Source organism: Telopea speciosissima, chromosome 4 (assembly GCF_018873765.1).
Source record: "Telopea speciosissima isolate NSW1024214 ecotype Mountain lineage chromosome 4, Tspe_v1, whole genome shotgun sequence".
Taxonomy (NCBI): Eukaryota; Viridiplantae; Streptophyta; class Magnoliopsida; order Proteales; family Proteaceae; genus Telopea; species Telopea speciosissima.
The window spans coordinates 19730365-19834291 of NC_057919.1; the positions used below are offsets into that span (position 1 = coordinate 19730365).

The following is a 103927-nucleotide window of genomic DNA, read 5'->3' on the forward strand; positions in this document are numbered from 1 at the left end:
TCCAATAAGGGGTGGGATTTTTCATTTCATGGTGGGAGGGTGGTCATTTCGCCCTTCATGTGTCTAGATGCAGGTTCCACGTATCTTGGCAACCTTCTTTTTTGCACTCTAAATGATAATGGTTATTGATGTATTCCAAATGGTTTTGATTGTGAGTAAAAACCTATGAAATTTTAAAAGGCAAAGTTATTTAGGACAGCCAGTCCTAATAAGTTTCATATGTTGGTATAAATATCATTAAACTTGAATCATGTATATTTGGATGCATATGTAAGATCAATTTTGGCTTAAGATTGATTAATCTTATGAGGAGTGTTTCTTTCTTTATAAGACCAAGTTCTGGTTTAGATTGGTTCATCTTATGAAGGATGTTCCTTTTTGAGACCAAATTTTGGCTTTAGAGTGATTCATCTTATAGGGGATATGTCTCTCTATAAGTTCACCTGCAGTCTTAAATGGTTATATCCTTAATTACTATGTAAGTCCATCCTTGATATGAACTCTCTTGTATTTGAGTTCAAACTTCCAGTCTTAGACAGTTTCATTTGAGATTGGAATTCATGTGATGTCTATATAAGTACATGTTTGGGAATAAAAATATATTTATTTGAAATACAAGATGGTATCATATGCCTATTTGACATTCCTACGTAAGTCCAGTTGTGGCTTTAGTAAAATTGTTCATGACATTGGAATATTTTTTTTACTTGTTATGTAAGACTAGTTATGGCTTTTGAGTTGCCTATTCTTAATTGGTATATCATGTGCACTCATTATAAGACTATGTTTATGAGCATATTTTGTTCTTCAATGGAGAAAAAATATTGCTGATTTTTTTTTTTGTTGGAGGTAAAATATTGCTGACTTGAAAAAACAGCCATAATGTGTGAGAGAATGTATGTGCATAAAAGGTTTATATTGTCATAAATCTATATATGTTTATTGGGAGCCAAAGTTTGTGTGCTTAAATGAGATGACAAATCATTTTATACATATTCATAGGAGGGGTATTTTATTTTGAATATGTATCATATGCGTGTATGCTATGTGCTTTAATGGGATCATATGCATTTGTTAGTATACATGTTCATCTTCCATGTTTGGATACTTATGCATTGTTTGAGGGGGAGCAACATAATTAAATGATATATTTCTTGTGCCTTTTACTAATAGCTTGTCGTCACTAAAAAGAAGTTGATTGTTGACGCAAACGATGCCATGAGTACAATCTTTGGATATTATTGGATTTCACATTTTGATGATTATATTATATTTGTGTATTAAAACAGTTGCAATGCTCCTCCTAGTGCTTTAAAGAATATATATTCCAAGCATTGAGAAGCGTGTTGATACATCCAATATTCACAGGGCCAATCAACGACCGCCACGTGTCATAGACGACCCGCCCCATAGCCAAGGGGAACGAACCGGAGTTCCAGCACCATTCGGGGGCGGCCACTACTCGGGCGCGGCCACACATCCGGGGCGCGGCCTCACCCAGGCGTGGCCTCCTCACCAGGGCGCGGCCTCACCCAGGAGCAGCATCATGGGCACCTGAGGTGGGGGCCACCCATCTACGACCCCGATCGTATCGCTAAGACTCATGTCACTACCAGGACTCTAGACCCTTAGAGGTCACGTCATCCAGACGGATTCAAGCACCAAGGACGTTATCACCACATGCGGATATCTATCCACCAAGGATCCTGATGCCACCAGGACACTCCCTCCCGCGGGGAGATGGCCAATCAGGATAGAGCCCCGTTACCCAGGGCCTCTATCCACTCAACGGCACAATCGTCAATCAAACGGGGACTCTCCACACCGCCATATGCTACTATAAAAGGCAAAGGTACACAACCCCATGGGGGACAGAAAAACTCATACTGAATACTCACTATTCATCTGTTTGCGCCAGGAGATCTAACTTTGGCATCGGAGAGCCCTAGGCCGGGACCACACCGGTTCTCTCTGATTGACCCCTTTGGTCCACTTGCAGGTGACGGCACTCGCAGGACCGCTCGACGATTTCTTGACGCAATAGATTGGCGCCGTCTGTGGGAACGACGCTAGCCATTACAGCTACTAGCTCGCTTCCATACTCATTCAATGGCACGAAGGAAGACTACCACCACCAACAACGGAGCAAGGAATGGATCACCACCCCCCCAGAGGGCTCTCGCCGCAGAGCCAACGACCAGGACCATGTCCCTCTGGAGGAGGAGATCCCCCTTAATGACCAGATTCGTGATCGCGAGCCCAACAATGACGAGGCCAACGATGTGGTGGTGGAGGTGACACCGACCCCAATGCTCCAGCCATCGTGGGTCGGATCAACGACCGCAACGACAGATCCTCGATGAACAACGACTCTTTCGAGAATACCCGACGCAGCGTGCGACATCTCACCGTCGGAGGACTTCACCCAGCAGCAAGGGTGGAGTCCATACCTCAACAAGAGCCAAACCCTAGGAGATCATCTCCGGGCGCGAGATCGAGAGACTTGCACGACAGCAACCCCACTCCGCATGGGGAGCCTTCCCAAGCATCCCAGGAGAACAAGAGACCTCTCACCACGGTCGAACGTGGGAGGACGCCAACACCCAGGGCGAGGGTGTCTAGCCCGCAGAGATCGGGTCCGAGGTCCGTGTTCGACGACGACCGGAAGAAAGTCACCTACCATGCGACGGCTGGACCTACAGAGAGGAAAGCCCCTCACCTTCACGGCAGGATTCATCACGGCGTGACCATTCCCCATCCCACCAACACTCAAGGCGGGAGGGGACATCCAGGAGAGAGCGTGAACGAGGTCACAGCGAACGTTCGGCCAGGCGTGGGGGGCAGACAAGGGACGAGGAGCTCGATCAAAGACTCCGTGACCTGGATGAGAAGCTGGAAGGGTTGAAGAAGCAAACCAAAGGCGAGACACATTCCATACCTGGACAACACCCCTTCTCGGCAGAGATCATGTCAGCCACTCTACCTTCCAGGTTTCGACTACCCACCTTTGAACTCTACAGTGGTACCACTGACCCTAATGACCACATCAACTACTTTAATGGCATGATGACGCTGTATGGGGGGTCGGACGTGGTATCCTGTCGGGCATTCCCTGCGTCCCTTAAGGGAGCAGCCACATCATGGTTCTCCAGGCTACGACCGAGATCTATATGCTCGTTTGCAGAGCTATGTGAACAGTTCGTCACCCGTTTCCAAAGCAGCATCAAGCAGAAGAAGACCACCGTCAATCTACTAAACGTGGTACAGAACCCTGGGGGAATCTCTCAGGGAATACGTTACCAGGTTCACCAAGGAGTCCCTGGAGGTTCGAGACTTGGATGACCAGACACAGCATGCAGCCCTAGCAGGAGGTATTAGGGACCTGGACTTGATCAAGGACCTGGCACGTCATGAGACCAGGACTATGAAAGAGCTCCTGGAGCGGTGCAACGAGTTTGCAAATATGGCCGAGGTACTACAAGCTAGAACAAAAATAATCGAGGCCAAGCCACAGGACAACAAGAGGCCAGCACCTGATGACCGCAAAGAGGGTAAGAGGTCGAGGACAGAGCGCCGACAAGAGCAGAGCGACCGCCCATCCAGGAGGACAGACCGCCGCCCAGAGAGAAGTGAGAGGGCAAGCACCCCTGAGTTCACACCACTGAACACCACCAGGTCCCAGATACTCATGCAGATCCAGGACCGTGACCTACTCCATTGGCCACGACCCATGTTAGCAGCGCCAGAGAAGCGAAACCCTAACAAATATTGTCTCTTCCACAGAGAGAATGGGCACGACACAGAGGAGTGCTATCAATTGAAGAGAGAGATAGAACAACTGGTAAAAGCAGGAAGCTTGAACAAATATGTGAAGGGGAGACGTGACAACCGCTCAGGCCAAGGAGATAGAGGTCACGACGGAGACAGAGTGGAGCCGAGACGAGAAGAAAGAAGAACAGATCGAGAGAGAGACCGCCCAGAAGAGCGGAGAGATGCCACAGAACCTAGTGGCACCAAGGGACCTCCCATCCTCACCATACTTGGAGGACCAGGGCAAGAGTCCACGAAAAGCTAAAGCTCATGCCAGGTTCGTGGGAGTGGCGAGAGAAGCCCAAAGAAGATAGCCAAGATCGAGGCGGTGATCTCCTTCTCAGATGAAGACTTAGAAGGACTAAACTTCCCGCATGAAGATGCCCTGGTAGTACAGGTGGAGGTAGCCAATCGACCTGTACACAGGGTATTGATAGACACAGGGGCGTCCGTTGACGTACTCTCCTTGGACGCCTATCGACAGTTCGGGTTCGGGGACGACCAGCTCAAACCAGAGCCCACTTATCTCCATGGATTCTCAGGTGCCACCGCCTCCATCAGAGGTACCATAGAGCTACCCGTCACCTTCGGGATACACCCTCAACAAGTAACCATCATGGTAAATTTCATGGTAGTCAAGTCCGTGGTGTCCTTCAACGGCCTCTTAGGGCGACCATCACTGACAGCCCTTAGAGGAGTCATATCACCACTTCACCTGAAGATGAAGTTCCCCACCGAGAACGGGGTAGGCGAAGTCCGAGGAGATTAGAAGAAAGCAAGGGAGTGCTACGCCACCTTCATGAAAAAGAATAATGGCAACACCCGTGGAATGGCACTCTGCCTAGAGAGCATGATCAGTGACCAGAGAGATGAACTGACAGAGAGAAGGGGAAAGCCAGTGGAAGACCTCATCCCATGGCCCCTCAGCCAGGATGACCCCTCCAAGGTCGCTCAGGTCGGCTCGCTGCTAAGCGAGGAGCAGAAAGAAGGGCTTGGACACCTCCTCCAAGCGAACATGGATGTCTTCGCATGGTCGACCTCCGACATGCCAGGAATACCACATTCCATAGCGGAACACCGACTACATGTCGACCCTACCAGGAAGCCCGTTCAACAGAAGCGGCGTAACTTCGCCCTCGACCGACAAGCAGCAATCAAGGAGGAGGTCGAGAAGTTAAACCGATCAGGGTTCATCAGAAAGGAGAAGTTCCCAACCTGGCTCGCCAACGTGGTCATGGTACCAAAGCCAAGTGGGAAGTGGAGGATGTGTGTCGACTACACCGACCTGAACAAGGCATACCCAAAAGATGAGTACCCACTGCCCCGGATCGACCTACTGATCGACGCCACCGCCGGCCATGAGATGCTGAGTTTTATGGACGCCTACCCTGGATACAACCAGATCCTCATGTATGAGGATGATGAGTCTTACACCGCATTCCGGACGGACAAAGAGAACTACTGCTACAACGTCATGCCGTTCGGGTTAAAGAATGCAGGGGCCACCTACCAGAGAATGGTCAACAAGATGTTCGAGGAGCAGATCGGGCACAACATGGAGATATATGTGGATGACATGCTCGTGAAAAGCGTCCACACCAACCAACACCGACCGACCTAGAGGAAGCATTCACAAGATCGAGGAGGAACCAGATGAAGCTAAACCCCGCAAAGTGCGCCTTCGGTGTAACGTCAGGAAAATTCCTGGGTTCATGGTCTCAATCCGTGGAATAGAAGCCAACCCATCCAAGATCAAGGCCATCCAAGAGATGGCACCTCCTCGAACGGTCAGGGAAGTGCAGAGGTTGAATGGAAGGGTTACCGCCCTTTCCAGGTTCGTGTCACGATCAGGTGATAAGTGCTTACCATTCTTTAAAACATTGAAGAACCTCCGAAGCCCTAAGGACTTCACATGGACGGAAGAGTGCCAAAAGGCGTTCGGAGAATTGAAGGAGTACCTAGAGAGCCCACCCCTGCTTGGGCGACCGGAACCTAACGAAGAGTTGCAGCTCTACCTGGCCGCCACCCCTGTCGCGGTCAGCGCAGTACTGCTGAAGGAAGAGGATAAAGTCCAGAGGCCCATCTACTACGTCAGCCATGTCCTGATCGATGCAGAGACCAGGTACACTAGGATCGAGAAGGTAGCCTATGCATTGGTAATGGCAGCCAGTGAAGCTACGACCATACTTCCAAGCCCATACCATCATAGTCCTCACAGCACCTACCCCTGAAGAAGATATCGCATGCGGACGTCTCCGGGAGATTGATAGCATGGGCGGTGGAGTTAAGTGAGCATGACATCAGGTTCCAACCCAGGGCTGCCATCAAAGGCCAAGCCTTGGCAGACTTCGTCATTGAATGCACCTTACCAGAGACAGAGCCAGAGAAAAATAAATAAATAAATAAAAATAAAAATAAAAATTTTTGGGTGCCATCCGTCAAAGGCCGCTGCCCAAAAGCAAAGAAGAAAAGACAGAAGAAAGAAAAATAAAAAGGGGGTCTTCGGCCATGGCCAAGGACCACAATCGACAAACCATGGTAGAAGTTCAAGGTACGAGGTTCGAGGTTCGAGGTCCGAGGTCAGGAAGTTCGAGATGGTTCGAGTTCTAAGGATCGAGAATGCAACTGTTGATGCACTGTCCAGGCTAGCCAATGATGAACTCAGAAACCTGGCCAATGCAGTGTACGTGGAAATATTACATGAGCTAACATGCCGGGAGAAGCAAGTTAATGAGATTGAGGAGGGACCTAGCTAGATGGACCCTATACTCAACTACCTACAGGACGACGTCTTACCAGAAGACAAGGCCGAGGCAAGGAAGATCAGGATGAGAGCTGCAAAGTACACCGTCCTAGACGGGGTACTGTACAAGCGGGGGGCAACAGCACCACTACTCCGGTGCCTAGGACCCAAGGGGGCAGAGTACGCCCTAGTCGAAGTCCATGAGGGGATATGTGGAAGCTACATGGGGGGACGAGCCCTAGCCTACAAAATCCTCCGCCAGGGACTATACTGGCCACGAATGCAAGAGGAGGCCATCCAATATGCCAAGAAGTGCGAGCAATGTCAGTTGTTCGCCCCAGTACCCCATCTACCCGCCACCAAGCTGACATCAATCCTCAACCCCATACCTTTTTCCATGTGGGGACTAGACATCTTAGGCAACTTCATCGCAGCACCAGGAAACAGAAAGTACCTGGTCGTCGCGATCGACTACTTCACCAAGTGGGTTGAAGCTAAACCCTTGGCCAAGATAACAAAGACAGAGATGGAGAAGTTCGTCCGCGACGACGTCATCTACAGGTTTGGGGTGCCACGGATCCTCGTCTCAGACAATGGAAAACAATTCAACAACCCTAAATTCCAAGCATTCTGTCACAGCTACAACATCGACTATCGGCCTGTGTCGGTAGCATACCCACAGGCCAATGGTCGTGGAGGTCACCAATGTAACGCCATCTGGAAGGAGTCAAGAAAAGGCTAGAAGGAGCCAAAGGCAAGTGGGTAGAAGAGCTACAAGCATCCTGTGGGCATACCGAACTACAAGACGGATGCCCACGGGAGAGAGCCCATTCCGCCTAGCATATGGCATCAAGCATTGGCGCCGGTAGAGGTCTGCGCTATGTCCCATAGGGTTCGCACTTCAATGAACGCACCTATGTCGACGGATCTGGGCGAACCTAGACTTTATAGATGAGGTCCGCGAAAGAGCACTACTAAGGAACGTCGCCTACCAGCAACGTACTGCCAGGTACTATAATGCCAGGGTCAAGGAAAGGCTATTCCACCAGGGAGATTTAGTACTACGGAGGGCAAGTGCATCACGACCACTAAAGGCGGGAAGCTGTCACCCAAGCGGGAAGGACCCTACATAGTCTCCAAGCGAGATACGCCCAGGGACCTACCGCTTGAAGACTCCAGGGGCCAAGAAGGTAGACCGTACCTAGAACTCACTATACTTGAGGAAGTACTATCAGCAGAAGTAACAACAGCGGAGTTTGGCACCACCAACCGTAGGAGTAGATGGCATTACAGTTTCAAAGATGAATTGAAAAAAATTCGGGAATACTCGGCTTCTTCTACTACTCAACTGAGGCTTTATGCCTAAGGCGATATGCCAACACTGAGGCTTCGTGCCTAAGGCGATATGCCAACATCGAGGCTTCGTGCCTAAGGCGATATGCCAACATTGAGGCTTCGTGCCTAAGGCGATATGCCAACACTGAGGCTTCGTGCCTAAGGCGATATGCCAACATTGAGGCTTTATGCCTAAGGCGATATGCCAACACTGAGGCTTCGTGCCTAAGGCGATATGCCAACACTGAGGCTTCGTGCCTAAGGCAACATGCCAACATTGAGGCTTTATGCCTAAGGCGATATGCCAACACTGAGGCTTCGTGCCTAAGGCGATATGCCAACACTGAGGCTTCGTGCCTAAGGCAACATGCCAACATTGAGGCTTCATGCCTAAGGCGACATGCCAACACCGAGGCTTCAAGCCTAAGGCAACATGCCAACACTGAGGCTTCATGCCTAAGGCGCCATGCCAACATTGAGGCTTCATGCCTAAGGCGACATGCCAACACCGAGGCTTCAAGCCTAAGACAACATGCCAACACTGAGGCTTCATGCCTAAGGCGCCATGCCACCATTGAGGCTCTACGCCTAAGGAGTTAACTATCAAGGGTCAGAGAGCATCAACGCGCAAATAATCACCAAGAGACAAGGCAATCAAAGAAAAGCAAAAGCGATCACATAGAAAAGTCATAGTAGTTACAACTCAAGTTCAAAAAAAAAAAAAAAAAGGAAAAAGGTTGAGACGTCTACAGGATCGGGATGACCGTAAGGTCAAGGGATCACAGAGTGGTGGGTCACCTCCGACCCAGCTAAAGACATCATGTCCGCCTCAGGAGGACGCGCAGCAGTACCCCCCTCAGGCAGGGCAGCCTCCACCTCTAACACCGGAGCGCTCTCCACCACAGCTACACCCGGAAGCCCCACACCCACAGGCGCCTCCTGAAGTCCTGACGCTTATCCACTGCATAGATCGACCGACCAATCAGATGACACATACATTCAAATACCAACATGCCAATATTGAGGCTTTATGCCTAAGGCGATATGCCAACACTGAGGCTTCATGCCTAAGGCGATATGCCAACACTGAGGCTTCGTGCCTAAGGCGATATGCCAACACTGAGGCTTCGTGCCTAAGGCGACATGCCAATATTGAGGCTTTATGCCTAAGGCGATATGCCAACACTGAGGCTTCGTGCCTAAGGCGATATGCCAACATTGAGGCTTCGTGCCTAAGGCGATATGCCAACACTGAGGCTTTATGCCTAAGGCAACATGCCAACACTGAGGCTTTATGCCTAAGGCGACATGCCAATATTGAGGCTTCGTGCCTAAGGCCATATGCCAACATCGAGGCTTCGTGCCTAAGGCGATATGCCAACACTGAGGCTTCGTGCCTAAGGCGATATGCCAACACTGAGGCTTCGTGCCTAAGGCGATATGCCAACATTGAGGCTTCGTGCCTAAGGCGATATGCCAACACTGAGGCTTTATGCCTAAGGCAACATGCCAACACTGAGGCTTTATGCCTAAGGCAACATGCCAACACTGAGGCTTTATGCCTAAGGCGACATGCCAACACTGAGGCTTCATGCCTAAGGCGATATGCCAACACTGAGGCTTCATGCCTAAGGCGACATGCCAACATTGATGCTTTATGCCTAAGGCCACATGCCAACACTGAGGCTTCATGCCTAAGGCGACATGCCAACACCAAGGCTTCATGCCTAAGGCGATGTGCCACAACTGAGGCTTTATGCCCAAGGCGTCATACCAACACTGAGGCTCTACGCCTAAGGCGTTAACCCACCAAGGTCCAAGGATCACCAAGGCACGACGCCACTACCAAAATCCTATGACTATCAAGGGTCAGAAAGCATCAACGCGCAAACGATCACCAGGAGACAATGCAATCAATATCAAAGCGACAAGGATCAAATCATATCAACATCTAAAGAAAGAGTCAAGTACATACAAAAGCAAGCATCACAATCCAAAAATTATCATCAAAAAAGTCAACATCCAGAAAGAACATTTATAAAATCAGGGGGCATCTAGTGGAGGAGCAGCCTCTGATCCAGAAGGAGACATCATATCAGCCTCAGCCGGACAAGCAACACTCTCCTCTGGTAAGACCGCACCCTCCTCTGTCACCACAACATCATCCTCAGGAGAGACACGAGCCACTATAGCAGTCTCAGGTAGCAGCGTAGTGACCTCAGGGAACCTTGAGGAGTCATAATCACGGGTCTTCTCCAGGATGCGAACCGCCAAGTCCGAAGAAGTCAAGACGCTAGGAATGAAAGCCAACTTACTCCTAAGGTCACCAACAGAAATAGAAGCTCTGGAGGCCCTACGACCCCTACTAGGGGTGGAATCTCCAGAAACCTCCTCCTCCCCTTCACTACCAACAGGGGAAGGCAAAGAAGAAAAAGTATCCGCGGGGGAAGAAGACTCCTCAAGGGATCCAACCACGACCGCAGTCAGATCAGAGTCATTAGGTGATGACAGGGATAAAATAATGAAGCAGACTAGCTACTTGCTCAGAGCAACGATCTCCCAGACAAGAAGCCAGCAAGAAAAATGAAATGAAAACCACCCGCAAAGTATAAACAGCAGATCCATCACATACAAGAGGAGGAATAGGGAAGAAGAACGAGGGTCCATCACGTCCACGCCGCGGCCACCATAGGCGCGGCATCACCGGCAAGGCGTGGACCACACCCAGGCATGGCCACCCAGCGCCGCCAGGCGGCCTCAGCCGCGGGCGCGGCCTCACCACGGGCGCGGCCTCACCACGGGAGCGGCCTCACCACGGGCGCGGCCCCAGCCGCGGGTGCGGCCTCACCATGGGCGCGGCCCCAACCGCGGGCGCGGCCCCAGCCACGGGCGTGGCCTCACCACGGGCGGGGCCTCACCGCGGGCGCGACCCCAGCCGCGGGCACGGCCTCACCGCGGGCGCGGCCTCACCGCGGGCGCGGCCACACTCGTGGACGCAGCCTCACCGCGGCCACACTCGCGGACGCAGCCTCACCGCGGCCACACCCGCGGGCGCGGCCTCACCGCGGCCACACCCCGCAACCGCGGCCTCGAGGAGACACCCTACCAAAAAAAAAAAAAAAAGGGGGTGGAGATCGATTTACCTCAGAAAAAAAGTGACCGCACGGAAGGACAAGCACACGGCGATGACGTAGCCACACCACGAGGCACAATCAAGGGATAGAGGTCACAAGAGCCAAGGCACTCAAGCCAAGCACCACTCAAGCTTTCCAAGCAAACCAAGGCACCAAGGGCACCAAGAGAACACAACCCAAACACAAGGACCCAAAATCAAGCAAAGTGGATACTAGTGGAGGTGACCCAAAAACAAGCACATGGTGGGCACCAAAAAGAGAACAAAAGGGGAGACAAAAAGTAAGAAAGAGAAATGAGAAGTGAAAGAAGAAGGGAGAGGAAGGAACATATACCCACAAAAAACAAAAAGAAAAAGTGTAGGAGGTAAGGTTTGAACCCCCAACCTCTCCTACCTCATTAGTGGATTTAAGGGCAAACCCCACAGGAAAGTTTATTCGCAGCGGACCCCTCACTATGCAAAGACACCTACTCTCTTGGACATCCTATCCCAAGAGAGTGGGGGGCAAATGATACATCCAATATTCACGGGGCCAATCAACGACCGCCACGTGTCATAGACGACCCGCCCATAGCCAAGGGGAGCGAATCGAGTTCCAAGCACCATTCGGGGCGGCCACTACTCGGCGCGGCCACACATCCGGGCGCGGCCTCACCCAGCGTGGCCTCCTCACCAGGGCGCGGCCTCCTCACAGCCTCACCCAGGCGCCGCCTCCTCACGGCCTCACCTAGGCGCGGCCTCACCCAGGCGCGGCCTCCTCACCCGGGCGCGGCCTCACCCAGGCGCAGCATCATGGGCACCTGAGGTGGGGGCCACCCATCTACGACCCCGATCGTATCGCTAAGACTCATGTCACTACCAGGACTCTAGACCCTTAGAGGTCACGTCATTCAGACGGATTCAAGCACCAAGGGCGTTATCACCACACGCGGATATCTATCCACCAAGGATCCCGATGCCACCAGGACACTCCCTCCCGCTGGGAGATGGCCAATCGGATAGAGCCCCGTTACCCAGGGCCTCTATCCACTCAACGGCACAATCGTCAATCAAACGGGGACTCTCCACACCGCCATATGCTACTATAAAAGGCAAAGGTACACAACCCCATGGGGGACAGAAAAACTCATACTGAATACTCACTATTCATCTGTTTGCGCCAGGAGATCTAACTTTGGCATCGGAGAGCCCTAGGCCGGGACCACACCGGTTCTCTCTGATTGACCCCTTTGGTCCACTTGCAGGTGACGGCACTCGCAGGACCGCTCGACGATTTCTTGACGCAACACGTGTCATCCAGCCTAATTATCAAGCCTCAATGACACACTTTAACTCCCAAATGAAGGATTCGGGATTTTATTCTAATTATGTATTCATCTACCCATATCAAGGAGTTAAATTGATCCTCTTGTGCATGACGCTTGTAAAACAACCGACCATAATTCCCTTTTTGTAGGAGTCATGTTCAACAACATCATACCTTGACCACATGAACACATGGGTAGCTTGTATTGATTAGAATATGTTAAAGTTTACAAATTGATTTTGTTTTTTTGGTGTAAAGTTGACAAATTGGCTCAATGGTTGAAAAAGTTGTAATAGAAATGCTTTAATATACGTTCCACTTTTTTGTTGTGCGGAGGGGGGTTTTTTTGTTTGCATGGAACATCTAGGGAAGCTTGCCTTGACGGGGCAGCAGGGCAGGGCTGCGGTAAAGCCTAGAGAAGGTATTACCAGGAGAGAGAATCGTAAGGGTAGGTGACTACGCGTAGCGTGTAGGGTCGTATCCTCGTAGGGTTATGTTATATAAGATTTCAAAACAAAGGCATCTTCTATTCTTCCCCCCCAAATTTAATCAGATATTTTGACCGCATTCAACGTATGACTAACGACTCATTCTCACCTAGAATTTTGTAATCCTGGGACGGCGGAGCTCCCCTTGGCGCCTTTGCCTGTCCGCCTCCCTTCATTCTCAAATCTGCTCCACATTCCTCAAATTCCAATGGCAGGCTAGGGTTTCTTATTTTGTGAAGGCCGACCTGCCTAGTCCTTATCCTCTTTAAGCCTCGGCCTCGTTTCTTCCTTCCGCATTGCGTCTTCGCTGCGGATTCAATGGCGTCTAGGTCTACCACCACCAAATCTGATCCATCCGAGGATCCTCAGGTATCGAGCATTTGGCTTTCTTCTCTCTGTCTGTTTGTGTCTCTTCCAGGTAATCCAACCTGGATGCTACTTCTACATTCGTCTCTTTGAGCTGCATTGTTGATTACAAGCTGGATAGCACTGCAGGGGAATCGAATGACGTTTGTTGTTATTTTTTGGTGGATCCCTGGATACTTGGTTGAAGCAAAATTCCTACTTCCCGTCCTATAGTTACAATGTATAATTTAGTGTAGCTGATGGATGGGACAAATAATGTAATCTGAACTGAATTCATATGAACACGTTTAGTGAAATCTAAGAGGACTAAGTACACAGCAAAAGGAATTTCTTTCCCTTCTTATAACGTCAAAAAAGAAAAAAAGAAAAAAAAGAAGGAGATTACTGAAACAGTTGAGGTCGGACTTAATCTGATTTATTCCTTGCTATGTATTATTTCCTTTAGGAGTGAATTTTCAGCCTACTAATCACCTAGGTAGCTTTGGAATTTTGTTTCTTTTTTTTGGGGGGGTGGGGGGTGGGATGCTTTGTCTTTGTCTATTCCACTGGTAAGGCATCACTGTGTGATTATGATTGGAAGCGTTCTTGACAATCTTTGATAATTAAGGTTTTGTTCTGAGATGAAGGGACTAAAAACAATACCTTTGAAGGGCATAGAAAAATAAAAATATTTGGCAAGAAGTAGGTTAAAAAAATGTTGAAGAGATGGCAAAGAGAAGGAAGAATCATCTTGGATCATGTGGAATATTGAACTTACAGTGAAACCAGTTTCAGGATATGTTTGAACCTAGTCTGGCAATTACAATTTAAGTTATGCTGGCTAGGTAAAGCAGGTCCTCATATTACTTCGAGGTAATTTTGTAGTTTACACTTGCCAACCTTTGAGTCAACAGCTCTACAAACAACTGCATCGTTGTGATTTAGAGTTGGCATGCTGAAAGCAAGTGTGGAGCCTCGTGCACTGGGTACATGCTGAAAGGAAGTGTGGACTTCTTTTATATGGATCTTTCAGCTGTTGTGGAAGGACTTCTTTTAACTGATGTTGTTATGATTCTTATTGCCAAACCACAAAAAAACTTGCACTTTTTGGTTAATACATTTTTTGTCCTTATTCACTTACTTTTGAATATTGTATATGCTCTTTTTGTTGGGTTGCTCACTTGGTCTCTTTTTGATATGTTACAGATGGTTGAAGTACAAGAAGGAAGTCAAAGTTCAAGGGACATTATCTCTGTTATTGATTCCTTAAAGAGACGAGTTGCAGCTGATCGATGCATTTTTATAAAGGTGCGTTCTTATAGTAACTAGTTTTACTATTGTTTGAGCTTATATCTTGTGGATCCTGCCCCTAAATGTATGTCTATTCACTTTATTTTCCTCAGAAAAGAATGGAAGAAAACAGGCAAAAGCTGATGGGTATCACAAATCATGTTTATAATTTGTCAAAGGCCAGAAGAAACAATGAGATGACTGATACAAATGTAGATTTATTGACAAAGAGGCAAACAGATGCACTTGGTACGTCAAATGGTCTTGATGTAAATAATGGTGAAAAGGATAATAGTAGCTTCCAAGAAGAGGTCCATGCCTCATCTTCAGTTCATTTAGGCACTACTTTTGGATCAAAGAGTGCTGTTTGCCCTATCAAGTTGCCAGAAGTCAAGACATTGCCTCCATATACTTCATGGATTTTTTTGGATAGGTATGTCAAGACAATGTCTTTTTTTGTTTGGTGTTTATCCATTGTTTGTTGGTGGACTTTCTTATTATTGATGGATTATTTATAGTATAACTTCAAACTGTCATGAAAGTTAATCTGCTTTATGATTCCTTTTGTACGTATTGTTATTGTCAATTACAGTGAGTGCAGTAGGTTCAGGCTTCTTGGTGTTTCACTCTCAAAATTCATTATTATTTCATCCCAAAGAACTTTACATGGACGTGTCAGTTTGTCATATTAATGTAGAATCAGTCCCCAACTAGGAACTAATTCTTCAGGAGGATCACTAAGATATCAATAGCACTTCTCAGCAATCAAACAAGGATAGCAACCACCCAATTAGATCTTCGAATGGATCTTAGATTGCAGTAGATTCAGGACACAGATTTCTCACAAGCAAATCGATTAATAAAAAAGGTAGAAGATAGGTAGAAGGATAGATGTGGATTGAGCTTCTCACTCTCACCCCGGCTCTCACCTTAGGTATCTCATCCTCTCAATGCATTTCACCTCTTAACTGAATCACACAGCTTCATGAAGAAAACTTCAAATATTCATTGTCTCAATTGTCCACAGCTAATGGCTATTACAAATATGTTTAAAGAACACCAAATAAAAGTCCTGATTTATAGGAAATTAAATTTAACTAACCTTTTAATTTCAGATTACATATAAGTTTATTAATAAAACCAAAATGGAAACAAATCCCAGTAGAAACCTATCTAATAAAGCTAGTTATAACAGTTGTAGGAGTCCTCTAGGTATTGGCAATTGAGTCTTCAATTTGTATTCACTAGCTAGCTGGCTGTGGGGCCTACTTGGTCATGAAATCTCCTCCCAAGAGGTGAACGATATCTGTTCAATTTTGGAAAATAAACCCTTCATGACATGCTGGCGATAGCTAATGACAGTCTCCAAGTAAAACTAATAATAATGTGCTGGAAATAAACTGCTCGATATAATAGGAAATAGGATAGATAATATCTCCTTAAAAGAACTGATCGATCTCCTCTTTAATTTGGGAAGTAAATCCAATTTTATACTGCTGGACGATACCTCTCTTTGGGGCAGAAATGATTGGGTTTGAATAAACCCAGAATTTGGACATGTACCTGTTGATCGATCTGCATCAGCTCCCTCCCCCCACTTAAGGAAAACTCGACCCCAAGTTTTGAACATTTGGACGCCCACCTTGGTGTGATGAAGGTCAAGCTCCAGTCCACATGGTAGGCTCTGATACCAAATAATGTAGAACAGTCACAAGTGATAACCAGTCCACAAGAGGATTGCAAACTTCAGCTCCAGCAACAGGAAATACTTAGATCGGTTCTTAGATTTGCAGGAAATTTCAGAACAATAAGATAAAAAACAAGAAATCGAAGTAGTGAAGAAGAAGATAGGTTGGTCTCTCACTTCACCATGATCTTATTGATTGCTCAGCTGTCAATGCACATCCTCCATGTACCGTCCTTTGGGGTGAGTAGGGCCGGTACGGCGCAAGGGCTCATGCTCTCTTGTATCAAACCCTTTTTCAGCAACTCGTCCACTTGACGTTTCAACTCCTCGTGCTCTGTGGGGCTGAGACGGTAGGCGGGCAAGTGAGGTAACATTGACTCGGGTGTGAGATCTATAGCATGTTGAATATCTTGCATTGGGGGCAGCTCATCTGGATGCTCCCCTGGCACCAAATCTGCAAAATCAGATAGCATATTCTAGATGGGCTTTGCAAGAGTCACTTCCGGGGTGGGGGTAACTTCCTTTGACCAAAGCTAAGATAATGCCGGTCTCTTTGCTGGTTTGTAGGGGCTCTCGTTGTGGTAGTGCTAACAGCTTAGTCCTTGATGACTTTGGGAATTGTGACTTGGTCTATGAGACACAGTCCACCTTTATTTATGATAATAAGATATGAGTACAAAGACAATAAAGCCCCTACGGCAACACAAAATAAACCCTAAGGACAAATCTACCCTTGAACCCATATTACAACACTTCCCCTCAAGTTGGTGCATGCATGTCACACATGTCCAACTTGCACACAAGAGGACTAAACAATTTACTACTTAATCCCTTAGTAAAAACATCAGCAAGCTGGTCTCCAGACTTGACAAATGGAGTGCAAATCAGTCCTTGTTCCAGTTTCTCTTTGATGAAATAGCGGTCAATCTCCACATACTTGGTGCGATCATCCTGGACCAGATTGTGAGCAATACTGATAGGAGATTTGTTGTCACATTAAAGCATCATAGGTAAAGATGTAGGAATAGCCAAGTCTTTCAACAGTCCCTGGAGCCACATTAATTCTAAAATGCCATGAGACATGGTGCAGAACGATCATCAAGAGATTTGGCCTAGTCAGAGTAAGTAAAGGCTTCCACCTGCATGTGATCATGAGGGAAGAAAAGAATTCCCTTTCCTGGGGGCAGACTTTAAGTATTGTAATATACGTATCACAACTTCTCAATGTGAAGTGTAGGGTCATGCATGTATTGGCTAACCATGCTGACAGCAAAGGCGATATCTGACCGGGTATGGGAGAGATAGATCAGCTTTCCAACTAACTGCTGATATTGCCCTTTATCCACAGGGTCACTAGTCTTGCTAGAGAGCCGAACATTTGTTTCAAAAGGAGTGTCTGAAGGTTTACACACTAAAATGCCAGTTTCAGATAACAAACCCAAAATGTATTGCCGTTGAGAGAGAAACACCCCTTTGGTTGAACGGACAACCTCAATATCAAGAAAGTACTTCAATTGGCCAAGATCCTTGATCTCAAATTCCTTCCCAAGATATGATTTGAGACGAGAAATTTCATCAATGTCGCTGCCAGTGACAACAATGTCGTCCACATAAATTAAAAGAAGGGCAATCTTGGATCCAGATCTCTTGATGAAGAGGGTGTGATCAACATTGCTTTGGGTGTAGCCAAAAGAGATCATCTCACCGTGAAATCTTCCAAACCAAGCTTGTGGGGACTGTAAGGCATGTTTCAGCATGCATAGTTTCCCATGGGTCTTCGGAGTAGCAAAGCCCAGGAGGGATATCCAAATAGAACTCTTTTTCCACTTCCCCGTGGAGAAATGCATTTTTCACGTCCAATTGCTGCAACTCCTAGCCAAGGTTAACTGCACATAACAAGATCACACGGATAGTGTTCATCTTTGCAACAAGTCACGACCATAAGTCTGTGTGAATCCCCTAGCGACCAACCGGGCCTTGTTTCGATCCATAGTGCCATCCATATTTTGTTTGACCGCAAACACCCATTTGCAACTTACTGTCTTCTTCTGAGGAGGGAGGAAGACTAAGTCCTAAGTGCCATTTTTTTCTAGGGTCTACATATCTTCAATCATGGTTGCCTTCCACCGTGGATCTTGGAGAGTTTCCTACCAGTTTTTAGGGAGAGAAACAGAAGACAAAGAAGAAAAAAAAAGTACGGTATAAGGGGGAAAGAGAATCATACAAAACAACTTGAGAAATAGGGTGTCACGTACAAGCTTGAACCCCTTTACGGACAACAATGGGAAGCTCTAATGAAGGATCAGAAACAATGAGAGACTGTGGAGAGAGATTACCAGTCGATGGTGGATCCAATGTAGGAGGATCATAGTTCGAGAGCTCGCGAGATCTCGGCGAGTTTCTCGGTTTTTTGAGAAACCAAGATGAGATGGGATACGATACAAAATAATACAAGATCTCGGATCTCGAGTCAAGATCTCGGGTTGACTCATGGAAATGACCCATCTACTATGTATTTACTTACCTAACTCGACATATCTCGGCGAGATCTCGGATCTTGGGTCGAGATCTTGGGTTGAGTCATTGAAATGACCCATCTACTATGTATTTACTTACCTAACTCGACAGAACTCTTATATGCTTGCTGTGGAGCACTACATGCAACATTACAACAACACTATGTCATGGGAAGACTATGTGACACTAGCGGGGACTGAATACTTGATTCAAAGTCATTTTATGTGATGATAGTTGTAACACTGTTAAACAGTTTGATGCATTACTTTAACATTTTTAATTCTTATTTAAGTTGTTTAGCTATTAATTGAATGTTTTGCTTGCTTTCTATCACTAAATTATGTGTAGAGTAGGGTATTTTAGTACGTCATCGCCTACCAACCTGTGGTCCGAATTGACACTCATATTTGGACTTTGTTTTTGCAAAATCTGATAGTGCCATTATGTTTTAATGGCCTAAAATAGGCTGAATAGCAAGTTTCAGACCCAAACTAGCTCTAAAACCCACCGAGTTGAGGCTTCGAGTCGGAAAAAAAAATGCACCAACTTGGCGAGATCTTGAATCAACTCGGTTTTTCCAAGGGCCGAGTTGGTACCGAGACCCGAGTTTTAGTACCTTGAGGAGGATCTGGTTGACTTGGAGCAACTATGGTGGTGTCTATTTGCTTCCCACAAGCTCGACAAGTATGTGTACGGACAATGGGAGGAATAACAACAATGGGTTGAGTCTCCCCCTATATAGGAGACTCCACTGAACAGGATTATTATATTCACCAACAAGAGGAGACATATCAGGCATATCTTCATCAAACCATGGAGACACCCCCTTGATGTGATTCCGGAGAAAAATAGGGTGCAACTTCATTAAAAATAACGTCCATAGTCACATACATGTGGCAGGTTGATGGATGGTAACACCGGTAGCCCTTCTGTGTAGGAGAATAACCAACAAACACACACTTTAAACCACGCGGTTCCAACTTACTGGGATGTTGATGGTTCTGGGCGTAAAAAACACATCCAACTACCTTTGGTAGAATAATGAAGGTATTGGATCCCTGGAGAACCTAAATAGGTGAGCAAAAATCAAGAACCCGTGTAGGCATTCGGTTGATCAGATAGATAGCAATTAGAACAGCCTCATTCCAATATTGTGGTGGAACATGCATCTCAAACATAATTGCTCGCGCCACCTCCAGTAAATGACAGTTCTTGCGTTCAGCCACCCCATTCTGAGCCGGTGTGTCAACACAACTGGTCTGATGGAGAATACCCTGAGATGCAAGATATGTCTGGAATGCCCCATTCTTATACTCCGTCCCATTATCACTACGGAGAACTTTAATGGTGGCATTAAATTGGGTGCGAACAAGGTCGTGAAAAGATTGACAGCAGGCAAAAACCTCACTCTTGTGGTGCATCAAATAATGCCAATTGCAACTGGTATGCCAATCAATAAAAGAAATACACTATTTATACCTATAAATAGAAGTACTACGGGCAGGGCCTCACGCATCCGAATGGATTAACATGAAAGGAGAAACACGTCTAATATTTAAATTGGAATAAGAAGAACGACTTTGCTTGGCTAAAATGCAAGCATCACAAAAAACTTCCTTTGGGTTACAATTTGAAAATAAAATGGGACTACTTTTAAGTTTTAACCAAAGTACCGACTGGAGGGTGACCTAACGTCTATGCCAAAGAAGTAAATCAGGAGAAACTACAGGAGCAGAAGCAGATTCGGTGTACTGAGCACGACTAGGAGATGAAGTAGCTTCGTCGAGCAAATAGAGATCACCATGAGCCCTACTAGAACCGACCGTGTCCCTAGTTACCAGATCCTGAAGAAGACAATGAGACGGGAAAAAAGTCACTTTACAATTAAGGTTGGAAGTGTGACACCTAAGAGTTGTAGTAAAGTAAGGAACATGTAAAACTGAATTTTAAGTTAGAGAGGGACTACATGCGCTGGACCTCTTCGCAGAGACAGAGGAAAGAGAGCCATCAGCAATGAGAACCTTGTCTTTACCAGAACAAGGAGAATATTTAAAGAAAAGACTGGCAGTATTTATCATGTGGTCAGGGGCACCAGAGTTGATGATCCAGGGACGGGAAGCAGTTGATGCACAATGACCAGCAATATAAATACATGGGGAAGCAGAGTCCGAGGGTACCAACGTGGAAGAGGAAGCAGAAGTAGGGCTGGCAGAACCGGATGAGTCCAACTTGGTTAACAACTGACGAAGAAGCTTGGTAAGCTCATCCTGAGAGGAGGAAGGGGCAGCACCAGATAGAGAATCAACAGCAGTAGCCTCTGTATGATTTGCTGAAGGTTTCCATGATCACGGCCTTTGTTAGAAGAGGCAGTGGGACAGCCATGAAGCTTCCAACAAAACTCCTTGGTGTGTCTTTCTTTCCCATAATATTCACACTTGATAGGGTCACGGTCAGAATGATCACCAGGGCAAAAAGGCCCACTTTTGGGCTGTATGGGAGGACCCCAGAAAGGAGGGCCGATCAGTCCTGGGGAGAGGGAGGCAGCATTGCAGCTCGATGGCTGTCCTCTTGTTGAAACAATGAGTATGCCCATAGTTGTCAAGGCGCCGCCTTGGCGTCCAAGCAGAAATCTTGGGGGCAAGGCGCTTGACGCTTTATTGTCAAGGCTCTATTTTATTATTTTTTTATGTTTTATTCTATCTGTTATGTTTCTATTGGGTTGTGTACGTTATTACTGTACATTGTTATACACCAAATCACCTAAAGGCAAAGCTATATCGAATGAAACCCTAGACTCTAGATACTCCTGGTCTCACGCCTTCTCTCAAGGAAGAAATGTAACCCTCGATTCCTGCCCCAGCTCTCGCCTCCAGCAACTCCGGCGACCACGAACTAGGCTCCGATGATCCTGTAAGTTCTTCACTTCCTGCCCCAGCTCTCGCCTCCAGCGACCACGAACTAGGCTCCAATGATCCTGTAAGTTCTTCTTCCCCTCCTCCGACTTAGACTATTCTCTTCTTTTTTTTTTTTTTTTTTTTCTATTCTTTATGCTGATTGTTTTTCTGCTCAAGCTCCAACGGCTGCCGGTGACCACAAACCTGGTTCCGGTGACGACTGCAACCTCCGATTTTCTCCGGTAAGTTCTCTTCCTCTCTTTTGCGATTTTTTCTATGTTTCTTCTTCTTCTCTGTTAGTATTTTTTTTCTTTGTTCTTCTTCTTCCTCTCCTCCGACCTCGACTATTCTCTGTTTTTTTTCTTCTTTTCTTTATTCCGATTGCTTTTCTCCTCAAGCTCCAGCTCCAGCGACTCCAGCAACCACAAACCTGGCTCCGGTGATGACTGCAACTTCAGATTTTCTCCGGTAAGTTCTCTTCCTCGCTTTTGCGATTTTTTTCTCTTTTCTTCCTCTTCGTATTATTATCCATTTTTTTCATATTTCTTTTCCTCCTCCAACATCGATTCGTCTGTGGAGTTTTTTCCCCCCTTTTTCTCTATTCTGCGGTTTCTTCTTGACCAGCGGCACCTTGTTTGCATGGTAACTTCTATAGTTCTATGCTTCTTCTTCTCTGTAGAGTGTAGTCTGTAACGGTAACTTCTTCTCTGTTTTTTTTTTTTTTGCTTAGTAACTTCTATATATGCTTCTTCTCTGTAGTCACTTGTCTGTAACGGTAACTTCTATCTATGCTTCTTCTCTGTAGTCACTAGTCTGTAACGGTAACTTCTTCTCTGTTCTACTGCTGCTGCTTTTTTTTTTTTTTTAAGTCTTTAACTATCTATGCTTTTTTTTTAAAGTCTGTAACTTCTATGCTTTTTATGTGTCATGTATGATTTTTCATTTTGATGACTTGAGGTGGCTTAATTTAATTTTTAATGATATAAGGTATGATACTATGATGCATCATGCCATCATGTATTGAGTGTTTGGGGAGGGGAGGGGGAAAACTAACACTAGACCGCCTTTACTGCTTAAGCTCCGCTTTACCGCCTAAGCGCTTAGACAGGCCTCCACCGCCTTGGACCGCCATGCCGCCGTGACAACTATGTATGCCTGTTCCAGAGTGGGGAAAGGATCCTTGCTAAGAACTTGAGCACGGATCTGGTCATACTCTACATTAAGTCCAGCAAGAAAGTCATACACCCTGAACTTATCTTCACGTTTCTTGAACTTGGTAACATCAGCAGGGGTAGAGCCCTGGAACGTATCATAGAAATCCCATTCCTGCCACAAACTGTGTAACTCAGAGTAACATTGTGACAGGCTGAGTTCCTTCTACTTGGTCTCATGAAGTTTCTTGAGCAGTTCATAGACATGTACATCGTTCCTAACCTATGAATAAGTTTTTCTGAGCAGCCTTCTAAATTTTTGCAGCAGTACCAACAAGAGATAACCCCTAGCAAGTTAGGGTTGCATACTACTGTGAAGGTATGACATAACAAGGGAGTTAGCAGAACTCTACTTCTCTTGTTCAACACCTTTAGTGATGGGTTTCTCTTTCGTACCAGTGAGATAACCCAATTACTTGCGAGAGTCGATGGAGAGATAGCAGGATCGAGACCACATCAAGTAATTGCTCTTGCTCCCATCCAAACGAATGGAGCATATAGGGAATATGGAGAAGCCATCATGGGAAACACGAACTTGCCCTTTACTTCCAAATGTAGCAGAAGGAAGATCTGAATTGTTTGCAATTATCACCAAACAATATCCCATGGGAGAACAAAGCCACAAAGCTGAAGAAAGAGATGCTAGAACATCAACCAATCACCAACAAAAAATCCACAAAGGGAAAAAACAGCCTTTCAATTCATGAAAGAAGGCTGGAAAACCAAAAGGAGGGAACAAACAAGCCGTCGGTGGTGGAGAAAAGCACCACCGAGGGTGGCAGAAGGGTGGGAGGCGGTAACCTTGCCTCTCGGTGGCGCTAGAAAGGGGAGAGAGAGGCACCAAGAGAAACTAAGAGGGAGGGAGGCGGTAGAAAGTTGGCGGTGGTGGTTAGATGCATAGTTGTCAAGCCGGCAAAGCGACCCAAGGTGTTGGAGGGGCGTCTAAGCGCTTAGGCGACAAGGCGCCCGCCTAGGCGTCACCTATGCCACCAAGGCACCCCAAGTGTTATTTTTTATTCCTCCCTTTTCTAACATTATTTAGTATGCTACAATATTCTAGTATGCTACAATATATACCTTATATCATCAAAAATCAACATTAAGCCACATTAAGTCACATCAAGTCATCAAAAATCAACATAGAACTAGAAGACAATAGAACTGAAGAAGCAAGCTATTGGAAGTTTGAAACAATCAAACATACATTTGGTTTATACTAGTCTCACATTTTTTTTTGGATGAATAAAAATTTAATTACGAAGAAAAAAGAAGGAATATACAAGCTCAAGGGCAAACAAGACTGAAGCTAGGATCTAGTTAGGGCGCAAAATGGATAGAGGGAGACCCCAGGATACAACAATGAGCCTATTCCTTGGGGAATCCTTCACATCCGAAGGGGGGAGGGATCTAATCTTAGATGACACAAAAAAAGATGGCCTTCCAAATCGTGTCGAAAGAGCGGGAGTTGGATGTCCATCTTCTAAGCTTACGTTCCATCCAAATGTGGGAGATAGTGGCACAAAAGGCAATCTTGCCAACCGAATCACAAATCGACTTCCCTCCGAACGTCATGTCAATCCAAATCCATTCCTTGCTGAGAGAAAGGGGGTGCGGCGACCGGGCCAACAGTGGGGAAGAAAATGGGTCCAGATGGAGGAAGCAAAGGGACAAGTGAAAAACAGGTGATCTGCATCTTCAGCCCCATTCCAACAAAGATAGCAGCTGGGAGGGACCTGAATATGTCGATAAATGAGGAAGGCTTGAGTAGGGAGGTAGTTAGCAAGGGCGCGCCAAGCGGTGAGGCTATGGCGGGGGATGTGGCCTCTAAACCAAACGACTCTGTGCCAAGGACAAGGGGTCCCTCTATGTTTAACCATGTCCCAAGCAGAGTGGGAGCTGAATCTGCCGATGGGTGAGGGGAGCCACAAGGTGGTTTCACCTCTACCTTGATGCCTGGGGGGGAGGGAGCTCCACAGGTCGGCGAGTGGGGGACCAAGAGCCACTGGTGATGATGGAGGCAATAGGGGCTGATCTATCCAATCTGGAGGAGTAGATATCGCGGGCGCTCACAATGGAAGAGAGGACACCAGAAGGGTGCCATTTGTCTAGCCAAAGTAAGGTGGTCGAACCATCATCAATCCTGCAAGAAATGGTGTCCCTGGCTAAATGCCTCACCTAGAGAATTCTGTGCCAAACCTAGGAGGAGTCAGCCCCTGGGCTAACAGACCAAATGGAATCTCTACGGAGGGGCCCAACATACACCCAAGAAGTCCAGATGCTGGTTTTGTTGGTGAGGAGCTTCCGAATAAGCTTGATGGAACCAGCAATGTTGACATCTTTAATTCTCCTGAGCCCGAGGCCTCCTTCAGATTTGGGGACGCAAAGGGAAGCCCAACTTATGGGATGAAGGAACCTGGCTGAGTCCACACCTTTCCAGAGGAAAGCACACATAATAGATTCAGCCGCCTTGATGGTACCCTTTGGATGGCCAAAAACACCACTCCAATAGATGTAGCAAGACTGAAGCACCGATCTGATGAGCTCAAGGTGACCTGCATAGGATAAGAGCTTGGCTTTTCAAAGCTGAGTTGGAACTTAAGGATGGATCGAATCTAGTAAGAGAGATGAGATTTACAGCAAGAAGAAGGAGGGAAGAGAAGAGAAGAAGAAGAGAAGAGGATGAGAGAATCGATTATGTGTGTTGAGTTATTCTCAACACACATATAACTTCATTAATAATCTCTTCCAAATTACACAGGCCTCCCTAGGGAGGTAAAGGGAAATAAAAAAAGAACAAGAACAATACAACTTGGTCATGTCTTATAACATGACAATGACATGAACCCCTCCCCTCTCCCCCCCCTCGGTTACCCTCCTTACCCCCTCCGGCAACTCTCGTCAGCTCCACCACCACCGCTGCACCCTCCACCACCCCTCTCCTTCTCTTCCAACCATCACTACCCCTCCATCTCCTCCTTTCACCCCCCACCCAATCCTCCCCCTTCTGTCCCAATGAAACCACTCCAGTGGTCCTCCTTGTTCTCCCACCTCTCCCCCATCTCTGACTCCTCTCTACCTTTTGTCAAACCTTCCCTAGGCAATGGTGTCCCCTATGCCCTCTATCCGAACTCTATTCTGCTTCCCGAAATCCCCAAATGGGAATCCTGCCTGGTTGGACATTTCCTTGGCGCTAGGCCCTCTTACAACATCGTCAAAGCCTCCCTCTCTAAGCATTGGAAGGCTGCTGGTTCGTTAGACACTCCTCTTCTGGATAATGGCGTCTTCATCTTCAAATTTTTTTCAGATGAAACTAAGGCTCGAGCTCTCGATGGAGCGCCATGGATGGTTGGCTCTAAGCCCATCTTTCTACGTCAATGGAAACCCCATCTTCTTCTCCACAGGGTCGACCTTTGCTCTATTCCCCTGTGGATCACATTACCTGGTCTCCCCCTTCACTATTGGAGTCAAGACTGCCTTGGCCGTATTGCGTTTGTGCTTGGAATCCCTCTTCGTGCTGACTCCCGAACCATTAAGATGGATCGTCTATCCTATGCTAGAATCTGCATCGATATCTCGGCAGATGCTCCCCCTCCCTCTTCCATCACCATCAAGGAAGAAAATAGTTTTTACTTTGAGTAACCAGTCAGATACGAGTGGATTCCTCCACACTGCTCCCATTGTAAAATTTTTGGTCATAACTCCAAGGACTGTGTTGCCTCTCTGCCCCTGGCCAAAGCTGCTCTCGATCCATCTCAGTCCCCTGAAACGCTGAAGGAACTTGACTCTAGCCCTCCTGCAACTGACCCAGGGCTCATCCCTGCTGCTTCGACACCCACGCTTACTCCAACTGCTGCAGCTCAAATGCTTTCCCCTGCTGCTAATCTCGCCTCTCTGAACCTGGATGGCTCTCTAAGAGCTCTCAGTAGAGGAAGAGAGCCCGTTCGTCGTCATCGTCCCATTAACCGTTGCAGTCAGCGCATTCGATGCCAACCGAATTCAAATCGCACCGTTAGCTCTCCTCCCTGTATGGTGGAGCTCCATATCCCAGCAACCGAGGACACTGCTCCTGCATCTGTCGTCGATTGCGATGACCCTGCTCCTGCACCTGCGGTGGCCCAACCAATCAACATCCAGTCCAAGACTGCTGCAAGCCGTGACCTTGGAAGAGACACTCTGTCTCCCTCGTCCTTGCTTATGACCGATAGCAGTACCAGATCGCAGGCTCCTCCTGTCACTGCTACAGACGTTGCCCTGCTTCGCTCCTCCGACCATTGCCATTCTCGTGTTAATCCTTCCTCTTCTACGGAAAGGTTTGACCTCCCCCCTTGTCTTTACCTTTTAAAACACCCCACCCCCCTTTACTTTTGGATTTTCCTGTTTTGCCCCCCACCCCCCCTTCCTAATCTTCTCCCTCTTTTACCCCCTCTTCTTCCAAATCCTAGGCCCATCGGACTGCCTTATCCCAACCATAACCGGCCCACTCCCCCTGGTCCCCTTCTCGGCCCATCTCAGCCCACCCCTCTCCCTTTAAATTCCAAGGCCACCTCTCTTAACCCAAACCTTACCTAACCCCATACCCTGGCCCATTCTTTCTTTGCTTATAACCTCCCTATTATTCCCCCCCGGCCCATCTCTACCACAAACACTTTCCCAACCCTCCTTCTCCCTCCCTTACCCGGTCCATTTCTGCCTCCTCTTTTGAGGCACCCTCTATTGCTTCCACCAGTCCCCCCTCCCCTCCTCCTTGCCGCCTACCTTTGACCCCTCTCCCCTCTTTAATCCTCCCCCTTTGCCGCCCGTATGTTCGCAATCCGGCTATCTCCTATTTCCGCCGTCGGTATAGGAGCACCCCTCCCTCCAGGTCCCTGCCCCCCTCCCTCTAGGTGTCATGTCTTCCGGTTTCTTCTGGAACGTCAGGGGTCTAAATTCTCTGGCCAAACACCAGGACATCAGATCCCTCATAAAATCCACTCACTCCTCCTTCTGTGCTCTTCTTGAAACCCGTGTGCTCCAGGAGAATGCTTCCCGCATTGCTTCCTCCATTGCCCCTTCTTGGTCCTTGCTCTCCAACTACAACCACTCCCCTAATGGTCGTATTTGGTTTCTCTGGGACCCTTCCAAGCTCCATGTCTCTCTTTCCCACTCCTCCTCCCAACTCCTCCATCTCCGCTTCTCTTTTCCCAACTCTCCCTCCTCTTTCTTCCTCTTAGTAGTCTACGCTTGTAACCAGGCTATTGATCGCTTACCTCTGTGGGCCGACCTTTCTCTCATTAAGGCTGGTCTGGACACCACTCCTTGGGGTATTGGGGGCAATTTCAATGTGGTCCGCTCCCAAACTTAGAAATTGGGTGGGAGGCCAATTCACCCTCTCTCGGTTAATGCGTTCAATGACTGCATTGGAGATCTTGCTGTTGACGACCTTAGATGGTCTGGCTTCCCTTTTACCTGGCACAACCGTAGGGTAGGATCTGACCGTATTGCCTGCAAGCTAGACCGCTTCCTCTCTAATGAGGCCTGGCTTACCTCTTTTCCCCTCTCCTCTGCCAATTTTCTTCTCTCTGGTATCTCTGACCATAGCCCTTATCACATTCTTATCCAGGCCTATGTTTCCTTCGGTCCCAAACCTTTCAAATTCTTTGACATGTGGACCTCTCATTCTCTCTTCTCGTCTACCGTTCTGACTGCCTGGCGCATCCCTGTCTTCTCCCCCTCACTCCCCCTCATTACCCTGGCTTGGAAACTTCGCCACACCAAGTCTGCCCTCAAAAGTTGGAACATCTCTACCTTCGGCAACATCCCCTCCCAGCTCTCCTCCTGCCGTTCCAATCTCTCCCTTGTCCAATCTAGGTTACAGTCGGACCCCCTCAACCCCTTGCTCGCTCTCGATGAGAAGAACCTCGCTCAAGAGCTCGCTTCCCTCTCTTCTCTCGAGGAAAGCTTCTTACGCCAAAAATCCCGCATCAAGTGGCTGGACCTTGGGGACTCCAACTCAGCCTACTTCCATCGATCTCTAAAACCCAGGTTGAATTCCAATTCCATCACTCTTCTGCTCTCTCCCGATGGCACTCCTCTTTCCTCTATCTCGGACATCAAATCGGCTGCCAGCTCGTACTTCTCCAATCTATTCAATCCCCCCCCTTTAACCCCTCCCCCTGGCCTAATTGATAAGTTTGTCCCTCCCCATCTTTCTGACTCGCTCCTTGCCATCCCCTTTGATGACAAAATCTCCAGAGCAATCCTCTCCCATAAATCCAATAAAGCCCCTGGCCCTGATGGCTTCAGCATGGGCTTTTACCTCAGCTGCTGGGAAGCGATCAAAGGCGATCTCTTCAAAGCTATCCGCAACTTCTTCTTCAAGCCTAGCCAGCTACCTCAAGTCAATCAGACTTTCATCTACCTCATCCCTAAAAAAGATGGAGCCACCTCCCTATCTGATTTTCGCCCTATCTCCCTCTGTAATCTCACCTACAAGTTCGTTGCTAAGATCCTTGCCAACAGAATTAAGGCTGTCATCCCCTCCCTTGTCAGCCCTAATCAATCTGCCTTCATTTTAGGTAGAAGCATTGCTGACAACATCATTCTTTGCTCTGAGATTGTGAGAGGTTTTGACCGCAAAGCTCACAGCCCGGCGGCCCTCATGAAAATCGACCACCATAAGGCGTTTGACTCCCTTCGTTGGGATTTCATTTGCGATGTGCTCGCCCAAATGGGCTTCCCCCCTGCTTTCGTTCGCTGGATCTAAGCTTACATCTCCTCCCCCTCCTTCTCTGTCCTTGTCAACGGCTCCCCTGTTGGCTTCTTCCACTCCAAAGTGGGCCTTCGACAAGGATGCCCCTTATCCCCTTTCCTTTTCTCCTTGGCTTTGTAAGTCCTCTCTAGAAGCCTCCAATCCAAAATCGATCTCCATCTCATCTCCCCTATCCCCAAATGCAAGCATATCAACCTCACTCATCTGGCCTTTGCAGATGATCTGTTGAGCTTCTCTAAGGCCTCCACCTCCTCTATTTCTGCCATCATGGACTCTCTCCACCTCTTTGAATCCCTTTCTGGCCTCCGTATTAACCTCCTCAAATCCAAAATCTTCCTCACTGGCATCCCTGATTCTACTAAAGCCTTTCTCTTGGATCTGACGGGATTCTCCATTGGTTCCCTCCCCGTCAATTATCTTGGGCTTCCTCTCATTCCTGCAAGGCTATCCAGCCATCATTGTGCTCCTATGCTTGACAATATTCGCAAGAGACTCCAACTTTGGAAAGGCAAACTCCTCTCCTATGCTGGTAGGTTGGAATGCGTCAAGTCTGTCCTCCAAGCCTCCTACATCTATTGGACTGGCATCTTTGGTATCCCCAAAGCCACAATCAAGGCTATGGGGCGCCTCTTTTGCGCTTTTCTCTGGAAAGGTTCCGATCCCTCCAAATTCCTCCATCCCTCCAGTTGGAAATCCATTTGCCTTCCCAAATCAGAAGGCGGCTTAGGTATCCGTCGCATCTGCGATTCCAACACTGCGGGTATCCTCAAGCTGATTTGGAAGATCTCCTCCCATCAGGACTCCATTTGGGTCTCTTGGGTCTACTCTCATCTTCTCAAATCTGACTCCATTTGGACTGTTAGGATTCCCTCCGACTGCTCTTGGATTTGGCGTAAAGTCCTCCTCCTCAGGCCTCTTGCTCTCCGTGGCACCTCTGCCTCTGTTGCTGATGGTTCCACCATCTCTCTCTGGCTTGATCCTTGGCACCCGCTTGGTATTCTCTATAATCTTTTGGGCCCCAGGTCGATCTACTCTTCAGGTCTCCCAAAAGCCTCCCCCCTCTCTAACCTTATTGTCTCTGGGTCTTGGACTCCCCCTCCCTCCCTCGACCCCTCTACCTTGTCCTCCTCCTTTTGGCAGTCGCTCCCCCCCTCCCCCCCCTTTTGCCCACCGTTGCTGATAGAATAATTTGGCTTCCTTCATCCACTGGCATCTTCTCCTCTAGGTCTGCCTGGAACTTTGTGCTTGATCCCAGTCCCACCGTCCCCTGGCACACCCTAACCTGGTCCAAGGGCCACATCCCTCGCCATAGCTTTATTGCCTGGAGATCCCTTAGACTTTGCCTTCCTACACAAGCCTTCCTTCTGCACCGCAACATCCCTGTCTCCCCTTCTTGCATCTTTTGTTGGAGTGGTCAGTGAGGATATAGCCCACCTTTTCTTTGCCTGCCCCTTCTCCTCCGCCATCTGGAAAAAAGCCCTTTCCCTCATTTGGCCCAGAAATAGAAGATTGTTGGATTTTGATCAGGAATGGCGATGGTTGGTGAAAGCTTTCTCAGGGAAGTCTGTCTGTGACACTATTGGTAAGTTGGTTTTCTGTGCTGCTATCTATCATATCTGGATGGAGCGAAACCTAAGGGGATGGACTTCCAACTCCCGATCTTTTGATTTGATTTGAAAGGCGAGCTCCTTTGATGTCTCTTCTAAAGTCAACTGTGGTCGCATTCGTCGTATTTTGGACTCTCCTAGGAACAGGCATATTGTTGTTTCCTGGGGTCTTGATCTGTCTCTTTTGAGGTCCCCCTCCTCTGCGTAGGCTGGGCTGGTCGTCTTTCCCTCCCCCCTCTCTCCTTCCCTTGTATATCCCCCCTTTTTTTTCCCTCCCTGCCCCCTGCTGGGGTATGGTAATATATTCATTCATCCAAAAAAAAACTTGACAATGACAGAACTACCCCTATACAAGATATTGTAACAACTCTAACACTCCCCCTCAAGCTGGAGAATAAATGTCATACATTCCCAGCTTGCACAATAGGGTACTAAATAGACTAGGAGTGAGACCCTTAGTGAAGATATCTGCTAGTTGATCACCTGTCATCACAAAGGGAGTACAAATGCACCCAGAATCCAGCTTCTCTTTGATGAAGTGACGATCAACCTCAATATGCTTGGTTCGATCATGTTGAACCGGATTATGGGCAATGCTTATGGCAGCTTTGTTGTCACAATAAAGTCTCATTGGCCCTTCAGTTTCAAAGCTCAAGTCTTGAAGAAGCCTTTTTAGCCATATAAGCTCACATACTCTATGGGCCATGGCCCTAAACTCGGCCTCTGCACTGGATCTAGCTACAACTGGTTGTTTCTTGCTCCTCCAGGTAACTAGATTACCACCCACAAAGGTACAGTACCCCTCCTGTCAGAAACTGAACCAGCCCAATCAGCATCTGTGTAGCCTTCAATCTGCAAATGGTCATGCCTGGCAAATAGAAGACCTTTTCCTGTACAGGATTTCAAGTATCTAATGATGCGATACACGGCATCCAGATGTCCACCTCTGGGAGCATGCATGAACTGACTCACCACTCCAACTGCATAAGAGATGTCTGGTCGAGTCAAGGAGAGATAGATTAGTTTCCCAACTAACCTTTGGTACTTGCTTGCATCTATAAGAGAAGAACCACATTCATCACCAAGTTTATGGATTCGGATCAATGGGGCAAGTGGCTGGTTTGCACCCCATCATCCCTGTCTCTTTCAGAAGATCCAAGACAAATTTCCTTTGGAAATGTTGATCCCTTTCCTTGATCTTGATACTTCAATACCCAAGAAGTATTTCAAGAGTCCCAAGGTTTTTGATCTCAAACTGTCTAGCCAGATAAGACTTCAATCTGTTTATCTCAGCCACATCATTCCCAGTCACCACAATGTCATCAACATAGACAATGAGAGTTGTAACTGTACCATTACCTCTCCTGATAAACAAGGTGTGGTCAGCTTGACTCTGATAATACTTTTTCTTCAGGATGGCTTGTCTAAATCTCTCAAACCAGGCCTTAGGAGACTGCTTGAGGCCATAGAGAGCCTTCTTCAAGAGACACACTTTCCCTTCAGCTGAGGGACACTTAAAACCAGGTGGAGGCTGCATGTATACTTCCTCTGCTAAATCTCCATGAAGAAATGCATTCTTCACATCTAATTGGTACATTGGCCAATCTTTATTGGCTGCCACCGAAAGAAGAACCCTGATTGAGTTATGCTTGGCTACGGGGGCAAAAGTCTCCTGGTAGTCAATGCCATACATCTGACTATACCCTTTTGCAACCAGCCTAGCTTTGTACCTCTCCACTGTACCATCAGATCTATACTAGACTATAAACCCATATGCATCCAACTGGACTTCTCCCCCTGGGAAGATCAACTAGTGTCCAAGTATTGTTCTTCTCTAGAGCCACCATTTCCTCAGTCATTGCTTGCATCCATTTTGGATCAGATAAGGCCTCAGTGACATTTTTAGGAATAGAAGAAGACTCAAGGGTAGTGGAAAAAGCAATACCTGTAGGAGAAATGGAGTCATAGGAAACAAACTGGGCTATGGGGTTAGTACAAGCTCTCTTCCCCTTTCTCATAGCAATGGGAAGATCTAATTCAGAAGGAGAGGAATTACTTGACTGAGGAGGATGAGACTGAGGATGTGGATCCAAAGAAGGGTTTCGGCAGGGTTGCTTATACCATGGTTGCTTCCCTTTTCCCTTCAACAAGCATTTACCTCTTGTGAATACACCATCTTCTTTGAATCTTATTCCCTTGTATTCCTTTTTTCTGCTAGCATCACCACCACTACTAGCATCAATATCAACAACACCAACAATACCATCAGCATCAGCATCATCAACAACATCTACTTCTTTGTACTTTCCAATATCAAATAGGAATGGGGAAGTGGAAGTAGGCAAGGGAGATAGAAAGGGAATGACATCAGCATTTTGTTCACTGCTAGTACTCTCCCCCTGAACAGAATGTTGAGGGGAAGAAAAATAAAGAATAGACTCAAAGAAGGTGACATCTTTGGAGAGAAGTCGCCTTCGGGAAGGAGGATGGTGGCACTTATACCCTTTGGTTGAATCAGAGTAGCCCAAGAAGATGCACTTGAGAGCTTTGGGGTCAAGCTTGGTACGGGCTGATTTGTTGACATGAACATAACAAACACAACAAAAACTCTCAGAGGCAAGGAGAAAGCTGAGGATTGAGGAGAAAGAAGAGCCAGGGGAGATTTGGATCCAAGGAGTGGAGTTGGCATCCGGTTAATAAGAAATGCAGCGGTAAGAAGTGCATCAAACCAGAAGGTCTTAGGCACATGCATACCAAAGAGAAGACCCCTGGTAATTTCCAGCAAATGGCGATTTTTGCACTCAGCCACCCCATTTTGTTGGGGGCTGTCAACACAAGCCAGTTGATGGAAGATGCCATTATCAGTAAGAACTGTTGGAGCCCCCCATACATGTACTCACCCCCTTTATCAGACCTAACAATTTGAATGCGGGTACCAAACTGAGTACTAATAAGTTGATAAAAATCCTTAAAAGCATTACAAACATCACTCTTTTGTTTCAACAAAACAGTCCAAGTAGACCGAGAATAGTCATCCACAAATGAAACAAAGTAACGAAATCCAGATAAAGAAGTAGTAGGAGAAGGCCCCCAAACATCAGTATGAACAAGGAAAAAAGGTGCAGTAGATTTATTACCACGATAAGGATAAGATGTGCGACAATGTTTAGCAAAAATACAAGATTCACACTGAAAAACATAAGATGAAGGAAAAGAAGTAAACAAGTGGGGTAACTGTCTCCTCATAACAACAAAAGAGGGATGACCCAAACGCTGCTGCCAAAGCATTACAGACTCCAAAGTACTACGGTCACTCCGACCACAAACATAAGCTGCAGCAGTAGATTGGGCAGATAACCGTGGTTCAAGAAGATAGAGTCCGCCTTTCTCAATCCCACTGCCAATAACCCTCTTTGTCTCCAAATCCTGAAAGACACAATAGGAAGGGAAGAAAGTGACACAACAATGTAAGGATTTGGTTAGGTGACTCACTGATAATAGGTTAGTAGCAAAATCAGGAACATGAAGGACAGACTTAAGGGAAATAGAAGGAGTAACTCGCACATTACCCTTACCAGAGATAGAAGAAAGGGAACCATCAGCAACCCTTACCTTGTCCCGGCCAGAGCAAATGGAGTAGGAATCATAGTACTGTGACATACCAGTCATGTGATCAGAGGCTCCAGAGTCAATAATCCAGGTGGGTGCAGTAGGAGGGGCAGATGAGACCTGCAGAGCTGAGGCAGAAGTAGTAGATCCTCCAGAGGCAGAACCAGTAGCAGACGCTCCAAGGTGAGACATTAACAAACGGAGGGCTGCAATATCATCCTGTGAGAGGGAATCAGGAGCCAGCTGGGGTCCAGGTGGCTCAGACTCAGATGTCACAGAGTGAGCCCTAGCTCCCCCTCGCTTTCCTCCACAGGCACTAGATGAACTACCACGCATACCAGGGGGCTGTCCATGAAGGTCCCAACACCTGTCCTTGGTGTGTCCAAGCTTGCCACAATGATCACATTTGTATCTCTCACGGTGATCTCCACGAGGTGGCCCATGGCCTTTCCCCCCACTTTTCCAGTCTCTATGGGAACTGGAAACAAGAGCAGATCTCTTTGTTGATGGTGCAATATCCATAGTGGTTCTCCTGGTTTCCTCACTTTGCAAGTAGCTGCACACTTCATCCAGAGATGGAAAGGGATATCTTCCTAAGATTTGCAGGCGAAGAGGCTCATACTTTGGGTTAAGACCTCCAAGCAAAATAAGGATCCTTTCCATTTCTTGACTCCTGTAGACCTTTGCCTGATCATCAGAGTTGGACAACTGGAGGTTGTTATAGTGATCATATTCCTCCCACAAGCTAATAACAGAGTTGTAGTACTCAGATATACTCCTATCACCCTGTTTCATATGGATGATCTTTTGGAGAATTTGATACACCTTTATTGCATCTCCAACTCTATCAAAAACTTTGGAGACACTGTCCAAAATATCTTTTGCAGTCTTCTAACTCATAAACCGCCTACCTATCTTAGGTTTCATAGAGAATATTAGCCAAGTCATAACAGTGGAGTTCTCAGTCTCCCACTTGAGATAGCCTGGATCAGTTGTAGCAGGAGCTATGATAGACCCAGTAATGTAGCCCAACTTTCCCCTACTGCGTAGGGACAACTTCACGGACTGAGACCAATCCAAGTAGTTGGTATTGTCCAACTTCACAATAGAGATTTGGGTGTTGGGGTTATCAAAGGAAGCCATGGTTGGGAAACCACTACTGAGGCTGCCAGCTGTAGTTGGTCCACTGACCTCAGAATCTTGTCCAGACACAGTGGACATAATGGGCAGGCACTTCAACAAACAATAGTGGACTGCTCAAATGGGGAGTACCCTCAATCCAAACAAAGTAGGCAGACCAGCAAACAAGTCCCCAAACAGCCAAATCAACCAAATAGAGAACCAATACCAAAAAACAGCAAGTGTATAGGGAGTAAAGGCTTGTATAACATCAACCAAACTGCTCTAATACCCAATAACCTTCAGTCCATTGCAACAATAGGTGTAAAAAGAACAAACAACTCCATTCGTATACACCAACACACATCCAATATACTGAGCTTCAAAAAAAATAAACAAACCAGAGCCAAAAAACAGAGCTGGCGGTACCTTGAGAGTGTCACAGTTTGGAGCTATGCTCCTCAAACAGGTTCTTTCTTCAACCGAGTGGTAGGGGGTTTAAAAGAGTACCCCTAGGCGATCCACAAGCAGCAAACCTCTTCCCAAAAGATGAGAAGATGAGGGAGAAATAGGAGAACCACTCCTTCAGCTGGCAGAAAAAACTGGGTGGCTGTAAGAGCTTCAATCTTCAACAACAGCCACTAAACTCCATCCATGGTGTGTAGGTTTGAAGAATAAACTCCCAAAAAGTGTAGTATGTGTATACTTCACATAGTACAGCCTCTAATGGAACCCCTTTGTCCTCTTAGGGTTCCAAAGAGAGGTGAAGAATAAGACAGCAAAGCTTAGTCGACTCTCAAACCAGATTGCTTAGCTTTGATACCAAGTTGGAACTTAAAGATGGATCGAATCTAGTAAGAGAGATGAGATTTATAGCAAGAAGAAGAAGGAGGGAAGAGAAGAGGATGGGAGAATCGATTATGTGTGTTGAGTTATTCTCAACACACATATTACTTCATTAATAATCTCTTCCAAATTACACAGGCCTCCCTAGGGAGGTAAAGGGAAATAAAAAAAGAACAAGAAAAATACAACTTGGTCATGTCTTATAACATGACAATGACAGAACTACCCCTATACAAGATATTCTAACAACTCTAACAAGCTGCAGCCTCTTGCGAAGAAGATCCAAGATGGGGGAGCAGTGGTGGGCTGAAAGTCTCGCAGGGATGAGGGGAAGGCCAAGGTAGCGGACTAGTAAGGTGCCAATGGTAAAGCCGGTGAGGGAGGAGAGGGAGGCGTTGGTGGTATTAGGGACTCCAGCAGGGAAGATTTGGGACTTTAGCAGGTTGATGCGGAGCCCGGAAAGGCCCTAAAAAAGGTGAAGGGAGGACATGATGGACTCAATGGAGAGAGGGTCAGCCTTGGAGAAGATCAAGAGATCATCAGCGAAGGCAAGGTGAGTCAGGTTGGTAGGCTTACACTTAGGGATGGGGAAGATGAGATGAAGGTCGGTTTTGGACTGGATGCTGCGGGAGAGAACCTCAAGGGAAAGGTAAAAGAGAAAAGGAGAGAGGGGACAACTTTGGCGAATACCAACAGAGGAGGGGAAAAAACCAGCTGGGCTGCCATTTAGGAAAACAGAGAACCGGGGGATGGAGATGCAGGATTGGATCCAATTAACAAAGATGGGAGGGAAGGACATCTGGAGGACTTGGGAGATGAAATCCCAAAGGATGGAGTGAAGAGCCTTATGGATGTCAATTTTCAAAAGGGCAGACGGAGAGTGGGATTTGCGGTCGAACCCTTAGACGATTTCCTAGCAAAAGGATGATATTATCCGTGATGCTTTGCCCAACGATGAAGGCAGATTGGTTGGAACTGACAAGGGAGTCAATGACAAGGCTGAGTCGGTTGGCGAGAATTTTAGCAATGAACTTGTATAGGAGATTACAGAGGGAGATGGGTCTAAAGTCAGATATGGACGAAGCTCCAGAGGACTTGGGGATGAGGCAGAGAAAGGTATGGTTGATGCTTTGGATCTGGTGAGGGTTGAAGAAGAAGCTCTTAATGGCATTGAATAGCTCGACACTGATGATGTCCCAGCAAGCGGAGAAGAACCTCATGCTGAACACATCAGGGCCGGGAGCTTTGCTAGCTTTGTGGGAGCGAACAGCGGAGATGATTTCAGAGTTGGAGGGGATGGAGCTGAGGAGGTGGGGGGGGGATGAATTTGTTGATCAGGTCAATAGGAAGGGAGGGTTGGGTGGAGGGGGGGGGCAGAAAATACCAGTGAAGTAGTTCACAACTTCGGATTTGATGGCTTCAACAGTGGAGAGGACTGAGCCATCAGAGGAGGTAAGAGAGAGGATGGAATTGGAGTTGGAGCGGGCTTTAAGGGAGCGGTGGAAGAAGGCGGTGTTCGAATTGCCGAGCTCAAGCCATTTGATTTTGGATTTTTGCTTAAGGAAACTTTCTTCTTAGGAAAGCGAGGAGGACAGCTCAGAGGCAGCAAGGACTTCCTCCTCGGCGAGGGAAGAGTTGAGGGGATCAGACTGGAGGCGGAATTGGATGGAGGAGAGGGTGTCCCGACAAGAGGAGACACGAGAGGAGATGTTGCCAAAGGTGGAAGAGTTCCAAGATTTGAGGGCCAGCTTGACATTTTTGAGCTTTTTAGAGAAGGCGAGGAGAGGGGAGGAGAAGGAATGGACAGGGATGTTCTAAGCGGCTTGGACAATAGGAAGGAAGCCAAGGTGGGAGGACCACATGTCAAAGAACTTGAAGGGTTTAGGGCCAAAAGATAAGAATGGGAGGACAAAAAGAGATATGGGGGAGTGGTCTGAGAGACTAGGAAGGTCAAAGAAGGCATAAGAGGATGGAAGGGAGTAGAGCCAGGGATCATTGATGAGGACTCTGTCAAGCTTGCAGGCAACTTTGTCTATGCCAGAGAGCTTGTTGTGCCAAGAGAGATCAGTACCCGACCATCTGAGGTCGTTGAGCCCAGAGTCCTCGAGACAACAGTTAAATGCTGCAACGGCTTGGTGGTCGATAGGAGAACCACCTAACTTTTCATGGCTATAATGGACGACATTGAAGTCGCCTCCAATGCCCCAGGGAGAGGAACCAACAGACGAAGAAATGGATTGGATGTCATCCCAAAGAGGAATCCTATCAGGGTGGCGATTGAGGGCGTAAACCATGGTGAAGAAGAAGAGATGGTTGTGAAGGTAGTCAGAAATGCTGAGGTGGAGGAATTGGGAGGAGGAGGAGGAGACCGAGATATGAAATTTGGAGGGATCCCAAAGAATCCATATTCAGCCGCAAGGAGAGTGGTCATAGTTGGAAAGGAAGGACCAGGAGGGGGCAAGAGAGTAGGCAATACGAGACGAATTGTGCTCAAGCACCTTGGTTTCACATTTGGTTTATACTTTTCTTAGAAAATATGAATTATCTATAAGTAATTAAATTGTTCTCGATTTAGAGAAATGTTCTTGTTCTCTAAGAAGTTTAACTAGTCAGATGATTTTATTTTTACATGAGACTTTTAGTTTAGGTAGAGCATAAAACCAGCTTTCCAACAAATCCAAAATTGCTTAAATCTGATTTATATTGAAGAAGTTATGTTCCGGTCAAACCTTATTTGGTATGTGCGAATGCTGTCAAAATCTCTCTGAATGAAAATATTTTTTTAGATATCAAAACAAATAAATATTTTACCGCACTTTTGGTTTTTAGCAATGTTTTACCATAATAAGATTTATAGAATTTTTAGATTGGAGAAAAACCCCAGAATTAGAAAGTTGAAAATTTTACCTACCGTCGAAAATCCTGTTTTTGTTCTTGAACTGGGGGGTTGACTTTTTATCCTTTTGGAATTTAATTTTTGAACTATTTTTATTGGATTCAAATAGGGGGTATTTGCTTATTTATGAATAATATCTTAAGTAAATGTTATTTGGCATAAATAGGGGCCAATAACGGGTTTGATACCAATAAAAACCAGTGCAAGGCGCCTTGCAATAAGGCAAAGGTCGCCTAGTGATGCAGGTCCAGGCACTAGGAAGAAGAAGAAGTCATGATATGGCTGCTGTTTGTTTATTTTCGTTGGAGCTTTTTTTTCCCATACTTAGTTTTATTTTCAGTGTTTTAGTTGTCAGGGACAAATCTGTCTTTTACCCCTTTTTAATTGTTTTAAGTTGTGTTGCTTAGCTATACTTCCCCTCCACGATTTCAGTTAGAGGGTTGATATGTTTTGTAGTTAGACTCAGACTTTGGATTTGATTTGAATCCTAGTCTGAGTAGAATTTTGGGCTTTAGCCTTGATTAATAAATAGCACATATCGTGGGAGGCTCCCCCACAGTTCAATTAATAAAATTTCTGCTTCTAAGCTTGCTGCTGCCATAGCCGATTGCTCTCTGAGTGTATATCCTTGTGGATCTCAAGGTGGTCAAGGGTAGGTGGACTCCTGCGACTCCTTGTATCGTGAAGATCGGGAGGTTTCTTCAAGTTCTCAAGCTGCTGCCATTGATCTCTTCAATCCAGTAAGTTTGAATATGAAATCTTATTTAAACCTTATTCTTCTCATCCTCCAGCCCAAGCCCTCCTAATCTGTCCAGCCTTTCCCTTCATTAGACCTAATCCATACTCCCCCTTCATCCACTATACCCTAACCTCCATTAAACCTGCAACTACCCCATTCGATCCTTAGCTTAAATTCTAAGCAACCCACATCCAGCCATCAGACCAGCCCCAACCTCCCATCGAACATCCCTGTCATCCCTCCCTACACTAGATCCAAGTTTCAGCCCCATACTCTCACTCTAACCCCTTCATCTCCTTGCTCCATTAAAACCCAAACCCTAAACCCTAAAATTCAATTCTGCCCAATATTGCAGAATTTCAAAACTCATCCAAACCCTAACTTCTTTATACCATATTAATCCCTAGACCTGCCCATTAATACCCTATAAACCCCTTTCCCAATATCCAACCCTAACCCTAGTTTTGCCCTAAATTACTAAACCCTAACCCAATCGGCCAGCCTTTGTGTGTGACCCCATTACCTTGGCTCCTAGTGGGATTACTCCTACTTAGGACTACATTAAATTGGTATCAGAGCCATGGCCGAACATGGCAATCCAACCACAGACAACAATCTGCCCCCCACCTGATCCCATGACTGCAATCATGGATATGCTCACGAAGCTCTCGGCAGATCAGCAAGTTCTCAGTGATCGAATGTTAGTGATGGAACAAAGGCAGACAGTGCCTCTTGTAAACAACCCCCTGTATGTAGGGGAGGATAGGTTTCAAGTTCACTCTAAGGTACATGGGACTCTGGGAAGGGATGAATATCATAGAGATCATCCTAGACGTCACAGAGACCACGAAGATCATTCCAGACACCACAGAGACCAATTCAGACAACACAGAGATCATTCCAGACACGACAGAGATTACAGGGATCGACATAGGCATGACAGAGATGACTACAGAGAAGACAGGGATAGAACTAGGGAAGACCCTCGAAGACCTAACTTTGAGGAGTACATGAGATCCTACTTCACTGCAGATGAAACCACCAACAGAAGGTATGATACACAGAAGGTCAAACTCGAGCTGAAAGAGTTTGATGGGAATCGAGATCCCCAGGTGTTGTATGACTGGTTTGCTGCCCTGGATGATTACTTTGACTGGTATGACTTGCCTGAAATCGAAAGATGAGACTGGCACGCAACAAGTTGATTGGCCCTGCCCGAGAATGGTGGTGAAAGACAGAGGGAGACATGGACCGCAAAGGTGATGCACCTATTAATTGGGAGGACATGAGGTATGACTTGAAGGAGAAATATTTGCCCAAACATTACAGAGCTCAGATGCAAGATCAACTCAACTCCCTACAACAAGGGACTATGACTGTATCCGAGTACATGCAGAAGTTCGATTCTCTTTCTTCTCATATGAGACCAGAGAAAGTGCTACTCAGATGCCATCTCGATTTCGGCTGGGATTGAGGTCAGACCTTATTAGGGCTATTGGAGTTACTGATGTTCTGGACATCAAGGATTGCTTTGAGAAAGCCCTGAAGGCTGAAGTCCTATTGACTACCAATAGAAGGTTGGCTCCATTGCTGTCGACACCAGGAAATCTTTTCCAGCATCCAAACCAACTAATGGTTACAATAGAGGTAACAACATTACTGTTGGTTCTACATGGACAACCTACTCTACTGGCAGCTCTTCTCGTCCTACACGTGTAGACAACAAGGGAAAAGCTCCAATGACCAGCAATGACCCACACACATTCTATCACTGCAATGAAAAGGGCTATTATGCCAAGGATTGCCCACAAAAGCATAGGCCGATTCATGTAGCTGAAAAGGAAGAAGAAAACCCTGATGATATTGATGAACAGGGTATTTATGCATTACCCCCTGCTGCTGATGATGATGTGGCTGTTTACTTTGACGACTTGGGTGATGATTTTGAAGATACCCGAAGTATTCATGTGGTAGCACGTATATTGAATGCTGAAACTAAAGGTGAAGATTGGCGACGTAGTTGCATCTTCTGTACTCGCATGCAAGCGGGAGAACGCACTGCCCAGATAATTGTTGGTTGTGGTAGCTGTATTAATGTTGTTTCTGAAGGCCTTGTGAAGAAGGCAAATCTGAAGTTTGAAAAACATCCCATGCCATACAAAGTCTCCTTACTGAATGGGAATAAACTAGAAGTGAACAAGAGATGCTATGTTCCCCTACAGGTCCAACACTATTCAGAGGAGGTTTGGTGTGACATCATCCCAATGAGAATGGTTGATGTTCTATTGGGAAGACCATGGCTATACGACAATGATGCTGCTCTCCTTGGAAGAAAAAACCAGTATGTGTTTCAGCATAAAGGAAAGCAGGTTACTTTTCACCCTCTTCATTTGCCTGAAGAGATGCGTAGACGCCGTACCATGCGCACCAATCAGAAGGGGACAGAATATGGAAGCCACGTAATAGCTGTTCCAGAGAAGGAGTTTGTGTAAACCAGCCATGATTCAGGCCTGGTTCTTGTCGTGGTGACTCAAGAGGTTGCTGCCTAGTCAAAAGTGAAGCTTACACAGCCCATTAATGACTTGTTACAAGATTTTCAGATGTGGTGCCAGAGGAACTGCCCAACGAACTACCCCCACTGAGAGACATTCAGCATGCCATCGATTTGGTACCTGGTGCTATGTTACCAATCTACCCGCCTACAGGATGAGTCCTACAAAGCATGAAGAGTTTAATAAGCAAGTTGGAGAGCTACTCTAAAAGGGGTTTATTGAGGAGAGTCTAAGTCCTTGTGCTGTTCCAGCCTTGTTGAATCCAAAGAAAGATGGTTCATGGCGCATCCGGTTCTATGATCTTTTCTAAGACCGATCTTCGAAGTGGTTACCATCAGATTCGCATCCGGCCTGGAGACGAATGGAAGATAGCCTTCAAGACTAAAAATGGACTGTTCGAGTGGAAGGTCATGCCCTTTGGCCTGACGAACGCACCTAGCACATTCATGAGAGTCATGACATAGGTACATCATCCTTTCATTGGAAAATTTCTGGTTGTTTGCTTTGATGATATTTTGGTGTACAGTAAGCATCCAGATGATCATATGGATCACTTGAAACAAGTTCTAAGAGTACTCAGGCAAGAGAAGCTGTTTGCTAACTTGAAGAAGTGCTCCTTCATGCTGCCTAATGTTGTTTTCCTTGGTTTTATCATCTCTTCAAAGGGTGTTGAAGCTGATCCAGAAAAGGTCAGAAGCATTGTTGAATGGCCTACTCGGAAGACATTCACTGAAGTAAGAAGCTTCCATGGTTTGGCATCTTTCTACGGGCGATTTGTTCGCAATTTTAGTGCCATCATAGAACCCATAACCGAATGCACCAAGCAGAGTAAGGGCAAATTTGAATGGACAGCAGCAGCTCATAAAGCTTTCCAAGTGATTAAGAAGAGAATGACTGAAGCTCCAGTGCTACGCCTACCCAATTTTGACCATATGTTCGAAGTTGCTACTGATGCTTCCCATGTTGGTCTAGGAGGAGTTCTTATGCAGAATGGGCATCCCATTGCCTTCTACAGTGAAACACTTAATGATGCCAAGACTAGGTATTCTACATATGACATTGAGCTTTATGCTGTTGTTCAGGTATTGTGACATTGGAGGTACTATCTTATTGACAAAGAATTTGTCCTGTACACTGATCATGAGGCACTCAAGCACCTCTATTCATAGAAATCCATTAGCACCAGGCATGCTAAATGGGTTGCTTATCTACAGGATTTTAATTTTGCCCTCAAATACAAGTCAGGACAGGAGAACACAGTGGCTGATGCACTGAGCAGAAAAGTCCTGACCTTGAATACATTTTCAGCCCATACACTTAGCATCGAACAGATCCGAGAAGAGTATGCTAGTGACAAGTGTGAGATAACCTAGAGGGGGGTGAATAGGTTATCACTAGTGAAATATTAGCCTTTTTAAAAATTTCTTTGATTAAGACAAAATAGATAGAAATAAATATTTAAAGAGAATAACACACAAGATTTATAGTGGTTTGGCTAATCTAGCCTACATGCACTCCTCTTAACCTTGCGAGAATTTCACTAGCTTCTTCCTTTTAGTATAATCGGTGGGAAGAACACCTTTACAATCTTTTTCCTAGGATAAGAGGATCCTAAATCTTTTTCACAGGATAAGAGGATCCCAAGTATTAATCTATGTACAGTCTAGATTAACACACTAATGCTTTCTTAACTAAAACACATAAACAATACAATAGAGAAAAGGTAAGAATCACCTAAGCAAGGAGTGTAGCATGTACTCCTTGCAAGTGATGAATGATATGCAATAATGCTCAATGCTTTGATCTTCTTTAGAACTTCTCTTTAGAATGAAAACTTGTAAGGTATTTACTGTTGAAGTCAAACTAGAATGGTCTTGATGGAGATAACTTGACTTCAATCAATAGGACTTTAAAATGACTTTTCACCTCTCATAAAGTAGTATTTTGGACTGTATTGGATGTGTGAAAAGCTCTGACTAGTCCTCTATTTATAGGGTCATTTAATGCACTAAAAACATGTGCAACATGAGCTCTAACGGATCTATTTTAGGTCCATCCGGTCGACTGGATCATAGCTGTTAGAAAAATATAGCTGTTGGAAACTAGCCGTTGGAAGACAAAAAGACATCCGGTCGACCGGACCAAGTCATGGGTACGTTCCCGTGATGCTGCTGCCAGCATCCGGATGGAATAGGTTCTGAGATCCGGTCGACCGGATCACAGTCCCGTTTCCTTGTTATGCTTATTTTTTTATGGTTCTGACTATGGGATTCGTGGGGCTTTGCTCCAACCTTTTTCCAACATTTCCTAAAGTCATGTGGGTTAAGTACAACCTCCTAAGGTCTCTATATGATGCAAATGCAATTTCATTAATATTATACAAATGCAAATACAAGTATGCAAGTGTGTGTGTAAATGTAAGTGTGCACACGAGCATCTTCATGAGGGTTTTCATCTTGAATTCTTCAAGTGATGTTCTTCAATCTTCAATCTCCCTTCTTCAAGTATTCTTTGGTGAGAATGGTGAGGTATCTTCAAAGCCTTGATCTTTCAAGCTTTGTCTTGAACATCCTTGAGCTTTATGTCCTTCAATTTCTTGGCTTGAGCTTCTTGGTTCCATCAACAAACCTGTTGACATGATTATACACAATGGCTTGTACCAACACGTTTGTTATCATCAAAACAATCATGGAGGTAAGGAAAGTTTTCCCAACAACAAGGACTTTCAGGTCCTCTATGCTGATTTAAAGCAGGGTGGACAACACCCTAAATATTCTTTACATGATGGTTACCTGTTCTTAGGAACACGACTATGCATTCCCGACTCTTCCCTACGGCATCACATTATATGGGAGTTACATGAAGGAGGCCTAGGAGGACACTTTGGGAAAGATAAAACCATCTTGCAAGTGACTGATCGGTATTATTGGCCTCACTTGGCAAGGATGTAGAGCATGTAATCAGGAGATGCCGAGTTTGCCAGCTAGCTAAGGGTGCCAAGCAGAACACGGGTCTCTACTCACCATTGCCGATCCCTCACCAGCCCTGGATTGACATCAATATGGATTTTGTACTTGGGCTGACCCCTACCAGAGAGAGATTCGACTCCATCATGGTGGTTGTTGACAGATTCACCAAGATGCCTCACTTTATCCCTTGTCGAAAAATACTTGATGCTTCCCACATTGCCAAGTTGTTTTTCAAGGAGATAGTTTGCATCCATGGGCTGCCAAGTACTATTGTCTCTGATCATGACGTGAAGTTTATGAGCTACTTCTGGAAGACTTTATGGTTGAAGACAAACACCAAGCTTCTATTCTCTACAACATTTCATCCCTAGACTGACACGCAAATAGAGGTAGTAAACAAGAGCCTTGGTAACTTGTTGAGATGCGGTAAGAGATTATGAGAAGACATGGCCCTCCATCCTTGACATTGCTGAGTTTGCATACAACAGTTCTGTGAACAGGACAACTGGACATACCCCTTTCGAGATTCTTCTTGGGATACAACCCAAACGTCCCATTGATCTTGTTCCCTTACCCCCTCAAGCTAGGGTAAGCGTGGAAGCAGATGAGTTCCTCCGCCATATCACCGAGGTACACGCTGATGTTCGAAGGAAGATAGCACTCAGTACTGATCACTACAAGGCCACTGTTGATAAGCATCGGCGGTTTGTTGAGTTCAAGCCTGGAGACATGGTCATGGTCAGGGTGAACCCTCACAGACACCAGCCGGGTGTCAACAGTAAATTCCATTCGAAGAAGATGGGTCCATACAAGGTGTTGAAACGTATTGGACCCAATGCTTATGTTCTTGAGTTGCCTGTTGATATGGGCATAAGCAATGTATTTAATGTGGCTGATCTATATTTGTAAACGGGACATCACTCAGACGATGGTGATTCGGAGCATATGCTGAGGTTGCCCCAACTCAAGCCACCCATTGAAGATGTGATCGAGGAGGTCCTAGACAACATGCATAAGACCACTCGACACGGCACTGGTTACCATTCCTTCCTTGTTAAATGGAAAGGTCACCCAAGCCAGGACAGTACTTGGATCCATGCAGATGACTTCAAGAAGCTTGATCTGGAGTTGTATGATTATATATGGCCTTCACCCATTCATCGGAGATGAATGTTTCTAAGCCGGGGAGAGTTGATGCAGGTCCAAGCACTAGGAAGAAGAAGAAGCCATGATATGGCTGCTGTTTGTTTATTTTCGTTGGAGCCTTTTTTCCCATACTTAGTTTTATTTTCAGTGTTTAGTTGTCAGGGGCAAATCTGTCTTTTACCCCTTTTTAATTGTTTTAAGTTGTGTTGCTTAGCTATACTTCCCCTCCACGATTTCTATTAGAGGGTTGATATGTTTTGTAGTTAGACTCAGACTTTGGATTTGATTTGAATCCTAGTATGAGTAGAATTTTTGGCTTTAGCCTTCATTAATAAATATCACATATCGTGGGAGGCTCCTCCACAGTTCAATTAATAAAATTTCTGCTTCTAAGCTTGCTGCTGCCATAGCCGATTGCTCTTTGAGTGTATATCCTTGTGGATCTCAAGGTGGTTAAGGGTAGGTGGACTCCTGTGACTCCTTGCATCGTGAAGATCAGGAGGTTTCTTCAAGTTCTCAAGCTGCTGCCATTGATCTCTTCAATCCAGTAAGTTTGAATCTGAAATCTTATTAAACCTTGTTCTTCTCATCCTCCAGCCCAAGCCCCCCTAATCTGTCCAGCCTTTCCCTTCATTAGACCTAATCCATACCCCCCCATTCATCCACTAAACCCTAACCTCCATTAAACCTGCAACTACCCCATTCGATCCTTAGCTTAAATTCTAAGCAACCCACATCCAGCCATCAGACCAGCCCCAACCTCCCATCGAACATCCCTGTCATCCCTCCCTACACTCGATCCAAGTTTCAGCCCCATACTCCCACTCTAACCCCTTCATCTCCTTGCTCCATTAAAACCCAAACCCTAAACCCTAAAATTCAATTCTGCCCAATATTGCAGAATTTCAAAACTCATCCAAACCCTAACTTCTTTATACCATACTAATCCCCTAGACCTGCCCATTAATACCCTATAAACCCTTTTCCCAATATCCAACCCTAACCCTAGTTTTGCCCTAAATTACTAAACCCTAACCCAATCGGCCAGCCTTTGTGTGTGACCCCATTACCTTGGCTCCTAGTGGGATTACTCCTACCTAGGACTACATTATCTAGGCCCCAACAAAACCGCCTGGACACCTAGGCTGCGCCTTGACAACTATGGTTAGATGGTAGCGGTGGCGGCTAGATGGTGGAGGCGCTGGGAAGAAATCGAGAAGGAGAAAGAGGAGAGGAGAAGAGAAGAGAGATTCGATTAGGGTTGGGGATCTCTAGGTCAATTCCCCTCTGATACCATGATGACTTTGGGAGTTGTGACTTGTGTCTATGAGACACAGCCTACCTTTATTTATAATAATAAGATATGAGTACAAAGACAATAAAGCCCCTAGGGCAACATAAAATAAACCCTAAGGACAAATATACCCTTGAACCCATATTGCAACAGTCCTACTAGATTCACCTTTCTCCATCTTCTTCTCTGGCTTAGGCACAATCTTGGAATTAGTGCTGGCAACTTGATGCCTCTTCTCAGCTGGAATTTTCAGAGGGTTATATACAATACACTTACTCTTGAATGTAAAAGTGCACTGATTAGACCTGCCTCCAATTGTATCATCCTTATCATAAAAGCCAAGGTCTACCAAGAAGTACTTGTGTTAAATCCATAGGAATGACGTCACACCAGACTTCTTCATCATATGAACCCAGTTTCTGCTTCACATATATCTTCAATTTTCAATCTATCAGTTGAGAACAATGCTGGTGCTCATTTGCCTGGCTTGTGCAAGGATGCAGGCAGCTCAAATCAAGACGGGATTGTTACTTGTTCACCAATAATATTGGGCTTCCATAAACCTTATATAGGTTACCATTTTTGAACTGGGCTCTAAATATTGTTTTTGGCTTGTAAAAGAAGCCCAATTCTTTCTTCGCATGGTTTATTAGGCTTGACGGGATGTCACCATCAGTGTTGATCTATCCCTACTGGTGAACCAGTAATTGGTCGCAATATTTTCTTTTTGATGCAATGATCCGTGGCCATCCTCATAAGATAAGATTCTCTTGTTGAATCAGGTAAACATGGGAAGAATTTTCCCATGATCTATTATAACATTAATGTGGGGTTTTTGAAAACTTGCTGCTAGAAGATTCGTCTTTGAATGGACTGCCATCTTGAAGTGTTTTTCATTCACATATTTAAAATGAAGCATGGCATTTTAAATGGGCTACTGAGCTGCCAGGATTTCTCTGTAGCCAGATTTCATTATTTTTTCATTGATAAATTCATATAAGCCACTATTAGCTTCCCATGGTTAAGCCTGCATTTTGCATTAAATTTTTTTTTTTAATCTCTGGAAGAAAAGTTTTAGTGATATTCTTACATTGTTCATGTTTTTAGTGGACCATATATATATTTCAAGGTTTAGCCATTTTTGTGGCAATTCTATCTGTTTCAAATTTTGTCCTTTGTGTATTCAACTTTTAGGAAAAAAGGGTTCCTACACGCCTGTTATAAGAACCACATGCCAACTACTTTTTGAAACAGGAACAAGATGATTTAGAATTTTGACCATTGGATAGATGGGGAACTCCTTGGGTATTCTGCATATCAAATTTGACGGCTTGTCCTAACCGAATGATGCTACATTATAGGGCTTTCACCGTGTTTTTTAATGATCCCTGTCATTCAAACATTTCCATAATTGACTTTTTCAAACTACTTTGAAACCACAATAATGGCATGTAGAGAATCCAATTGGTGCAAAATGTAACACATGACCAGGTGATGATATGGAAAACATGTCCACTAAATTTGGGCACTTTCAAAGCTGTCACATGGCAATTGTTGATAATTATAATGAGTGTGTGGTAAAAGGAATAAGGGATCCTACTTTCTACAACGGTCATGTAGGAAGCCTGCTGTCCAACTTTTTATTGACATTATGTTCTTTTTATTATTTTAAAATTTGCTATGAATTTTTAAACTGCTGATAGATATTAGTAGCTGTATATTAATTTCAATGCAGAAACCAGAGAATGACAGAAGATCAATCGGTAGTTGGTCGAAGAAGAATTTATTATGATCAAAATGGTGGTGAAGCTTTAATATGCAGCGACAGTGAGGAGGAGAATGCTGAGGATGAAGAAGAAAAGAGAGAATTTGGGGATTTTGAAGACTATATCCTTCGGTTGGTATCACCAGAAAACCTGTTTGGTTTGTCAACTTTTGTTTTTGTTCCTTTCTTTGTTCTTGGCATCATAACCTTTAAGATGATCTCTACTTTATGATCTTTGTGGCAGTCCATGATTGTCTCTATGGCATCTACATAGTTAAATTTGGTACTTGTTGTTTCCTGAGGAGGTTATTTTTTCTGTAATGGTTAAAAGGCGAAATTTCAGCAGAAATATATGCAAATCTGACAAAATTACATTAGCTTTTCCCTGTAATGGTTAATTGAAATTATGGTGTCTTTTCGTTTCAATGGTCCAGAGTACTTATACTGGAAACTGTCCTCAGTTTATTCATGTTCTACTTTAGGACTTGACGAGGCACTCTAATTTATTGTTGAGGAAGCATATGAGAGGGGACAGACTGACTACCTGGGCTTGTGCGGTAGTGTACTGGTGGGGGTAGACGAAGCTTGAAGGCAACTAAATTTGGAACTCTGGCCTAAAATCATTGAGTTTGAACTGGGACCTCCTAGGCTCCTATATGGGAATTGGTGCTTTGGACCCAATGTTGTCAATACCTTGGTATGGCCTAACATGACCTAGGGAACTGAGCAGTCTGTTTAGAGAGGGCTTAGGTTACATATATATGCTCAGGTAAGGACTGACTAGGTTCTTGCCTAGGTACCTCAACTGGGCCTGCTTGGCCAATTTGGCTGGGTGACTGCCGTGTTAATTAGCTTGTGTATGGTTACCCTTTCATTTTTTTTTTTGGTTTGTTGCACACTATAACTGTTATTTTTTATTTTGTGATGTGCGAAAGAAAAAACTAGTACTCTAGATATGTTTCATATTTTTTTGGGGGGTACTGTATATATGTGTGAACAAGGAACTATATCAAATATGATTAAATGAATCAAAATTAACAAATTTTGCATGTTAATCTGGGAGTATTCAGTTTGTTTACCCACAAAATGAAAGGTATCTGACCAATGCTGTAACATTGTCTAAGAGGTTGTCTATTTATTATAGTTGTCAAGGCAGCAAGGTGACCCAAGGCGGTGGAGGGGTGCCTAAGCGCTTAGGCGACAAGAGGCACCCAATTGTTATGTTTTATTTCCCCTCTTTTCTAACATTATTTAGTATGCTACAATATATACCTTATGTCATCAAAAATCAACATTAAGCCACATCAAGTCATAAAAAATCAACATTAAGCCACATCAAGTAATAAAAAATCAGCATGAAGACACAGACCATTTGTTCTTCTCTTGTCCTTTTGCAGCCTCCATCTGGAACCAGGTTCTCCGGCACTGCTGGCCGGCTCGAAGAAGGCCGCTCCCCCTCTCTAGGGAATGGGTTTGGATTGATATGACCTTTGGAAGGAACTCGATTTGCGACTCGGTGGGCAAGCTTGCCTTTTATGCTACCATCTCCCACATTTGGATGGAACGAAATCTTAGAAGATGGACTTCCAAATCCCGCTCTTTCGATAAGATTTGGAAGGCCATCTTATTCGATGTTTCTTCTAAAGTGTGCTCCCTTCCCCCGGGTAGGGTTTCTGATACCCCAAGAAACAGGCTTATTGTTGTCTCTTGGGGTCTCCCTACCTCCATTTTGCTCTCCAGCTAGTTTCTTGTTTTTGTTTTGTTGGCCCTTGGGCTTGTATATCCCCTCTCTTTTCTTCGTAATTTAAATTATTATTCACGCAAAAAAAAAGTAATAAAAAATCAGCATTAAGCCACATCAAGTCATCAAAAATCAATATTAAGCCACATAAATTCATAAAAAATCAACATAGAACTAGAAGACAACAGAACTAAAGAAGCAAGTTATTGGAAGTTTGAAACAATCAAAACATACATTTGGTTTATACTGTTCTTGGAATTGATCATTGTCCTGGACCTCCTGGTATACCTAGTTTCACATTTTTGGTTTATAACATTCTTAGAAAATATGATCATGTCTATAAGTAATTAAACTGCCCTCGATTTAGAGAAATGGTCTTGTTCTCTAAGAAGTTTGACTAGTCAAATGATTTTATTTTTATATGAGACTTTTTGTATTAGGTAGAGCATAAAACCAGTTTTCCAACAAATCCAAGATTGCTTAAATCTGATTTATATTGAAGGAGTTATGTTCTAGTCAAACCTTATTTGGTGTGTGTGAATGCTGTCAAAATTGCTCTAAATGAAAATATATTTTTAGATATCAAAACAGATGAATATTTTAACGCTCTTTTGGTTTTTAGCAATGTTTTACCATATTAAGATTTATGGAATTTTTGGATTTGAGAAAAACCCCAACATTAGAAAGTTGAAAATTTCACCTACCGCCGAAAATCTAGTTTTTTGTTCTTGAACTGGGAGGTTGACTTTTATCCTTTGGGAATTTGATTTTTTAACTATTTTTATTGGATTCAAATAGAGATATTTGCTTATTTCTGAATAATATCTTAAGTAAATGAAACATTACTTAAAATGATATTTGGCATAAATAAGGGCCAAACCTGGTTCGATACTACTACGACGACAATCACTTAGACCCCAAAAAATCCGCCTGGACCCCCTAGGCGATGCCTTGACAACTATGTAATGTAGTCCTAGATTGGTAGAAGACCAACTAGGAGCCAGTAAACCAGGATCTGATATGAACTGGTGGTCCGATTAGGTCAAAATAGGGTTTTAGGTCAAAATTAGGGTTAGGGTTTGAGGTGTTGGTTATGCTAGGCAGGTGTAGGGGAGTCTATCAGTGAAGGTCTTGAGATGTTTTAATGAATGGAAGCGTGTAAACTTGAATAGGCAGCCAATTAGGGTTAGGGTTTCGGGTTTTGGAAAAGAGGAAAAGATGGATTTCTAGGGTTTGGCTGGACAGAAGTTAACCAAACTTAAATGGTTTTCTTAAGAGGGTATGAGATATAATCAGTCAAATTTGTAGATTGTTCTGACAGTTGGTTTGGGCTGGACAGAAATTAAGGTATGGGAAAACTGAAAATAACAAAGGAGAAAACTAGGGTTTGGGGCTGTAGAGGATCAGAAACAGAATTGGGGGGATGGGGAATATTTCATACTTGTAATGGCAGAATGTAATCGGCAACAGCTTGTTGATGAAGGAACTTGAATAAAAATCAAATCTTGGACAGAAAACTTGAAGGAGAACTTGAAGAGAACCACTCGGGCTTCACACAACAAAGTGTCGATTGGATTAAACTCCAATCCCATCAACGAACCACCTAGGCTTCACACCGTAAGGTGTCGATTGGATCATACACCAATCCCACCAGCTTTGATCAAACACAAAGCAAATCTTCAGTAGAAGAACAGTTGCATCAGCTTGCAAGAGAGAAATTTCATAAACGGTGAGGTAAAGAGGAGCCCCACGGTTTTATAATGGCCAAAGGCCTAAATTCATATGCAGCCTAGGAATAGGAAATCCTTAATCCTTGGCTGAGTCTAAATACAAAACACTCCCTCTCTAAAATTCGTGTAGAGGTGTGGACCCTAAAATAAAACTTAAGTTAAAAAGATTCTATCCTAAAAGAATATTTTAAAATCAATTAAATTGGACCAGTGGTTCAATCGGTTCAATTTAAAACACTAAAACATGAAAATAAACTAAGTATGGGCTAATCCCGTATGCAACTTATGTACCCCAAATTTAGGCCCATAAAAGTGGCCTATTGCATTGAAAACCCATGGGACCAAAGGCCCAACATGTCTATAACCCAACCCTAAACTTATTTCTAGGGAAAAAAAACCAATTTGGTGATAAACGTGCATCACTATTCTATTTATGATCCAAAGAAGCATTTATTGTCAAATTTATGCTCTGGAGAAGTGGTCTAACTAGAGTGAAGAAATCGTAGAATGGAATGGCTTGTCGATGTGACACAGCCCTCCACGATTTATTTATAATAATTCTGGAGAGAATTCTAGAATACACAAAGTACAATAATACCCCCAATCGAATAGGGTAAAGTAACTAGAATATAAATAGAACACTAACACCCCCATGGGTCGACCATATAACATGGGTCGACCCATGTTATAATAATACCCATATTCCAACACTCCCCCTCAAGTTGGTGCATAGATATCAGTCATGCCCAACTTGCACACTAGAGGTTGCAACACCTTTCCACTCAATCCTTTGGTGAACACATCAGCCAACTGGTCACCTGATCGAACATAGGGAACACAAACAGTCCCATTATCCAAATTCTCCTTGATAAAATGACGATCAATTTCAATATGTTTCGTCCTATCATGCTGCACTGGATTATGGGCAATACTTATTGCTGATTTACTATCACAGTAGAGTCGCATAGGCAAAGTAATAGGAATGCTCAAATCTTGTAACAAGGTTTTAAGCCATAGCAGCTCACAAATGCCAAGAGCCATAGCTCTAAATTCAGCTTCTGCACTGGAACGGGCAACCACAGTTTGCTTCTTGCTGCGCCATGTAACACAATTTCCACCCACAAATGTATAGTAACCCGTGGTGGATTTGCGATCATGAGAGCCAGCCAAATCGGAGTCAGTGTAGGCCTCAATCTGGAGATGGTTATGACAAGATAATAAAACTCTTTTACCAGGGGCAGACTTCAAGTATCGCAAAATTCGGAACACTGCTTCCAGATGGTTAGACCGAGGGTCATGCATAAACTGACTAATAAGGCTCATAGCATAGGCAATGTCAGGCCTAGTATGAGATAAATAAATGAGGCACTCGACTAACCGCTGATATCTCCCCTTGTCCACGGGTTCCCCATCAGTGTCTCGAAAACGAGCATTGTGCTCCATAGGAGTATCCACAGGAGAACAGCCTAGCATGCCGGTTTCTGAAAGAAGATCTAAAGTATACTTGCGTTGAGATAAAAATAGCCCTTGAGAAGAATGGGCTACTTCAATCCCTAGAAAATAGCGAAGTATGCCTAGATCCTTAATCTCAAATTCCTTGGCCAAATAAGTCTTCAACTTGGAAATTTCAGCAAGGTTATTGCCGGTGACAACTATATCATCAACATATACGATGAGAAGAGTAATGATGCTGCCCGTCTTCTTGATAAACAAGGTGTGATCTGCATTGCTTTGTTTATACCCAAAAGTCATCATGGCCTTCTGAAAGTGACCAAATCATGCACGTGGTGATTGTTTCAGACCATACAAAGCCCGTTTAAGTTTACACACCTTGCCTTGAGTTGCAGCAGATGAGAATCCAGGAGGAATATCCATATATACCTCTTCCTCTAATTCACCATAGAGGAAAGCATTTTTAACATTAAGTTGTTGTAGACTCCATCCCAGGTTCACAGCAAAAGAGAGAATAACCCTGATAGTGTTCATTTTGGCAACCGGCGCAAAAGTCTCCAAATAGTCTATCCCATATGTTTGTGTAAACCCGCGAGCAACCAGCCTTGCTTTAAAGCGGTCAACTGTGCCATCAGCTTTTTGTTTAATTACAAAGACCCACTTGCAGCCCACAGTCTTCTTTTGTGGTGGAAGAGTAACCAGATCCCATGTACCATTCTTCTTAAGAGCTTGCATTTCTTCGACCATGGCCTCTTTCCACCTAGCATCTGCAAATGCCTCCTGCCAAGTCTGTGGTATGGAAACAGAAAATAAAGAGGAAACAAAAGCATGAAATGAAGGGGACAAAGATTCATACGAAACAACCTGAGAGATTGGATGTTGCGTGCAAGATCTTTTTCCCTTCCTAAGGGCAATGGGTAAATCAAGTGATGGATCAGAAATAATAGGTGCAGAATGTGAATGTGGAGGATCAGAAATATTACCAGAGGAAGTCTCATTCAGTCCTGGTTCAGAGGACAACTCTTGGTTCAGTAATGTTGCAGTGGTGGGCTGTATTTGCCCCTTTTTCTTTCAATAATACTGCTGCTTAAAGTCTTTCTCTGGCTGAACCCGCTGCTGCTCCCCCTGGACAGCATCATCTTCTAAAGGTACATGATAAACATCAATGGGCTCATGGAGGGAAGGAGGAAAATGGATCGGCAAATCTTCTAGAGGTGATGTAGACTCCCCCTGAAGAGGTGCCGAAGAGGGAAAGAAAGCCACAGCCTCATGAAAAACAACATCCATGGAAACGAAAAAACGGCGAGAGGACGGATGATAACATTTATACCTTTTTTGGGTAGGAGAATAACCAAGAAAAATACAGCGGAGACCGCGAGGGTCAAGCTTACCATGGGCATAGTGGTTACGCACAAAACACACACATCCAAAAACCTTAGGAGGAATGATGTAAGAAGAAGAACCTCTTAAAAGATCTAGAGGAGATTTATAGTCAAGGATCCGAGAGGGCATTCTATTAATAAGATAAGCTGTTGTTAAAACAGCCTCGCCCCAAAAATGAGAGGGAACATGCATTTCAAACATAATGGAGCGAGCAACATCAAGAAGATGCATATTCTTGCGTTCAGCCACTCCATTTTGAGGTGGAGTGTCACGCAACTAGTCTGATGAATAATACCTTGAGTTGCAAGAAATAATTGGAATGCCCCATCGAAATATTCACGACCATTGTCACTCCGAAGAGTTTGAATGGTGGCCTAAAACTGAGTTTTAACCATGCTATAAAAGACCTTAAAGCAAGAGAATGCTTCACTTTTGTGCCGCATTAAATAAACCCAAGTGGTGCGTGTGTGACAATCAATAAATGTGACAAACCACTTAAAACCAGAAATAGAAGAGGTGCGTGAGGGACCCCAAACATCAGAATGAATCATAGAAAAAGGTTTGGAACATCTTTTATTTGAACTAGAATAAATAGAACGAGTTTGTTTTGCAAAAACACAGGCCTCACATAATAAAGTTTGAGGATTACAATGCTGAAATAAACCAGGAAAAATGTTAGCTAATGTTCCTAAAGGTGGATGGCCCAATCGACGATGCCAACGATGTAATTCAGAGAGATGATGGTCAGCGGAAGTAGCAGTAAGAGCCTGTCCAGACTTGGCAGCAGCAGTGCTAGAGATAAGATCATCGTCGAGCAAATAAAGTCCCCCACGCATTCTACCAGCTCCAATCGTTCTCCCTGTCCCCAAGTCCTGAAAGACACAATGAGAAGGATAAAAAACAGCCTTACAATTGAGGTCAGACGTTAAACTACTGATAGAAAGCAAATTGGAAGTTAATTTAGGAACATGCAAGACAGAGGACAAAGATAAAGAAGGAGAACAATGGACAGCCCCCTTCCCGGATACAGAGGAAAGGGAGCCATCTGCGATTTTGATTTTATCTTTGCCTGAAGAAGGAGAATGACAAAAAAATAAATTTGATGTATCAGTCATGTGATCAGTGGCTCCGGAATCGATTATCCAAGGATGAGATAATGTCGATGCACACTGACCGGCAAAAGAAATACCTGGTTGGGAGAAAACAAGGTTGGATTCAGAAGAGGGAACCACATTCGAGGTAGAGGCAGATGTAGATGGAGATGTGAGAGACCCAAGATTGGTCATCATACGACGAAATACAGCAAGTTCCTCTACAGAAAGAGTGGCATTAGGGGCTGGTTCAGTAGCTTCAGAAATGTTGGCCTGTGCACCACCACGATTACCACAACCACGACCACGGCCACCACCACGACCATCAGAAGAATCAGGTGTCCGACCATGCAATTTCCAGCAAAAATCCACAGTATGTCTTTCTTTTCCACAATGGGTACATTTAAGAGGTTCCTTCTCAGATGAGGAACGTATACCAGTAGTAGAAGAACCACCCCTAGAAGTTGTTAAAGCTGATCTCTCTGGCTGGGCAGGTGGTAACATAGTGGAACGACGAGTATCCTCCAGCTGAATCATAGAGTAGGCTTGCTCCAAATTGGGAAAGGGGGAACGATTCAAAACTTGAGACCGAAGCTGATCATACTCCACATTAAGTCTAGTCAAAAAAGTATAAACTCTGAATTTATCCTCCCTTTGCTGAAATTTGGTAATATCGGAGGGGTAATCAAGTTGAAAGTTGTCATAGTAATCAAGCTCTTGCCAGAGACTACGGAGTTCAGTGTAGTATTGGGACAAAGTAAGTTCACCCTGTTTAGTGGCATGAAGTTTTCTTTGAATATCATAAACCTGTGCATCATTCCCTACCTGGGAATATGTATCTTTAGCAGCCTTTCAGATTTTTGCAGCTGTATCAAGCAGTACATAACCATGGGCAATGGATGGAGTCATAGCACTGAGGAGAAAGGACATAACCAGGGAGTTATTGGAACTCCATTTATCTTGTAATGGACCAGCATCACGTGGCTTAACAGTAGTCCCATATATATAGCCCTTATAGCCCCTTGAATCAATGGAGAGAAATACTGATGTAGACTAGAGTAGATAATTTGTACCATCGAGCTTCACTGGGCTGACAGGAAAAGAATGATAATCGTGATGATTCCCTTGTGTTACAGATGGGCCAGTGGATGCCACAGTACAGTCCTCTGAATCTGGCATACTGACCAGAATTAAGAGTCCAAAAAATACAGAGATGATGTTCCAAAAAAACTGCAGATATGAAATCTGCAAAAAAGGTTTCGGTTCTGTTGAAGAAGACCTGATCCCTTGTGGTGTCGATCTGAAATTGCTGAACACTGATGGGGAAAATTAAGATGAAGACCAGAAGAGACCTGGAGTGCCGAGAACAAAAAAACTGTGGAACTGTTGAGTATCGAGTCCAAAAAAAAATCCTGCAGATGTGTAATCTTCAAAAAATTCTGCAGATGTTCAATCTTCAAAAAATTCTGCAGATGTGTATTCTGAAAAAAACTGAGGCTGTAGATCTTCAAACTTCAAAAAAACAGATCTCGATTTGTATGGAGATCATAAAAAGTGGAAAAAGAGGAGGTAAAGGCTAGGGCAGGTTCTAGATCATATTAGATCACCTCCAAGTACCGCCCTCATGGGAGAGAAGAGACCTTAGGAGAAGAAGGTCTCGGTTTAGGGTTTTAAGAGGGCTAGGTTAATTGATCGATCTAGAAGAAGACAGAGATGGGAGAAGGAGGGAGAAGGCAGAGAGCGATTTGAATTTAGGAGGTTATTTCTCAGGTATCGATAGTAGCTCTGATACCATGAAGAAATCATAGAATGGAATGGCTTGTCGATGTGACACAGCCCTCCACGATTTATTTATAATAATTCTGGAGAGAATTCCAGAATATACAAAGTACAATAATACCCCCAATCGAATAGGGTAAAGTAACTAGAATATAAATAGAACACTAACACCCCCATGGGTCAACCATATAACATGGGTCGACCCATGTTACAATAATACTCATATTCCAACAATCCAACATAGAGAATATGCGTTACAAGTTATGATGGTGTGGAATTTAGCAAAAAATTGAGGACTGGTTGTGGTTGATGTAGATCAAGAGAGGTTCCGGCAAAAGTATTTATGCCGGAACAAGCCCAAATCCAAGTCTAATGGGTTAAAAATAAGTAGCCTAATAGGATATATGGATCATGGCCTGGGAATTTTTATGTTTTCTATTATAATTGGCCTATTTGAAAGCCCATATATGAAGGATAAGTGGCCCATACGAATTTAACTAGTTAGTTGTATCTAGTCCTTTAAAGTTGTGAAGTCTTGGGAAATGGGGATTTCAATAGGTTCTTGGGGATCTAAATAGGTTAGTTGTGAAAGACCTTGAAAATGTATGGTTCATTTAATATCTTGAAAAGAGTTCCAATGTAAGTCCTTGGAATTGTACATGCCATTAAGTTTAAGAGGAAGCACCAATGAGGGTCTAAAAACCTCTTTATAAAAGGAGCTGTCTGTAAGCATTTGAAATTAGAATTTGAATGACATTGAGTTTATACAATTCTTCTGTGAGAAACAAAGTTGCAGTGAGATTCTGTTCCTGGTGAGAGGCTGAGGTGGTTGGTGAGATACTATCCTAGGCTTGGGGTGAGACTCTTCAAGTCATATCTTTCTTCTTCTACCTTATTTCCTCTATTCTGTCCATATGATGTCAAGTAAGTTTGAAGTTGTTCAGTTATCTATCATTAATCTAAAAGTTAGTTGAAGATATTCCCTGTTGTGCATCATCTCTTATTCAATTCTGAAGTTTCTCTTAATCTGATCACTTTTGGGTTCTGAGATCCTATTATCTTGGACTGGTTCTGAAACTTATTATAAGGTTAGACCAGTCTCCATTACTGGTATTAGAGGTTGGACTGATCCTGATTGATACTCATTCAGCTAAACAATCCAACCAAAAGATTGAAATACTTGGGATGAATTTATGATAGATTACATTGTCCCATCCAGCAATATATTGATCTGACTGATCCAGAATTGATCTTTTAAACCATGGTATTTGGTTTGCACTTGTTTCCTGCTGGTAGCGACATAATTTGGAACAATTGTATATCCACTGCGCTTTATCTCTTTTAACTGTATCTGACTTCTTATTTAGAAATTGTTATAGTGTTATCTGAAGCATTACATTCTAATCCTTCATCAAAATATACTTAGCTGGTCCTTTTCATATTTTATACCAGAATGACAATCCAAGAAGTTGGTTTATCTAATGCTGTGCTGGATTCACTTGCTGAGTGCCTTTCTAGAAATCCTTGTGATATCAAGGTATGTTTTTTTACAATGGAACATATTATATAAGTTTGCAAAGGTTGTCTGACAAGTCCTGTGGTTGTAAGGAAATCCTCTTTGTTTTTCTTTTTTTAAATAAATTCTGCTTGATTTTTCCTTTACTCTCCTATCTTTCTAATAAGAACTGGTCCAGCTGTTACCCAATCATTTTGTGCTGGCTTTATAGAGGTATGAAACAATATCGAACTTCTTAAACAGGCCAGATACGAAATTCTTTTGAAAGGAGAAAAGGATCTGCAGTGCTCTAAGGAGAGGGATGCTGAAGATGATCCAAAAACAGATGATTCTTTTCTTGATAAGGATCTGGATGCGGCTCTGGATTCTTTTGACAATCTATTTTGTCGACGATGTCTGGTAAAAACTTTTCACGTTGTTCTTATTTTGCATGAATATTTATCACCATGATGTGTACATGTGTTGTGTCAGTAGTACATTTCTGATGCACTCTGTAAATTACCTTTGGCAGGTGTTCGATTGTAGATTACATGGATGTTCTCAGGATCTTGTTTTCCCTGTGAGTTGTTGATATTCGATAATCTATAGTGTATTGTTGCCTATGTTTCCACTAGTTAATATTGTTTGTGTTTTTGTTCACATTTATCAGGCTGAAAAGCAAAGTCCATGGAGTGGTTCAGATGAGGAAAAAGTTCCATGTGGCAATAATTGCTATCAATTAGTATGTATTTAAATATGCTGGTTTTTGCACCCAAACCAATTTATTTTTTTTGGTGGGGGGGGGTGTTCTGATTGGTCTAGTTTACTTAGCATCTACTGCTCCTTAAATGTTTTCTATGAACTAAATTTATGTATTGTTTCAAATTGAATCATGTTTCAGGCCTTGAAACGTCCAAGTATTGCCACAGTTAGCTCTCCTGTCCATGATGCTATTGAAGAAAATCCTATTGATTCTTCTGTTAGTGCTGGGGTTCGTACATCACCAAGAAAGAAATCCACTGGTTCATCAGTTGGTAAGGGGCAGAAGTCTAACCAGAGTGAAAGTGCTTCATCCAATGGAAGAAATATGTCAGAAAGCAGTGATTCAGAGATAAAACCTAGGGAGGACAGCCCTTCTGTCCACCACTCTTCAACACCCCCTAAAACAAAGTTTGTGGGGAAATGTGGAGTCCGTAAGAGAAACAGTAAGCGAGTTTCTGAGCGTGTTCTTCAATGCAAGAGCAAGAGGCAGAAGAAAACGGTTGCTTCTGATTTTGATTCTGTTGTGGATGGATGTCTTCAGCCTAGAGATATGAAACTTAGATTTAATTCACGTAAGGAAAATGAAGATGCTAGTTCTTCGTCACAACAAAAAGTAAACTCTCCAATTACAAGAAAATCTAGAAGGAAGGAATCGCCAGTTCAGGACAGTCAAAATTCGTTGTCAGCTGCAGCCCATGATGGACCATCTGAAGATATTAAGGATGCACCTAGGACTTTTAGTGAGGATATCTCGAGGAAAGAGGAGTTTGTTAAGGAAAACATCTATAAATACGAACTAGCGGGTGATAAATCTTGGAAAGCCACTGAGAAAAGCCTATTTGCTAAAGGTGTAGAGATATTCGGAAGGAATAGGTGAGTGCATTTTATACATGATTAGTTGGTTTAGAAATATGTGATGAGATGCACATTAGTTTTGATCATTTTATATATAGGTTGATGATGCAGGGAGAAATTGGCTCACAAGGTTCTTTTCTAGAACCTGAGCCAAATGCTGGTTCAAAGGCCAGCACCAGCCCAAGCTGCAGGCAGGTCCTTGCTGTCCCAACCTGGCCCTACTGAGTTTATTTTATATAGTTCTTTTTGGGTCCACTTGGGTCCATTATTTTGGAACAATTGCTGGAGAAGACTTTTGGTATTCTTAGTGTCTTTTAGAATTCCAAAATTAGTTAATTTTCCTGGTTTATATTTCCTTTGTATTGGGGGTGGGGTTCAATGTTTTGGGTTTAGTTTTCTATGTCTTGGGGGAGATATCTATGTATGGGGAATTCCAAAAGGGGTTTTGGAATTCTAAGAATCTCTTAATGTTATTGTGATGTACTCAACATTTCCATCTCTATATAATGCAAGTCCTGACTGCTCTCTAAGGCAACCATGAATTGAAAACAATTTGCTCTTTTTGAGAACTTTTGCTTGTGAGACTCAAGTGGGATCAAGGTGGGACTCCTTTGATCATGACCTCAGTGGGACTCCGACGGTTGGGCAACTAGTGGGACTCTAGGTTGCCACCTATATATCTTCATCTTCAACTATCATCATCCTCATCACTTCCATCCTCCATTCCCTATAGCCACCCTCCATCAACCTCTATCATACTTACCCATAACCCACTCAAGATTCTCTTCCAGATTCGATCTTGGCTTGCTTACCCATTCGGGTTTGCATCATTTTGGAATTCCCCATACATAGTTAACAAATCTTACACATAGCTATCTGCCCCAAGACATAGAAAATTAAACCCAAAACATTGAACCCCATCCCCAATACATAGGAAACATAAACCAAGAAAATTAACTCTTGGAATTCTAAAAGACATGAAGGAAATTAAACTCTTGGAATTCTAAAAGACACTAAGAATACCAAAAGTCTTCTCCAGCAATTGTTCCAAAATAATGGATCCAAGTGGATCCAAAAAGAACTATATAAAATAAACTCAGTAGGGCCAGGTTGGGACAGCAAGGACCTGCCTGCAGCTTGGGCTGGTGCTGGCCTTTGGACCAGCATTTGGCCCAGGTTCTAGAAAAGAACCTTTTGAGCCAATTTCTCCCTGCATCAGTTGAAGTTAGTTCGCATAATGTGATTGGCCAAATGATAATCTGTTTAATCATATGGGCTTCTCAAATGTGCTGATGAGAAGAGGTGACTTGTCTAATAAAATATGTTTTATATTGTCGAGATTGGTACTTGGTAGTTACTCTTATCCTATCAATAAGGGTATTTTGGGGTGTATTGTTTTGCTGTTTGAAGTAAGGGTATTGTGGTCTGATTTTGTACTAATGGGGGGTTGTTTTAGACCTTGTACCTATTTTATTTTCTTTTAATATATAAAGTGATATTCCCAGGTTGACACTGAGGGGGTGAATCAGTGTCTTAGAAAATTCTTCCCTCAGTTCTACTCTGCAGATTACCACACTGATATCAGAGACTTCTGACACAGGCACTGATTGGTTGGGGGCAATCCCAAGTTTTTACCAATCCCACGCACACTTCGTAGTCACACCCGCCTCTCAACCACAAAGTGGCCAGGTCTATCAGGTAGTGCACACCCACTCTGCAACATACACTGACTCCACCATGCAAGAATAAAATAGAAGAGGCACACACAACACTAGATGTATGTGGTTCGGCCAACTGCTTACATCCACCAAGCAATGCCCTGCTTCAGATATTGCTCAATACACTTCACTATTTTGATTGCTACAATAGCCTAGGAGCACCTACCTCTGCTTCTGTGTATGCTACAACACAGACTAGGGCTACAACCCCAAATCCTGTCAAGCCTCAACTTAACAGGAGTACAATTGTCAAATACAAATTTTGAATGCTAATCCCTGACTTATATCAATGAACTAGGGTTCCTTAACATGAATTTCAACCTAGAAAATACTAAATGGGGGTTTGTTCAAGTGGATTACCTCGTCCTCTGTAATCCCATAATAGACCACTCACTTAAAGTGTAGAAATCAACTTGCTTGTGCTCCAATCTTCTAGTGGGTCATCCTCATCATCAATGTGAAGTTTTTGGCATTTAAGATGGTCTTCTACTTACCTTTGCTCTCTCTTTACAATAAGCATCCACGTTCTCGGTTCACTTTTTGAGCACCCAAAAAAAATTGGGGGCAAAAAAGCCCTTAAAATGAGCTCACAATGCTCAAAACAGTCTCAGCCCTTGGATCAGAATAGGTGGCATCCCTGGATGAGCCCAAATGGTATCTTCTGGATAAGTCGCACGTGTATGGTCTGTGGCAAGCTTGCTGACCGTTGGATCGAGCTCAAAAGGAAGGGTGGCATGTGGATCGCCGGATCGCGTAGATCCCATCAGCGAAAGTGCAGGGTTTGAGATTGCACGAAATGGAATCTTCCAAGAGGAGCACCTGGGAGCGCGACACATTGGATAGGTGCGTGACTACGGTGTGTCGCGGGTTATCGAAAAGCTTGCACGGAACCACTCAGAAGACGAGTGATGGGATCCATTGCATCAACGACCGTGTTGTCGAGTGCGCACGCATCACGGCCTTCCTATCAGGATCTGAGCGCTCGAAGCCGTCAGATCGGCATCTTCTCCGTCTAACCGATGCTCGTTGCAGTTTGGTGTGTAATGGTCACCATATGTGACCTCAGGCTTTTAGTTCCTAAGACTCTAAGAGCACTTAACTTCGTTGCTCTTTGCAGCAATTCATCAAACAATACATGGGCACTTGGCACTTAGAAAATTTTGGAGCCTTATCTTGTGCGGGGCTTTCGCGGCATGTCTTGTGTCCCCCGGCTGTGTGGCTCGAACGGCATGTGCTGTGGCCTGCAACTGCATGGGCCCTTCTATGAGCCCATGGCCCGCGGCCTGGGCTGTTCAGCCTGTGCCACATGCTGCGACATCTCCAAAGACCAAGACCTCCTTTATTGGCTTCTTTTCTGCGTGACCATACGGAAATCACCATAACTACCTCATATGGAATCGGATTGATGGGATTCCAGTTGCGTTGGAAAGATGACTTGATGCACTGCAACTCTCCAGTTCATACCTCCTTCCAATTCTGCGACTTAGCCTGCCCAAATTGGCTGCAAAGTTTCCACATCAGCATGAACCTACAAACACAGCATTCAAAGTATATGTATACTGCACCCAATGCTGCCACTTGTTGCCGAACACTGCTATTCACTACCAAATGCTGCCATACTCTGCCAAATAAGCCCGGAAGCCTCAGTAACAGTCAAACTGACACATGTCCAGATCTCACTGCCACTGCAACCCTGCACTGCCACATCACCAGAACACTCTGTACAGTTGCTAACAATGACAATTCATACACTAGATGCCCAACATAAAGGTCACTGCTCACGCTCTTAGGTCATTCTAACCTACCGTGAGTTCTTTTCTTTCCCTCTTCATCAACTTCTTCTTCCTCTTCTTGCTTCTTCTCTCCTTCTATTTGTTTTCCTATTGATTGCTTGCTGATCTGATGTCACTACATGGTATTACAGCATTAAACAATCAATTGCTTCGATCTGTACTTTTATTTTGAGGGTCTTCTTAAGGCCTTCTTCCTTATGGTTTACGACAACCTATGCTGTTCTTGCTTTGTCCGAAACCCTAGTTTTTAACACGTGACAACTGGGGCTTCCTATGCTGTTGAACACTTCTACCAGAATGTCTCATCTACACACTTGAAGTTTCCTTATTTGCTGCTGATCTCTACAACTGGCGGTACTCTGTTTTTTGGCCTTTTGGCTTGACTTTTGGATTGAAGGTATCTTCCCATTTAACCATTAAGTGGTTGAGGTTTTTTGGGGTTCATTCATATGGCCAAAGGTCTCTTATTGCTCCAAGTTTGATGCTGATCAGATGACTAGATGAGTAGATTGTTGAATCTTGAAGAGTTATAAATTCTTCAAATGTGAAGTTTCTATTTTGGTGCATCTGTCTAGTCTCCACATCCAGCTGTTGGATTGCCCTCATATTTTTTGATTATTTCCTTCTATTTTTACCCCCTACTCAACCTGGTCCTTGGCCTTATTTGAGGCCCTGATTTGCTGCTACAAGTTTTCTCCTGACTGGTTGTTGGTTACGTCTTGTGGTATTGGCCCTTGGTGCTTGGTGGCTGTCTTATTTTCTCCTTCTGCAGATTATTTGTTTATGATCTTGAGGTGATATGTTGATTGTGGCTCCTTGATTGGTTGTTGGTTATTGTCTATATTCATTTGTGCACTTTTTTGAGATCCTATTGGTATATTGGTTGGTTCCACTCATATTATTGCTGCTAAATTTTTTTTTTGTTTTTGTTTCCATGCGGGATTCTAAACCTCTCATGGACAGTGTTAATGTCCAGATTACTATTATTAAGCTCAATGGAGCTTCTAATTACGTACTTTGGGCTCAAGCTATTAAGGTGTATATCAATGCAAAAGGGAAATTGGAGTATTTGACTTCCTCTCCTTGCCACCATTGATAGAGTTCAAAGTAATGAAGAAAAAATAACAAAAGAAATGAGGAAGAGAAATACTTAGGAGAGAATCGATTTCTCTCTATATTTACTAACTTGAAATAACATTTAAGACTACATCAATACCCCCACACTAACATAAGAATGCCTAGAGAGGTAAAAACAAGGTTATTTAACAAAGTTCCCGTAATACCCTTACTACATAAACTCTAACACTCCCCCTCAAGCTGGAGAATAAGTGTCATACATGCCCACTTCCTCAAATGGGTACTGAACTAGAGAGAGTTAATCTTTATGGTGAAGATCAATTAAATGGTCTCTTGTCTTCACAAAAGGAGTGCAGATGTAGCAGAGTCAATTTTTTCTTTAATGGAATGTTGATCAACTTCAATGTGCTTTGTACGGTCGTGTTGCCCAGGATTGTGAGCTATACTTATATTAACATTGTAACCACATGGAGTCCTCAGTATCAAACCCCAATTCTTGAACTAACCTTTTCAACCAAAGAATCTCGCAGACTCCACCATGGCTCTAAATTTTGCCTCTGCACTTGATCTAGCCACTATATTTTACTTCTAATCCATGTGGCATACACATGATATTTGCGTTAAATTACACATTAGCTCACTATTACAGAAGATTTTGTTGTTTTTTATGACATGTGATTAAACTAGACTTCCTTTGTGATTTTCTTTTCTTGGGTTCTGTTACACAATATTTTTCTGTAAATTCTTTCCTGTATTTTATTAAAAATCAAATTCACATATTATTCTTCTCTGCCTGTGTTAGAACAGATCTGGTAAATTCCTACTCAGCTTTTGGGTACTGTTCATGTTCCATCTTCAAACCTATGGCAGTGCTGGGTATGCTGAATACCAACTTTGTCAAGGCTATGAACTTTGTGGTCTACATCTCTACTCCATTATCCTTCCACTAAACATTTTGCTGCGAAACATCTCCATGTTGTTCTAACTTCTAAATATGCTACTAAGAACATGTTATTGTTTTGTCAAGTTTGTGAGTCAAATTATCTGTTGGATTGCATTTTTCTTTTTCAGGCCAGACAGGTTTTCTGTTAATAATTCTAAGAATTATGTTGAACTGGAGCATCCTTGTAACTTGTATTATGATGGATCTACAGCCTGTGAAATGCGAGTTTGTTGCAAGTGCTCTTTTTTATTAATTGTGTTTCTGCACAATGTTCAACCTGCTCTAGCTCAAAATAAACGCAAATTTGTTGACTAGTGCTCTTTTCTTCTTTTGTTTTCTGCATACTTTTTGAACCTTTAAATTTCTCTAGCTCTGCGAATTGTTAATGTACTAAGGCTTTCTAATCATGTACATTTTACATCTTTGTATCTCTCATAACTTAGAATAGTTGTATTGTCAGGTTCTGTATACACTTGTATCCAGGAGAGAGTGCATGCATTCATTGTTTTAGTGGTGCATTTAACAATGGATCTATTATTTTTCTGGACAGCTGCTTAATTGCTAGGAACCTATTTCATGGAATGAAGACATGTGCTGAGGTTTTTCAGTACATGAGTTTCACCGAAAATAAATCATCCTATGGATCAGCTGATGCTTCAAATTCTCTAGTTGAAGGCCATTCTAAGGTTGACTATATTGGTTCTATGGTTCTTTATTTGTATGCCTATGTACATGTGGCATTGGATATCTCTTTATCTAACAAGGGAATGCTTGTCTGAAATGCTTTTCAGGATGCTGAACCACGAAAAAGATCAAGGTTCTTGCGCAGGAGGGGAAGGGTTCGCCGTTTAAAGTATACATGGAAATCTGCTGGTTACCATTCAATTAGGAAAAGGATTAGTGAGAGGAAGGATCAACCATGCCGGCAGTTTAACCCCTGTAGCTGCCAATCAGCTTGTGGAAAGCAGTGCACTTGCCTTCTAAATGGAACCTGCTGCGAAAAGTATTGTGGGTATGACTTCATTGTCCATTCTGAATTATGTGCTCAAGGAAACTGGAATCTATGTTATTTTTGTTTTTCTTTTGCCCCTGGTTTCTCTCCAGCAATTGGTGTGGATGCTTATGATTTATAGGATAGGATGCTAGTTAAATTTTTAAGAATGGGTCATAAGATTCAAAATGCAATTCTAATTTTAAATTAATAACTGCAATACGATCTTTTGCAATGTTTGACCAGTGAAATATTATTTGACTCATCTCACTGGAGTGAGTTGTGGTACATGTCGACGTGTGAAAATGGTTTACAGTTGTTATATTTTTTGACTGCTTTGAGCAGTTTTATTTTGTAAAGTTCTCTTTTAATCTCAAATATTAGCTTAATGGACTGAACAAATTAACCATTACTGATTTTTCATTTCTAGGTGTCCTAAGAGTTGCAAGAATCGTTTTAGAGGCTGTCATTGTGCCAAAAGTCAATGTCGGAGTCGTCAGTGCCCATGCTTTGCTGCAGATAGGGAATGCGATCCAGACGTTTGCAGAAATTGCTGGGTTGGGTGAGTTTTAACTTGCTGATTCCCCCCCCCCCCCCCGAGATCCTAAAGTAATTGTAATTATCATGATTATTGCAGCTTTCAAGTTTATGACACCATTTGTGTGATTTTTGGGCTATCCTCTTTCCTCCTACTTTCATTTTCCATTTCTTCATTTTTATTTTTCATTCCTCTTACTTTCCTTTCCCTTTGTGTAGATCTCAGTTTTCCCTGCTTCGTTTTGAAAGGATCCATGTAGCCGACCCCATTTAGTTGGGATAAGGCTGAGTTGTTGTTGTTTTGTGATTTTCGGACCTCCCATAGGAGTCCTAGAATTTTTGTCATCGATGATACTTTGTCTTTTTATCAATTAACATATGATAGTTGACTAAAATCTGGTAGTTCAATGCATGATAAAGTAGTAATTTGTCAGAAACTCGACAAATTCCAATGAGTGAGAGACTATTAAATGGAAGCATGAGTCTGTGTACTGGTCGAAGGTAATATAAATGGATGAAGAAATAGTAGAACTTTGTAATTATGTGTACCACATAGTTAAATTCCAATAGAGCTTTGTTGCTCAAACACTACACTATTGTTGATGGGGTCAAGAAGTTTGTTATCTCTCTCATTTTCTACAAGTTCATTTAGCTATATATTTAAACATCTTTAAGTTTTTTTTTTATTCTAGTTGGTCCCGTTACCAGTAGGTCCTTAATTTGTCTTGCATCATATGGTCTCCTACTCCAGGAACCCAATTCTGTCAACGTATAGCTTCTAAGAAATTGGTGGCCACAAATATGTAATTTGTCTTGCATCATACAGTCTCCCACAACCTGATTCTGTCAACGTAGAGCTTCTAAAAAATTAGTGGCCACAAACTATGTGAATGTCTAGACTATAGAGCTTGGCATGTGTATGTGCATTTCCCTACATGCTTAGAAGGGTTTCCATGTTATTGGCTTCATTTTTAAGGGGCGTAAAGGATTTGAGTTGAACTGACTCAGTTTTGATGGCCTTGATGAGATCGATCTTATTTTGATCCAAGGCTATGGATTAGCAAGAATTCCTTGACCGATTGCCTTTGTGAAATGGGGAATGATATATGTGCTTAAAATTAAAAAGTTAGAGTTTGGTCAATGAGTCAACAGTTTCCTCTATTGGCCATCCTTTGTTCTCTTACAAAATGTTCAGGCCAGCTGTGATGTGATCTGTAACTGCTTATTTTTATGTTGGCACAACAATGGAGAAATTGCTTTCCCACATAAACATAAATTACCACTGTTCTCAGCTGAATTTGATCCCTAATTTAGTGAAAAATCTACCCTTCCTTGAGCTGAACCCATTCAAACCACAACATTGTAACTGTTGGGGATATTTGAAGCTTACCTCTAATAGAAGGCAAGTAGAGCAGTTGATGGGCTACCCTCTTAAGTCTTAAGAGAGCTCCATCAGGGTCCTTACACAAAACTTTGATAGGATAAAAAATATTTCAGGTTTCACTTGCCTCAAACATAGCCTTCAAAATATGTCACATATTTAATAGCCTTGTAAATTTTTTATAAAAATTCTTTCCTGTTGGGTCACTTATTTGTGCCACATGGAAGGATGATTTAGTGATTCTGACCATTGAATATTAAGGAATGGTCTGGATTAGCCACATGTCAAATTTTTGAACCAAGTTCAATTATTTTCCCTCCCATGTAATGACATATATCCATGTATGTCTATGCATCTCCTTATTAGTTTTACACCCTCTTGGTAGTCAAGAATTTTTCAATGCTTCATTTTCCATGTGTCGAACTTCGTTTGGGCTAAAAGTTGACATTTGAGTGGGGGACTGTAGGGTCTACCTGTCCAATTAATTGTTTTTTCTTTTTGGGAAGGAGTGTTTGTGTGAATTTGATACCCCAATGTTGGACTCTGGTTCCTGCATCTGCTTCCATGTATTATAGTTTTGCATGGATTGATTTGTTGCAACATAAATTTTGTACCTTGATTTGTACATCTAGGTTGGGAGTTCCCTCCTTCGCCCTATCAAAGGAAGAAAAATGTGACACAAGCATACCTACATACATCTGTAAATTGCCTGTCTCCAGTATGTGTTAAAATATACGGTAAATTACACGTCACCCCCTGGTTTTCAAACGAAACTCAAATCACCCCCTGGTTTTTGAAAATGCTCATTTGTCCCCCTCTACAGTAACAGTGTTAGTCTGCTGTTAGTTATTGGTGTCAAAGGACTATTTTACCCTTGTACTAAAACATTAGAATTAAATTTACAATACTACCCTTAAAAATCTATGTTTGGATGTCAAGGGTAATTTAGGGATTTAAATTTATTTAACTGGCTGACATCATCACTTAACAGCATAAAACTAACGGTAGGGACTAATTTGTCATATTGGGGTCTAATCAGGGGGTGATTAGAGTATTTTCAAAAACCAGGGGGTGATTTGAGTTTCGTTTGAAAACCAAGGGGTGACGTGTAATTTACCCTAAAATATGTACATGATGGTGTCCCAACCAATGCTGTTGGTGCAGAACTGCAGGATTTTTTATTTTTCGTGCCACATGCTAGAACTTCATATGAAGTGGGTCGGGGCCTATATCTGCCAGGTGGCAAATCAGGGGGACAGAAATTTTATGCGGATATAGGCCACAGGGTCCCTTACTCGCTTTGTCAAGTTTCAGCTCTATTGGAGTTAGCCATGTGGCGAAAAAAGCGTGAAAAAATGGAGGATTATCAAGAAAGTGCATGGGACTATGAGAGGGTGCATGAACATACATGGGAAGGTAAATAAATGAATTTGATGCTGCAATTTTACATGTGGCCAATGTAGACAATTTCATAAATATCTAACAGTCAGGATTGCCACATCACTCTTCCAAGTGGCACAACAGACGTGTCCACTTGCCAATTTTGTCCGCGGGTTGCCGACCAAAAAAATTTTCACCTTAAGAAAATGTTGAGTGATTAGATTTGCAGAAGATTTTTAGACTATCTATTGCTTGTCACTTGTGTTCTTAGCATTTTCCATAGTTAAAAGGTTCCACAGCTAGTGCATTTTTGTTTGGAATAACTTTCGCTGGAATTTTTCTTGTTGCTAATTTCTCCATGAGGCCTAATTTTCTTTTGCTTGTGCTGTTTGAACTGTCTTTGTAGTTGCGGTGATGGTACTCTTGGAATCCCTTCCCAAAGAGGTGACAATTATGAATGCAGGAATATGAAGCTCCTTCTGAAACAACAACAAAGGGTAATAATGATTCACCTTATTGTACATTTGCACAGTATTTCAATAATTTATGTTATGCTGGAATTTTTTAAATAATATTTATCATGGTTGCAATAGTACATATCAGCAGAAGTCATTTGCCGAGATTGGAAATAAGCATTTCGAAGAACAAATGCAAAGAAGATTTCAAAGAAAGTTCTTTTTTGTTAGTGCCAATATATGACATATATTGCCAAATGGGATAACTTTTCTATTGGTTTGATCAAATAAAAGTGAAGTACCTATTCATCCAACAAAAAAAAGTTAAGTACCTTTTCATGAGATATCCATATGCCTCTTCGTACTTATTTTCTAGAAGTTGACTGAGTTTCATTAAGTGGTGACACACATGAGCGGACAAAATGTTTGGGACATAGTATAATATATTACTGCCCAAGTATAAAAGGGTTATGTAAATATAAAAATGTGGTCTCTGCTGGAGGACCACAATGCAGTGTTGTTGACGGCATGTAGTGGTATGCTGGCCAAATTGGATCACTTCAGTATTGGCCTAGTGGAGTACAACTGTTGACATTTGATTTCTGATTAACTGTTGGATCAGCTGATTTTGGCTCAAACTTCTCTCTTCAGTCAAAATTTGCTGACTTAAATAGCATTAGTTTCTCACCATATTTACATAAGAACCTATATTTGAGACATAGGTGAAATCACACTTATTTTTCCATATCATGTAACTTTTAGAAATTCTTAAAGGTATTAGGATACCACTTAAAAGAGAAATTCATCCAAAATTTTAGATAAATTTATCAAAATTCCATTACATGGTTCTGTTACTAGGGAGAAGGGGAAAGTGTAAAAGGTATTTTTTTTTAAATGCTAGTGTCTTCCCATAGGCAAAAGTTTCCTGGTTGGGACACCCACCTGGATGGTGCATCTAGTTGTGTGCCACGTGGAAGGATGACGCAGGAATTCTGACCATTGAATGTCTAGGAAAATGGTCTGGACTACCTATCAAATCTCAATCTCAAACTCAAATTCCATCATATAACCTCCCATGTCTGTCCATGAACCCTGTCCATAGTCCTGAATTTTTCAATGCTTTATTTTTGCAATTGGCAAACTCTGTTTTGGCCGAAACTTGGCATGTGAGCAGGGGTCTTCCTGTTCACCAAGCCTTGTCCAACCTGTCATGTGGTGCAACTAGCTGCCACCCACCTAACGTTACCTGGGTGACACAACCAGAGAACGCATTCCATCTTTATATTATGGGCAGAACTGTTGACTGAAACTCCTAATTCTAGTCTTATTTCATACTATTTCCCTGTTGACTGAAACTCCTAATACTAGTCTTATTTCATACTTTCATTTTAATTTGTTCATGTTATCTGCAAAGAAATGAGTGCCAAAAAAAAAAATTTTGCAGATGGACTACATTTAGATTTAGAATCATCAGATCTATGTGGGGTCCACAGCTTCCTTCTGATATTTTTTTAATTAGGATTCATGCTTGCTTCTTGTTTCACATCCATCAACAGGTATTGCTTGGAAGGTCTGATGTATCTGGATGGGGAGCGTTCCTGAAGGTATTTTTCTCTTGTTCTACTTGCCCTTAGTTTTAGTTTCTTCTGTTGCTGAACAAGTCTATAATTGCTCTCCAGAATAGTGTTGGCAAACATGAATACCTCGGGGAGTACACTGGAGAATTGATATCACACCGCGAAGCTGATAAGCGTGGAAAGATTTATGACCGTGAAAATTCATCGTTTCTTTTCAATCTGAATGATCAGGCATGACTCTTTTACATCTTTTGCTTCAAAGTTCTTTTTTGGTTATAATTTTTTTTGAGTCCCTAATAAAAGTTTATCCGCTTTTACAGTTTGTTCTTGATGCTTATCGGAAGGGAGACAAATTGAAATTTGCCAACCATTCTCCTGATCCAAATTGCTATGCCAAGGTCTCTGTGTGTGTGTTTCTTGGTTTCATCTTTACTATTCCAGATCCGAATATGAATGCGACATGCCTGTAAATAAATGACTAGAAATACTAGTGCAGTGGCCTTTTGTCCATCATTCTCACTCACATAAATAATGATGCTGTGGCAGGTCATCATGGTAGCTGGGGATCACAGGGTGGGTATATTTGCTAAGGAACGGATAAATGCTGGAGAGGAACTCTTTTATGATTATCGCTATGAGCCAGACCGAGCTCCTGCCTGGGCAAGGAAGCCTGAAGCTACGGGGTCAAAAAGGGAGGAATCAGTTCCTTCGGGTGGTCGTGCAAAAAAGCTTGCATGATTCACAGTTATTCCTCAAAACCAAATAAATTTTTACATTCATTTATCTCATTTTTATCTTATTCATTTAACATTTGCATATGAAGCATCATCTCCATTGATGTTGATGAAAAGTTCTGCAATTTCATATTTATAAGGAACTCATTTTTTTAAAGGTTACATTGATTCCCTTCCAACTTGAAGTAAATTAACCCGTGTTCTTTCAAAGCAGGAAATTTCAGGTTCCTACCTAATATGACAATAGGGCCCATTGGTGACAATGTTGTATTTGTATGTGTTAGAGCTGTGGTCTTGTGGAAGGATTTGGCAAATCCAATCTGGTTATTTACAGTTGGAAACTGATAAGCATGTCAAGCCTGCGGTTGGGAATGATGGTTTGCTTCTTGCTTAACTGTGGTCATCTCCACGTCTCCACCTGATGGAAAGAGTACATTGGATTGGCCAAAGGGAAGTAATCTGTACTTCCCTTGCTGCATCAAGTATGGAAATTACAATTGCTGAGTTGACCTGTCAATTGCCCAGTAGTCCATCTAATTGGAAATTCAATCTCCCATTTGACTATGGGAATGTGGTTGAAAAGAGTTCCATTGCAGGAAACACTGGGAACCTTTGGCTTGTTCATCAGAAACTGCTAAGAGTCATGTTTATTCAAGGAAGTTGAACCTTTTTGTTAGATTGATCATTTTGTTGTGGAAGAAACAGATAAGAGCCTCAAAACATATTAGATGGGGCTCCTGGTGTGGGATGGAATCTCCCATACCAAGCCAGTGGGAGCACAGGAGAGATGCAACCTGGAGACAGAGTTAGAGGGGGGCATAATACTGGCAGCATGGTGATCATTTTCCATGAAAGATAATAAGGTTTTGCTTCTCCCTTTTGAGGGTGGGGTTCAAACTGAACGTCAGTTGAAATTTTGTTTCCTTGACGCATATCAAGTGCTTGATTGGGTCTAAATGGTTGATTTCAGATTCATATCAATGTGTTATTTTATTGCTTTGTGAAGGTCCTTTTCTGCTTAGAATTATTTTGCATTACAGGAAGGTTGAAGGAGTAATGAAAGCCTTATATATGGTGGGATATATGACTGAGACAAACTCTTAAATTGCTATTCTTTTGTGTTTGGCTTGATTAGTTTATTTACGTTATTGGTTTTGTACATATTCGATCATTGTGTTTCTCCATTTTGGGTGATCAGTGATATACTTTGATTGCCAGATCCTTCGGAATTTTTCTATCATAATCAAAATAATTGATACAAGAATTTCAATCCCAAAGTTCCCCTGTGGGTTCAGAAAGGTCGGTGAGCCAATTGTGAGGTTGGTTAAATCCTAAATGTTATTCTCAAGTATATGGGCAAGAGATCAATGTCTGGTTGCGTAGTCCCTAATTATTGTGGGGGCCAATGAGAGTCCACATAGGAGCATTAACATGGATGAGATTTTTTATTTCATGGGCGTCAAGGGGTTAACTTTCACATGCTCCTGTGTTTGGGCACAGGAGCCACGACACAAGATAACGTTCACACACACATACGTAGACGATATATATGACAGTTTTCCTCCACCCATAGAGGACGATTCATTCACCATCTTATGGTTCACAAACCCCTCCTAGGGTTTTAGTATGTTTCAAAATACCCTCCTGATACCCATTCCTCCCCTCTCCAAACTCTCAGTGAATTGGATCTCATTCACCGTGGGTAGAGGGAAATTCAATTATATATATATATATAAGGTGGGTGGTCTGAATGGACAAGTTGGGAAAGATTGTAGGGGTTATGAAGGTATACATAGAGGATATGGCTTTGTAGAGAGGAATGAGGAGGGGATCTCAGTTTTAGATTTTGTTGTGCCTTACGAATTATCCATTGTAAATACTTACTTCGAAAAGAGAGACAAATATTTAGTTACCTTAAAAAATGGGCATCATACTAGTCAAATAAATTTCTTCCTAACTAAAAGGTCTGATAGATTGTTAATTTATTATGTAAGGATTCTATAGTTATACCTGGGGAGAGCCTAGCTGCACAATGTGGATTAATGATTATGGATATATGCATCACTATGCAGAATCGTAAGAAATGTGAACTTATTTGCCCTGGGTTAAGGTGATGGAGTTTAAAAGAAGATACTTTGAAGTCATTTATTGATAAAGTGGTTATACAAGGAAAATGAGACTTTGAGGGAGACACTAATATAATGTGAAATGAGATGACTACTTGTATTAAGAAGGTTGCTAAAGATGTTCTAGGCGAATCAAAAGGAAAATGCCATTCCTCTAAGGAGACTTGGTGGTGGGAAGACAAGATTTAAGTAGCCATTAAGACTAAGAAAGCTAATTTTAAGAAATGGCAAAGGACTAACTGACTAAGGATGTAGATGATCTACAAAAATATATATTTGTCAGAAATGAAGCTAAAAAGATTCTGGACAAAACAAGAGCGAAGAAATATGAAGATCTTTTTAACAATATAAGCACAAAGGAATGGGAAAAAGATATTTCTGCACCCTACTTAATGAAAACACTTCGAGTAATAGTGTCCCGAAGGACTGCATTACCCATAACTACACAACATGTCATAGATTTATACGAAAACTTAGGGTGTTTGAAGTAAAAGAAGCTTTAAGGAGGATGAAAGTAGACAAAGCACAAGGCCAATATGAGGTCCCAATAGAAGTGTGAAAGAGTTTAGGAAGCTGTGGCTTATCTTGACTAACCAAGCTATTTAATAAGATTATAAGCACAAAGAAAATGTCTGAGGAATGGAGGAGAAGCATTGTGGTTTCAATTTACAAAAATAAAAAGGATATTCAAAGTCGCAATAACAATAGAAGTATAAAACTAATGAGTTATACTATGAAATTATGAGAGGGTTATTGGAACCCACTTGAAACAAGAAACTACTATTATTTGAAAACCAATTTGGTTTTATGCCAAGAAAATGCACAACAAGAACAATTTACTTAGGAGACTCATAAAAAAATTTAGAGATTGCAAGAAAGATCTCCATATGGTTTTTATTGACCTATAAAAAGCTTATGACATAATCCATAGATAGTTAATTTGACAAGTACTAGAAAAGAGAAGTGTTTCAAGTAAATTTGTAGACCTAATTAAAGATATGTATAATGGTACGGTGATTAGTGTAAGAACTGTTGTAGAATAAAAATGTGATTTCCCAATCACAATTGGATTACATCAAAAGTCAGCTTTAAGTCTTTATTTGTTTGCATTTATCATGGATGATTTAACTATAAACATTTAAAATGAGGTTCCTTAGTGTATGTTTTTTGTGGATAAGACAAACGCAAGGATTAACGTTGGAGTTATGGAGATGAACCTTGGAGTCAAAAGGTTTGATATAGTATATGATGTTTAACTTTAGTTACACTATAATGGATAGAGGAGGTGAAAGTTGACAAGACAAAGATTTTACAAAGTGATAATTTTAGGTATCTGAGCTCAATCATAAATAAAGAATGTGATTGTAGGCGTGTCTTAGCCTTCCCCTTAACTTGTAGTTGGCATATGGGCCCTTGAGTAGGATAGTGCAAAAAAAATTTTTAAAAAATAAAAAATAAAGAATGTAATATAGATGATGATGTTTTACACAGGATTAAAATATAATGGATGAAATAGAAAAAATGCATCCAAAGTGTTCGATCAATGTATTCCTTTAAAACTTAAAGGAAAAACTTTATAGGTAAGCCTTACGATCGGCTATGATGTATGGTGCAAAATGTTACATAGTTAAAAAACATCATATAGATAAGCTAAGTGTAGCAAGGATGAGGATATTGAGATGGATGAATGGCAAACCTAGGTAGGATAACATTAGAAATGATTATTTTCATATTGATTTTGGAGTAACTCTCACACAAGATAAACAAAGAGAAAGTCATTTGAGGTGGCATGGCCATGTTCAATAGATGCCTTTGGATGCTTTGGATGCTACGGTATGGAAGAGTGATTTTTTATTTTGATTCACATTGAATGAGCTAAAAGAACCAGGGATAAACCTAAAATGACCATAGGAGAAGTGGTGAAAATAGAAATGCTTAGCCTAAGCCTAGAATCAAGTATGACGTCGAATAGAGTTGATTGGAGGGGCAAAGATCCAACCCCATTTAGTTGGGATAAAGCTGAGTTGTTTGTTTTATATAGGAAAAAGAACATTGCCTGATCACGTGACATCTGCATCAAATATAAGAATACACAAAATTACCACCCTACCCCCATGAAATAAAAAATCTCATCCACTTCAATGCCCATGTGCGTGCTCTCATTGGCCAGGCTTAGACTGAAGGCTCAGGCTGGGTCTAACCTGAGCTTGGGCCTGAAAATCTTAACACGGCCCCGATCTACGATTGTAAAGCACTAAAGCCTGGGCCCTATTTTTCCGGGATAACTTCGGATGGAGCCAAATTTACACCGTAAGTGGGCAAGCAGAACACATTTCGAAACTCAAATAAGACAAAATTCCAAACCTCTGTACAAGTCGTCTTCCATTGGTTTCGAATAAAACCATCTGGCCTACCTCTCACAGCAATGAAGAAATTTTAGAAGTAAAAAAGATCCGGGGCAGTATTCTCTGTGCCACAGCACAGCCTACGCCCAGGCACATGGGGTGGGTGCAATGATCACCCTGCCCCCCTTGCACAGACTGCCCATGTGCCTGAGCGTAGGCTGTGCAGCAGCACAGAGAACATTCTCCCAAAATATCCTATAGACAGTACCGTGGGGAATAACCCAAAAGGGAAACTAATTCAAGTCAAAGTTGGGCCGAGGGAATTTTTTTTTTTTTTTTTTAAATCTCATTGAAGCTTCATTGACCATTGGTTATCCTCGAAATTTTACTGCTCTGACAACCTTTTCTCTTCCCCTGGTTCCTAATATATTCCAAACCTCCAGACACCCAACCTTCCCAGACCCATTGCTCTTCATCCCAGAGATCAACATCAAAACTTTGTTTCCTTGGAGCACCTGAACAACCTGCTTTCTTGAGCCTGAGAAGATATCGGTTGCAATAGTGTATATTACAGGAGCACAGTCACTGTGTGATTGCTAAAGTTCATTGTATCCCGAAAAGGTTCTTTAGCTTCACCACCAGCCTCCACTCCTCGATAGACAGTTCATCCTGAACATAATTGGTTAGGGAATTGGAAAAGAAAAATTAGGTCAATACCTAAACAGCCATGATAGTAGAAGAAACACTACAGGCGGATACAAGGAAATTACCCGATAATTAGCTTTTAGCACATCTATAGATTTCCTAGTGATGTGGCTAACAAGCTCATCATCCTCATCAAAATGTCTCCCAAACATCTTCTGTTGCTCCTCCGCATTGGTGCTAGCAATCTGCAACACAAAGATAATGAATTAGAACCAATTAAGCTGACTCTTTAAGACTAAAAGATAAATATTTGAAACACTTGTGATCCCCCACTAGACTGCCCCCTTACCTTTATAGCTACCTTTGACCCTTTCTTGGCTACATCAACCTGTTTGTGGTTTATTTCAATAGATGCAATTCGTCCAATATCAATGAATTCCCTCGAAGGAATACATATTGGCGACCCAACCTGAGAGCAATGCAGTTGGAATTCAATTGTTACATGAAAAATGTTAACAGACGCCTGATCAAAGAAAGAGTTTAATAGACATAAAACAGGTGGTCCGGCAGCCAACCCTTCACCCAGATTCATCTCAATTTCTAACCCACCTAACCCCTTTTTCTACTGGAAAACATAGTTTCAATTGTCCATAAATTATAATTAGCATTTAATGTGACTGACACAAACTTTAGGTGAGTAAAATGTAAAAAATGTTGAACTCAGAGAGAAACAGTTCGTTGTCAAAATATAAACAAACTCCCAAGCTACATGCTAAAGCAAAACTTCAAGAACCTTTTCCTTCACGATGTCATAGTAAGATTCCTAATTTCTAATTCCCGGTCGCGAATCTTGTTGCCTTCACAGAAGCCAAAAATGTATGTTATGCACACAGGATGGAAATAATGACAAAAAGAACAGAGGTGATTACTCTAAAATCTCTCAGCTTTGGCCCCAGGACTTTGACAGTAAAATTGAAGGCCTAGCATAGGGAAAGACAAAATTGGGTCTCATCACACTATACATCAGTCGTTGACAAAAATATTTTGTCCTGGATATTCATGTCAAGTCAAGGGTCAGCAGTCAGCTGTAAAATTGAACTTACTGATGTTCCAAAGCTTGAAACCTTAAGACTTGCAGTCAGAATCGAGAGAGTTAAATGAGAGGGGACTTAACTCAGGAGTAAATTGGGTCCACAAATTGATGGTTCAAATACCATGAACTGGCCAAAATGAAACCTGGCCAGGTCTTGTCATCAAAGAGAGTAAACAAGAAACTGAACCATTGCATACCTTAGCTATGCCTTCGACAACATCAACCCCCAAAACGATAGGGTCCTTTTTATTGAAAATGCAATTTGGAAAAATCTGCAGAACACATGGAAATACTACTTCTTCTGCAGCTTCCTTCTTCTTTTCTTCCTTCAGATTATCAATGTAGTGCTTGAACTGGTCAAACAAATGATAAATGATATCAGCAATAAATATCTTAACTCCAGTCTCTTCTGCCAGCTCACGAGCCTCAGGTGTCACTTTGACATCAAAGGCCAAGATGGTGGCATATTCCTTCTTCTTCTCAAGCATGACACTGGCCCTCATGACATCCTTCTTGTGTACAGGACCTATGCTTATACCACTGACAGGTATATTCACTGCTGGGCTCTTCAAGAACTCCAACAATGCTTCCAATGAACCAAGAGTAGAGGCTTGCACACAAACCCCCTCGCCACTCTTGTCGATTCTGCTCATGACTGCCCTCATGTCTTGCATTGCTGCTTCTTTGATGTCTTCCACATCATCATCAGGTCCCACCACATACAACCCAGTGCCTGCAATGGCATGTTCAAGACCCTGCAAGTAACAGAATATACAAGAGTCCCTCAGAACCCCACTCCACAAGCATGTGTCCGAACTACCAGCATAAAGTACAGCACTCTACAAATTCATGGCCATGTGGGTGCTCAACTAGGCACTTATTCGCATTTCAGGAAATTCACTGGTTATTGAAGTGCATGACAGAAAAAATATGGCTGCTTTGCATGGAATTTTGTTCCGAAATTGATAGATTCAATATAAAACATGCACATTAACTTTTTGGAAATATAAAATATCACGTTAAAAAAAAAAAAGAAATAATATGGCTAAGGTATCAAATATGTGCATTTTTACATATCCTTCAAATATATGCCATAAAAATGTGTTTTCACAAACGCACTTCACATGCTTATTACTTATATGAATAATATCCAAATCAACAAGCTAAGATCATTTGGGAAGCTGACATTACCTGTGCTGCGATCTTTACACCCTGTGCAGCCTTCAGCACTTTATGTTGCAGGTATTGTCCCTGAAACAAAGCAAAATATCCCTTGAACATATTTTACTGCATTCAAACTTTGGTTATGTGCATTGTCGAGAAATCTTGTGATAGTTGAAGGCTTTGGCTTACTAAATGAACAAAGACAAGTTTGAACTACACTAACACAACTAGAGCAAAGATTAATGAAAAACATTACATAAAACATTAAAAAAAAAAAAAAAAATCAGAACGAAAATAGTCATTTGGTGTCAAAGACCATTAGCAAAAGAATTCATACCTAATAACATAATTCAAGATAATGAGGGCAGGCTTGGTGCAACAGTAAAGGTTGCTCCATTGTGACCAAGTAGTCATGAATTCAAGTCTAGAAACAGCATCTCTGCGAAAGCAGGGGTAAGGCTGCATACATTATGACCCTCCCAAGACCCCGCAGTGGAGGGAACCTCGTGCACTGGGTATGCCCTTTTTAACATAATTCAAGATAACAAGCCCATTCAAGAAAAGTAGTATTCTAGTACGTCAATAGCATCTTTAGTTGAATCTGTTTCTCTGTGTCTTCTTTCTAATTTATTGGATATCAACTGAGACAGGAACTAGCAACCATCTAATCAAACTAGAAAAGGCCGGCCATCAAGAACCGCATTCCATGATTACAATGACAAATAGGCCAATACATTCCTAGAAACCCCCTCTTAAAAGTCAGCTAATGCTACACCTACTTTAGGATCCACAAGAACAAGATTGCTCAACTTTGGTCTAGTGTGATATGGAAACATTCGGATCCTCCCTATCTCCTGATTGAGCTTGTGTAGGTATATGTTGCCTGGTAGGGCTGATAGTAGTACACTGTGTGGGACGGAGTAAGGGCCCTTCTCACCTCCTACGAGTTGTCCGGCGGAAAAGAGTTTCTGGGTGGGGTAAAAGAACTTGGGATCATCGACCTCTTCCTTAAAGATTGGGATGAGTCGATGTCAGTCAATGGTGTGAAACTTCCTGATGTCGAATTCCAAAAACCAGCGAGAGGTTCCCCATTCTTCTTTGATCCGTCTTAGGGACGAGTGGAGCCTGGACCTGAGCGGAAGTGCGATGTGTCTGGAAACTCGGGATCGCAAATGGATTCAGGTATATAACTTCGATCATAGGGATCAATTTCTAATCGCGTAGCTTCATAAACTCGTTGTTGAAGTTCCGGCAACTTGTTCCCTCGCCGCTACACTAGGAGAGAAAGCTCTGTGAGTGCCCGAATGTGAATGCCTTTCTTCTCTCTACAATATGGGATAGCTCAACGCCTGATGGTTGGTTAAACAGGATGGATCAACTAAGCCCTCTCGGGGGCTTGCTTAAGAATAAGAAAGAGGAATCTCATGTAAATACCAAGGAATAAGGTTTGACAAAGAAGGAGTATTTCTATCGATCGGTCATGTCATATAGGCCCGAGTCGGACATCCAATTGCTTCTATTATCTATGTATTGAGCATAAATGTGCAACACCTATTGTTTTTTAAATTGGGTGTCAATATCAGCTCATAGTACAATGCATGGCTCATGGTTCAGTTATTGACGTCTGGTTCAGCTCTTGGTTCATAATTTTGGTTCACTTAATCACTTCCTCGGTTCATTGGTTCAATATTCTGACACTGATATAGCCATTAAATGTCTCAGATATAGTGTTAATTTATTCATTAGTTGAACAGCAACTTTGGTGCATGGTGCATGGTGCATGGTGCAAGTACATGGTGCATGGTGAATGTGCAAATCTCTTGTGAGTTGTTGTTGGATAATGGTGGGACCAGCCCAACATTTTTGTTTCAGCAGCTATTTGTTTAAGGAGTGGTGTCCTATATGGACAAAGTTTACATATGATATGAAATATGTATTAAAATGGGGGAGGAAAGAGATTACTTGCTGCTGTCCTATGATAATTAAGAATTTAAGAATCAATATACCTTCTTGTGCATGCACAACCTTGTGGCAGCCTGCGGTAACAAGGAGTATCCTAAAAGTAAAAGGAGTTCTTTTGTGCGTGAATGCCTAAGGAGGAGTGACCAAGAGATATATACAAGAAGGGGTATCAGCAGTTGAATTCTAACAGAATAAGTCATGCATGGACAGTCCAGGTGTCTGCTAGATTAGATTGAATGAAGATGGAGTTACTGTTCCCATAGGACTCGTACAATTCAGCAAAGTCCTATTTGTTGATCTGGATATCAAGATAAGGTCGGCAAGGACTTTGTGTGTTAATCGTTCAGCTGGTTGTCCATATGCAATGACAGGTTTCAGTAGTTGAAAAGGATTGAAACACTTGGTGGACTGAAATTGCATTCAATTGATGGTCTTTCCACATGAAATATCCTAGAGAAATAGAGCAGTGCACTAGTACAGCTAAGTTGAAAATTAGAAGACATAAATTGTGGCTGGGATTTCTTTTCTTGTGCGTGGATTGGAACAAAGGATGGGCAGCTTAGCTTTTTGAAATTAGGTAGGGCTCCTACTGTTATTAATCCACATGAGATGCAGGTTCGTTTGCTGTTATATTCTATCTGTTACAGCAGGGCATAATATGTATAGTGCAGCAGCCAGCAAGGAGTCCAAGTAGGATGGACTCAATCACCTGGACAGCAGGGTTCTACCCACAAATCTGGTTTGATTCGACCCCTCTTTTTTGCTGGAATTTAAGAGGACCCGAGAGTCCTAGAATATCAAAGAGTTGTCTTGTGTGTGGAAGAAGAAAGAAGATTTGGTTACATACAAGTACAGCAAGGACAAGAGGAGGAAAGAGGAGTTAAAGAAGAGGGAGACCAAGAATTTCAAGACTCCCATCATGCATGACTATGAGATCTCTATTGTGGACTATTGTATGTATAAAAGGGCTACCTTGCGAATTTCAGGTTGTGCGAGCAAGCTACTTTGATCATCCGGTTTGCTGTTATGATGCATTGAAGGAGGAGGAGAGAATTAGAAAGATTAATGGCCTCAGGTTCCCTGGTTGTTTGCTTATTTGAGTTTTGGAATATCAAGGTTACCTGCAGGCAGAATAGTTATTCTCTTGGTGACATTGCTGCTGTGATATGAGTGCTCTCCATTATGCATTGAATACAGCAAGAGATGTTAAACAGAGATAGGGCAGAGAAGAATCAAGCTCGGGTTTCCTATAATTACTGCAACCATTTTGAATCCGAAAGGGCTGAAGTATTTCTGTTATAGTTGCTGCTATACATGTGCTACAGTTATGATGTTTCAAAGTCCTATTTGCTGGTACAAGGAGTTGAAAATCTAAAGTGCTTCAAGTAAGTTGCTGCTACCATATTGAGGTTCGGTTAGATATTGAGAATGCCTGCATCTGAAAAATTGATTATGTTGATGATTTATGCATTGCTGCTGTCCATTAAATTTGTTACTACTCTGTTGCTGTCATATTGCTCTGGGAATTATCTCACCTTGTCTGATAAGGTGTTCGTGGAGATTAGTTGAAGACACAGAAATTAGGGGTTTATTTCTGATTTATTTTTTGCCATCAATTTTTCATGTATAATTACTCTGGTTTGGGTAAACATCATGTACTAGGTGTTTTCATTGTAAACCTTTATTTTCTAGTGATTGCTTGTAAACATTGTTGCATGGGTGCGTGACAAGTGTAGTTGGGGTTGTAGTTCCACACACAGTGGGTGTTGTGTTGAATTTTGGTAATTGGTAAGGGGTGGGTGCTAGTGGAATTATTTTGTATTGTGCAAATACATACATGCCACTTTTCAAGTTGGTGCTCGAGTAGCCATTGCACCGTAGATGTAGCCTTTGGGTGAACCACTTAAATCTGAGTGTGCTTTGTGGATTGTGTTTGTGATTACGGGTATTTGTTGACGCGAGTGCACGTGAGGGAACAATTTTAAATATCACTTTCATCCCCCCCCTCTAAATGATCCACTGGGTGTAACAACTTCAACAATAGTTTTCCACATGACGGTACAAAAGGAATCTTCAGATAATTACCGATCATAACAATCTGAGTCATATTAGCAGAGTGGAAGAATGAAGACCAGAAGTGAAATTCCCAGTATCATTTAGTGCTCAATTCCTCACTGCCCAACATCAGAGAGGCATAAGCACGTGGGATAGCTATCCAGATCTCCAACAAGGCATCACTGAATGAATGCTAATTTTTTCCTTGGGGGGGGGGGGGGGGAGGGAGGGTGACGCGATCCCGGATCAAAATACCCTATTTGGGTTCACTATGGGGCAACCAAATAATAGAAGACTCAAATAAAAGGATTAGTGGCAAAACTGCAATTATTTAGGAGTTTATAAGAGTGGCAGGATTGTAAATAAAGAAAAACCTTAAAGGATAACTTAGTAGTAAGGTAAGGGGAGGGATATAATGGTGATTAAAGAATAAATGTTAGAGGTATACTAGGTATTGTACTATTGTGGAAACTAAGGACATATGGTAATTAGTTTAAAAGAAGGGGAAAATCAGGAATGGAGAAGTAATAAATGTTAGAGTTTATGTAATAAGGGTACTTTAGGAACTAGTTTATTGTCTAGTTGTCTTATATTATATTTTCTCTTTTTTACCTTTTACCTTCCTAGGGAGGTGTATGCAATTCCTTACATCTTATTAGCGAAGTAATATAGGTGTGGTAGAGACAATTCTCTCACACCCAACATTCCACCATCTTCTCCACCATCTTCTCTCTTCTTCTTCTCTTCTCCCTCTTCCTCTGCTTCTCCAACCTTCTACTTTCATCTTTCTCCTAGTTCTTTTACATTCTTTAACTTCCAACTTGGTATCAGAGCACACATTGTTGGTTTGAGAGTCGAGTTACTTACTTGTTCTTCTTTTCTCCTCTCTTTGGAACCCTAGGTTACAAAGGGGTTCCAAGGAAGAGATTATTCTGTGAAATGTTTGAAGAAACTTACAAAGAACATGAACGAGGACCATGGATACACTTGGAGGTCAAATCGAGCAAAACCAGCCAAAGAGGAAGTTACTGATCTGGCTAGCTTTGGAGCTGAAGTTGGGCCCTTTTGGATCGACCTAGGGTATACTTCCATTCCCTTTTACCAAAACAAAAAGGGTAAACTTCCATTCCCCCATGATCTTGTTCCATGATTTTAAGAGTTGTTACTCCACAACTCATTTTTCCTTGGTTTTCAAGTTACCGCCAGACCCTGTTTTTCTCTGTTTTGCCTGTCAAATGGATCTGTGATGCTTCCGGCTGCTTGGTGGCAGTGAGGTAATGAGGTATGTTGTTTGAGCTTCTCTAGTGGTTGTGTGATGAAGCTATACTTTGAAGAATGTGGTGGAGTTGAATTTCTTTGAAATATTTGCCTTGTTTGGTTGTTGGATTGTGTTTACCAATGGTTGAAAGGCTTTTTTGGGTTGAGAATATACTCCTCATTTGACTTTGGGTACTAACCGTACTTTGTAAGTTTGTTTCTTCATCATGTCTGGGATCAATGAATCCATAGAGTTTGTTTAGAGCGGTGCTCCTCCTACTCAGGTGGTTTTTGAAAATCCAAATACCCAGATTTCCATTGTGAAGTTGGACAATATCAACTACTTGGACTAGGCACATTTTGTAAAGCTTTCCCTCCGGAGTAGGGGGAAGCTAGGGTATGTTATAGGCACCGTCAAAGCCCCCAATCCAAATGACCCAACGTATCCAAAATGGGAGACTGATAACTCCACAGTTATGACTTGGCTTATCTTCTCTATGAAGCCTGAGATTGGGAGGAGATTTATAAGAAAGGAAACTGCCAAGGACATCAGGGATAGTGTGTCTAAAACTTTTGACCGAGTTGGTGATTCTGCTAAGGTGTATCAAACTATCAACTTCTCCAGAAGATCATTACCATGAAGCAAGGGGATACTGGGATAGGTCTATTTCTGAATTTTATAATACTATCATTGGTCTTTGGGAAGAGTATGATCATTATAGGGATCTTCAACTGTCCAACCAAGAAGATGAAGCAAAGGTTTACCGAACTATTGAGAAGGAGCATGTTCTTATTCTTCTTGGTGGCTTGAACCCGGAGTATGAGCCCATCCGTATACAAATCTTGGGCAGGTCTCCTCTTCCATCCCTAGATGAGGTGTGTAGTTATTAGTAAAGTGAGGAGACTTGCAGGGTAGCCATGGAACTTGGTTCCTCCCTTGGGCCGTCTGCTCTTTCTTCTAACTTCCAAAGAGGTTGGCGTGGTGGTGGCAGAGGTCAAGGGCCACCCCGTGGAGATGACAAAGATAGGCCCAAATGTAATTGTTATGGGAAACCTGGGCACACTAGAGAGAGGTGTTGGGTTCTTCATGGTCGTCCCCTTGATCCATGTGGAGGTCGTAGAGGGGGGGAGCTAGAGCACATTCTGTGATGACTGAGACTGATACTCTGGAGTACTCACCTAGTATACAGGCTGATTCCAGCTCACTCACCAGGGAGGATATTGCTGCATTTCGCAGGGTCATGTCAGAGCTGGGTAGCTCATCTTCTACATCTATAGTACCAAACTCCTCATCTTCAGCTTTGCAAACCTCCACATCCTCTTCTACCACAGCCCCATCTTGGGTCATTGACTCTGGTGCCACTGACCACATGACTGTTACGTCCCACTATTATGATTCCTACTCCATTTGTTTTGGTAGGGACAAGGTTAAGGTGGCTCATGGCTCCCTTTCCTCCATTTCTGGTAAGGGCAGTATTCCTATTACATCTTCCATTTCCCTTGATTCCATTCTTCATGTGCCTAACTTTGCCACTAATCTCTTATCTGTGATTCACTTAACTAAATCCCTGGATTGTTGTGTCACTTTTTTCCTTCTCACTGTCTTTTTCAAGATTTGGTGATGAAGAGGATTATTGGCAGTGAATGTGAGGAGAAAGGGCTCTATCTTCTGGAACCTCGAGCACCTTTTTTGCCCACAGATCAGTCTTATGCGTGTGGCTATAGTGATAGTAAATCTGTGGATTCTGTAATCCTATGGCATCAACGCCTTGGTCATCCATCTTTTGTTGTAATGAGGAAACAGTTACCTCATTTATTTTCTTCTTTTTCTTCTTCCCATGTCTTTTAATGTGAACCATGTATGTTTACCAAATATTGTCGTTCGTCTTATCCATATCATGGTAATAGATCTACTGTTCCTTTCCACATTGTGCGTACTGATGTTTGGCGACCCTCTCCTACTACCTCTTTATTTGGCTATCACAACTTTGTTTCATTTGTTGATGATTATTCCTGCACTACTTGGACTATTCTAATGAAACATAAGAGTGAGGTCTATGATGGATTCAAGATTTTTTATCAAATGATTTTTACTCAGTTTGAAACTAAAATCAAACTGTTCATTCTGACAAAGGGGGGAGTACATGTTTGGTCGCATCCAAAACTTCTTTACTGATAATAGCATTATCCATCAGCTGGCTTGTGTTGACACACCCCATTTATTGGAGGTCACTCGGAGTTTTTTATTTGGCATGCATGTTCCTAAAACTTTTTGGTCTGATGCTCTTCTTGCCGCTTCTTTTTTCATCAAACGCATGCCTACAAAACTCCTTGGTTCCAAATCTCCTTTGGAAACCTTGACTCCTCAAGTTTCTGCTTTCTCTCTTCCTTCCAAGGTCTTTGGGTGTGTTTGTTGTCCATGTTAACATATCCTCTCGGACTAAACTTGGCCCAAAGGCTCTCAAATGCCTCTTTCTTGGGTATTCTTCTAACACCAAAGGCTACAAGTACTGCCATCCTTCCTCCCACCGGCGTATCCTCTCCAAAGATGTCACCTTCATTGAATTTGTGCCTTTCTTTGCTCATCAACATCCTCTTTAGGGAAAGAATAGTGGGAGTGAAAAGCCTGCTCATGATAATCCCTTTCTTTCTCCCCTACCTATTTATCCTTTTATACTTGACATCAGGAAACACAAAGAAGTAGATGTGGTTGATATTGGTAATTAGTACGTTAGTGGTTCTGGTAATGAGAAAGAGCCAATTGTGTACAAAAGAAAGAAAGAAAAAAAAAAAAAAAAAAAAAAAGGCCTACCAAGAGTCCTCTTTGGATCCACATCTTGAGATACATCCTCCTCAGTTAGGTGACATCCCTTCTCTTCCTTCTGATTTAGACCTTCCTATTGTTGTAAGAAAGGGAAAGAGAGTTTGCACTAATCCTATAACCCAGTTTGTTTCCTATAATGCTTTCTCTCCTACAGGTGTTGCTTTTACTGTTGCCCTCTCTTCTGTATCCATTCCCAAGAATGTCACTGAGGTTATGTCTAACCCAAAGTGGAAGCAAGCCATGTATGAGGAAATGATGGCTCTTAAAAAGAATGGTACTTGGAAATTGGTAGATCTTCACAAGGGAAGAGTTCCAATTGGATCTACACAATCAAGTATCGGTCAGATGATGCGGTTGACAGGTATAAGGCAAGGTTGGTGGTCAAAGGGTATAGTCAAGTGTATGTGATTGACTATCAGGAGACGTTTGTTCCTGTGGCTAAGCACAATTCTATAAGGGTTCTCTTATCATTGGCAGACAATAGAGATTAGCCATTATATCAGTTGGATGTGAAGAATGCCTCCCTCCAAGGTGACCTGAAAGAGGAAGTGTACATGCAAACTCCACCCAGCTTCAAGCTTCCTTCAATTGAAGGAAAGTGTGTATTCTCAAGAAGGCACTATATGGCCTCAAACAGGCTATTCAGAAGAATGGGTATTCCCAGAGTTAAGTTGATCACACCTTGTTTACTAGGCGAGGCAATGGCACCATTACAGCCCTAATTGTCTATGTTGATGGCATTGTAGTAACTGGAGATGACAGGGCTCAGATAGCTATGTTGAAGACCTATCTGCCCAACAGTTTGAAACCAAAGATTTGGGACCCTTTAAGTATTTCTTGGGAATTGAAGTGTCAAAGTCCAAGAAGGGAATCAACGTATGTCAAGGGAAGTTTGCTCTAGATTTGTTGAAAGAGACAGGAATGTGGGGCTGCAAACTAGCAAGTTCTCCAATTGAGTAGAACCACAAGCTAGGAGAAGATTTTGGCCCCTCTCTTGTTGATGCAAGGAAGTACCAGAGGTTAGTGGGAAGCTCATCTATCTGTCTATGACTCACCCAGATATTTCTTATGCAGTGGGAGTGGTGAGCCAATTTATGCATGCTCCCAAGAGTAGACACTTGGATGTTGTATACCGCATTCTCAAATACTTGAAGTCCTCTCCAAGGAAAGGACTATTGTATGTTAGGCACAACCATTTGAAGATAGAAGGTTTCACAGACGCTGACTGGGCTGGATTCATCTTAGGCAGACGGTCTACATCTGGCTATTGCACATTTGTAGGTGGTAATTTAGTTACATAGAGAAGCAAAAAAACAGCCTGTTGTAGCTAGATGCAGAGGAAGAATTTAGGGCAATGGATCATGGAGTTATGAACCCATATGGTTGAGACGATTGGTCCAGGAGTTAGGGTTTGATACTGAAGGACCTATCTATGTGGCTCTACTGCGACAACAAGGAAGCTATAAGCATTGCTCACAATCCGGTGCAACATGACTAAATAAAGCACATCGGAGTGGACCGGCACTTCATCAAGGAGAAGATAGACATTGGCAGCATTTGCACTCCTCAATAATGGAAATAATCTTCCTGATACTCCCAAAAAATATTGTGTCATCCATAAATGGCGGATTAACAAATCTTGACCTATAATATTCCCTTTTCCACTTCCTCGGAAAGTATACAAAAGGTATACACTAAATTATGAACCAAACAGGGAGATAACCACCATGTCTAAAACCTCTTTTTGCTCCCCTCCCACCCACCCCCCCCCCTCTACCCCTTAAAAAAAAAATATTTGAAGGAATGCCATGACGAATATCGATCAATGGACCAAGTAAATTCATACTCTGATTCACCTTTCCCATCTAGACGAAAAGCCCTTTGCATTAGAGAGCATGAATGAAGTTACATTACCTAAAATGATCATTGGCCTTCTTTAAATCAATCTGCACTCAAAACCTTTTCTTGGGAGGCCTCCTTACATTTCCAACTCATTCATTTGTTTATCCTCCCAGTGGCACCATGGGACCAGGTTACCGTACCATCAAGAGCTTCACTCAACGTCCCCGGTGAGAGATCACCAAAGGTTTTTAATGAGGCTAATAATTCTATAATTCCCGAGGTCATTGTTTATCCTTCTTCGGGTACAAAGATAAATCAACGAGGAAAAGATAAATCCATACAAGTGAAAAAGATTAAGACAAAATTGGCTGAGAATTACAAAGCTACAAGGAAGGGCAGGAAGGAGTTAGAGAGACTGACAATAATGTCAGAACTACAACCAAAATGGCATATTGGGCTGAAGTAAAGGAATCTATATGGATGATTCATGCCAATTGGTAGTCTGTGATTCCTCCACCCTTTTTTCGCAAGCGAACTTTGACACTTCTCTTTTACCCTTACACTTCTCACTGTGAAACTTCTATCTCACTCCCTCACTCCTGACATCCCCTAACTTTGGCAAGGCAACAAACAAGTAAGCTCTTACCGCTTCTTTGGCAAAGGCTACTCGCTCGCGGTAGAGCTGTCTTTGCTAGCTTTATTGCTGGCTCGGCGATTCCATCGTTTATAGTAAAAAAGAAGAGTAACAAGAGGTTTTTCAAACCAGAAATTGTCTTTATCTTCATCTTCTTTAAGTATGCCTAACTTCGAATTTTCTGGATTTCCATCCAGATAAGAATTTTTTAAAACTGGGCTACTTTTATAGGATGTCTCTTTAAAATGAAAGTGGAATTCATCCTTTGTTTTTTCATTCACTCGGATCTCTTTCGTTTCATCCATTTTGTCCAGATCCTCCTTTTCTTCCGAACAAAGGGAAGGGTAAGGGTCTTCTTCGGTGGAAGTGTCGGCGGATAAGATGATTCCCAATCAACAACCACCTCTGTTGGGGGTTGCAAAGCCCAAATTTGATGGGAGTCAAAACCAGGTTCAGGAATTGGAAGCTCTATTAGTCTACCTTGTGGCTTGACGGAGAGTGTGGATTTGGGTCAAACGGGAAAGGGCTTTCACTCGAGCAGAATTTTCAGTTTAAATGCAGGTTTACATTCTGTTACATGTAGTAGAAGCGAGCAAGTAATAGTGGAGAGTGATTCTGGAAATGTTATTGTTTGGATGCTAACTAGTCAGAGAGTCATGGAGGTTCTCACACTTTATTCAATTTGATAAACATTTAGCACCTAGACTGAATTGTTTGGCTGAATGGAATTCCCAAACACCATTAATGAGTTGGCGGAGTGAATTGGTTAAGATGGGGGTTGTTCGTTCTAGTCTCCTTGATTATGTTTAAGTAATCTTAGTTTTTGAGCTATAATCCTCCGTGTGTTCCTTTGTTTTACTATCAGTTGTGGTTTTCTTTTTCTCTGCTTGGAGTTTGTATTTCCTTCATCAATCAATGGGCAAGCCTTGGTGCAACGGTCAAGTTGCGCTATTGCAACCTGTTGGTTGCGGGTTCAAAACTTGGAACAGCCTCTCCTGCGAAGCAGGGTGTAAGGCTGCGAACATTTGCCCCTCCCAGACCCTGCAATAGCAGGAGCCTCATGCACTGGGTAGCTCCTTTTTTTTTTCTTTTTTTTTTTGACTTGTAAAAAGAGGTAGAATGGTAAGAATGAACAATTAGCAGGGGGCATGATGCAAATGAGTCACCTAGAGGGCTTATTTTTGTGGAAATAAGCCTTGGGTTGGGTTATGTGCATTCGGCCTTTGATTCCATGTGTTTTCTTTGTAATGGGCCACTTTATTGGGCCTAAAATGTGGGTACAAGGTAGTCATACGGGATTAGGCTTAGTAGTAGCTTATTTGCATTCCTAGTTCAAGTAGGAATAGTTAGTTAATATTTTTTTTTTCCGGGTTTTTTTCACGTACCACCCCTGAGGTTTGATGTAATTATGAAAACATCCCTCAGTTTTGAAAAATTCTACGTGTCCCCCTGAGGTTCTTAACAGGTAACACATAAGCCCATTCCGTTAGTCTAGGACTAACAACGTTAAAAGAATGGGATGAATTGATAAAAATGCCCCTCCTAGTTGGGAATGAAAACCATTCTATCGTTCAGGGTTTGAAATTTAGGGGAAAATCCCAAATCCCATCTTCTCCTCTGCACAATCTTCCTCCCGTGTCATCTTCCCCAATCGTGACCTAGAAGAAGAATCACCACCACCGCTGAACTGAAACAACCCAGCGCAATGGTGGTCTGAAAGTCATCACCCCATTCCGCTTCTTGATTGTGGAAGGAATACTCGAGGATTAGGAAAGTAAAAAAAATGGAAACAGAGGATCAACAGGTCAGCAAGAGCAGCAAATCATCGCAGTCTCCGGAGATGGAGGAACTGCTGATCGATGGCGGCGTCTCCATTGAAACTTACGAGCTTCATCATGCGGCATCCACCATAGTTGAATCGGGGGAAGGTGATTACCCTCCGTTGAAAAGCTTCACCGATGTCAAATTTGTGTTTTGGAAAGAGTCAGTGAAGCTGTGGGTCATCGCTGGTCCTATCGCTTTCAACATACTCTGCCTCTATGGGCTTAACTCTTCCACGCAGATCTTCATCGGTCACCTTGGTAATATCGAGCTTTCCGCCGTTGCCATTGCCTCGTCCGTCATCTCTAACTTCTCCTTCGGCTTCCTGGTAAGCCACTTCCACTTTCTCTCTAAGCCTCTATCACTTCTGGTTAATCCATTGGTTTTTTACTGGTGTGATGGGTTCCTTATTCTGCAATTTAGGATAAACCCATTTCACTTTCAATTTAAGCTATTTTTTATTGCAGCCATCATGACAACAGTTGGGCCTGTGCTTCAGACCTTCACACTCCCTAATCCTCTTGCAAACTGGTTTCTCTTGCCACCGCCAACAGTTTCATCATACAAAGCCTTGAATGTTTCAGGGCAGGTAAATGAAGCTCCTCCTCAGCTTCCATGGTGTTCCCTACAAGGAACCTGCAACTCATCTTCCCCAAATCGTTTGGGGAAGATGCGTTGCAGGTTTTTTTTTTCTTCTTGTAAGGGCATTTTTGTCAGTTCACTCCTTGATTTTAACACTGTTAGACCTAGACTAACGGAATGGGGGTATCTGTTAACTGTTAAGAACCTCAGGGGAGCACGCAGAATTTTTTAAAACAGAGGGATGTTTTTATAATTACGTCAAACCTCGGGTGGTAAATGAAAAAAACCCTTTTTTTCAACAAAGTTGTTATAGCTTTTTAGTACTCCTATTCATAGTAGGAGTTTGCTTTCAGTTTTCCTAGTTAGAATAGGAGTTTTGGTTTCAGTCTATTTAAGCAATGTAAGGCTCCTAAGCCTCTTTCATGATTTGATTAATTAAAGTTTTGAATGCTGTTTAGCCTTGAGAATCTGTGAGAGTCAGACTGGGTGAGATACACTGGCCTGCGATAGGCTTCTTTCCACCTGAGATAGAACTTCATCTTCCTGTTTATACTCTGTTTTTCTGCAACTGAATACTCTTTTGAGTTCTGTCGATTAACATGGCTGCTGGATTGTATTTGATCACTGATTTCAAAATGAAATATTATTCTTCAATCTATATCAGATTCCTAACATCAGGTAAAGTCAGAACAAAGCTTAATTTCAGTTTTAACAAACCAGCGAATGCTCTGTTTTTCTGTCTATTTCAACCTGGTTTGATTTGTTAATTAAATCTGATTTCGTAACCTGTTCAGCCCCAACTTTTGGGACATCAAAGAGCATCTCCTAGGTGACCTTCGACCTTAGTTTGGTGGGCATCAGATCAATATCTTGGCTGCTATCTGAAATCACGCAAAACCTGCAAATTTTGGATTCCAGAATTTGGATTTCAAAATTAGTTTTATCCTAGCCACTTGATCGATCTACTTGTTAGAGGGTTTGGATTAGATTGTTGAAATAGAGAATCAACCCAAGTTTAATTCAATTCCGTTGGTCGGATTGGATTTAATTTCAGTTGCACTATTTCTGGGATCTCCGCCCGTGAGATCACTGATTCACTGTTTCCTAAATTACTCCCAAACTACTCATCAGATCATTCCCATCTTTTGAAGGGTGTCTATCTGATGCAGGCAAACTATGGTGGACCCCCCCCCCTTAATGAGGGAAACTATGGGGGACCCCCCCCTCCTAATGAGGACATCAGCCCAGTTGATCCCGATTTTCTGGTTCTTTTGGTTCAATAAACCAGCCCCAATGTGAGCCACCATCCAGCCAGCCAGATTGTTGTTACTGTTCACACAGGCACTGTTCACATAAACAGTACCTTGGGGTCCCATATTGACAGCTGGCTTTGAAGAGATGCTGCCAATAGTTGTTAGGATATTAGATATTAGTTTCTATTTACTTGTTTTCTTAGGCAGCAAGTTATTTCCTTTGTTTGGATTATTGTTAAGCAGATTCTAGTTCCCTTTTTGGTTTCTATTATTTGTTAGACAAAAGATTGAGTTTGTTAGTTAGTTCCTAGTTTGCTTCTTTCTTGGTTAGCAAGTTATGAAGATAAATTAGAAGTCTTATTTCAGTTAGAATTTTCCTATCTTAGAATTTCCTTTTGTAATCAGTGTAAGGCTATTTAGATAGCCTCCATCGATTGTAAAGATTTATGGAATGAAAGAATGAATTGAAGCCTATGGCTGTGTGCGTGTGCAATCCCCCCCCTCCTCCTTCAACTTCTTCTTCTTCTCAAGGTTTCTCCTCTTCTCCCCCTACTGCTTCTTCTTCTTCTTCTTCCTCTCACGGTGTCTTCTTTCCCCTGCTAATCAGTTTTCTTCTAAGATTTCCCCTCTCCTATTCTGTCCTCCATTATCTGGTATCAGAGCCCAAACCTGGGTGAATCTCTTCCCCTCTCTCTCTCTCTGATTCTTCATCCTCTCAGTCTCTCTTCCTTGCTCTTTCATCAGTCTCACTTTTCCCCATTCTATTCTTTGTCCTTCTCTTTTCTATTTCTTCTTCACTGCAGTTGTGACCGAACCTCAACAGCAACCATACCACCAAGCCAAACCCCACCCCCAGCAAACCCTATCCCTGTGTCTCCCGCAATCTCTCAACCCCATCCTTCACTCCCACATTTAACAACAAAAAAGAAAAGCCAATCCTGCTGTTACCACAGCACCCTTCCCCTCACTTCCGACCCCCACAACAACTTCCGCTGAAACCCCACCCATCGTTACACCACACTTCTTTTTTCTCTTTAGCTCCACTACCCAAATGAATCCTGAAGACTTGGACAGAATACTTCAATAAAATGAAGAAACCACAAGAGCGCTTCAAGTAAACCATGAATTGTTGAATGATGAGTTAAAACTCCATGATCAGAATTCGATCCAGGCAATTCCATTGGCAGATGAACATCAAAAAATCGTGACTGTTGGTCGCATTGTTGATCCATTTGATTATGTGCTTCCACATGGTTACTTCAACCAAGATTTTTGGGGAGTGTGTTTTATACAAGTTGAACACTGATAGTTGGCGTCGATCACACGATTTTGATTCTATCGTTCTACAAAACTCGTGGACGAGTTTTTCTGAACTCCGGGAGAATTGATGCAGGGAAAATACGATGGAACCCCCCCCCCCCCTAATGAGGACATCAGCTCAGTTGATCCGGATTTTCTAGTTCTTTTGGTTCAATAAACCAGCCCCAATGTGAGCCACCATTCAGCCAGCCAGATTGTTGTTACTGTTCACGTGAACAGTACCTTGGGGTCCAATATTGACAGCTGGCTTTGAAGAGATGCTGCCAATAGTTGTTAGGATATTAGATATTAGTTTCTATTTACTTGTTTTCTTAGGCAGCAAGTTATTTCCTTTGTTTGGATAATTGTTAAGTAGATTCTAGTTTCTTTTTTGGTTTCTTTTATTTGATAGATAAAAGATTGAGTTTGTTAGTTAGTTCCTAGTTTGCTTCTTTCTTGGTTAGCAAGTTATGAAGATAAATTAGAAGTCTTATTTCAGTTAGAATTTTCCAATTTTAGAATTTCCTTTTGTAATCAATGTAAGGCTATTTAGATAGCCTCCATCGATTGTAAAGATTTATGGAATGAAAGAATGAATCGAAGCCTAAAGCTGTGTGCATGTGCACTCCCCCCCCCCCCCCTTCCTTCTTCTACTTCTTCTTCTCAAGGTTTCTCCTCTTCTCCCCCCTGCTGCTTCTTCTTCTTCTTCCTCTCACAGTTTCTTCTTTCCCCTGCTAATCTGATTTCTTCTCAGATTTCCCCTCTCCTATTCTGTCCTCCATTACTATCCTTCCTATTAACTACTGTTTCCTAGAGTTTGGTGTTATTCTGAGAGATCTGAGTTTTCAGTCAATTTTCGGGTTTCTATTTGAGTGGGGTTTTGACTTGGGATTCTGTCTGGGAAGGTTTTAGAGTTCTTTCTACCTACCCCCACCCCCACCAAGGCATCTAATCATACAGTTCATAGAAGATACATACATTCAAACCCTCTTAATTTACACATATATCTATGCCATTATCAACTTCCTAGGTTCAATATTATCAATTCTTTACTCGGTGCTCATATTATGAAACCAACCAAGTAAGATGCGGACAGAAACAGAAGCATAGGGCCAAGAAGGTAAGACCATCTCACCTTAACCCGGATCTCCTTCATTGGATGGGGGGTCAGTAAAGCACGGATTGTGGTAACAATAGACCCCTAACATGGAAAAAAAGGACAAATCAGAAACTTCAAACATTTTGTAAACAGGATAGATGATACATATATGATATATCTTTCAGAAGGCTGACCTGCATGCCACAAACAACTATTTGATCCCCTTCATGAAGAACACCATTGACTAATACAACATCAATGGTTGTTCCCAGGCCTTCAACAACTTTAACTTCTAAAACTGTGCACTGGTGTACAGTCACAAGCTGAAATTAGAACCACAAGTTTTCACAATTATGACAAGCATGCAATTTTGAGAAAGAGTACCTGCACTTCATTGCTAAACATTAGCTTTTCCACCATAGTTTTTGAAGTCCATTGCACCAATAACAGAAGAAGATCTGGGATGCCCTCCCCACTATTATATTTACACATAAATCACAGATATAAGAAGTGAATCAGATCAGAAAGTGGTTTCACCTGAAACCTTAAACAAATATCCACGGCACTTACCTGATTGCACTTGTAGGTACAATACTGAAAGTTTCCCCCATTTCTCGGTTTTTGTAATACAACTCAGTATTCATGCCCTGCTCCTTGAACTGTGTGACAATCTACATAAAAAAAATACAGAAAAATAGAATAATAAACAGAATTAGTCCAGTTAGCATGACTGAAAACCTCCACAGTAGCGTAAAAGCCTAAATATTTGTTTACCTGAGTCAGCCTCATTTTGAACTCATTTTGCACATCATTTGACTGTTGCTTCAAAGCTTTCTGAATAGGTGCGTTGTGGCATGTCTTCCACCCATATAATCTATCCACCTTGTAATTGAGGGGCAGAGAACAAAAAAGAAAAGGGGAAAGGTTAGAGAGACACCCCCACCCCAAGAAAAAGATTCACAATTTCACCAAAGCAATAATGAACTGCAAATTAACTAGTTGAACATACCTTATTCAATGCAACAATGAATTCTGTGTTCCTCATTTTCAGAAGGTTGAGGGATTCAATTGTCTGAGGTTCCAGGCCATGCATAATGTCAACAACTAAAATTGCAATATCACATAAACCTGAACCCCGCGACCGTAAATTTGTGAATGACTCATGCCCTGGTGTATCAATGACCAAAAGACCTGGGACCCGGAGCTTTGCATCAGCTTTTAGTTCTTTGGTTCTTTCCCTTATGTTTTCTGCTGGGAAATAGGTTGCACCAATCTGCTGCGTAATTCCTCCAGCCTCACCCAACTGCACATTAGTGCCTCGGATGCAATCTAAAAGCTTAGTCTTACCAGTATCAACATGGCCCATAATACAGCATATTGGGGAACGGAGGTTGTCAGGGCTCCGGTTAGAGACAGCCTCTGCATGCCGTGCTTCTTTTTTCACTGCAGATTCTTTTCTCACATTATTATCCGTAACTTGAACTTCATGGTCTACCTTACTTTCAAGATTCTGATTTTGCATATGTGGAGGAATAACTTTTTTAGAAACTGCAGTTTTGGTTTCTGCAGCAGGGGCTTCTACATCCCCAGAAACTGGTGATGTGAGACACTTAGCCTCTCTTTTCACCACAGGCTCAGACTCCTCCTCATCAAAAGCACTCTTAACAGGCAAATTCACTGCAGTATCATCCCAGCTCTTTGCATCCCATTCATCTTCATCTTCATCTTCCTCTTCATCTTCTTCTTCTACCCCATTCTCTTCAACTACTTGCTGAACTTCTACTTTCTCTTCAATTTTTGGCAGCTCCACTTCTTCCACTTTATCAGCCTCTGTAACCTCAGCAGCAGTCTCTTGGTTTTCGTTAGCCTCCACATTTTCTACAGCCTTCCCATGAGCCAAACCATTAACTTGTGCATGAGATGGCCTTGCCTTTTTTGTCTGATATATTGGCCGTTTTGTTGGTCCACTAGCATTGTCTGCAGAGGAGAGTATACCACCACCTTGAGAAAGAAATTGATTCCTCATTGCCTCCAATCTACGAGCTTCTTCCTTTTGCTTACCAGTCAAGAGCTTGCCCTCCTGTTTTTTCTTCAGAAGCTTCTCTTTTTCTCTCTCCTTTTTCCTGCGCCTAGCCTCCTCAGCCAGCTTCTCAAGTTCCTCTTGCCGACGACGTTCCTCTTCTTCCTTCCTCAACTTCTCTTCTTCTTCTCTCTTCTTCCTCTCTTCAGCTTCTTTACGCCTTGCCAGTGCCTCCTGCATTTCTCTTACATGCTTTGGAATTTTCTTGTCAGAAACTTTGGTTTTTGTTTCTTCCTGTTTTTCTTCCTTTACCTCCACCATGGCTGCAGCAGCAGCTGCTGCTTTCTTTTCTTTTTCCTTTTCCTTCTTCTTTTTCTTCTTCTTCACAGCAGCAGAGTCGCCAATTTCTTCAGCTTCCTTTTCCTCGCCTTTGGAATCAACTGAGCCAACTTCTTCTGGCTGAGTATGAACCTTTGTTTCTTCTAGATGGGGAGCAACCTTCTCCTCAGGAGGAGCAGTAGGTTTGGGAAGGGGAGGGCCTTCACCAAGTTCAGCAAGAATTTTATCCAAGTCATCCTGCTCCTGGGCTGTCCTTCCACCTTTCTTCTTCTTCTTTTTGTTCATAGATGACTCCATTATATCATCGCTGCCCTGCTTATTCGCTTTGGCATCAGCGGCATTCTTATCATCACCCACATTACTACTGCTACTCACAGAAGTTTCTTCAGGTTCTTCATCACCGAGGCCTACATCAAAACTGGATTTTGAAGACTTCTTGGATTTTGAAGATTTCTTCTTACCAGATAAAGAAATTGTTGGGATGTCATCATTCTCCACTACAGTTTCATCAATAGTTTCATCAGCAGACCTAGTGACCAACTGCTGTTCATATGTAGACACGTCATTGCTATACTCTTCATTAAGAAGTGTGCTGGCGATCAAGTTACCGCCTTTTTTGGCTAATTTTGAAGACTTCTTCTTACCAGAGAATGTAATAACAGGAGCATTATCGTCCTCCTCTTTATTTTCATCCTTGGCATCATCCCGTTCATCTAGGTCACCGAAAGCAGATGAAGTAGACAAGCTACCACTCTTCTTCAAAGATTTTGAAGACTTCTTCTTACCAGAGAAAGCAATTACAGGAGTATCATCATTCTCAATTTCATCTCCATCTGTTGGTTGCTGGTCAGGTTCATTAATCACAATACCATCCCCTTCATCGAGAGCATCAAAAGCAGATGTAAACAAATTGTCCTTCTTCTTTAATGATTTAGAATACTTCTTTTTCCCAGAGAAAGCAAACACTGGCCCATCCTCTCCATCACTATCATCATTCTCTTTATGTTCATCTATGTCCTTAACATCCTCCTCTTCAAGGACATCAAAATTAGCAGAACTAAACACATTATTACCACCCTTCTTCGATTTGGATTTCTTCTTACCCGTGAAAGCAATTGCAGGAGTATCCTCTTCCTCTTCTTCAAGTAGCTTGTCTTGCTCTTCATCTCTAAGTTTCACCGACCTGGAGGTGCCCTTCTTGCCCTTCTTCTTCCCAGCAGCCGGCATGGCTACATCCTCATGATTCTGTTCCTCAGGACCCATATTCTGTTGATCCTCAGACAAGTCCACCCCCATGGAGTATTCATCATCGTCGATGAGACGCCCCTTCTTCCTAGCTTTAGTCCCACCCTGAGATGCAACAGGGTTCTCCTCTTCCCGGACAGTTGGCTTCTTTTTACCCATTGACAATATTACACGATTACCTTAACTATAAAAATCGAACTCAGAAAAATGGTCGCCCTGCAGAATTAACAAGACATTCAATAACGACAGCTGAAAACCTAAGAAAACATAACCAGAACATACGGATCTTTCCTTGGAAGAGGTAACCAGAGTGACATAAATTATCAGAACTATCTTACCGGCATAAAATAATATCAAACCTCTACTAAAAGAGAAAATCTAACTTACCAGATTTTTAAAAAAATAAAAATAAAAAAATCTAGAGAGATGACGAAGGTACAGTAACGTAAAACCACAAATATTCGCCGCCAACGAAAACAAATGCGATTCGATAGATGTAAAAGGGAAATGATGAAGCAAACGAATAACTGATCACCTGTGATGCCTTGAGAATTCGAAGACAAACCAACTACAGAAGTATTGCGCTGATGTCGGTTCTTTCGAACTGATGAGATATCGGCGAATACTAAGCAGCTTACTGTTGTAGTACTTGAACTATCAAGCAAATCCTGTATAAACCACAGAAGGAGAAAACAACTGGAATAAACTAAAGACGAAAATGTAAAACAGGGGGAACTGGGAAGGGATGTGGACTGGAGAGAGATTAGGGATCCTTATATGGGCTGGGCCAGAAAAATATATATCCGATTGGACCTCTTCCTTGTCTATAGGAAAATGCTTTACTTAGTTTAAGCCCATGTCAATGAACGGAACGGTATTTGACGATATTTGACCCGAAGGACCAAAAGCAATATGATCTGCCACTTGGACCAAGTGAATCATTTGTGAATTAATTGAGCGATTCTAGGAAGCATTGCTTCCATAATGGGGCCACCATCTAAAAGGGTGCTCTAGGGCTGATTGATTTTTTTATTTTTTTTGTGTGTGTGTTGGGGGGGGGGGGAGTTGGGGGATTCCTAAAATGGATGAGGAACAGGACTACAGGAGGTATCGGAGGGGGGTTGAATGTTCACATACAACTCATACTCATTGAGATGGAATATTTCTATAGAATGGATTCTATCTGAATGGTTGTGAATCGTTCACGTACGTGAAACATTCCCTGCACTCAAGGTTTTGACTGCACTAGTCTCAAAGCCAGCTGTATTCAATTGCACTAGCCTCAAGCCAATTACGTTCGACTATCCCTGGACTAGTTCAACTGCACTAACCACATGCTAATTGCGCTAGCAACTGTCCTACACAGTCTACTGGTCTTGAAAACAAATATTTGCATTGT

The 103927-nt window shown here is 42.7% G+C and overlaps 2 protein-coding genes across 3 annotated transcripts; one reads left to right on the forward strand and one right to left on the reverse strand.

The window, feature by feature from the left end:
* Positions 1-12847: 12847 nt before the first annotated feature.
* Positions 12848-75159, forward strand: LOC122660244 (histone-lysine N-methyltransferase CLF-like). The gene is made up of 17 exons (XM_043855464.1): positions 12848-13184; positions 14367-14468; positions 14564-14883; positions 50020-50181; positions 60678-60762; positions 60985-61140; positions 61253-61300; positions 61391-61462; positions 61622-62355; positions 68419-68554; positions 68660-68880; positions 69290-69421; positions 72564-72654; positions 74169-74216; positions 74292-74420; positions 74510-74587; positions 74736-75159. The coding sequence occupies exons 1-17, from the start codon at positions 13134-13136 to the stop codon at positions 74925-74927; spliced, it is 2757 nt and encodes a 918-aa protein (XP_043711399.1). The 5' UTR covers positions 12848-13133; the 3' UTR covers positions 74928-75159.
* A 4538-nt stretch (positions 75160-79697) lies between these two features.
* On the reverse strand, positions 79698-103253 carry LOC122658040 (eukaryotic translation initiation factor 5B-like). Of its 2 annotated transcripts, none has more exons than XM_043852895.1 (12): positions 99934-102831; positions 99699-99806; positions 99495-99595; positions 99309-99399; positions 99119-99229; positions 98961-99026; positions 82324-82383; positions 81330-81887; positions 80389-80508; positions 80165-80284; positions 79959-80063; positions 79698-79837 (listed from the first exon to the last, which is right to left on the reverse strand). In XM_043852895.1, the coding sequence occupies exons 1-11, from the start codon at positions 102685-102687 to the stop codon at positions 79998-80000; spliced, it is 4155 nt and encodes a 1384-aa protein (XP_043708830.1). In that variant the 5' UTR covers positions 102688-102831; the 3' UTR covers positions 79698-79837; positions 79959-79997. The 2 variants fall into 2 exon arrangements, with proteins under 2 accessions (XP_043708830.1, XP_043708831.1); XM_043852896.1 differs by lacking the exon at positions 79698-79837 and adding an exon at positions 103064-103253 and having other exon boundaries at positions 79845-80063; positions 99934-102744.
* Between the last annotated feature and the right edge of the window lie 674 nt (positions 103254-103927).

Bases quoted from the DNA above. Each gene is read 5' to 3' on its own strand.
- LOC122660244 (XM_043855464.1), top strand. From the start codon at position 13,134: ATGGCGTCTAGGTCTACCACCACCAAATCTGATCCATCCGAGGATCCT. The intron at 13,185-14,366 runs GTATCGAGCATT...GATATGTTACAG, and splicing joins ATCCATCCGAGGATCCTCAG to ATGGTTGAAGTACAAGAAGG. The intron at 74,588-74,735 runs GTCTCTGTGTGT...ATGCTGTGGCAG, and splicing joins ATCCAAATTGCTATGCCAAG to GTCATCATGGTAGCTGGGGA.
- LOC122658040 (XM_043852895.1), bottom strand. From the start codon at position 102,687: ATGGGTAAAAAGAAGCCAACTGTCCGGGAAGAGGAGAACCCTGTTGCA. The intron at 99,807-99,933 runs GTATGTTCAACT...CTCAATTACAAG, and splicing joins TCATTGTTGCATTGAATAAG to GTGGATAGATTATATGGGTG. The intron at 99,230-99,308 runs GTACTCTTTCTC...ACTGTACACCAG, and splicing joins TGTTTAGCAATGAAGTGCAG to TGCACAGTTTTAGAAGTTAA.